The sequence below is a fragment of the Schistocerca cancellata genome, unplaced genomic scaffold (genome assembly GCF_023864275.1).
Source record: "Schistocerca cancellata isolate TAMUIC-IGC-003103 unplaced genomic scaffold, iqSchCanc2.1 HiC_scaffold_1172, whole genome shotgun sequence".
NCBI classification, from domain to species: domain Eukaryota; kingdom Metazoa; phylum Arthropoda; class Insecta; order Orthoptera; family Acrididae; genus Schistocerca; species Schistocerca cancellata.
In genome coordinates, this window is record NW_026047171.1 from 1,332,608 (window position 1) to 1,472,419 (window position 139,812).

Sequence of the window (139,812 nt, forward strand, 5' to 3'; positions counted from 1 at the left end):
TGTTTTTGCGGCGTGCCGACGACCCGACGCGACCTTTACACCCAAAGTGTGGCGCCCGAAGGTGAACCAACGTAATCCGACCTCGGCGCTTAAGCTCTAAGCCTAAGCTGAGCGAACCGAACCTGTAGCGTTGCGTAGCGTGAGGTGAGGTGCGGTGAGGTCAGCCTCAGCGCCAAGTAAGCCAAGCTGTCCGGCCGTGAGGTGGGTGGGTGGGTAGGTAGGTAGGTAGGTAGGTAGGTAGGTGCGGCTGCTGCGGCCACCTGACGCCCGACGTGTGTTTGAATGCTTAACCTAAGTTTGAGGCTTAACCTAACCCAAGTGGCCTTAACCTAACCTAACCTAACCTAACTTCGGACGCCCGACGTGTGTTTGAATGCTTAACCTAAGTTTGACGCTTAACCTAACACCGACCCTTAACCTAACCCAAGTGCCCCTAACCTAACCTTAATGTAACGTAACCTAACCCAACCTCTGACGCCTGACGTGTGTTTTGAATGCTTAACCTAACCCAAGTGCCCTTAACCTAACGCACGTCCACCGAACGTAACCGAGACGTGTGAACCTAATGTCTAACTCGTAACGCGTGATGTTGGCTGTCGTGTGTGCTGACGGCAGATTGGGTTGGTCTGTAGTTGCGGATTTCGGTTTGCCTCGGGCGAGGGGTTGGCTCGTAAGCGGCGAGGGGCGCTCCGGCGGAGCATGTTGCTTTGCAGGCGGCGCCCGTTTTTTGCGGCGGGCACAATTGAAATTGTTGGGAAACGAACGAAAGGGCTGTGAATGTTGGCGGGCGAGAGGAGGAGGACGTGGCCCGACGGCTGCGGGCCGATCGGGAAACGGTGGGAGGGCGATGGGGCGGCGGAGGTGCGTTTGCACGGCCGTCATCGCCGCACGCCTCCGCTTGTGTGGCTGTGGCGCCGGCCGCGCTGGCCGGGCTGCCGCGGCGACGGTGTGGGGCTTTTGCCGAAGGTTTGGCCATTGTGGCCGGTCGCCGGCTGGGGCTGTGGGGGCGGCATTTGGGCGTGGGCGGCGATTCTCGGCGGGCCGACCCAGGCTGTAGCGCGCGGTGGCTGCAGTTTGGCCGTGGTTTGCGGCGCTGCCGTGGCGACTGGTTGGCGACTGTGGTGTGGCTGTGTGTAGCCCCATCCTCGGTGGTTTGAAAGGCGCGGGTGGTTGTGGCGCAGGTGTGGGGCTGCTCCGCACAGGCTGTCGGACGTTGGGCGGTAGCAAGCGCGGGAGGCGCGGCGCGGCGGCGCGCAGAGTGGCGGCCGCTCTCTCGGCCGTCCGCGCCCGCCCGCGACACTGGCTGGGCCTGTGGCGCGAGGCGGCTATTCCTCTGCTGTGCGCTCCGCTCGCTGCGTGTCTCCTCTCGCTCTCGCTGCTCGCTGTGTTGTGTGTTAACGCGCGTCGTCGAAATGGCAGATCAGGCGGCTACGAACGAGACTGCTGCGGCACCCGCCGCCACCGGCACTACGAAGAAGGCAAAGTCTGCGTCGGCTGCGAAGAAGCCGCGCGCCAAGCCTGCGCACCCGCGCACCTCTGAGATGGTGACGGCCGCCATCAAGAGTCTGAAGGAGCGCGGCGGATCGTCGCTGCAGGCGATCAAGAAGTACATTGCCGCGCACTACAAGCTGGACGCGGAGAAGCTGGCGCCGTTTATCAAGAAGTACCTCAAGTCGGCCGTGGTGGCGGGCGAGCTGGTGCAGACGAAGGGGAAGGGCGCGTCCGGCTCTTTCAAGCTTGCCGGCGCCGGCGGCGGGGCGGCTGAGGGCGGCAAGGCTCGTGCTGGCGGTGCCAAGAAGAAGCGCGCCGCTCCGGCCAGCAAGGAGAAGAAGGGCGCCCGTGCGGCCGGCGCAAAGAAGGCTGGTGGCGTGAAGGCGGCGACTGGTCGGAAGGCGGGCGCCGCCAAGAAGGCGTCTGCGGCGTCGGCCGCTCCCGCCGGTGCGAAGAAGGCGGCTGCTGCCAAGCCGGCCAAGGCCAAGTCGCCGTCGAAGGCGAAGAAGGCCGCCAAGGTTCCGACGAAGAAGCCGAAGGCGCCGCGCCCGAAGAAGGCGACGACGCCGTCTAAGGCGAAGGCTTCGCCCAAGAAGAAGAAGTAGAGGAGAAGAAGAGAGGAATGGGAAAGGAAGGGTTGGCGGTTGACTCCGTCGTCCGCACCCCCCGTCCCCGTCGTCTAGTGGCGCGCAACAGACGCGCGGCCCAAAACGGCCCTTCTCAGGGCCATCAAAGCACGTCGGGAAGGTTTTGATTGTCGTGTTTGTGTTGCGGTGTGGTTGTGTCGTCTGGCGTTTCTGTATGCCCGTGTGTGGATACTGTTTGCGTGCCGTGGTGGTTGGATTGCGGGGGGTCGGTGGCGGGTGCGGGCGGCGGTAGCGGTTGATTGTCGCCGTTTTTGGTCGCGGCCGGCCGACGGTTGGTTTTGTGTCATGTTGTTTGAATACTTTGGTTTGCCTGCCTGCCTGCCTGCCTGCCGTCTTCTCGGATGTGTCTTGTCTTGTGTGTGTGTGTGTGTTCTTGGATGGAACGGGGGCGGGGGACGTTGAGATGTGGGGAAAGGGTCGGTGGCGTTGGACGTGCCTGGCTTTTTGTTTGTTTCTCCTTTCGAAACGAAGCGGCGGCCGGCCGTGTGGTTGACGGCGTCGGCCGATGGGTATTGTGCGGCGCGCCGGGGAGGGATGATGTTGATTGTTGCGCGCGCCAGCAAGCTGGCAGAGGAGAGCGGCTGTGGCGGACGGACGGGAAGTGGAAGTGGTGTTTTGTCTTTGGTTCTGTGGTTGTGGGGCGAGAGGCGACCGACAAAGTTTGCTCGCGACGGAGTGATGTTAGTGGCCCTTAAAAGGGCCGTTTTGTTTGTTTGCGTGCGTGGGCGGTGCCCAGCGGCTGGCGCGGTGTTTAGGCGCGCTCGCCGCGGATGCGGCGCGCGAGCTGGATGTCCTTGGGCATGATGGTGACGCGCTTGGCGTGGATTGCGCACAGGTTGGTGTCTTCGAAGAGGCCGACGAGGTAGGCCTCGCTGGCCTCCTGCAGGGCCATGACCGCGGAGCTCTGGAAGCGCAGGTCGGTCTTGAAGTCCTGGGCGATCTCGCGCACTAGGCGCTGGAATGGCAGCTTGCGGATGAGCAGCTCTGTGCTCTTCTGGTAGCGCCTGATTTCTCGCAGGGCGACGGTGCCCGGCCTGTAGCGGTGGGGCTTCTTGACGCCGCCGGTGGCGGGCGCGCTCTTCCTCGCCGCCTTGGTGGCGAGCTGTTTGCGCGGCGCCTTTCCGCCGGTGGACTTGCGGGCCGTTTGCTTTGTGCGGGCCATGGCGGTAGCGGTTAGCGGAAGCGGCGTGGAGGCGAGGTGCTGCGTCGGGTGCTGCCTTGACGACACGGGCGCGCGCCAGCGGCCGTGGTGCGCTTATATGCCCTCGGTTGCGCGTGGTGGGGGGAGGGCGGGCCAGAGTCTATATAGGGGGGCTGGCGCGTGCGCCGGGCGCAGACCGTAGCCGACTCGCTAGCGCCGGGTGAGGAGCCAGCCGCTGCAGCAGACGTTTTGCTTGCCTTGAGCTTTTTTTGAGGATTTAGAAGAGATGACTGGCCGCGGCAAGGGAGGAAAGGGGCTCGGCAAGGGTGGCGCCAAGCGGCACCGCAAGGTGTTGCGCGACAACATCCAGGGCATCACGAAGCCCGCGATCCGCCGCCTGGCTCGCAGGGGCGGCGTGAAGCGCATCTCTGGTCTGATCTACGAGGAGACCCGCGGAGTGCTGAAGGTGTTCCTGGAGAACGTGATCCGCGACGCGGTGACGTACACTGAGCACGCCAAGCGCAAGACTGTGACGGCCATGGACGTGGTGTACGCCCTGAAGAGGCAGGGGCGCACCCTGTACGGTTTCGGCGGTTAGGCGCGTCGCAGCCGGTGTGCTGTGCCGCGTTGGCCTTCCCGCGGCCGTGGGAGAGACGAAAACGGCCCTTTTCAGGGCCACCACACTGTTCGGAAATTGAAAAGTGCGAAAGAGTCTGTGTTGTTGCTGCGTGTGTTGCCTGCCTGCCTGCCTGCCTTCTTTCTTTCATTCTTCATTTCGTTTGCGTTTGACTGACGTGACTGGGAGAAAGGAAAGGAAGCGGGTCTTGTGTGTGTGTGTGTGTGTGTGTGTGTGTGTGCGTGCGTGCGAGAGAGGGCGTTGTGTGTTTGTTTTGTTTATCGATCGATGGAGACGCCGGGCTGTGTGGTGTTGTTGTTGTGCGAGAGGCGGTGAATATTTGCGTGGTTTCGGCTGTGTGTTTGCGGCGGCGTTGGAGTTGCCGAGGCAAGGCGTGCCCATAGGCGGCCGGATCAGCTGTTTCGTTTGTATGGGGCGCGCGGGAGTGGAGGGCGGTGTGTCGACACGCTCGTTTAACAGTGGTGATTATTGCTGTCGTTGTCGTTTGGAAGGCGACTGTGCGTGCGTGGAGGTGCTTGAGGCAAACGAAACAAAACAAGGGAAATGTGTGTGTGTGTGTGTGTGTGTGTGTGTGTGTGTGTTTGTTGGGCCACACGGGCTGTGGACGACAAGATGGCGGCGGCTCTTCTTGTTCTTTTCTCTTTTAGTCCTCTACCGTTAGAGGGGGAGTTGTCGCCTGTGGACATTTGCTCCTCTTTTCTGTGTGTTGTTCTTATCTTTGGTAGTGTGCTTTTTCGGACGTTGCTGTTTGTTGAGAGTGATTATGTGTTCTGTTTGTGCTACTGCTGGAGTAGCGACTCGGGTCTTGCACATCTGTCCCTGTGGTGTTCATATTGCCCAAGGGTCAAGACGTAATAGCCATTTTCTGAATTCGGCGCGGTGGCGTCGAACGCTTCTGCCAGGGCGCGGAATCGTGTTGTGGGTGGTTCTAGGCAGGTCTGCCGCGGGGACGTGTAAGGCCCGTCGTAGAGCGCTCTGCTTTGGACCCTTCTGTAGGCGATGCATCGTCGATCTGGCTGCATAGCCCCATACAGGGCGCGCATATTTCCAGTATCGCTACCCCTGTTGCGGGGTCGAGGGAACAGGGGTACAGGATCTGCATCCTGGCGTGAGCGTTTGTGCCAAGTCCCCCTATGTGACACTTGGATGTCAGGCGTGACACCGAGGTACCTCGCAGAATATCTCCCCCTGCAATCGTAGCAGTTGGTATGGTCCTTGTTGCCGGCGGCGGCTGTGGAAGTGAAGTTAAAGTAAAGTAAAGCAAAGCGCGGCGAGGACGACTGAAATTTTGCTTTGGACGTAGGTTTGTGTGGTGGCCCTGAAAAGGGCCGATTGTTGTGAGCCGAGCCGGGCCGGCAAAGCGCGTTGCGTGCAGGGGAGCACGCAGCGCTGCTGGGCGGCGGGTCCGCGTGCCGATTGCCTGGCCTCTCTGTTTAGGCCTTCTTCTCGGTCTTCTTTGGCAGCAGGACGGCCTGGATGTTGGGCAGGACACCACCCTGTGCGATGGTGACGCCCGACAGGAGCTTGTTGAGCTCCTCGTCGTTGCGGATGGCAAGCTGCAGGTGGCGCGGGATGATGCGCGTCTTCTTGTTGTCGCGGGCCGCGTTTCCGGCCAGCTCGAGCACCTCAGCCGCGAGATACTCCATGACGGCGGCGAGGTAGACGGGCGCCCCGGCGCCGACGCGCTCGGCGTAGTTTCCCTTGCGCAGGAGGCGGTGGATTCTGCCGACCGGGAACTGGAGCCCGGCCCTGCTTGAGCGGGACTTTGACTTGCCCTTGACCTTGCCTCCCTTTCCGCGTCCGGACATGGCGATGCGCTGTGGTGTAAAAACGAGACGAGACGAACGACGGTGCGAGCCGCAGCGAGTCGAGCAGCGGAGTGGCGGCGCCGCCAGGGGTGGGGGTCCTTTATGCTCTCGGGTGCGGCGGCCGGTTGCGCTCGCGGCCCATTGGTCGGCGGCCGCAACGGGGCGAGCTGGTAAAGGTGCGGCGGCGGGGCGCGCTGGGTGCCACTGTGTGGGGAGACGCTGACTAGAGCGGAGCGCTTGCTGCTGGTGTTGCTGCCGTACGTTCTTGTTTGTTTGCGATGCCGCCCAAGACTAGCGGGAAGGCCGCCAAGAAGGCTGGCAAGGCGCAGAAGAACATTTCGAAGGGCGACAAGAAGAAGAAGCGCAAGAGGAAGGAGAGCTATGCCATCTACATCTACAAGGTGCTGAAGCAGGTGCACCCTGACACGGGCATCTCGTCGAAGGCGATGAGCATCATGAACAGCTTCGTGAACGACATTTTCGAGCGCATCGCGGCCGAGGCGTCTCGCCTGGCGCACTACAACAAGCGCTCGACCATCACGTCCCGCGAGATCCAGACCGCTGTGCGGCTGTTGCTGCCTGGCGAGCTGGCCAAGCACGCCGTGAGCGAGGGCACGAAGGCGGTGACCAAGTACACGAGCTCCAAGTAAGGAGGTGGCTCTGGAATGGAAGGAGATCCTCCGTTGCGAGAGCGGCAAAACGGCCCTTTTCAGGGCCACCAAATGGCCTTTGCGGGAAGGGCGGAATTGTTGTTGTTGTTGTTGTTTATGTTTGTTTTGTTTTTGTTGTGTGTGTGAGTGGGTGGACGGCGGCAATAGCTACCGCTTTGGTTGCGACGCGACGCGACGGGGTGGGGTGGCCGATGCGATGAATTTGATTGTTGGGGGCGCGTCGCGTGTTGCGGGGTACGGCCACGGTGTGACGTGGAATGGAGGCACGTGCGCACAACTCGTTGTCTGCGAGGGGGGGAAGTGCGATCGGTGATGTGCCCTTTGGATGGAGGTGCCGGTTAGTTACGTGACGGGTGGAAACGAAACGCGATTGTTGGGAATGTCAGTGTGTAACGACGGCCGTTTGCGGGTCGGTTTGCACGCCATATATGGCGAGGGTGAAATGTGTCTGTAAATGCAGCGTGGAGGCGTGTGAGTGACGTTTAAATGAACGCGCATTGAGACACCAATGTGTATTGCATTGTACGGGCGACACGCACGATGATGTACCTTTCCTCCGACTCTGATTTCGATAGTCGTGTCTGACTGACTGTGTCTGCTTGTGTGCGTACGACGCACGCACACCGACGTCGTCATTGAAGATGCATGCACGCGTGGTCCAGTGCAGTACAGTAGAGTAAGCGCGACGCTAGAAGACGACGGTCGCTTTGGCGAATGTGCGTACACGTGTTTGTGTGTGTCGGTGGTGTGGTCCGATCCGTCGCCTCTGGGACACTGTCGATCGGCGCGGTACACCGGCATCACGCAACGAACGGACGGACGTCTTGAACACCCGTCGCACCGTCATACCGTTGGTACACCGTCGCGCTGAGGACGGTTACCGAAAGGTGGACGAACCTCTGATCGGTCGAATGTCTGGGCAGAACGTGAGGAGAGAATGGTGGAGGAAAGGACGGAGGGAAAAAAAAAGAGCGAAAAAACGGAAAAAAACAAGAACGAAACAAAACGGAGAAACGCTGTGTAGAGCAACGGAACGTTCCCGTGTCGGAGGTGTATTGTAGCCGCACTGAAATGCGTGTAACGGCGCGGCGGCAAGTGTCTTGCCGTGGTGAACGTTACCTTTGACGGCTGAATTGTGCGTTGCGTTGCTTTGCTTTCCCGGATGTGTATGTAACGTTCGTTGAGATGGTTCTGAGGAAGAATGTGCGACAGTGCCCGTGCCGTCTATGTTCGTGTGCAGAGCCATTGTGTGTGTGTGTACGGAATGATGTCTGTAGGTGTTAGTGAACATGTTTTACCAGTGGGGGAAATGGATCGTCGATGGTTGCCGTCGCGGTCGAGATGAGATAACGCACGCACCCTCCCTCCCTCCCTCCCTCCCTCCCTACATGAAGGTGTCAAGAAAGTGTGTTAACCGGGGTTTGTTTGTCTTTCGTTAAAGGGAAGGGACGAGAGAGAGAGAGAGAGAGAGAGAGAGAGAGAAAAGCGAAGTGGGATGGTGCGTTCATTTTGTGTGTGTGTGTGTGTGTAGTTTTGAGAATTGCGTCCGGGAATGGCGGTGGGCGTGCCCTGCATGTGGCCCGGAAGGCTGTTCGTTTCGCGGTAGTGTGTGGACAGGGGATGGGCACGCGTAACGCTGCTGGCATGGCATTCGGGAGATGGGAGGGGGCAAACGAAGATAACAAGACGCACGCGGAGGCTATAAAGACGGGAGGGGCGCGGTGTGGGTGGCTTGCGCTGCGCTCGGCTGGCGCGTGCGGCGTTGTTTTTGTGCAAAAGAAGAGAAAACGAATGGGTTGCCGGGAGGGGGCCGTTGTGGTGTAGCCGCAGACGCGGCTGTCAGTGAACGTGGTGAGACCGACGGATGCGGGAGGGGCGGGGCGGGGGCGGCGGTGAGAGCGGGGAAAACACTAGAAGAAGGAGAAAAACGCTGCTGCAACCAACATAAATAAAATGAGGCCTTTTGTAACCTGCCAGCAACAAAACAACAACAAAAAGAAAGGTCTATCAACATTGAATGTAAATGGAAATGGACCCAAGTGTAACCTCCCCGCACAAATAGTCGTAAGTAAGTAAGCGAGTGAGTGAATGATGATGAAAATGTGCCGGAATGTTGTTAACGTCCCTAGAAAATGAACGAACGAACGAAGATTGATGAGAAACGCGCGGTAATATGATGAATGGAAATAATGAACCATGAACATCTCAACAGACATAATTGAAAACCCGATAAAGGTTGTAAGGGCAGCGCTGGCTGACCTTTCGGCCCTGTATTCTGAAACGTCCCCCTTTGAACAACAATGTGTACAAAACTGTGCTTAAACTGACACACAATATTTTGAGCGCAACGCAATCTGACTATCAAAGATCCCTGCAAAAGAATGGCCCTGAGTAACATTAAAGTACACCTTTCGGAAATCACTTACGTCACAAAAATCTTCATTAGTCGAACTACTGCAATACAGCGAGCACCACTGCTGCCAGCTAAATAAGAGATTCAAACTACGGAGGGCACCAACTACTGATAGGGATAGTTAGCAAAGTAAAGATGTTTAATAGAGAACAACAAACAATGTATTTACCCTGAATATCATCACCAGTCATAATATATATGTAATTTGAAAAGTCCGCCATCTCTCTCCTCACATGCACCAGTGCTGGCGGCTCACCCCTAACTGCGCAACGCTACGCGCTGTTCACATCCAGCTATAGCAGTTCATGACAACAATGCAAACTAGCCACAGACTGCACACAGCACAGGCAGTGATTTTCACGCAGAGCGCTACGTGGCGTTACCAATATAAAAAATCTAAACAAACAGCCTATGTACAAATTAGAAGAAAAAGAGCAAAAGATCGTTACGTCAATAAAAAAAAAAAAAAAAAAAACAAACAAAAAGACAAAAGAGAAAACAAACTGCATCTATATGTGCTCTTAACTGTAGATACCTGTACACAGCTTCGTGCAATGAATGCCGGCTCACATTTAATGTTGATTGTTGGAGGAAATGCGTAGGAAATATTCTTTAAATGGAAATGAATGGTTGTACGCTAAAAAAGTTAGTTTGGAAACAAAGTATTATTGGGGCATTTTGTTGTGAAGAAAATAGTTACAATTGACATACATTATTAGATTTGCGCAATGCAGCTTCATTACCTTACCTTTAATAACAATATGCATCGTCCCGAACGGAGACCAGAGTCGCGAGAAGAGCACGCCGCCGCCCGCTCAGTACAATCGTCCACTCGCCAATACTGTCGACTGACTGCTACCTCTCCCGACCCGCCACATATAGATGACAACTGTTCCTGCCGACGCGCTACGTGCTACTAGTGTCGTGTGGCGCAGACTAGCGACGATAAGAAACTCTCTGGTCAGAGATTGTGTCGTGCCTCGCCATCGCTGGTAATGAGTACATACGTGTTTCAGCGCGCGTACCGGAACACGCAGTGCGGAGCCCAGAGACTGTGTTGTCGAGGCCGTCGACGCAGTGCATGTCGGTCGGTCGGTCGGTCGAGTGCGTGCGGGGGGGCAGAGAGGCAGCGTCGGCACGGAGATGCACGCACGGGGGGCTGCGGCGTGGCGCGTTTGCGGTAGGCGCCTTTGGTGGCAACGGCCGGGACAAGCAGCGGTGTATGGTGTGGTGCGGGCCGGACAGGGGCGGAGGAGGAGGAGGCGGCGCGACGATGGCATTGGGGCGGAAACGGGGACGGCGACGGCGGATGTTGAGAGGCGTCACGCGCGGACCGACACAGACGCACAGATAGATAGGGAGGAAGAAGAGGGGGCGGCTGGTGAGTGCAATTTAGGCGGTAGACACAAGAGGTCGGCACGGCATTTGCGTGATGTGGCGTTGTGACGGGGTGTGCTCGCTTGCCTCGTTTTGTCGATGCGCGCAGGAAGATGTGCAGAGCAGCGGCGGGCGGCTCGGTTCGGTTTGGCCCGGCGGGCCGCGCTGTTGTCGCGGACGTGAGCGCCCCCTGGCGGGTGGCCGGAGGCGGCGCGGCGTGTTGGACGTGTGGCTGGCGGCAGTGCACAATTGCGAGTGGCTGGCGGTGTGGCGGTTGGCGCGTCGGCCGGCCGAGAGAGAGGAGAGGTATGTGTTTGCGGGCGCCTTTGCTGCGCGGCGTCGTGCAGGGAGGGCGGGCGCTTGTCGACTGTGTGACTGTGTGGCGAATTGGCGGCGTTGTGCTGCGGCCGAAGGCGTCGGGAAAGGAGAGTTGGTCGTGATGTCATGTCGCGCCGTGTCATGTTTGCGAAACGGCTGCCGAGAGGTGTGGTGGTAGCGAGCCGGTCGGTGTCAGTGCGATGGGAATGTGCGTTTGGCGGTTTTCGGTGTGCTTTTTGCGGCGTGAGAGTGGGGCGGGCGGGCGGGCGGGCAGGCAGGCAGGCAGGCAGGCAGGCAGGCAGGCAGGCAGGCAGGCTTGCTGTTGTTGGTTCCTTGTGTCTTGTGTGTAGCTTGATGGCAACGTGGAAGGACGCCGGTTTCGAGCCGTGCGTGTGGTTGTCGACGTTGACTGGTTGGGGTGTGCCGTTGCACGTGCATGTTTGGGTCGTTGGTGTGGTTTTGGCTGGCTGGCTGGCTGGCTGTGTGTGTGTACGACGGGAAGGGGGAGGCGGCGGTGGATAGTGCAGTAGTTGTGTCGTTGCCACGGGCGTCGGGTGCGGCTGTGCGTAGTGGCGGAAAGGTGTCGGTTGCGGGAAGCGAGGCCGTCGTTGGCGGTGTCGCGTGCCTTCGTGAATCGAGTGGGGCGGGGAAAGGAGCAGCGTGCCGCTGCGTCGTGGCCGTTAGCCAGAGGCTGTGCTTTGATAGTTTTGTGGACGGTTCGTGCGAGGCGATTTGTTGCCTGCCCTATGTTTGTTTGTTTGTTTGTTGTTTTCGGAGACGACGACTGGATGGTGGCGTGCGCGCGAGCGAAGTGGCGGTGTGCGTTTCCCGTGTCGACTGCCGACTGCCGACTGCCGGCTGCCGGCTGGCGACAGGTGCGCCGTCGGTGGGGTGGGTGGCCGGCACAAGTAGAGGCGGCGGCGTCGTTGCGGTGTGTTTGTGTTGTCGGCTGTGTCGGCGACAGCTGTTTGTGCGGTGCGTGTGAATGGTGGTGCAAACGTGTGTGCTGGCGTTGAGGCTGCGACCGCGGCGTGTTGTTGGTTGATGTTGAACAGCGGCTGTGTGCGGTGGTGGTGTTGCCGCACGTGCATCCGGCCCGGCGCGGAAAGCGCAGTTGCGGCGGCTCTTCGGTGCCAGCCACGTCGCGTGAGCGGCGGGTTGCTCTGGTCGACACGTGGTGCTCTGGTTTGTTGTTTGGTGCCCTTTGGCCGGTGGGTGGTCCGTGTGTCTCGGTATCTGGTCGTGGTCGTGCTGCCCGTTTGTCGGCGTTGTCTGTGGCTTCGCTTTTGTTTTTGCGGCGTGCCGACGACCCGACGCGACCTTTACACCCAAAGTGTGGCGCCCGAAGGTGAACCAACGTAATCCGACCTCGGCGCTTAAGCTCTAAGCCTAAGCTGAGCGAACCGAACCTGTAGCGTTGCGTAGCGTGAGGTGAGGTGCGGTGAGGTCAGCCTCAGCGCCAAGTAAGCCAAGCTGTCCGGCCGTGAGGTGGGTGGGTGGGTAGGTAGGTAGGTAGGTAGGTAGGTAGGTGCGGCTGCTGCGGCCACCTGACGCCCGACGTGTGTTTGAATGCTTAACCTAAGTTTGAGGCTTAACCTAACCCAAGTGGCCTTAACCTAACCTAACCTAACCTAACTTCGGACGCCCGACGTGTGTTTGAATGCTTAACCTAAGTTTGACGCTTAACCTAACACCGACCCTTAACCTAACCCAAGTGCCCCTAACCTAACCTTAATGTAACGTAACCTAACCCAACCTCTGACGCCTGACGTGTGTTTTGAATGCTTAACCTAACCCAAGTGCCCTTAACCTAACGCACGTCCACCGAACGTAACCGAGACGTGTGAACCTAATGTCTAACTCGTAACGCGTGATGTTGGCTGTCGTGTGTGCTGACGGCAGATTGGGTTGGTCTGTAGTTGCGGATTTCGGTTTGCCTCGGGCGAGGGGTTGGCTCGTAAGCGGCGAGGGGCGCTCCGGCGGAGCATGTTGCTTTGCAGGCGGCGCCCGTTTTTTGCGGCGGGCACAATTGAAATTGTTGGGAAACGAACGAAAGGGCTGTGAATGTTGGCGGGCGAGAGGAGGAGGACGTGGCCCGACGGCTGCGGGCCGATCGGGAAACGGTGGGAGGGCGATGGGGCGGCGGAGGTGCGTTTGCACGGCCGTCATCGCCGCACGCCTCCGCTTGTGTGGCTGTGGCGCCGGCCGCGCTGGCCGGGCTGCCGCGGCGACGGTGTGGGGCTTTTGCCGAAGGTTTGGCCATTGTGGCCGGTCGCCGGCTGGGGCTGTGGGGGCGGCATTTGGGCGTGGGCGGCGATTCTCGGCGGGCCGACCCAGGCTGTAGCGCGCGGTGGCTGCAGTTTGGCCGTGGTTTGCGGCGCTGCCGTGGCGACTGGTTGGCGACTGTGGTGTGGCTGTGTGTAGCCCCATCCTCGGTGGTTTGAAAGGCGCGGGTGGTTGTGGCGCAGGTGTGGGGCTGCTCCGCACAGGCTGTCGGACGTTGGGCGGTAGCAAGCGCACCGTCCACCTTCTTATGGCTACTTATTAGCTATGTGGCGCAGGATTTACTTGTTAAGCATTGCCTGCTTCTTCTGGGGTTGGCGTGTGGGGTCTGTGCTTCTTTATTTTGTGTGTATCTTGTGTGTGTGTGGGACGGGGGTTGAACTTCTTTGCATTAAAGCGTTACGGAGTTTTCGTCAATGTTTCGTTTCTTCTGAGCATTTCACAGCTGTATTTGTTCGTCTTGTTGTTGCGTCGTTTTTATCGGTCCAGTAGTGCTATAGGTCTCTTGTATTTATCTCGCGGATTTTGCGGTGCGCCTAATGCTCTTATGAGTGGGTTGTCTGCTTCTTGTGTCTTGCTGTAAAATCTTCTTGCCAGGTCTTGGTGTCGTTGCATTACTTCAGGTTCTTCTGCAGCTTCTTGGAGATAGCGGTAGCAAGCGCGGGAGGCGCGGCGCGGCGGCGCGCAGAGTGGCGGCCGCTCTCTCGGCCGTCCGCGCCCGCCCGCGACACTGGCTGGGCCTGTGGCGCGAGGCGGCTATTCCTCTGCTGTGCGCTCCGCTCGCTGCGTGTCTCCTCTCGCTCTCGCTGCTCGCTGTGTTGTGTGTTAACGCGCGTCGTCGAAATGGCAGATCAGGCGGCTACGAACGAGACTGCTGCGGCACCCGCCGCCACCGGCACTACGAAGAAGGCAAAGTCTGCGTCGGCTGCGAAGAAGCCGCGCGCCAAGCCTGCGCACCCGCGCACCTCTGAGATGGTGACGGCCGCCATCAAGAGTCTGAAGGAGCGCGGCGGATCGTCGCTGCAGGCGATCAAGAAGTACATTGCCGCGCACTACAAGCTGGACGCGGAGAAGCTGGCGCCGTTTATCAAGAAGTACCTCAAGTCGGCCGTGGTGGCGGGCGAGCTGGTGCAGACGAAGGGGAAGGGCGCGTCCGGCTCTTTCAAGCTTGCCGGCGCCGGCGGCGGGGCGGCTGAGGGCGGCAAGGCTCGTGCTGGCGGTGCCAAGAAGAAGCGCGCCGCTCCGGCCAGCAAGGAGAAGAAGGGCGCCCGTGCGGCCGGCGCAAAGAAGGCTGGTGGCGTGAAGGCGGCGACTGGTCGGAAGGCGGGCGCCGCCAAGAAGGCGTCTGCGGCGTCGGCCGCTCCCGCCGGTGCGAAGAAGGCGGCTGCTGCCAAGCCGGCCAAGGCCAAGTCGCCGTCGAAGGCGAAGAAGGCCGCCAAGGTTCCGACGAAGAAGCCGAAGGCGCCGCGCCCGAAGAAGGCGACGACGCCGTCTAAGGCGAAGGCTTCGCCCAAGAAGAAGAAGTAGAGGAGAAGAAGAGAGGAATGGGAAAGGAAGGGTTGGCGGTTGACTCCGTCGTCCGCACCCCCCGTCCCCGTCGTCTAGTGGCGCGCAACAGACGCGCGGCCCAAAACGGCCCTTCTCAGGGCCATCAAAGCACGTCGGGAAGGTTTTGATTGTCGTGTTTGTGTTGCGGTGTGGTTGTGTCGTCTGGCGTTTCTGTATGCCCGTGTGTGGATACTGTTTGCGTGCCGTGGTGGTTGGATTGCGGGGGGTCGGTGGCGGGTGCGGGCGGCGGTAGCGGTTGATTGTCGCCGTTTTTGGTCGCGGCCGGCCGACGGTTGGTTTTGTGTCATGTTGTTTGAATACTTTGGTTTGCCTGCCTGCCTGCCTGCCTGCCGTCTTCTCGGATGTGTCTTGTCTTGTGTGTGTGTGTGTGTTCTTGGATGGAACGGGGGCGGGGGACGTTGAGATGTGGGGAAAGGGTCGGTGGCGTTGGACGTGCCTGGCTTTTTGTTTGTTTCTCCTTTCGAAACGAAGCGGCGGCCGGCCGTGTGGTTGACGGCGTCGGCCGATGGGTATTGTGCGGCGCGCCGGGGAGGGATGATGTTGATTGTTGCGCGCGCCAGCAAGCTGGCAGAGGAGAGCGGCTGTGGCGGACGGACGGGAAGTGGAAGTGGTGTTTTGTCTTTGGTTCTGTGGTTGTGGGGCGAGAGGCGACCGACAAAGTTTGCTCGCGACGGAGTGATGTTAGTGGCCCTTAAAAGGGCCGTTTTGTTTGTTTGCGTGCGTGGGCGGTGCCCAGCGGCTGGCGCGGTGTTTAGGCGCGCTCGCCGCGGATGCGGCGCGCGAGCTGGATGTCCTTGGGCATGATGGTGACGCGCTTGGCGTGGATTGCGCACAGGTTGGTGTCTTCGAAGAGGCCGACGAGGTAGGCCTCGCTGGCCTCCTGCAGGGCCATGACCGCGGAGCTCTGGAAGCGCAGGTCGGTCTTGAAGTCCTGGGCGATCTCGCGCACTAGGCGCTGGAATGGCAGCTTGCGGATGAGCAGCTCTGTGCTCTTCTGGTAGCGCCTGATTTCTCGCAGGGCGACGGTGCCCGGCCTGTAGCGGTGGGGCTTCTTGACGCCGCCGGTGGCGGGCGCGCTCTTCCTCGCCGCCTTGGTGGCGAGCTGTTTGCGCGGCGCCTTTCCGCCGGTGGACTTGCGGGCCGTTTGCTTTGTGCGGGCCATGGCGGTAGCGGTTAGCGGAAGCGGCGTGGAGGCGAGGTGCTGCGTCGGGTGCTGCCTTGACGACACGGGCGCGCGCCAGCGGCCGTGGTGCGCTTATATGCCCTCGGTTGCGCGTGGTGGGGGGAGGGCGGGCCAGAGTCTATATAGGGGGGCTGGCGCGTGCGCCGGGCGCAGACCGTAGCCGACTCGCTAGCGCCGGGTGAGGAGCCAGCCGCTGCAGCAGACGTTTTGCTTGCCTTGAGCTTTTTTTGAGGATTTAGAAGAGATGACTGGCCGCGGCAAGGGAGGAAAGGGGCTCGGCAAGGGTGGCGCCAAGCGGCACCGCAAGGTGTTGCGCGACAACATCCAGGGCATCACGAAGCCCGCGATCCGCCGCCTGGCTCGCAGGGGCGGCGTGAAGCGCATCTCTGGTCTGATCTACGAGGAGACCCGCGGAGTGCTGAAGGTGTTCCTGGAGAACGTGATCCGCGACGCGGTGACGTACACTGAGCACGCCAAGCGCAAGACTGTGACGGCCATGGACGTGGTGTACGCCCTGAAGAGGCAGGGGCGCACCCTGTACGGTTTCGGCGGTTAGGCGCGTCGCAGCCGGTGTGCTGTGCCGCGTTGGCCTTCCCGCGGCCGTGGGAGAGACGAAAACGGCCCTTTTCAGGGCCACCACACTGTTCGGAAATTGAAAAGTGCGAAAGAGTCTGTGTTGTTGCTGCGTGTGTTGCCTGCCTGCCTGCCTGCCTTCTTTCTTTCATTCTTCATTTCGTTTGCGTTTGACTGACGTGACTGGGAGAAAGGAAAGGAAGCGGGTCTTGTGTGTGTGTGTGTGTGTGTGTGTGTGTGTGTGTGTGTGTGCGAGAGAGGGCGTTGTGTGTTTGTTTTGTTTATCGATCGATGGAGACGCCGGGCTGTGTGGTGTTGTTGTTGTGCGAGAGGCGGTGAATATTTGCGTGGTTTCGGCTGTGTGTTTGCGGCGGCGTTGGAGTTGCCGAGGCAAGGCGTGCCCATAGGCGGCCGGATCAGCTGTTTCGTTTGTATGGGGCGCGCGGGAGTGGAGGGCGGTGTGTCGACACGCTCGTTTAACAGTGGTGATTATTGCTGTCGTTGTCGTTTGGAAGGCGACTGTGCGTGCGTGGAGGTGCTTGAGGCAAACGAAACAAAACAAGGGAAATGTGTGTGTGTGTGTGTGTGTGTGTGTGTGTGTGTGTGTTTGTTGGGCCACACGGGCTGTGGACGACAAGATGGCGGCGGCTCTTCTTGTTCTTTTCTCTTTTAGTCCTCTACCGTTAGAGGGGGAGTTGTCGCCTGTGGACATTTGCTCCTCTTTTCTGTGTGTTGTTCTTATCTTTGGTAGTGTGCTTTTTCGGACGTTGCTGTTTGTTGAGAGTGATTATGTGTTCTGTTTGTGCTACTGCTGGAGTAGCGACTCGGGTCTTGCACATCTGTCCCTGTGGTGTTCATATTGCCCAAGGGTCAAGACGTAATAGCCATTTTCTGAATTCGGCGCGGTGGCGTCGAACGCTTCTGCCAGGGCGCGGAATCGTGTTGTGGGTGGTTCTAGGCAGGTCTGCCGCGGGGACGTGTAAGGCCCGTCGTAGAGCGCTCTGCTTTGGACCCTTCTGTAGGCGATGCATCGTCGATCTGGCTGCATAGCCCCATACAGGGCGCGCATATTTCCAGTATCGCTACCCCTGTTGCGGGGTCGAGGGAACAGGGGTACAGGATCTGCATCCTGGCGTGAGCGTTTGTGCCAAGTCCCCCTATGTGACACTTGGATGTCAGGCGTGACACCGAGGTACCTCGCAGAATATCTCCCCCTGCAATCGTAGCAGTTGGTATGGTCCTTGTTGCCGGCGGCGGCTGTGGAAGTGAAGTTAAAGTAAAGTAAAGCAAAGCGCGGCGAGGACGACTGAAATTTTGCTTTGGACGTAGGTTTGTGTGGTGGCCCTGAAAAGGGCCGATTGTTGTGAGCCGAGCCGGGCCGGCAAAGCGCGTTGCGTGCAGGGGAGCACGCAGCGCTGCTGGGCGGCGGGTCCGCGTGCCGATTGCCTGGCCTCTCTGTTTAGGCCTTCTTCTCGGTCTTCTTTGGCAGCAGGACGGCCTGGATGTTGGGCAGGACACCACCCTGTGCGATGGTGACGCCCGACAGGAGCTTGTTGAGCTCCTCGTCGTTGCGGATGGCAAGCTGCAGGTGGCGCGGGATGATGCGCGTCTTCTTGTTGTCGCGGGCCGCGTTTCCGGCCAGCTCGAGCACCTCAGCCGCGAGGTACTCCATGACGGCGGCGAGGTAGACGGGCGCCCCGGCGCCGACGCGCTCGGCGTAGTTTCCCTTGCGCAGGAGGCGGTGGATTCTGCCGACCGGGAACTGGAGCCCGGCCCTGCTTGAGCGGGACTTTGACTTGCCCTTGACCTTGCCTCCCTTTCCGCGTCCGGACATGGCGATGCGCTGTGGTGTAAAAACGAGACGAGACGAACGACGGTGCGAGCCGCAGCGAGTCGAGCAGCGGAGTGGCGGCGCCGCCAGGGGTGGGGGTCCTTTATGCTCTCGGGTGCGGCGGCCGGTTGCGCTCGCGGCCCATTGGTCGGCGGCCGCAACGGGGCGAGCTGGTAAAGGTGCGGCGGCGGGGCGCGCTGGGTGCCACTGTGTGGGGAGACGCTGACTAGAGCGGAGCGCTTGCTGCTGGTGTTGCTGCCGTACGTTCTTGTTTGTTTGCGATGCCGCCCAAGACTAGCGGGAAGGCCGCCAAGAAGGCTGGCAAGGCGCAGAAGAACATTTCGAAGGGCGACAAGAAGAAGAAGCGCAAGAGGAAGGAGAGCTATGCCATCTACATCTACAAGGTGCTGAAGCAGGTGCACCCTGACACGGGCATCTCGTCGAAGGCGATGAGCATCATGAACAGCTTCGTGAACGACATTTTCGAGCGCATCGCGGCCGAGGCGTCTCGCCTGGCGCACTACAACAAGCGCTCGACCATCACGTCCCGCGAGATCCAGACCGCTGTGCGGCTGTTGCTGCCTGGCGAGCTGGCCAAGCACGCCGTGAGCGAGGGCACGAAGGCGGTGACCAAGTACACGAGCTCCAAGTAAGGAGGTGGCTCTGGAATGGAAGGAGATCCTCCGTTGCGAGAGCGGCAAAACGGCCCTTTTCAGGGCCACCAAATGGCCTTTGCGGGAAGGGCGGAATTGTTGTTGTTGTTGTTGTTTATGTTTGTTTTGTTTTTGTTGTGTGTGTGAGTGGGTGGACGGCGGCAATAGCTACCGCTTTGGTTGCGACGCGACGCGACGGGGTGGGGTGGCCGATGCGATGAATTTGATTGTTGGGGGCGCGTCGCGTGTTGCGGGGTACGGCCACGGTGTGACGTGGAATGGAGGCACGTGCGCACAACTCGTTGTCTGCGAGGGGGGGAAGTGCGATCGGTGATGTGCCCTTTGGATGGAGGTGCCGGTTAGTTACGTGACGGGTGGAAACGAAACGCGATTGTTGGGAATGTCAGTGTGTAACGACGGCCGTTTGCGGGTCGGTTTGCACGCCATATATGGCGAGGGTGAAATGTGTCTGTAAATGCAGCGTGGAGGCGTGTGAGTGACGTTTAAATGAACGCGCATTGAGACACCAATGTGTATTGCATTGTACGGGCGACACGCACGATGATGTACCTTTCCTCCGACTCTGATTTCGATAGTCGTGTCTGACTGACTGTGTCTGCTTGTGTGCGTACGACGCACGCACACCGACGTCGTCATTGAAGATGCATGCACGCGTGGTCCAGTGCAGTACAGTAGAGTAAGCGCGACGCTAGAAGACGACGGTCGCTTTGGCGAATGTGCGTACACGTGTTTGTGTGTGTCGGTGGTGTGGTCCGATCCGTCGCCTCTGGGACACTGTCGATCGGCGCGGTACACCGGCATCACGCAACGAACGGACGGACGTCTTGAACACCCGTCGCACCGTCATACCGTTGGTACACCGTCGCGCTGAGGACGGTTACCGAAAGGTGGACGAACCTCTGATCGGTCGAATGTCTGGGCAGAACGTGAGGAGAGAATGGTGGAGGAAAGGACGGAGGGAAAAAAAAAGAGCGAAAAAACGGAAAAAAACAAGAACGAAACAAAACGGAGAAACGCTGTGTAGAGCAACGGAACGTTCCCGTGTCGGAGGTGTATTGTAGCCGCACTGAAATGCGTGTAACGGCGCGGCGGCAAGTGTCTTGCCGTGGTGAACGTTACCTTTGACGGCTGAATTGTGCGTTGCGTTGCTTTGCTTTCCCGGATGTGTATGTAACGTTCGTTGAGATGGTTCTGAGGAAGAATGTGCGACAGTGCCCGTGCCGTCTATGTTCGTGTGCAGAGCCATTGTGTGTGTGTGTACGGAATGATGTCTGTAGGTGTTAGTGAACATGTTTTACCAGTGGGGGAAATGGATCGTCGATGGTTGCCGTCGCGGTCGAGATGAGATAACGCACGCACCCTCCCTCCCTCCCTCCCTCCCTCCCTACATGAAGGTGTCAAGAAAGTGTGTTAACCGGGGTTTGTTTGTCTTTCGTTAAAGGGAAGGGACGAGAGAGAGAGAGAGAGAGAGAGAGAGAGAGAAAAGCGAAGTGGGATGGTGCGTTCATTTTGTGTGTGTGTGTGTGTGTAGTTTTGAGAATTGCGTCCGGGAATGGCGGTGGGCGTGCCCTGCATGTGGCCCGGAAGGCTGTTCGTTTCGCGGTAGTGTGTGGACAGGGGATGGGCACGCGTAACGCTGCTGGCATGGCATTCGGGAGATGGGAGGGGGCAAACGAAGAAAACAAGACGCACGCGGAGGCTATAAAGACGGGAGGGGCGCGGTGTGGGTGGCTTGCGCTGCGCTCGGCTGGCGCGTGCGGCGTTGTTTTTGTGCAAAAGAAGAGAAAACGAATGGGTTGCCGGGAGGGGGCCGTTGTGGTGTAGCCGCAGACGCGGCTGTCAGTGAACGTGGTGAGACCGACGGATGCGGGAGGGGCGGGGCGGGGGCGGCGGTGAGAGCGGGGAAAACACTAGAAGAAGGAGAAAAACGCTGCTGCAACCAACATAAATAAAATGAGGCCTTTTGTAACCTGCCAGCAACAAAACAACAACAAAAAGAAAGGTCTATCAACATTGAATGTAAATGGAAATGGACCCAAGTGTAACCTCCCCGCACAAATAGTCGTAAGTAAGTAAGCGAGTGAGTGAATGATGATGAAAATGTGCCGGAATGTTGTTAACGTCCCTAGAAAATGAACGAACGAACGAAGATTGATGAGAAACGCGCGGTAATATGATGAATGGAAATAATGAACCATGAACATCTCAACAGACATAATTGAAAACCCGATAAAGGTTGTAAGGGCAGCGCTGGCTGACCTTTCGGCCCTGTATTCTGAAACGTCCCCCTTTGAACAACAATGTGTACAAAACTGTGCTTAAACTGACACACAATATTTTGAGCGCAACGCAATCTGACTATCAAAGATCCCTGCAAAAGAATGGCCCTGAGTAACATTAAAGTACACCTTTCGGAAATCACTTACGTCACAAAAATCTTCATTAGTCGAACTACTGCAATACAGCGAGCACCACTGCTGCCAGCTAAATAAGAGATTCAAACTACGGAGGGCACCAACTACTGATAGGGATAGTTAGCAAAGTAAAGATGTTTAATAGAGAACAACAAACAATGTATTTACCCTGAATATCATCACCAGTCATAATATATATGTAATTTGAAAAGTCCGCCATCTCTCTCCTCACATGCACCAGTGCTGGCGGCTCACCCCTAACTGCGCAACGCTACGCGCTGTTCACATCCAGCTATAGCAGTTCATGACAACAATGCAAACTAGCCACAGACTGCACACAGCACAGGCAGTGATTTTCACGCAGAGCGCTACGTGGCGTTACCAATATAAAAAATCTAAACAAACAGCCTATGTACAAATTAGAAGAAAAAGAGCAAAAGATCGTTACGTCAATAAAAAAAAAAAAAAAAAAAAACAAACAAAAAGACAAAAGAGAAAACAAACTGCATCTATATGTGCTCTTAACTGTAGATACCTGTACACAGCTTCGTGCAATGAATGCCGGCTCACATTTAATGTTGATTGTTGGAGGAAATGCGTAGGAAATATTCTTTAAATGGAAATGAATGGTTGTACGCTAAAAAAGTTAGTTTGGAAACAAAGTATTATTGGGGCATTTTGTTGTGAAGAAAATAGTTACAATTGACATACATTATTAGATTTGCGCAATGCAGCTTCATTACCTTACCTTTAATAACAATATGCATCGTCCCGAACGGAGACCAGAGTCGCGAGAAGAGCACGCCGCCGCCCGCTCAGTACAATCGTCCACTCGCCAATACTGTCGACTGACTGCTACCTCTCCCGACCCGCCACATATAGATGACAACTGTTCCTGCCGACGCGCTACGTGCTACTAGTGTCGTGTGGCGCAGACTAGCGACGATAAGAAACTCTCTGGTCAGAGATTGTGTCGTGCCTCGCCATCGCTGGTAATGAGTACATACGTGTTTCAGCGCGCGTACCGGAACACGCAGTGCGGAGCCCAGAGACTGTGTTGTCGAGGCCGTCGACGCAGTGCATGTCGGTCGGTCGGTCGGTCGAGTGCGTGCGGGGGGGCAGAGAGGCAGCGTCGGCACGGAGATGCACGCACGGGGGGCTGCGGCGTGGCGCGTTTGCGGTAGGCGCCTTTGGTGGCAACGGCCGGGACAAGCAGCGGTGTATGGTGTGGTGCGGGCCGGACAGGGGCGGAGGAGGAGGAGGCGGCGCGACGATGGCATTGGGGCGGAAACGGGGACGGCGACGGCGGATGTTGAGAGGCGTCACGCGCGGACCGACACAGACGCACAGATAGATAGGGAGGAAGAAGAGGGGGCGGCTGGTGAGTGCAATTTAGGCGGTAGACACAAGAGGTCGGCACGGCATTTGCGTGATGTGGCGTTGTGACGGGGTGTGCTCGCTTGCCTCGTTTTGTCGATGCGCGCAGGAAGATGTGCAGAGCAGCGGCGGGCGGCTCGGTTCGGTTTGGCCCGGCGGGCCGCGCTGTTGTCGCGGACGTGAGCGCCCCCTGGCGGGTGGCCGGAGGCGGCGCGGCGTGTTGGACGTGTGGCTGGCGGCAGTGCACAATTGCGAGTGGCTGGCGGTGTGGCGGTTGGCGCGTCGGCCGGCCGAGAGAGAGGAGAGGTATGTGTTTGCGGGCGCCTTTGCTGCGCGGCGTCGTGCAGGGAGGGCGGGCGCTTGTCGACTGTGTGACTGTGTGGCGAATTGGCGGCGTTGTGCTGCGGCCGAAGGCGTCGGGAAAGGAGAGTTGGTCGTGATGTCATGTCGCGCCGTGTCATGTTTGCGAAACGGCTGCCGAGAGGTGTGGTGGTAGCGAGCCGGTCGGTGTCAGTGCGATGGGAATGTGCGTTTGGCGGTTTTCGGTGTGCTTTTTGCGGCGTGAGAGTGGGGCGGGCGGGCGGGCGGGCAGGCAGGCAGGCAGGCAGGCAGGCAGGCTTGCTGTTGTTGGTTCCTTGTGTCTTGTGTGTAGCTTGATGGCAACGTGGAAGGACGCCGGTTTCGAGCCGTGCGTGTGGTTGTCGACGTTGACTGGTTGGGGTGTGCCGTTGCACGTGCATGTTTGGGTCGTTGGTGTGGTTTTGGCTGGCTGGCTGGCTGGCTGTGTGTGTGTACGACGGGAAGGGGGAGGCGGCGGTGGATAGTGCAGTAGTTGTGTCGTTGCCACGGGCGTCGGGTGCGGCTGTGCGTAGTGGCGGAAAGGTGTCGGTTGCGGGAAGCGAGGCCGTCGTTGGCGGTGTCGCGTGCCTTCGTGAATCGAGTGGGGCGGGGAAAGGAGCAGCGTGCCGCTGCGTCGTGGCCGTTAGCCAGAGGCTGTGCTTTGATAGTTTTGTGGACGGTTCGTGCGAGGCGATTTGTTGCCTGCCCTATGTTTGTTTGTTTGTTTGTTGTTTTCGGAGACGACGACTGGATGGTGGCGTGCGCGCGAGCGAAGTGGCGGTGTGCGTTTCCCGTGTCGACTGCCGACTGCCGACTGCCGGCTGCCGGCTGGCGACAGGTGCGCCGTCGGTGGGGTGGGTGGCCGGCACAAGTAGAGGCGGCGGCGTCGTTGCGGTGTGTTTGTGTTGTCGGCTGTGTCGGCGACAGCTGTTTGTGCGGTGCGTGTGAATGGTGGTGCAAACGTGTGTGCTGGCGTTGAGGCTGCGACCGCGGCGTGTTGTTGGTTGATGTTGAACAGCGGCTGTGTGCGGTGGTGGTGTTGCCGCACGTGCATCCGGCCCGGCGCGGAAAGCGCAGTTGCGGCGGCTCTTCGGTGCCAGCCACGTCGCGTGAGCGGCGGGTTGCTCTGGTCGACACGTGGTGCTCTGGTTTGTTGTTTGGTGCCCTTTGGCCGGTGGGTGGTCCGTGTGTCTCGGTATCTGGTCGTGGTCGTGCTGCCCGTTTGTCGGCGTTGTCTGTGGCTTCGCTTTTGTTTTTGCGGCGTGCCGACGACCCGACGCGACCTTTACACCCAAAGTGTGGCGCCCGAAGGTGAACCAACGTAATCCGACCTCGGCGCTTAAGCTCTAAGCCTAAGCTGAGCGAACCGAACCTGTAGCGTTGCGTAGCGTGAGGTGAGGTGCGGTGAGGTCAGCCTCAGCGCCAAGTAAGCCAAGCTGTCCGGCCGTGAGGTGGGTGGGTGGGTAGGTAGGTAGGTAGGTAGGTAGGTAGGTGCGGCTGCTGCGGCCACCTGACGCCCGACGTGTGTTTGAATGCTTAACCTAAGTTTGAGGCTTAACCTAACCCAAGTGGCCTTAACCTAACCTAACCTAACCTAACTTCGGACGCCCGACGTGTGTTTGAATGCTTAACCTAAGTTTGACGCTTAACCTAACACCGACCCTTAACCTAACCCAAGTGCCCCTAACCTAACCTTAATGTAACGTAACCTAACCCAACCTCTGACGCCTGACGTGTGTTTTGAATGCTTAACCTAACCCAAGTGCCCTTAACCTAACGCACGTCCACCGAACGTAACCGAGACGTGTGAACCTAATGTCTAACTCGTAACGCGTGATGTTGGCTGTCGTGTGTGCTGACGGCAGATTGGGTTGGTCTGTAGTTGCGGATTTCGGTTTGCCTCGGGCGAGGGGTTGGCTCGTAAGCGGCGAGGGGCGCTCCGGCGGAGCATGTTGCTTTGCAGGCGGCGCCCGTTTTTTGCGGCGGGCACAATTGAAATTGTTGGGAAACGAACGAAAGGGCTGTGAATGTTGGCGGGCGAGAGGAGGAGGACGTGGCCCGACGGCTGCGGGCCGATCGGGAAACGGTGGGAGGGCGATGGGGCGGCGGAGGTGCGTTTGCACGGCCGTCATCGCCGCACGCCTCCGCTTGTGTGGCTGTGGCGCCGGCCGCGCTGGCCGGGCTGCCGCGGCGACGGTGTGGGGCTTTTGCCGAAGGTTTGGCCATTGTGGCCGGTCGCCGGCTGGGGCTGTGGGGGCGGCATTTGGGCGTGGGCGGCGATTCTCGGCGGGCCGACCCAGGCTGTAGCGCGCGGTGGCTGCAGTTTGGCCGTGGTTTGCGGCGCTGCCGTGGCGACTGGTTGGCGACTGTGGTGTGGCTGTGTGTAGCCCCATCCTCGGTGGTTTGAAAGGCGCGGGTGGTTGTGGCGCAGGTGTGGGGCTGCTCCGCACAGGCTGTCGGACGTTGGGCGGTAGCAAGCGCGGGAGGCGCGGCGCGGCGGCGCGCAGAGTGGCGGCCGCTCTCTCGGCCGTCCGCGCCCGCCCGCGACACTGGCTGGGCCTGTGGCGCGAGGCGGCTATTCCTCTGCTGTGCGCTCCGCTCGCTGCGTGTCTCCTCTCGCTCTCGCTGCTCGCTGTGTTGTGTGTTAACGCGCGTCGTCGAAATGGCAGATCAGGCGGCTACGAACGAGACTGCTGCGGCACCCGCCGCCACCGGCACTACGAAGAAGGCAAAGTCTGCGTCGGCTGCGAAGAAGCCGCGCGCCAAGCCTGCGCACCCGCGCACCTCTGAGATGGTGACGGCCGCCATCAAGAGTCTGAAGGAGCGCGGCGGATCGTCGCTGCAGGCGATCAAGAAGTACATTGCCGCGCACTACAAGCTGGACGCGGAGAAGCTGGCGCCGTTTATCAAGAAGTACCTCAAGTCGGCCGTGGTGGCGGGCGAGCTGGTGCAGACGAAGGGGAAGGGCGCGTCCGGCTCTTTCAAGCTTGCCGGCGCCGGCGGCGGGGCGGCTGAGGGCGGCAAGGCTCGTGCTGGCGGTGCCAAGAAGAAGCGCGCCGCTCCGGCCAGCAAGGAGAAGAAGGGCGCCCGTGCGGCCGGCGCAAAGAAGGCTGGTGGCGTGAAGGCGGCGACTGGTCGGAAGGCGGGCGCCGCCAAGAAGGCGTCTGCGGCGTCGGCCGCTCCCGCCGGTGCGAAGAAGGCGGCTGCTGCCAAGCCGGCCAAGGCCAAGTCGCCGTCGAAGGCGAAGAAGGCCGCCAAGGTTCCGACGAAGAAGCCGAAGGCGCCGCGCCCGAAGAAGGCGACGACGCCGTCTAAGGCGAAGGCTTCGCCCAAGAAGAAGAAGTAGAGGAGAAGAAGAGAGGAATGGGAAAGGAAGGGTTGGCGGTTGACTCCGTCGTCCGCACCCCCCGTCCCCGTCGTCTAGTGGCGCGCAACAGACGCGCGGCCCAAAACGGCCCTTCTCAGGGCCATCAAAGCACGTCGGGAAGGTTTTGATTGTCGTGTTTGTGTTGCGGTGTGGTTGTGTCGTCTGGCGTTTCTGTATGCCCGTGTGTGGATACTGTTTGCGTGCCGTGGTGGTTGGATTGCGGGGGGTCGGTGGCGGGTGCGGGCGGCGGTAGCGGTTGATTGTCGCCGTTTTTGGTCGCGGCCGGCCGACGGTTGGTTTTGTGTCATGTTGTTTGAATACTTTGGTTTGCCTGCCTGCCTGCCTGCCTGCCGTCTTCTCGGATGTGTCTTGTCTTGTGTGTGTGTGTGTGTTCTTGGATGGAACGGGGGCGGGGGACGTTGAGATGTGGGGAAAGGGTCGGTGGCGTTGGACGTGCCTGGCTTTTTGTTTGTTTCTCCTTTCGAAACGAAGCGGCGGCCGGCCGTGTGGTTGACGGCGTCGGCCGATGGGTATTGTGCGGCGCGCCGGGGAGGGATGATGTTGATTGTTGCGCGCGCCAGCAAGCTGGCAGAGGAGAGCGGCTGTGGCGGACGGACGGGAAGTGGAAGTGGTGTTTTGTCTTTGGTTCTGTGGTTGTGGGGCGAGAGGCGACCGACAAAGTTTGCTCGCGACGGAGTGATGTTAGTGGCCCTTAAAAGGGCCGTTTTGTTTGTTTGCGTGCGTGGGCGGTGCCCAGCGGCTGGCGCGGTGTTTAGGCGCGCTCGCCGCGGATGCGGCGCGCGAGCTGGATGTCCTTGGGCATGATGGTGACGCGCTTGGCGTGGATTGCGCACAGGTTGGTGTCTTCGAAGAGGCCGACGAGGTAGGCCTCGCTGGCCTCCTGCAGGGCCATGACCGCGGAGCTCTGGAAGCGCAGGTCGGTCTTGAAGTCCTGGGCGATCTCGCGCACTAGGCGCTGGAATGGCAGCTTGCGGATGAGCAGCTCTGTGCTCTTCTGGTAGCGCCTGATTTCTCGCAGGGCGACGGTGCCCGGCCTGTAGCGGTGGGGCTTCTTGACGCCGCCGGTGGCGGGCGCGCTCTTCCTCGCCGCCTTGGTGGCGAGCTGTTTGCGCGGCGCCTTTCCGCCGGTGGACTTGCGGGCCGTTTGCTTTGTGCGGGCCATGGCGGTAGCGGTTAGCGGAAGCGGCGTGGAGGCGAGGTGCTGCGTCGGGTGCTGCCTTGACGACACGGGCGCGCGCCAGCGGCCGTGGTGCGCTTATATGCCCTCGGTTGCGCGTGGTGGGGGGAGGGCGGGCCAGAGTCTATATAGGGGGGCTGGCGCGTGCGCCGGGCGCAGACCGTAGCCGACTCGCTAGCGCCGGGTGAGGAGCCAGCCGCTGCAGCAGACGTTTTGCTTGCCTTGAGCTTTTTTTGAGGATTTAGAAGAGATGACTGGCCGCGGCAAGGGAGGAAAGGGGCTCGGCAAGGGTGGCGCCAAGCGGCACCGCAAGGTGTTGCGCGACAACATCCAGGGCATCACGAAGCCCGCGATCCGCCGCCTGGCTCGCAGGGGCGGCGTGAAGCGCATCTCTGGTCTGATCTACGAGGAGACCCGCGGAGTGCTGAAGGTGTTCCTGGAGAACGTGATCCGCGACGCGGTGACGTACACTGAGCACGCCAAGCGCAAGACTGTGACGGCCATGGACGTGGTGTACGCCCTGAAGAGGCAGGGGCGCACCCTGTACGGTTTCGGCGGTTAGGCGCGTCGCAGCCGGTGTGCTGTGCCGCGTTGGCCTTCCCGCGGCCGTGGGAGAGACGAAAACGGCCCTTTTCAGGGCCACCACACTGTTCGGAAATTGAAAAGTGCGAAAGAGTCTGTGTTGTTGCTGCGTGTGTTGCCTGCCTGCCTGCCTGCCTTCTTTCTTTCATTCTTCATTTCGTTTGCGTTTGACTGACGTGACTGGGAGAAAGGAAAGGAAGCGGGTCTTGTGTGTGTGTGTGTGTGTGTGTGTGTGTGTGTGCGTGCGTGCGAGAGAGGGCGTTGTGTGTTTGTTTTGTTTATCGATCGATGGAGACGCCGGGCTGTGTGGTGTTGTTGTTGTGCGAGAGGCGGTGAATATTTGCGTGGTTTCGGCTGTGTGTTTGCGGCGGCGTTGGAGTTGCCGAGGCAAGGCGTGCCCATAGGCGGCCGGATCAGCTGTTTCGTTTGTATGGGGCGCGCGGGAGTGGAGGGCGGTGTGTCGACACGCTCGTTTAACAGTGGTGATTATTGCTGTCGTTGTCGTTTGGAAGGCGACTGTGCGTGCGTGGAGGTGCTTGAGGCAAACGAAACAAAACAAGGGAAATGTGTGTGTGTGTGTGTGTGTGTGTGTGTGTGTGTGTTTGTTGGGCCACACGGGCTGTGGACGACAAGATGGCGGCGGCTCTTCTTGTTCTTTTCTCTTTTAGTCCTCTACCGTTAGAGGGGGAGTTGTCGCCTGTGGACATTTGCTCCTCTTTTCTGTGTGTTGTTCTTATCTTTGGTAGTGTGCTTTTTCGGACGTTGCTGTTTGTTGAGAGTGATTATATGTTCTGTTTGTGCTACTGCTGGAGTAGCGACTCGGGTCTTGCACATCTGTCCCTGTGGTGTTCATATTGCCCAAGGGTCAAGACGTAATAGCCATTTTCTGAATTCGGCGCGGTGGCGTCGAACGCTTCTGCCAGGGCGCGGAATCGTGTTGTGGGTGGTTCTAGGCAGGTCTGCCGCGGGGACGTGTAAGGCCCGTCGTAGAGCGCTCTGCTTTGGACCCTTCTGTAGGCGATGCATCGTCGATCTGGCTGCATAGCCCCATACAGGGCGCGCATATTTCCAGTATCGCTACCCCTGTTGCGGGGTCGAGGGAACAGGGGTACAGGATCTGCATCCTGGCGTGAGCGTTTGTGCCAAGTCCCCCTATGTGACACTTGGATGTCAGGCGTGACACCGAGGTACCTCGCAGAATATCTCCCCCTGCAATCGTAGCAGTTGGTATGGTCCTTGTTGCCGGCGGCGGCTGTGGAAGTGAAGTTAAAGTAAAGTAAAGCAAAGCGCGGCGAGGACGACTGAAATTTTGCTTTGGACGTAGGTTTGTGTGGTGGCCCTGAAAAGGGCCGATTGTTGTGAGCCGAGCCGGGCCGGCAAAGCGCGTTGCGTGCAGGGGAGCACGCAGCGCTGCTGGGCGGCGGGTCCGCGTGCCGATTGCCTGGCCTCTCTGTTTAGGCCTTCTTCTCGGTCTTCTTTGGCAGCAGGACGGCCTGGATGTTGGGCAGGACACCACCCTGTGCGATGGTGACGCCCGACAGGAGCTTGTTGAGCTCCTCGTCGTTGCGGATGGCAAGCTGCAGGTGGCGCGGGATGATGCGCGTCTTCTTGTTGTCGCGGGCCGCGTTTCCGGCCAGCTCGAGCACCTCAGCCGCGAGGTACTCCATGACGGCGGCGAGGTAGACGGGCGCCCCGGCGCCGACGCGCTCGGCGTAGTTTCCCTTGCGCAGGAGGCGGTGGATTCTGCCGACCGGGAACTGGAGCCCGGCCCTGCTTGAGCGGGACTTTGACTTGCCCTTGACCTTGCCTCCCTTTCCGCGTCCGGACATGGCGATGCGCTGTGGTGTAAAAACGAGACGAGACGAACGACGGTGCGAGCCGCAGCGAGTCGAGCAGCGGAGTGGCGGCGCCGCCACTCTCTCTCTCTCTCTCATCTTTTGCTTTCCCCTCTTTGGGGAAGTGTGAGGGGGAGTCTGTAGCCTTTAGGCTTTTACTCCCCTGTGAAAGTGTGTGTGTGATTTTTCTGTAGTTTTTGGTGTCTGTGATTTGTGATGATTGTTGTGAGTGTGTCTGGTACTTGCCTGAGGTGGGCGAGAAGTTTGTTGTTATATGGGGAGGAACAGGATGATGGATTTGGTGTAGGGATTTTCTCTTCGACTTAGTCGTCGAAGATCGTCATAGGGCGCTTGTGCTTATCGCGGGACATGTCATACCGACCTAGGGAGTGGATGAGTGCGTTTCTGGATCTGGAAGAACCCTCATAGAAGGCCCTTGCCAGATCCTGGAAACGCTCTCTCAGGAGCGGGATTTCGGCTGCGGCGTGCAAGTCGTCTGTAGGGAATCCAAGAGGTAAGCGCAGTGCCCTTCTGAGGGCGCGGTTCTGCAGCCTCTGGAGTTTGTCCAGGTGCTGCTTCGCCGCGTATCCCCAGACAGGGCACGCATACTCCATTACTGGCCGGATCAGGGCCTGATACACGTTTAGTGCTAGTGGGCAGGGAAGGGAGCTTGTTGAGTTCAGGATAGGATATAGGATGGACATTCTGGCGCAGACCTTCCTATGGACTTCGTCTATGTGGGGTTTCCACGTAAGACGAGAGTCCAAGGTTACGCCAAGGTACTTGGCGGTTCTGCGCCAGGGGAGTTGGGTTCCATTTAGGTGAAGGTGTAGGGGGGGACGTTGAGGAGGATCGCGCCTTCCGAGCCTGCGGGTAATCAGCATTGCCTGCGTCTTCTCAGAGTTAATGGTGATGCGCCAGCGACGGGCCCAAGTTTCTGTGTTATCTAAAACCCTTTGTAACCTACGGATGACCAGGTCCTTGTTCGCGTTTCTCGTGTAGAAGGCTGTATCGTCAGCGTACTGTGCGGTGTGCACCAGGGGGGCCGTTGGTGTGTCCGCAGTGTACAAACTGTACAATACGGGCCCCAGGACCGATCCCTGTGGCACCCCAGCACGAATACGCCTTCTGGTGGAGGTGGCAGTTTCCACTTTGACGGAGAAAGTCCTATTCGTGAGGTAGCTCTTGATCAGCTGAACTATGCTCCCGGGAAACCCTTGTGTGTACAACTTGTAGAGTAGCCCTCTATGCCATACTGAATCAAAGGCTTTGGCTACGTCCAGTAGCACTATCCCGCAGTAGCCTCTGTGGTTGAAGCCCTCTGTTGCTGCTTCAACCATTCTCATGACCTGTTGTGGGGCAGAGTGGTTCTGTCGGAAGCCAAATTGGAAATCCGGCAGAATTTGCTCTCTGGTAATATGTTCTTGTATGGGTCTTAGCAGGAGGCGCTCATAGATCTTGCTGAGAGTTGGCAAGAGGCTAATCGGCCTGTAGTGCTGCGGGAATAGAGGGTCTTTCCCTGGTTTGTGTATCGCGACCACCTCCGCATGTTTCCAGCAAGCTGGGAAAACACGGGATCGAGTAATCTCGTTGAGGACGTTCGCGAGGTGTGTGATCGCTGTGGGTGGGAGTTTTTTGACTAACTGATTTGTGACACTGTCGTGCCCTGGCGCCTTTTTTGTAGGGAGAGACCTGATTACTCTTGCCACGTCCTCGGGGGCAAAAAGTATGGGTTCGTCCTCTGGGTCCTCCTCGGCATTGAGGAAGACAGCCAGTTGACGACGGACCACTCTTTCATGCTCGTCGTCCTGGGGTTCTGCCGCTTGGAACTGCTTCTCGAAGGAGTCGGCGAGGGCGTTGGCCTTTCCAGCATGGCTGTAGACCAGTCCCCGCTCGCCATGCAGTGGCGGCATCCTAGCGCGTCGTTTTGTAAACTGTTTTGTCGCTTGCCATAGTGTGTGGTCGTCTACTTTGAGAGCTGTGAGGCGGTTTTGCCATTGCTGGTTTCTGTGCTCATTGAGCGCTACCTTCAGTTCTCTCTGTAGACGATAGAGCAGCCTCCTGGTGGCCTGATTTCTGGTGATCTTCCACTCTTTTGCTACTCTGTTCTTATGTCGAATTTGAGCTAGCAAGTGTTCCGGGAGCTGTATTTGCGGTGGTGGGCCATCCCTTTGTGGAGGGGTGGCTTCTTCCGCTGCCTGTAAGATGCTGCCTGTTAGGTCTTGTAGCGCTTGTTCTACTGTTTCGGCAGTAGGTGGCGGAGCGCGAGCGATATCAGAGGCGACAGTTTCTTGGTATCGCTCCCAGTCTGTACGTTTGTACGACGTCTGGTACCGTGGGAGTGCTACCCATTCTCCCACATCGACCTCCAGAATCACTGGGTTGTGGTCGGAGGACATTCTGTTGATTGTCCTTGCGGTCACAAACCCTGCGATCCTCCTAGTGAGAGCTATGTCTAACACATCGGGCCTGCTTCCGTTTTTCGGAAAATGTGTGGGCTCGACTGGACCCCATGTTTCGAAGTGGTGGGTGCGCGCTAGTTGTTGCAGTTTGGCGCCTGCTCTGGATGTTACTCTAGAATTCCAGTCAGGGTGTTTGGCATTGAAGTCTCCCCCTATTACGAGTTTGCCTTCAATTTGCCCTAGAGCAGCTATGTCTCCCTCATCTATCTGGTCTTGTGGGGGTCGGTAGACTGCAACAATTGTTAGGGGTCCAGTGGCAGTGGTTACTTCCACCGCCACTGCTTCAATCTTGTTGGTAGCTGGTAAGAATACCTGGTGGTGGGGGATCCCTCTTTTTATGTATATGGCCACCCCTCCGCCTTGGGTTGGCCTGTCTTTGCGATAGCTAACATAGTTGGGGACTGTCGCTTTTATTCCCGGTTTTAGGTGGGTTTCCCCCATCATGCATATGTCGATCGAGAACTCCTTCATGAGTTCTCTGAACTCGACCTCTTGTTTAACAATGCCGTCTGCGTTAAAGACGCACATTGTCAGGCCTTGGATGTTTGGTCGTCTATCCATGATGGGGTTTTGATACTACTGAGGAAGTCGCAGAGGGGAGCGACTGCTGGACTGTTGCCTGAAGGGCAGCGAGGATCTGTGTGTTCTGCTTTTGGGCTTCCCTGAATTCCTTCATCATTTCCATGACGAGGTTCATGGTCTGCACCATTACGCCTAACAACTGATCCATGGGGGGGAAGTGTGTCTGGGGTTTCCTAGGGCCCCCTCCGTCAAGGAGGACCTGGTCGTTGTTTCTGTGTATTTCCCGGTGTTGTTCTTGTGTTGGTGTCTGATGTTGTGGTGGTTGGGCAATGCTTTCGTGGTTCCTCGGGGGAGAAACCACTTCCGCATATGTTGCCCTTGGTGTGTCTGGCCTTGGTTTTACCCAGGCCTTGTCTGTGTGTGTTATGTTTTGGTTTCTTGTGTGTCTGGATGGGTTCGTGGTGTTTTCTTTTCGTGTGTGGGGGGCGGCCTTTGCGCCCTTTGCCTGCTGTGTGTGTCTTTTATGGACCTCGCAACCTTGGTAACCCGCTGTGTGGTTTTTGCCACACAGCGCGCACCTTATTTGCGGGTCCGTGTGTTTTATGTTGCATGTTCGTGTATCATGGGCCTCGGCGCATTTTCTGCACCTCACTGCCATTGAGCAGTGTGCCGCAATGTGGTTGAGGCCCTGGCATCTGAAGCACTGCACCGTCTTGTTTTTGCGGCGCAGTGGTTCAGTGGTCACAGGGACCGCCAGGATCGTCTTAATGTCCCTTTTGTTCTGTGGGACGTCTGGCAGTGTGACCTGATACAGGGGCCATTTGCTGCCTATGTTTCCCATCTGTTGGACCGCCTTGACGATGTACCCCTGGGCGGTCAGGTCTGTTTTGATCGCCTGGGGGGCCACTCGTCTCGGTAGGTCCCTGATTACAATGTTTCTGTTGCGTGTTTTTGTTGTGGGGAAAGTGTAATGGGGTATGTTATTGCTGTTGAGAAGTGTTTTTACTGTGGTGTAGTGTTCAAGTGTCAGTAGTGTTATTTTTATCTTGTCACCACCAGCAGGTTTTGCTTTGAAATTTCCTCCCCCGATTGCTGTCTTTAACATTTCGAAGAGTTCCTCGTAGTTCCGAGTGAACTCCGCGACGATCGGAGGGAGGTGGTGGGTGACCTGGTTTTGTGTTTGTGTTGTTGTGTCATGTGGTGTCTCTGGCTCATCGGCCACCGCCTGGAACCTGTTCGGGGTGGGTTCCACTCCCCTGGCCGGTGGAAGCCTCGGCTGGCGAAACGTTTTCCTCGCCAGCACGAAACCATCCGAGTCCTGCCCGGTTACGCGGTTCCCTTCCAGTGCTGGTGTTTCCTGGTCCCCTCCTAGGACGACGACAGGTGCTGTCGGGGGCGCAGGCTCCTCAGAGGGTGTGGAAGTGGCTGGGGTGGTGGTGGTGGAGTGCTTTTTCCCTCTGGAGTGCTTCTCCTTCTTGTCCTTCCTCACACGCCGCTGCTTGGATGTGGTGGACTTGAGTGGGGGGGATTTAAGGAACTGGGATCGGGTGGGGGGTTGGGTGGCGGTTGCGGGTTTGGGAAGGATTTTTGTCGGTTGACTGGGCTTCTGCTTGCCATTTAGGTTACGGATATGGTCAGCAAGGAGGCCACAGCTATTGGCAAGCAGGAGAGGGCTGAGGAGAGGGGAGGGAGGGGCGGGATCGCAAATACTGACGATGTATTTGTTTGTTTGCGTATTGTGTGATTTTGCCATGTCGGTCGCGGAAAGGGGGCTTGCTGCCAGGTTATTGTCAGTTGCAACTTTTGTTGGCACCGTTGGGTTTTCCGGTTGCAGTGCTGACCCTAGTAACACGATGGCAGACGCGGAATTCTGGACGGGGGCGGCGGAAAACCTCTCTGTGGTTCCGTGGCCCGCTTCCAGGTCCTGGCCTACTTTTTCCCTATTCTTGGGGGGGGCAGAGACTGACTCTGCGGCAGCTGAGGTGCTCGAGACGGCCGGCCGCGCGGCCCGCGGCAACAAGAAAGCGCGCCCCGTGTCGTCGGCGGAAAGAGACCGCCGCGACCCCAAGGCGTCGCCCAAGCTCGACATTCCACAACGACGAGAAGACACGACAACTCTGCCAGGCGACGCCATGCAAAATTTTCTCCAAGTGCCGTCCGTGCTGAGACCTAGGCGCAAGTGCCCGTCAATGTTTTGATAAAAACAGAGCCGGTGATCACTCCTGTTTTTACTCCCGTACAAGCGGGGGCCTATGGCTGACAGTACACCAGTGAGAGGAGCGATGCTCAACCCTCGACTGCTACTCAGCGAGTGCGGCGCCGCCAGGGGTGGGGGTCCTTTATGCTCTCGGGTGCGGCGGCCGGTTGCGCTCGCGGCCCATTGGTCGGCGGCCGCAACGGGGCGAGCTGGTAAAGGTGCGGCGGCGGGGCGCGCTGGGTGCCACTGTGTGGGGAGACGCTGACTAGAGCGGAGCGCTTGCTGCTGGTGTTGCTGCCGTACGTTCTTGTTTGTTTGCGATGCCGCCCAAGACTAGCGGGAAGGCCGCCAAGAAGGCTGGCAAGGCGCAGAAGAACATTTCGAAGGGCGACAAGAAGAAGAAGCGCAAGAGGAAGGAGAGCTATGCCATCTACATCTACAAGGTGCTGAAGCAGGTGCACCCTGACACGGGCATCTCGTCGAAGGCGATGAGCATCATGAACAGCTTCGTGAACGACATTTTCGAGCGCATCGCGGCCGAGGCGTCTCGCCTGGCGCACTACAACAAGCGCTCGACCATCACGTCCCGCGAGATCCAGACCGCTGTGCGGCTGTTGCTGCCTGGCGAGCTGGCCAAGCACGCCGTGAGCGAGGGCACGAAGGCGGTGACCAAGTACACGAGCTCCAAGTAAGGAGGTGGCTCTGGAATGGAAGGAGATCCTCCGTTGCGAGAGCGGCAAAACGGCCCTTTTCAGGGCCACCAAATGGCCTTTGCGGGAAGGGCGGAATTGTTGTTGTTGTTGTTGTTTATGTTTGTTTTGTTTTTGTTGTGTGTGTGAGTGGGTGGACGGCGGCAATAGCTACCGCTTTGGTTGCGACGCGACGCGACGGGGTGGGGTGGCCGATGCGATGAATTTGATTGTTGGGGGCGCGTCGCGTGTTGCGGGGTACGGCCACGGTGTGACGTGGAATGGAGGCACGTGCGCACAACTCGTTGTCTGCGAGGGGGGGAAGTGCGATCGGTGATGTGCCCTTTGGATGGAGGTGCCGGTTAGTTACGTGACGGGTGGAAACGAAACGCGATTGTTGGGAATGTCAGTGTGTAACGACGGCCGTTTGCGGGTCGGTTTGCACGCCATATATGGCGAGGGTGAAATGTGTCTGTAAATGCAGCGTGGAGGCGTGTGAGTGACGTTTAAATGAACGCGCATTGAGACACCAATGTGTATTGCATTGTACGGGCGACACGCACGATGATGTACCTTTCCTCCGACTCTGATTTCGATAGTCGTGTCTGACTGACTGTGTCTGCTTGTGTGCGTACGACGCACGCACACCGACGTCGTCATTGAAGATGCATGCACGCGTGGTCCAGTGCAGTACAGTAGAGTAAGCGCGACGCTAGAAGACGACGGTCGCTTTGGCGAATGTGCGTACACGTGTTTGTGTGTGTCGGTGGTGTGGTCCGATCCGTCGCCTCTGGGACACTGTCGATCGGCGCGGTACACCGGCATCACGCAACGAACGGACGGACGTCTTGAACACCCGTCGCACCGTCATACCGTTGGTACACCGTCGCGCTGAGGACGGTTACCGAAAGGTGGACGAACCTCTGATCGGTCGAATGTCTGGGCAGAACGTGAGGAGAGAATGGTGGAGGAAAGGACGGAGGGAAAAAAAAAGAGCGAAAAAACGGAAAAAAACAAGAACGAAACAAAACGGAGAAACGCTGTGTAGAGCAACGGAACGTTCCCGTGTCGGAGGTGTATTGTAGCCGCACTGAAATGCGTGTAACGGCGCGGCGGCAAGTGTCTTGCCGTGGTGAACGTTACCTTTGACGGCTGAATTGTGCGTTGCGTTGCTTTGCTTTCCCGGATGTGTATGTAACGTTCGTTGAGATGGTTCTGAGGAAGAATGTGCGACAGTGCCCGTGCCGTCTATGTTCGTGTGCAGAGCCATTGTGTGTGTGTGTACGGAATGATGTCTGTAGGTGTTAGTGAACATGTTTTACCAGTGGGGGAAATGGATCGTCGATGGTTGCCGTCGCGGTCGAGATGAGATAACGCACGCACCCTCCCTCCCTCCCTCCCTCCCTCCCTACATGAAGGTGTCAAGAAAGTGTGTTAACCGGGGTTTGTTTGTCTTTCGTTAAAGGGAAGGGACGAGAGAGAGAGAGAGAGAGAGAGAGAGAGAGAAAAGCGAAGTGGGATGGTGCGTTCATTTTGTGTGTGTGTGTGTGTGTAGTTTTGAGAATTGCGTCCGGGAATGGCGGTGGGCGTGCCCTGCATGTGGCCCGGAAGGCTGTTCGTTTCGCGGTAGTGTGTGGACAGGGGATGGGCACGCGTAACGCTGCTGGCATGGCATTCGGGAGATGGGAGGGGGCAAACGAAGAAAACAAGACGCACGCGGAGGCTATAAAGACGGGAGGGGCGCGGTGTGGGTGGCTTGCGCTGCGCTCGGCTGGCGCGTGCGGCGTTGTTTTTGTGCAAAAGAAGAGAAAACGAATGGGTTGCCGGGAGGGGGCCGTTGTGGTGTAGCCGCAGACGCGGCTGTCAGTGAACGTGGTGAGACCGACGGATGCGGGAGGGGCGGGGCGGGGGCGGCGGTGAGAGCGGGGAAAACACTAGAAGAAGGAGAAAAACGCTGCTGCAACCAACATAAATAAAATGAGGCCTTTTGTAACCTGCCAGCAACAAAACAACAACAAAAAGAAAGGTCTATCAACATTGAATGTAAATGGAAATGGACCCAAGTGTAACCTCCCCGCACAAATAGTCGTAAGTAAGTAAGCGAGTGAGTGAATGATGATGAAAATGTGCCGGAATGTTGTTAACGTCCCTAGAAAATGAACGAACGAACGAAGATTGATGAGAAACGCGCGGTAATATGATGAATGGAAATAATGAACCATGAACATCTCAACAGACATAATTGAAAACCCGATAAAGGTTGTAAGGGCAGCGCTGGCTGACCTTTCGGCCCTGTATTCTGAAACGTCCCCCTTTGAACAACAATGTGTACAAAACTGTGCTTAAACTGACACACAATATTTTGAGCGCAACGCAATCTGACTATCAAAGATCCCTGCAAAAGAATGGCCCTGAGTAACATTAAAGTACACCTTTCGGAAATCACTTACGTCACAAAAATCTTCATTAGTCGAACTACTGCAATACAGCGAGCACCACTGCTGCCAGCTAAATAAGAGATTCAAACTACGGAGGGCACCAACTACTGATAGGGATAGTTAGCAAAGTAAAGATGTTTAATAGAGAACAACAAACAATGTATTTACCCTGAATATCATCACCAGTCATAATATATATGTAATTTGAAAAGTCCGCCATCTCTCTCCTCACATGCACCAGTGCTGGCGGCTCACCCCTAACTGCGCAACGCTACGCGCTGTTCACATCCAGCTATAGCAGTTCATGACAACAATGCAAACTAGCCACAGACTGCACACAGCACAGGCAGTGATTTTCACGCAGAGCGCTACGTGGCGTTACCAATATAAAAAATCTAAACAAACAGCCTATGTACAAATTAGAAGAAAAAGAGCAAAAGATCGTTACGTCAATAAAAAAAAAAAAAAAAAAAAACAAACAAAAAGACAAAAGAGAAAACAAACTGCATCTATATGTGCTCTTAACTGTAGATACCTGTACACAGCTTCGTGCAATGAATGCCGGCTCACATTTAATGTTGATTGTTGGAGGAAATGCGTAGGAAATATTCTTTAAATGGAAATGAATGGTTGTACGCTAAAAAAGTTAGTTTGGAAACAAAGTATTATTGGGGCATTTTGTTGTGAAGAAAATAGTTACAATTGACATACATTATTAGATTTGCGCAATGCAGCTTCATTACCTTACCTTTAATAACAATATGCATCGTCCCGAACGGAGACCAGAGTCGCGAGAAGAGCACGCCGCCGCCCGCTCAGTACAATCGTCCACTCGCCAATACTGTCGACTGACTGCTACCTCTCCCGACCCGCCACATATAGATGACAACTGTTCCTGCCGACGCGCTACGTGCTACTAGTGTCGTGTGGCGCAGACTAGCGACGATAAGAAACTCTCTGGTCAGAGATTGTGTCGTGCCTCGCCATCGCTGGTAATGAGTACATACGTGTTTCAGCGCGCGTACCGGAACACGCAGTGCGGAGCCCAGAGACTGTGTTGTCGAGGCCGTCGACGCAGTGCATGTCGGTCGGTCGGTCGGTCGAGTGCGTGCGGGGGGGCAGAGAGGCAGCGTCGGCACGGAGATGCACGCACGGGGGGCTGCGGCGTGGCGCGTTTGCGGTAGGCGCCTTTGGTGGCAACGGCCGGGACAAGCAGCGGTGTATGGTGTGGTGCGGGCCGGACAGGGGCGGAGGAGGAGGAGGCGGCGCGACGATGGCATTGGGGCGGAAACGGGGACGGCGACGGCGGATGTTGAGAGGCGTCACGCGCGGACCGACACAGACGCACAGATAGATAGGGAGGAAGAAGAGGGGGCGGCTGGTGAGTGCAATTTAGGCGGTAGACACAAGAGGTCGGCACGGCATTTGCGTGATGTGGCGTTGTGACGGGGTGTGCTCGCTTGCCTCGTTTTGTCGATGCGCGCAGGAAGATGTGCAGAGCAGCGGCGGGCGGCTCGGTTCGGTTTGGCCCGGCGGGCCGCGCTGTTGTCGCGGACGTGAGCGCCCCCTGGCGGGTGGCCGGAGGCGGCGCGGCGTGTTGGACGTGTGGCTGGCGGCAGTGCACAATTGCGAGTGGCTGGCGGTGTGGCGGTTGGCGCGTCGGCCGGCCGAGAGAGAGGAGAGGTATGTGTTTGCGGGCGCCTTTGCTGCGCGGCGTCGTGCAGGGAGGGCGGGCGCTTGTCGACTGTGTGACTGTGTGGCGAATTGGCGGCGTTGTGCTGCGGCCGAAGGCGTCGGGAAAGGAGAGTTGGTCGTGATGTCATGTCGCGCCGTGTCATGTTTGCGAAACGGCTGCCGAGAGGTGTGGTGGTAGCGAGCCGGTCGGTGTCAGTGCGATGGGAATGTGCGTTTGGCGGTTTTCGGTGTGCTTTTTGCGGCGTGAGAGTGGGGCGGGCGGGCGGGCGGGCAGGCAGGCAGGCAGGCAGGCAGGCAGGCAGGCAGGCAGGCAGGCTTGCTGTTGTTGGTTCCTTGTGTCTTGTGTGTAGCTTGATGGCAACGTGGAAGGACGCCGGTTTCGAGCCGTGCGTGTGGTTGTCGACGTTGACTGGTTGGGGTGTGCCGTTGCACGTGCATGTTTGGGTCGTTGGTGTGGTTTTGGCTGGCTGGCTGGCTGGCTGTGTGTGTGTACGACGGGAAGGGGGAGGCGGCGGTGGATAGTGCAGTAGTTGTGTCGTTGCCACGGGCGTCGGGTGCGGCTGTGCGTAGTGGCGGAAAGGTGTCGGTTGCGGGAAGCGAGGCCGTCGTTGGCGGTGTCGCGTGCCTTCGTGAATCGAGTGGGGCGGGGAAAGGAGCAGCGTGCCGCTGCGTCGTGGCCGTTAGCCAGAGGCTGTGCTTTGATAGTTTTGTGGACGGTTCGTGCGAGGCGATTTGTTGCCTGCCCTATGTTTGTTTGTTTGTTTGTTGTTTTCGGAGACGACGACTGGATGGTGGCGTGCGCGCGAGCGAAGTGGCGGTGTGCGTTTCCCGTGTCGACTGCCGACTGCCGACTGCCGGCTGCCGGCTGGCGACAGGTGCGCCGTCGGTGGGGTGGGTGGCCGGCACAAGTAGAGGCGGCGGCGTCGTTGCGGTGTGTTTGTGTTGTCGGCTGTGTCGGCGACAGCTGTTTGTGCGGTGCGTGTGAATGGTGGTGCAAACGTGTGTGCTGGCGTTGAGGCTGCGACCGCGGCGTGTTGTTGGTTGATGTTGAACAGCGGCTGTGTGCGGTGGTGGTGTTGCCGCACGTGCATCCGGCCCGGCGCGGAAAGCGCAGTTGCGGCGGCTCTTCGGTGCCAGCCACGTCGCGTGAGCGGCGGGTTGCTCTGGTCGACACGTGGTGCTCTGGTTTGTTGTTTGGTGCCCTTTGGCCGGTGGGTGGTCCGTGTGTCTCGGTATCTGGTCGTGGTCGTGCTGCCCGTTTGTCGGCGTTGTCTGTGGCTTCGCTTTTGTTTTTGCGGCGTGCCGACGACCCGACGCGACCTTTACACCCAAAGTGTGGCGCCCGAAGGTGAACCAACGTAATCCGACCTCGGCGCTTAAGCTCTAAGCCTAAGCTGAGCGAACCGAACCTGTAGCGTTGCGTAGCGTGAGGTGAGGTGCGGTGAGGTCAGCCTCAGCGCCAAGTAAGCCAAGCTGTCCGGCCGTGAGGTGGGTGGGTGGGTAGGTAGGTAGGTAGGTAGGTAGGTAGGTGCGGCTGCTGCGGCCACCTGACGCCCGACGTGTGTTTGAATGCTTAACCTAAGTTTGAGGCTTAACCTAACCCAAGTGGCCTTAACCTAACCTAACCTAACCTAACTTCGGACGCCCGACGTGTGTTTGAATGCTTAACCTAAGTTTGACGCTTAACCTAACACCGACCCTTAACCTAACCCAAGTGCCCCTAACCTAACCTTAATGTAACGTAACCTAACCCAACCTCTGACGCCTGACGTGTGTTTTGAATGCTTAACCTAACCCAAGTGCCCTTAACCTAACGCACGTCCACCGAACGTAACCGAGACGTGTGAACCTAATGTCTAACTCGTAACGCGTGATGTTGGCTGTCGTGTGTGCTGACGGCAGATTGGGTTGGTCTGTAGTTGCGGATTTCGGTTTGCCTCGGGCGAGGGGTTGGCTCGTAAGCGGCGAGGGGCGCTCCGGCGGAGCATGTTGCTTTGCAGGCGGCGCCCGTTTTTTGCGGCGGGCACAATTGAAATTGTTGGGAAACGAACGAAAGGGCTGTGAATGTTGGCGGGCGAGAGGAGGAGGACGTGGCCCGACGGCTGCGGGCCGATCGGGAAACGGTGGGAGGGCGATGGGGCGGCGGAGGTGCGTTTGCACGGCCGTCATCGCCGCACGCCTCCGCTTGTGTGGCTGTGGCGCCGGCCGCGCTGGCCGGGCTGCCGCGGCGACGGTGTGGGGCTTTTGCCGAAGGTTTGGCCATTGTGGCCGGTCGCCGGCTGGGGCTGTGGGGGCGGCATTTGGGCGTGGGCGGCGATTCTCGGCGGGCCGACCCAGGCTGTAGCGCGCGGTGGCTGCAGTTTGGCCGTGGTTTGCGGCGCTGCCGTGGCGACTGGTTGGCGACTGTGGTGTGGCTGTGTGTAGCCCCATCCTCGGTGGTTTGAAAGGCGCGGGTGGTTGTGGCGCAGGTGTGGGGCTGCTCCGCACAGGCTGTCGGACGTTGGGCGGTAGCAAGCGCGGGAGGCGCGGCGCGGCGGCGCGCAGAGTGGCGGCCGCTCTCTCGGCCGTCCGCGCCCGCCCGCGACACTGGCTGGGCCTGTGGCGCGAGGCGGCGGCATTCGCTGGGCGGTAGCGTGAGACTGCGGACACCTCCACACGCCGACGTAAGGACATGGCAGGACGCAGGAAGAGCAGCAAGATTGCGGCCGCGCTGGAACTCCTGGTCGATGCGATCGGGAAGGACCGCGGACGCAGTCGGCGCCATAAGCGGAAGCAGAGCACTGAGCAGCAATGCTTTAAGTGCCAGAGGATGGGGCACATAGCGAAAGTGTGCAGGGGCACACCAGCGTGTCTGAAGTGTGCAGAGGCACACGATACACGCAACTGCACCAAGCCCCGCGACGCGGCTGCCAGGTGCGTGAATTGCGGCGGTGCCCACGCCGCAAACTCGCGCAGCTGCGCCTACGTGCGGGGCTACAGACGCAAGACGGCCGCCCCACGCCCTGCAGAGACACCACGCGCCGAGACGGACGTCCCACCCCCTCGTTCCCACGGGGGTGGTGGACCGAGCCGTCGCGAAGTCGCCACGGACGACGCACTGGCCTCCTTCCACACCGCCCTTGCGGCCGAGAGGGCCGCCATGCGGGAGGAACTCGTGGCTGTTCATCGCCAGCTGCAACAGCTGCGTGAGGAGCTGCGGGTCCTGAAGAAGAAGACGTCTGCCCCCACTGCGAGTCGGCCAGCGGGGATCGACGCCTCCACCCAGACGGAGCCACCCGCGCCGCCAGTCAACGTGACGGGCGGCGTAGAGACGCTCATGGACGTCGAAGTGGAGCAGCCTACTCTCCCTCCTGACGGGGAGGTCGAGCCATTGGCGCAAGACGAAGAGACGCACACCGAGACACCACCACTTCCTGCGGTGGAGACCGAATGCCTGCCGCTCCCTACGGAGCACAGCGTTCGGCCTGTACTGCAGAAGGTCGCCGCGTCTCTTCGGGATGGGACTTACCCTCACCTGGATAACCCCTACCCGTTCACTCCATCCAACATGACGAAACCAGCCCTTCCTCACCAGCCCTACGCACCAGTGAGGAGCAACAAGGCGCTAAGAGGACTGGTATCGAGGAAGGACCTGAATACCATCAATCAGCACCCCGTCTTCACGCCCACGGACTGGGAACACATCTTTGTGGTCGCAGCCCGGGGCGCAGCGGTCGGGGAAGCGCGTCAGGACATACAACAGCACCCAGCTTACCAGGAATTCCTGGAGCTCGGTGACAACATCTCAATGGAGGGAATCATACAATTCTGGAAACAAAATCCAGATTTCATTGGCCAATTAGGCCACCAGGCCAATCCATAACGACAGGACTCCAACATCAACCCAAGAGGAATATGCAGGAATAGCAGATAATGCTTAGCCTGCTCCCCACACGGGTCAGGGCGGACCTGTAAGGACAAGTGCAGTGCAGTGCAGTGCGCGAGGCGGCTATTCCTCTGCTGTGCGCTCCGCTCGCTGCGTGTCTCCTCTCGCTCTCGCTGCTCGCTGTGTTGTGTGTTAACGCGCGTCGTCGAAATGGCAGATCAGGCGGCTACGAACGAGACTGCTGCGGCACCCGCCGCCACCGGCACTACGAAGAAGGCAAAGTCTGCGTCGGCTGCGAAGAAGCCGCGCGCCAAGCCTGCGCACCCGCGCACCTCTGAGATGGTGACGGCCGCCATCAAGAGTCTGAAGGAGCGCGGCGGATCGTCGCTGCAGGCGATCAAGAAGTACATTGCCGCGCACTACAAGCTGGACGCGGAGAAGCTGGCGCCGTTTATCAAGAAGTACCTCAAGTCGGCCGTGGTGGCGGGCGAGCTGGTGCAGACGAAGGGGAAGGGCGCGTCCGGCTCTTTCAAGCTTGCCGGCGCCGGCGGCGGGGCGGCTGAGGGCGGCAAGGCTCGTGCTGGCGGTGCCAAGAAGAAGCGCGCCGCTCCGGCCAGCAAGGAGAAGAAGGGCGCCCGTGCGGCCGGCGCAAAGAAGGCTGGTGGCGTGAAGGCGGCGACTGGTCGGAAGGCGGGCGCCGCCAAGAAGGCGTCTGCGGCGTCGGCCGCTCCCGCCGGTGCGAAGAAGGCGGCTGCTGCCAAGCCGGCCAAGGCCAAGTCGCCGTCGAAGGCGAAGAAGGCCGCCAAGGTTCCGACGAAGAAGCCGAAGGCGCCGCGCCCGAAGAAGGCGACGACGCCGTCTAAGGCGAAGGCTTCGCCCAAGAAGAAGAAGTAGAGGAGAAGAAGAGAGGAATGGGAAAGGAAGGGTTGGCGGTTGACTCCGTCGTCCGCACCCCCCGTCCCCGTCGTCTAGTGGCGCGCAACAGACGCGCGGCCCAAAACGGCCCTTCTCAGGGCCATCAAAGCACGTCGGGAAGGTTTTGATTGTCGTGTTTGTGTTGCGGTGTGGTTGTGTCGTCTGGCGTTTCTGTATGCCCGTGTGTGGATACTGTTTGCGTGCCGTGGTGGTTGGATTGCGGGGGGTCGGTGGCGGGTGCGGGCGGCGGTAGCGGTTGATTGTCGCCGTTTTTGGTTGCGGCCGGCCGACGGTTGGTTTTGTGTCATGTTGTTTGAATACTTTGGTTTGCCTGCCTGCCTGCCTGCCTGCCGTCTTCTCGGATGTGTCTTGTCTTGTGTGTGTGTGTGTGTTCTTGGATGGAACGGGGGCGGGGGACGTTGAGATGTGGGGAAAGGGTCGGTGGCGTTGGACGTGCCTGGCTTTTTGTTTGTTTCTCCTTTCGAAACGAAGCGGCGGCCGGCCGTGTGGTTGACGGCGTCGGCCGATGGGTATTGTGCGGCGCGCCGGGGAGGGATGATGTTGATTGTTGCGCGCGCCAGCAAGCTGGCAGAGGAGAGCGGCTGTGGCGGACGGACGGGAAGTGGAAGTGGTGTTTTGTCTTTGGTTCTGTGGTTGTGGGGCGAGAGGCGACCGACAAAGTTTGCTCGCGACGGAGTGATGTTAGTGGCCCTTAAAAGGGCCGTTTTGTTTGTTTGCGTGCGTGGGCGGTGCCCAGCGGCTGGCGCGGTGTTTAGGCGCGCTCGCCGCGGATGCGGCGCGCGAGCTGGATGTCCTTGGGCATGATGGTGACGCGCTTGGCGTGGATTGCGCACAGGTTGGTGTCTTCGAAGAGGCCGACGAGGTAGGCCTCGCTGGCCTCCTGCAGGGCCATGACCGCGGAGCTCTGGAAGCGCAGGTCGGTCTTGAAGTCCTGGGCGATCTCGCGCACTAGGCGCTGGAATGGCAGCTTGCGGATGAGCAGCTCTGTGCTCTTCTGGTAGCGCCTGATTTCTCGCAGGGCGACGGTGCCCGGCCTGTAGCGGTGGGGCTTCTTGACGCCGCCGGTGGCGGGCGCGCTCTTCCTCGCCGCCTTGGTGGCGAGCTGTTTGCGCGGCGCCTTTCCGCCGGTGGACTTGCGGGCCGTTTGCTTTGTGCGGGCCATGGCGGTAGCGGTTAGCGGAAGCGGCGTGGAGGCGAGGTGCTGCGTCGGGTGCTGCCTTGACGACACGGGCGCGCGCCAGCGGCCGTGGTGCGCTTATATGCCCTCGGTTGCGCGTGGTGGGGGGAGGGCGGGCCAGAGTCTATATAGGGGGGCTGGCGCGTGCGCCGGGCGCAGACGCAGACGACGACTCGAGCTAGCGATGCCGCGTGAAACGGACGCACGCGCCGAGCGCTCCGCGCCACCGCTCGCTATTATGTCCACTGCGGACAGGGCCGCGTCCCTGCACGCACCGGGAGTCGAGTTGAGTACGTCGGGAGAGCACTCGCGGCCTTCCGATAGTACTCCTCCTCCATCGCGTAGCGTAGCCCCCGAAGGCAACGCATCAGCAGACAAGGCCGCGTCCTTGTACGCAACCAGAGTCGGTAGCAACACATCCGCCGAACCGACTGTTGAAACAGCGTGTGCTTCCTCTCACTCCCTCGATGCAGCGGAACTCCAGCGCATCGAAAAGGAGATGAGGGAGGCATGTATGGACACTGAAGGGAGCTACTACGTCCTCGATGACGAGAACGAGACTTCCGAAACCACAGCCAGCACCGCACCTGCAACAACAACGCCTGCAAACCAGGAAGCAGGAGCTGCGGAGGCTGCGCTGAACTCCTTGTTGGCACTCCTGCCGACGTCCAGCACAGCATTGGAGGCCCACGCCAACAGCGCCCCAAACCAGGACCACACCGCTGACATCACTGAAATGGAGCACCAATCCATTCAGACTCAGATTCAGAATAAGAGGAGGCATTCTGACGGTGACACTCCCGTGCCAGCTAATGCACGGAAGTTCAGGAAGGCAGCAGGCCCTCCCGCACGGCCGAAGGCGACGGCCAAAGGTCGTAGGCGCAGCAACGGAGAGGGAGCGCAACAGCAGGCAGACGCAGACGGCTTCCAACAAGTGAGGAAGCCGGCAAAGCGCGCCAATATCCCGTCCTCAACCCCGATAGCTGTGGAAAACCAATATAACGCGCTGAGCGACGACGACAGCGAAGACGATGTGCAGATGACGCCCGCACCGCCACGCCGCTCTAAACCGCCACCGCTGGTTCTGGATTACCCTGGCACGTTCCGCGAGCTGCAACAACTGCTGCAGAAGGTGCTAGGGAAGAACAACTTCATAATACGAGTGTCTGGGGAGCTGTTCAAAGTCCAAACGAACAGCACCACGGACTACATGATGCTCAATAAAACAGTAACAGACAAGGGCATCAAATTCTATACGTACTCCGCAACGAGAGAGAAACCACTGCGAGTCGTATACCGAGGGTTCTCCTACAAAACGGAACCCAGCCACATCAAAGAGGAGTTGGAGGACTTGGGATATGCTGTGAGCGGCGTGTCCAAAATGAAAAATCCACGCACGAGAAAAGACTCGCCGCTCTTCTGTGTGTACGCTCCCAACACAGAGCGCAACAGAGAGCTGTTCCAGCTCCGCTTAATAGCAAATTGCAGTGTGACACCTGAGAACCTGCGCACTAAACAACCTTACGCACAGTGCTTCAGGTGTCAGCAACTGGGCCACGTCCAGAAACACTGCAACATGGACGAGAGATGCGTGAGATGCGCAGGAGAACACGCATCTCGCGATTGCACAATCAAAGGCATACCACACAAGGACTTCACACCGAAGTGCGCCCTGTGTGGTGAAAACCACATGGCCACGTACAGAGGCTGTGAACGGCACATAGCATTCCTCGAGCGCGCACAAGGCCAGCAGCAGCGCGGAGGGAAGACGGCCAGAAGCGGGAAAACCGCATTCCGCGACTCGCAGAACTGGCCGGCATCCGGTCAGCCACAAAGGAGACGACGCCGCCGGACACGTGGAGGACGACGCGCCGGATACAACACAGCGCCGCCAGGGGCCAGCACCTCCCGGCCGAGCACGCAGCGGCAGCCGCCAATGGTCGGTAAGGCAGCTCGCGACGCGACCGGCAGTGCAGTCCCGGCCACCTCCCCTACGCGCGAGTCTCAAAACTTGCCGCGAGAGGGCAGCACCTCCCGGACGCAACCGGGCGAGTCAGCCGCCGAGTACAGCTCGTCGCCACCAGAGGGCAGCAGCATGCAGACGCTGCAGCCAACAGCCGGTAAGGCAGCCTCCGCGGCTACCTACTACACAATGTCGGAGGCCGCTACCGCGACGGAGTCCCGCAACTCGCCGCGTGGTGGCAGCACCTCACGGACACAGCCAGCGGCAACTGACGCCCAGCGAGGCGCGCCGCTCACAGGTGGCAGCACCGCACGGCCGCAGCCGGCACCCCGCGCTAACGCGTGGCCACGGCAGCGATCAGCTGATCCGACGACAGCTACTACTGCTACCGGGCGCGCGCAACGAGCACGCACAAATAACGAAGACGCAGCCTCCTGGCGGCGCCCTCCGAGAATAGACAGCCCCGTCGACTTCCCGGAGATGCGCCAGCGCGGAAACCGCTACCAACAGCGGCACAACGACGCGCCCCATCCTCCAAATCAACCACAGGAGGAAGACAAGGCCACCCAAATGCTGCAACTGCTGGCAGGCCTCATCGACAGGGTTCTCCACGTGATCGAGGACCTTCCTAACAAATATGCGGCGTCTGTGGAGAAGATCACACAGACGATTACCTTGGCCATCTCCACCAAACATGATGGATAGATACGACCGAGGCGTAAAAATCGGCGTCTTTAACGCCAACGGCTTGCGTCGCCAGGACGCGGAATTCAGAAACTTCATCTGCGACGAGAACCTGGACATCTGTCTCGTCGCAGAAACACACCTGAAGCCCGGCGTGAAAGTGGGAGTGGCCAACTACCACTGCTACCGGGACGACAGGCCCACCGCGGGTGGCGGCACGGCAGTGTACGTGAGGAGGACGCTGCGCCACCACAGAATTCATCTGCCCCAACTCGTCACAATAGAGGCCACTGGAGTAGCCGTACAAACGGACCAGGGGCAGATAAACTTTGTGGCAATATACAGACCTCCAAGGGGACTACTGCAGCCAGATGAGTTCGCGGCGCTGATTTCCCTCCCTGGAAACACATTCCTCGGAGGCGACGTCAACGCCAAGAACATCGTCTGGAACTCCAGGTCCACAAACACAAGTGGCCGCCGTCTACAACGGGTGGCCGAGCAGCACGGAGCGGCGGTGATAGGTCCCCACCAGCCGACCATCTTCCCGACGCGAAGAGGCGCGCAACCGGACGTCATAGACGTGGCCATCGTCCGCGGGGTGAGACACTTCATCTCCGCCACAACGAGGGCCACGATGGCGTCCGACCACGCCCCTGTGGTCTTTGAACTGAAAGCCGACATCGTGCAAACGACCAAACGTGGCCACGACCTCAGGGGCATCACATGGGACACGTACCAAACAGTAATGGCGGCCAAAATCGGAGACGCGCCGAACCCGGCGGAACATGGTGCGGAAGCGGCGCTGCGGCACCTCACCCGAGGAGTCGCTGAAGCTGTGGCGGCAGCCACTCCAAACCAAAGAAGAGACAACGAGAAGCCACGCGCCAGAGAATTCCCGCAACACCTCAAAGCTGCCATCACGGAGAAGAATAGACTTCGCCGCGAATGGCAGCTAACACGGAACCCCGCAACGAAGCGGCAACTAAACAGGTTGCAGCGGGAAATTAAAGCAGCCGCCGACGCCCACAGAGTAGAAGAGTGGGCGCAGAAAGTCGCCTCCTTGAAAACGGAGGACGGAACGGCCTGGCACGCGGTGAAGGGATTCATCCGCCGCACCGCCAAAATACCGCCTCTGCAAGACGGGAACGTCTTCGTCAGCGAACCGGACGCAAAGGCCAACGCCCTCGCGGACGCGTTCGCTGAAAACTTCACCCCGGTGGAAGACCCCGTCGACCAGGCACACATGGCACTGGTGGAGGAACGACTTCCGGTCTTCCTGGCGGCCGAAGACAACGACACCGTCATCGAGCCGATCGAGGAAGCGGAAGTCGAGATCCAGCTGCGCAATCTCAACGGCAGGAAGGCAGGAGGCCCCGACCACGTCACAAACCAGCTCCTCAAGCAACTGCCGCCCATCGCAATCGGGCACCTCGCGGGGATCTTCAACTCGATCATCCACACTGGCGTATTTCCAGAGTGCTGGAAGCACGCCGAGATCGTGGCCCTACCCAAACCAGGGAAGGATCACAGGCGGGCGAACAACTACCGCCCGATCAGCCTGCTGCCAGCACTCTCGAAGGTCTTCGAGAGGTTGTACCTGCGGCGGCTTGGAAGTCACATCGACGCGGAAGGCATCCTGCCCGACGAGCAGTTTGGATTCCGGAAGGGACACTCCACCACACAGCAACTACTGCGGCTGACAGAGGAAGCATTCTGTGCCCTGGACCGACGCGAGTACTTCGGCGCGCTTCTGCTCGACGTGTCTCGTGCATTTGATTCAGTGTGGCACAATGGTCTCCTTTATAAACTATTTACATTGGGGATTCCTGGGCCACACGTGAAACTCCTGCAGAGTTACCTCGCGGGCCGCACGTTTCACGTACGGGCAGACTGTGGAATCTCCACAGAACGCCGAATACTCGCCGGAGTCCCGCAAGGTTCGGTCCTGGGTCCAGTGCTATACTCGCTGTACACTGCCGACCTTCCGCGTACAGATCGGGTGCAACTCGCCCTGTACGCGGACGACACGGCAGTGTACTGCCGCAGCATGCAGCCGCAACTCCTGCAAAGGCGACTGCAAACCGCAGCCAACAACCTGGAAGACTGGGCGGCAAAGTGGCGGCTGGCGTACAACGCCGCCAAATCACAGGCAATAGTCATTGCCCACCGGAACGTACCGGCTGACCTTCAGGAGATAGCACTAAGAGGAAGACCGGTACCCTGGAGCGCAACGGCAAAATATCTGGGCGTCACACTAGACAAACGTCTAACGTGGCGCCCACACATTGAAGAAACGAGGAAAAAGGCAATGGGGCGCATGCACATGTTGTACCCCATTCTAAATCCAAGATCTTCATTGCCAGACCACCTAGGGGTGATCCTCTACAAATCCGTCATACGACCAGTGCTGGAATACGCCGCGGTCGTATGGGGAAACACGGCTCCGACCAACATGAAACGGATCCAGGCAGTGCAGAACAGAGCACTGAAATGGGCACTCCATCTGCCAATGGACTTCCCAACAGAGGAACTCCACCAGATAGCGGACATCGAAAGACTCCGAAGAAGAATAGAAAAACAGGCCGTAAAATTTTACAACACCGCCGAAACGTCGCACAACGGGAAAATACGACTACTCGGCAGCCGAGAAGAGTGGAGAGCGCATCTGCGCTGGCCACACCATCTTCGTCAGGCACGCTGACGAAGAAGCAACCAATCTCAAAATTAAAGCACCAAACCACATGGATAACCAAACGCAAGGAAACTAAAGATCTCACAAAAAGAAGAAATGGAAGGAAGAGCACACCACGTGCTGAAACTTCGTAAAATTGCAGAAACCCACAAAGGAGTTTCGACAAAAGGTGCAGCGGCCGGGCGCAGACCGTAGCCGACTCGCTAGCGCCGGGTGAGGAGCCAGCCGCTGCAGCAGACGTTTTGCTTGCCTTGAGCTTTTTTTGAGGATTTAGAAGAGATGACTGGCCGCGGCAAGGGAGGAAAGGGGCTCGGCAAGGGTGGCGCCAAGCGGCACCGCAAGGTGTTGCGCGACAACATCCAGGGCATCACGAAGCCCGCGATCCGCCGCCTGGCTCGCAGGGGCGGCGTGAAGCGCATCTCTGGTCTGATCTACGAGGAGACCCGCGGAGTGCTGAAGGTGTTCCTGGAGAACGTGATCCGCGACGCGGTGACGTACACTGAGCACGCCAAGCGCAAGACTGTGACGGCCATGGACGTGGTGTACGCCCTGAAGAGGCAGGGGCGCACCCTGTACGGTTTCGGCGGTTAGGCGCGTCGCAGCCGGTGTGCTGTGCCGCGTTGGCCTTCCCGCGGCCGTGGGAGAGACGAAAACGGCCCTTTTCAGGGCCACCACACTGTTCGGAAATTGAAAAGTGCGAAAGAGTCTGTGTTGTTGCTGCGTGTGTTGCCTGCCTGCCTGCCTGCCTTCTTTCTTTCATTCTTCATTTCGTTTGCGTTTGACTGACGTGACTGGGAGAAAGGAAAGGAAGCGGGTCTTGTGTGTGTGTGTGTGTGTGTGTGTGTGTGTGCGTGCGTGCGAGAGAGGGCGTTGTGTGTTTGTTTTGTTTATCGATCGATGGAGACGCCGGGCTGTGTGGTGTTGTTGTTGTGCGAGAGGCGGTGAATATTTGCGTGGTTTCGGCTGTGTGTTTGCGGCGGCGTTGGAGTTGCCGAGGCAAGGCGTGCCCATAGGCGGCCGGATCAGCTGTTTCGTTTGTATGGGGCGCGCGGGAGTGGAGGGCGGTGTGTCGACACGCTCGTTTAACAGTGGTGATTATTGCTGTCGTTGTCGTTTGGAAGGCGACTGTGCGTGCGTGGAGGTGCTTGAGGCAAACGAAACAAAACAAGGGAAATGTGTGTGTGTGTGTGTGTGTGTGTGTGTGTGTGTGTTTGTTGGGCCACACGGGCTGTGGACGACAAGATGGCGGCGGCTCTTCTTGTTCTTTTCTCTTTTAGTCCTCTACCGTTAGAGGGGGAGTTGTCGCCTGTGGACATTTGCTCCTCTTTTCTGTGTGTTGTTCTTATCTTTGGTAGTGTGCTTTTTCGGACGTTGCTGTTTGTTGAGAGTGATTATGTGTTCTGTTTGTGCTACTGCTGGAGTAGCGACTCGGGTCTTGCACATCTGTCCCTGTGGTGTTCATATTGCCCAAGGGTCAAGACGTAATAGCCATTTTCTGAATTCGGCGCGGTGGCGTCGAACGCTTCTGCCAGGGCGCGGAATCGTGTTGTGGGTGGTTCTAGGCAGGTCTGCCGCGGGGACGTGTAAGGCCCGTCGTAGAGCGCTCTGCTTTGGACCCTTCTGTAGGCGATGCATCGTCGATCTGGCTGCATAGCCCCATACAGGGCGCGCATATTTCCAGTATCGCTACCCCTGTTGCGGGGTCGAGGGAACAGGGGTACAGGATCTGCATCCTGGCGTGAGCGTTTGTGCCAAGTCCCCCTATGTGACACTTGGATGTCAGGCGTGACACCGAGGTACCTCGCAGAATATCTCCCCCTGCAATCGTAGCAGTTGGTATGGTCCTTGTTGCCGGCGGCGGCTGTGGAAGTGAAGTTAAAGTAAAGTAAAGCAAAGCGCGGCGAGGACGACTGAAATTTTGCTTTGGACGTAGGTTTGTGTGGTGGCCCTGAAAAGGGCCGATTGTTGTGAGCCGAGCCGGGCCGGCAAAGCGCGTTGCGTGCAGGGGAGCACGCAGCGCTGCTGGGCGGCGGGTCCGCGTGCCGATTGCCTGGCCTCTCTGTTTAGGCCTTCTTCTCGGTCTTCTTTGGCAGCAGGACGGCCTGGATGTTGGGCAGGACACCACCCTGTGCGATGGTGACGCCCGACAGGAGCTTGTTGAGCTCCTCGTCGTTGCGGATGGCAAGCTGCAGGTGGCGCGGGATGATGCGCGTCTTCTTGTTGTCGCGGGCCGCGTTTCCGGCCAGCTCGAGCACCTCAGCCGCGAGGTACTCCATGACGGCGGCGAGGTAGACGGGCGCCCCGGCGCCGACGCGCTCGGCGTAGTTTCCCTTGCGCAGGAGGCGGTGGATTCTGCCGACCGGGAACTGGAGCCCGGCCCTGCTTGAGCGGGACTTTGACTTGCCCTTGACCTTGCCTCCCTTTCCGCGTCCGGACATGGCGATGCGCTGTGGTGTAAAAACGAGACGAGACGAACGACGGTGCGAGCCGCAGCGAGTCGAGCAGCGGAGTGGCGGCGCCGCCAGGGGTGGGGGTCCTTTATGCTCTCGGGTGCGGCGGCCGGTTGCGCTCGCGGCCCATTGGTCGGCGGCCGCAACGGGGCGAGCTGGTAAAGGTGCGGCGGCGGGGCGCGCTGGGTGCCACTGTGTGGGGAGACGCTGACTAGAGCGGAGCGCTTGCTGCTGGTGTTGCTGCCGTACGTTCTTGTTTGTTTGCGATGCCGCCCAAGACTAGCGGGAAGGCCGCCAAGAAGGCTGGCAAGGCGCAGAAGAACATTTCGAAGGGCGACAAGAAGAAGAAGCGCAAGAGGAAGGAGAGCTATGCCATCTACATCTACAAGGTGCTGAAGCAGGTGCACCCTGACACGGGCATCTCGTCGAAGGCGATGAGCATCATGAACAGCTTCGTGAACGACATTTTCGAGCGCATCGCGGCCGAGGCGTCTCGCCTGGCGCACTACAACAAGCGCTCGACCATCACGTCCCGCGAGATCCAGACCGCTGTGCGGCTGTTGCTGCCTGGCGAGCTGGCCAAGCACGCCGTGAGCGAGGGCACGAAGGCGGTGACCAAGTACACGAGCTCCAAGTAAGGAGGTGGCTCTGGAATGGAAGGAGATCCTCCGTTGCGAGAGCGGCAAAACGGCCCTTTTCAGGGCCACCAAATGGCCTTTGCGGGAAGGGCGGAATTGTTGTTGTTGTTGTTGTTTATGTTTGTTTTGTTTTTGTTGTGTGTGTGAGTGGGTGGACGGCGGCAATAGCTACCGCTTTGGTTGCGACGCGACGCGACGGGGTGGGGTGGCCGATGCGATGAATTTGATTGTTGGGGGCGCGTCGCGTGTTGCGGGGTACGGCCACGGTGTGACGTGGAATGGAGGCACGTGCGCACAACTCGTTGTCTGCGAGGGGGGGAAGTGCGATCGGTGATGTGCCCTTTGGATGGAGGTGCCGGTTAGTTACGTGACGGGTGGAAACGAAACGCGATTGTTGGGAATGTCAGTGTGTAACGACGGCCGTTTGCGGGTCGGTTTGCACGCCATATATGGCGAGGGTGAAATGTGTCTGTAAATGCAGCGTGGAGGCGTGTGAGTGACGTTTAAATGAACGCGCATTGAGACACCAATGTGTATTGCATTGTACGGGCGACACGCACGATGATGTACCTTTCCTCCGACTCTGATTTCGATAGTCGTGTCTGACTGACTGTGTCTGCTTGTGTGCGTACGACGCACGCACACCGACGTCGTCATTGAAGATGCATGCACGCGTGGTCCAGTGCAGTACAGTAGAGTAAGCGCGACGCTAGAAGACGACGGTCGCTTTGGCGAATGTGCGTACACGTGTTTGTGTGTGTCGGTGGTGTGGTCCGATCCGTCGCCTCTGGGACACTGTCGATCGGCGCGGTACACCGGCATCACGCAACGAACGGACGGACGTCTTGAACACCCGTCGCACCGTCATACCGTTGGTACACCGTCGCGCTGAGGACGGTTACCGAAAGGTGGACGAACCTCTGATCGGTCGAATGTCTGGGCAGAACGTGAGGAGAGAATGGTGGAGGAAAGGACGGAGGGAAAAAAAAAGAGCGAAAAAACGGAAAAAAACAAGAACGAAACAAAACGGAGAAACGCTGTGTAGAGCAACGGAACGTTCCCGTGTCGGAGGTGTATTGTAGCCGCACTGAAATGCGTGTAACGGCGCGGCGGCAAGTGTCTTGCCGTGGTGAACGTTACCTTTGACGGCTGAATTGTGCGTTGCGTTGCTTTGCTTTCCCGGATGTGTATGTAACGTTCGTTGAGATGGTTCTGAGGAAGAATGTGCGACAGTGCCCGTGCCGTCTATGTTCGTGTGCAGAGCCATTGTGTGTGTGTGTACGGAATGATGTCTGTAGGTGTTAGTGAACATGTTTTACCAGTGGGGGAAATGGATCGTCGATGGTTGCCGTCGCGGTCGAGATGAGATAACGCACGCACCCTCCCTCCCTCCCTCCCTCCCTCCCTACATGAAGGTGTCAAGAAAGTGTGTTAACCGGGGTTTGTTTGTCTTTCGTTAAAGGGAAGGGACGAGAGAGAGAGAGAGAGAGAGAGAGAGAGAGAAAAGCGAAGTGGGATGGTGCGTTCATTTTGTGTGTGTGTGTGTGTGTAGTTTTGAGAATTGCGTCCGGGAATGGCGGTGGGCGTGCCCTGCATGTGGCCCGGAAGGCTGTTCGTTTCGCGGTAGTGTGTGGACAGGGGATGGGCACGCGTAACGCTGCTGGCATGGCATTCGGGAGATGGGAGGGGGCAAACGAAGAAAACAAGACGCACGCGGAGGCTATAAAGACGGGAGGGGCGCGGTGTGGGTGGCTTGCGCTGCGCTCGGCTGGCGCGTGCGGCGTTGTTTTTGTGCAAAAGAAGAGAAAACGAATGGGTTGCCGGGAGGGGGCCGTTGTGGTGTAGCCGCAGACGCGGCTGTCAGTGAACGTGGTGAGACCGACGGATGCGGGAGGGGCGGGGCGGGGGCGGCGGTGAGAGCGGGGAAAACACTAGAAGAAGGAGAAAAACGCTGCTGCAACCAACATAAATAAAATGAGGCCTTTTGTAACCTGCCAGCAACAAAACAACAACAAAAAGAAAGGTCTATCAACATTGAATGTAAATGGAAATGGACCCAAGTGTAACCTCCCCGCACAAATAGTCGTAAGTAAGTAAGCGAGTGAGTGAATGATGATGAAAATGTGCCGGAATGTTGTTAACGTCCCTAGAAAATGAACGAACGAACGAAGATTGATGAGAAACGCGCGGTAATATGATGAATGGAAATAATGAACCATGAACATCTCAACAGACATAATTGAAAACCCGATAAAGGTTGTAAGGGCAGCGCTGGCTGACCTTTCGGCCCTGTATTCTGAAACGTCCCCCTTTGAACAACAATGTGTACAAAACTGTGCTTAAACTGACACACAATATTTTGAGCGCAACGCAATCTGACTATCAAAGATCCCTGCAAAAGAATGGCCCTGAGTAACATTAAAGTACACCTTTCGGAAATCACTTACGTCACAAAAATCTTCATTAGTCGAACTACTGCAATACAGCGAGCACCACTGCTGCCAGCTAAATAAGAGATTCAAACTACGGAGGGCACCAACTACTGATAGGGATAGTTAGCAAAGTAAAGATGTTTAATAGAGAACAACAAACAATGTATTTACCCTGAATATCATCACCAGTCATAATATATATGTAATTTGAAAAGTCCGCCATCTCTCTCCTCACATGCACCAGTGCTGGCGGCTCACCCCTAACTGCGCAACGCTACGCGCTGTTCACATCCAGCTATAGCAGTTCATGACAACAATGCAAACTAGCCACAGACTGCACACAGCACAGGCAGTGATTTTCACGCAGAGCGCTACGTGGCGTTACCAATATAAAAAATCTAAACAAACAGCCTATGTACAAATTAGAAGAAAAAGAGCAAAAGATCGTTACGTCAATAAAAAAAAAAAAAAAAAAAACAAACAAAAAGACAAAAGAGAAAACAAACTGCATCTATATGTGCTCTTAACTGTAGATACCTGTACACAGCTTCGTGCAATGAATGCCGGCTCACATTTAATGTTGATTGTTGGAGGAAATGCGTAGGAAATATTCTTTAAATGGAAATGAATGGTTGTACGCTAAAAAAGTTAGTTTGGAAACAAAGTATTATTGGGGCATTTTGTTGTGAAGAAAATAGTTACAATTGACATACATTATTAGATTTGCGCAATGCAGCTTCATTACCTTACCTTTAATAACAATATGCATCGTCCCGAACGGAGACCAGAGTCGCGAGAAGAGCACGCCGCCGCCCGCTCAGTACAATCGTCCACTCGCCAATACTGTCGACTGACTGCTACCTCTCCCGACCCGCCACATATAGATGACAACTGTTCCTGCCGACGCGCTACGTGCTACTAGTGTCGTGTGGCGCAGACTAGCGACGATAAGAAACTCTCTGGTCAGAGATTGTGTCGTGCCTCGCCATCGCTGGTAATGAGTACATACGTGTTTCAGCGCGCGTACCGGAACACGCAGTGCGGAGCCCAGAGACTGTGTTGTCGAGGCCGTCGACGCAGTGCATGTCGGTCGGTCGGTCGGTCGAGTGCGTGCGGGGGGGCAGAGAGGCAGCGTCGGCACGGAGATGCACGCACGGGGGGCTGCGGCGTGGCGCGTTTGCGGTAGGCGCCTTTGGTGGCAACGGCCGGGACAAGCAGCGGTGTATGGTGTGGTGCGGGCCGGACAGGGGCGGAGGAGGAGGAGGCGGCGCGACGATGGCATTGGGGCGGAAACGGGGACGGCGACGGCGGATGTTGAGAGGCGTCACGCGCGGACCGACACAGACGCACAGATAGATAGGGAGGAAGAAGAGGGGGCGGCTGGTGAGTGCAATTTAGGCGGTAGACACAAGAGGTCGGCACGGCATTTGCGTGATGTGGCGTTGTGACGGGGTGTGCTCGCTTGCCTCGTTTTGTCGATGCGCGCAGGAAGATGTGCAGAGCAGCGGCGGGCGGCTCGGTTCGGTTTGGCCCGGCGGGCCGCGCTGTTGTCGCGGACGTGAGCGCCCCCTGGCGGGTGGCCGGAGGCGGCGCGGCGTGTTGGACGTGTGGCTGGCGGCAGTGCACAATTGCGAGTGGCTGGCGGTGTGGCGGTTGGCGCGTCGGCCGGCCGAGAGAGAGGAGAGGTATGTGTTTGCGGGCGCCTTTGCTGCGCGGCGTCGTGCAGGGAGGGCGGGCGCTTGTCGACTGTGTGACTGTGTGGCGAATTGGCGGCGTTGTGCTGCGGCCGAAGGCGTCGGGAAAGGAGAGTTGGTCGTGATGTCATGTCGCGCCGTGTCATGTTTGCGAAACGGCTGCCGAGAGGTGTGGTGGTAGCGAGCCGGTCGGTGTCAGTGCGATGGGAATGTGCGTTTGGCGGTTTTCGGTGTGCTTTTTGCGGCGTGAGAGTGGGGCGGGCGGGCGGGCGGGCAGGCAGGCAGGCAGGCAGGCAGGCAGGCAGGCAGGCAGGCAGGCTTGCTGTTGTTGGTTCCTTGTGTCTTGTGTGTAGCTTGATGGCAACGTGGAAGGACGCCGGTTTCGAGCCGTGCGTGTGGTTGTCGACGTTGACTGGTTGGGGTGTGCCGTTGCACGTGCATGTTTGGGTCGTTGGTGTGGTTTTGGCTGGCTGGCTGGCTGGCTGTGTGTGTGTACGACGGGAAGGGGGAGGCGGCGGTGGATAGTGCAGTAGTTGTGTCGTTGCCACGGGCGTCGGGTGCGGCTGTGCGTAGTGGCGGAAAGGTGTCGGTTGCGGGAAGCGAGGCCGTCGTTGGCGGTGTCGCGTGCCTTCGTGAATCGAGTGGGGCGGGGAAAGGAGCAGCGTGCCGCTGCGTCGTGGCCGTTAGCCAGAGGCTGTGCTTTGATAGTTTTGTGGACGGTTCGTGCGAGGCGATTTGTTGCCTGCCCTATGTTTGTTTGTTTGTTTGTTGTTTTCGGAGACGACGACTGGATGGTGGCGTGCGCGCGAGCGAAGTGGCGGTGTGCGTTTCCCGTGTCGACTGCCGACTGCCGACTGCCGGCTGCCGGCTGGCGACAGGTGCGCCGTCGGTGGGGTGGGTGGCCGGCACAAGTAGAGGCGGCGGCGTCGTTGCGGTGTGTTTGTGTTGTCGGCTGTGTCGGCGACAGCTGTTTGTGCGGTGCGTGTGAATGGTGGTGCAAACGTGTGTGCTGGCGTTGAGGCTGCGACCGCGGCGTGTTGTTGGTTGATGTTGAACAGCGGCTGTGTGCGGTGGTGGTGTTGCCGCACGTGCATCCGGCCCGGCGCGGAAAGCGCAGTTGCGGCGGCTCTTCGGTGCCAGCCACGTCGCGTGAGCGGCGGGTTGCTCTGGTCGACACGTGGTGCTCTGGTTTGTTGTTTGGTGCCCTTTGGCCGGTGGGTGGTCCGTGTGTCTCGGTATCTGGTCGTGGTCGTGCTGCCCGTTTGTCGGCGTTGTCTGTGGCTTCGCTTTTGTTTTTGCGGCGTGCCGACGACCCGACGCGACCTTTACACCCAAAGTGTGGCGCCCGAAGGTGAACCAACGTAATCCGACCTCGGCGCTTAAGCTCTAAGCCTAAGCTGAGCGAACCGAACCTGTAGCGTTGCGTAGCGTGAGGTGAGGTGCGGTGAGGTCAGCCTCAGCGCCAAGTAAGCCAAGCTGTCCGGCCGTGAGGTGGGTGGGTGGGTAGGTAGGTAGGTAGGTAGGTAGGTAGGTGCGGCTGCTGCGGCCACCTGACGCCCGACGTGTGTTTGAATGCTTAACCTAAGTTTGAGGCTTAACCTAACCCAAGTGGCCTTAACCTAACCTAACCTAACCTAACTTCGGACGCCCGACGTGTGTTTGAATGCTTAACCTAAGTTTGACGCTTAACCTAACACCGACCCTTAACCTAACCCAAGTGCCCCTAACCTAACCTTAATGTAACGTAACCTAACCCAACCTCTGACGCCTGACGTGTGTTTTGAATGCTTAACCTAACCCAAGTGCCCTTAACCTAACGCACGTCCACCGAACGTAACCGAGACGTGTGAACCTAATGTCTAACTCGTAACGCGTGATGTTGGCTGTCGTGTGTGCTGACGGCAGATTGGGTTGGTCTGTAGTTGCGGATTTCGGTTTGCCTCGGGCGAGGGGTTGGCTCGTAAGCGGCGAGGGGCGCTCCGGCGGAGCATGTTGCTTTGCAGGCGGCGCCCGTTTTTTGCGGCGGGCACAATTGAAATTGTTGGGAAACGAACGAAAGGGCTGTGAATGTTGGCGGGCGAGAGGAGGAGGACGTGGCCCGACGGCTGCGGGCCGATCGGGAAACGGTGGGAGGGCGATGGGGCGGCGGAGGTGCGTTTGCACGGCCGTCATCGCCGCACGCCTCCGCTTGTGTGGCTGTGGCGCCGGCCGCGCTGGCCGGGCTGCCGCGGCGACGGTGTGGGGCTTTTGCCGAAGGTTTGGCCATTGTGGCCGGTCGCCGGCTGGGGCTGTGGGGGCGGCATTTGGGCGTGGGCGGCGATTCTCGGCGGGCCGACCCAGGCTGTAGCGCGCGGTGGCTGCAGTTTGGCCGTGGTTTGCGGCGCTGCCGTGGCGACTGGTTGGCGACTGTGGTGTGGCTGTGTGTAGCCCCATCCTCGGTGGTTTGAAAGGCGCGGGTGGTTGTGGCGCAGGTGTGGGGCTGCTCCGCACAGGCTGTCGGACGTTGGGCGGTAGCAAGCGCGGGAGGCGCGGCGCGGCGGCGCGCAGAGTGGCGGCCGCTCTCTCGGCCGTCCGCGCCCGCCCGCGACACTGGCTGGGCCTGTGGCGCGAGGCGGCTATTCCTCTGCTGTGCGCTCCGCTCGCTGCGTGTCTCCTCTCGCTCTCGCTGCTCGCTGTGTTGTGTGTTAACGCGCGTCGTCGAAATGGCAGATCAGGCGGCTACGAACGAGACTGCTGCGGCACCCGCCGCCACCGGCACTACGAAGAAGGCAAAGTCTGCGTCGGCTGCGAAGAAGCCGCGCGCCAAGCCTGCGCACCCGCGCACCTCTGAGATGGTGACGGCCGCCATCAAGAGTCTGAAGGAGCGCGGCGGATCGTCGCTGCAGGCGATCAAGAAGTACATTGCCGCGCACTACAAGCTGGACGCGGAGAAGCTGGCGCCGTTTATCAAGAAGTACCTCAAGTCGGCCGTGGTGGCGGGCGAGCTGGTGCAGACGAAGGGGAAGGGCGCGTCCGGCTCTTTCAAGCTTGCCGGCGCCGGCGGCGGGGCGGCTGAGGGCGGCAAGGCTCGTGCTGGCGGTGCCAAGAAGAAGCGCGCCGCTCCGGCCAGCAAGGAGAAGAAGGGCGCCCGTGCGGCCGGCGCAAAGAAGGCTGGTGGCGTGAAGGCGGCGACTGGTCGGAAGGCGGGCGCCGCCAAGAAGGCGTCTGCGGCGTCGGCCGCTCCCGCCGGTGCGAAGAAGGCGGCTGCTGCCAAGCCGGCCAAGGCCAAGTCGCCGTCGAAGGCGAAGAAGGCCGCCAAGGTTCCGACGAAGAAGCCGAAGGCGCCGCGCCCGAAGAAGGCGACGACGCCGTCTAAGGCGAAGGCTTCGCCCAAGAAGAAGAAGTAGAGGAGAAGAAGAGAGGAATGGGAAAGGAAGGGTTGGCGGTTGACTCCGTCGTCCGCACCCCCCGTCCCCGTCGTCTAGTGGCGCGCAACAGACGCGCGGCCCAAAACGGCCCTTCTCAGGGCCATCAAAGCACGTCGGGAAGGTTTTGATTGTCGTGTTTGTGTTGCGGTGTGGTTGTGTCGTCTGGCGTTTCTGTATGCCCGTGTGTGGATACTGTTTGCGTGCCGTGGTGGTTGGATTGCGGGGGGTCGGTGGCGGGTGCGGGCGGCGGTAGCGGTTGATTGTCGCCGTTTTTGGTCGCGGCCGGCCGACGGTTGGTTTTGTGTCATGTTGTTTGAATACTTTGGTTTGCCTGCCTGCCTGCCTGCCTGCCGTCTTCTCGGATGTGTCTTGTCTTGTGTGTGTGTGTGTGTTCTTGGATGGAACGGGGGCGGGGGACGTTGAGATGTGGGGAAAGGGTCGGTGGCGTTGGACGTGCCTGGCTTTTTGTTTGTTTCTCCTTTCGAAACGAAGCGGCGGCCGGCCGTGTGGTTGACGGCGTCGGCCGATGGGTATTGTGCGGCGCGCCGGGGAGGGATGATGTTGATTGTTGCGCGCGCCAGCAAGCTGGCAGAGGAGAGCGGCTGTGGCGGACGGACGGGAAGTGGAAGTGGTGTTTTGTCTTTGGTTCTGTGGTTGTGGGGCGAGAGGCGACCGACAAAGTTTGCTCGCGACGGAGTGATGTTAGTGGCCCTTAAAAGGGCCGTTTTGTTTGTTTGCGTGCGTGGGCGGTGCCCAGCGGCTGGCGCGGTGTTTAGGCGCGCTCGCCGCGGATGCGGCGCGCGAGCTGGATGTCCTTGGGCATGATGGTGACGCGCTTGGCGTGGATTGCGCACAGGTTGGTGTCTTCGAAGAGGCCGACGAGGTAGGCCTCGCTGGCCTCCTGCAGGGCCATGACCGCGGAGCTCTGGAAGCGCAGGTCGGTCTTGAAGTCCTGGGCGATCTCGCGCACTAGGCGCTGGAATGGCAGCTTGCGGATGAGCAGCTCTGTGCTCTTCTGGTAGCGCCTGATTTCTCGCAGGGCGACGGTGCCCGGCCTGTAGCGGTGGGGCTTCTTGACGCCGCCGGTGGCGGGCGCGCTCTTCCTCGCCGCCTTGGTGGCGAGCTGTTTGCGCGGCGCCTTTCCGCCGGTGGACTTGCGGGCCGTTTGCTTTGTGCGGGCCATGGCGGTAGCGGTTAGCGGAAGCGGCGTGGAGGCGAGGTGCTGCGTCGGGTGCTGCCTTGACGACACGGGCGCGCGCCAGCGGCCGTGGTGCGCTTATATGCCCTCGGTTGCGCGTGGTGGGGGGAGGGCGGGCCAGAGTCTATATAGGGGGGCTGGCGCGTGCGCCGGGCGCAGACCGTAGCCGACTCGCTAGCGCCGGGTGAGGAGCCAGCCGCTGCAGCAGACGTTTTGCTTGCCTTGAGCTTTTTTTGAGGATTTAGAAGAGATGACTGGCCGCGGCAAGGGAGGAAAGGGGCTCGGCAAGGGTGGCGCCAAGCGGCACCGCAAGGTGTTGCGCGACAACATCCAGGGCATCACGAAGCCCGCGATCCGCCGCCTGGCTCGCAGGGGCGGCGTGAAGCGCATCTCTGGTCTGATCTACGAGGAGACCCGCGGAGTGCTGAAGGTGTTCCTGGAGAACGTGATCCGCGACGCGGTGACGTACACTGAGCACGCCAAGCGCAAGACTGTGACGGCCATGGACGTGGTGTACGCCCTGAAGAGGCAGGGGCGCACCCTGTACGGTTTCGGCGGTTAGGCGCGTCGCAGCCGGTGTGCTGTGCCGCGTTGGCCTTCCCGCGGCCGTGGGAGAGACGAAAACGGCCCTTTTCAGGGCCACCACACTGTTCGGAAATTGAAAAGTGCGAAAGAGTCTGTGTTGTTGCTGCGTGTGTTGCCTGCCTGCCTGCCTGCCTTCTTTCTTTCATTCTTCATTTCGTTTGCGTTTGACTGACGTGACTGGGAGAAAGGAAAGGAAGCGGGTCTTGTGTGTGTGTGTGTGTGTATGTGTGTGTGTGCGTGCGTGCGAGAGAGGGCGTTGTGTGTTTGTTTTGTTTATCGATCGATGGAGACGCCGGGCTGTGTGGTGTTGTTGTTGTGCGAGAGGCGGTGAATATTTGCGTGGTTTCGGCTGTGTGTTTGCGGCGGCGTTGGAGTTGCCGAGGCAAGGCGTGCCCATAGGCGGCCGGATCAGCTGTTTCGTTTGTATGGGGCGCGCGGGAGTGGAGGGCGGTGTGTCGACACGCTCGTTTAACAGTGGTGATTATTGCTGTCGTTGTCGTTTGGAAGGCGACTGTGCGTGCGTGGAGGTGCTTGAGGCAAACGAAACAAAACAAGGGAAATGTGTGTGTGTGTGTGTGTGTGTGTGTGTGTGTGTGTTTGTTGGGCCACACGGGCTGTGGACGACAAGATGGCGGCGGCTCTTCTTGTTCTTTTCTCTTTTAGTCCTCTACCGTTAGAGGGGGAGTTGTCGCCTGTGGACATTTGCTCCTCTTTTCTGTGTGTTGTTCTTATCTTTGGTAGTGTGCTTTTTCGGACGTTGCTGTTTGTTGAGAGTGATTATGTGTTCTGTTTGTGCTACTGCTGGAGTAGCGACTCGGGTCTTGCACATCTGTCCCTGTGGTGTTCATATTGCCCAAGGGTCAAGACGTAATAGCCATTTTCTGAATTCGGCGCGGTGGCGTCGAACGCTTCTGCCAGGGCGCGGAATCGTGTTGTGGGTGGTTCTAGGCAGGTCTGCCGCGGGGACGTGTAAGGCCCGTCGTAGAGCGCTCTGCTTTGGACCCTTCTGTAGGCGATGCATCGTCGATCTGGCTGCATAGCCCCATACAGGGCGCGCATATTTCCAGTATCGCTACCCCTGTTGCGGGGTCGAGGGAACAGGGGTACAGGATCTGCATCCTGGCGTGAGCGTTTGTGCCAAGTCCCCCTATGTGACACTTGGATGTCAGGCGTGACACCGAGGTACCTCGCAGAATATCTCCCCCTGCAATCGTAGCAGTTGGTATGGTCCTTGTTGCCGGCGGCGGCTGTGGAAGTGAAGTTAAAGTAAAGTAAAGCAAAGCGCGGCGAGGACGACTGAAATTTTGCTTTGGACGTAGGTTTGTGTGGTGGCCCTGAAAAGGGCCGATTGTTGTGAGCCGAGCCGGGCCGGCAAAGCGCGTTGCGTGCAGGGGAGCACGCAGCGCTGCTGGGCGGCGGGTCCGCGTGCCGATTGCCTGGCCTCTCTGTTTAGGCCTTCTTCTCGGTCTTCTTTGGCAGCAGGACGGCCTGGATGTTGGGCAGGACACCACCCTGTGCGATGGTGACGCCCGACAGGAGCTTGTTGAGCTCCTCGTCGTTGCGGATGGCAAGCTGCAGGTGGCGCGGGATGATGCGCGTCTTCTTGTTGTCGCGGGCCGCGTTTCCGGCCAGCTCGAGCACCTCAGCCGCGAGGTACTCCATGACGGCGGCGAGGTAGACGGGCGCCCCGGCGCCGACGCGCTCGGCGTAGTTTCCCTTGCGCAGGAGGCGGTGGATTCTGCCGACCGGGAACTGGAGCCCGGCCCTGCTTGAGCGGGACTTTGACTTGCCCTTGACCTTGCCTCCCTTTCCGCGTCCGGACATGGCGATGCGCTGTGGTGTAAAAACGAGACGAGACGAACGACGGTGCGAGCCGCAGCGAGTCGAGCAGCGGAGTGGCGGCGCCGCCAGCCTTACTGCATTTGAGCTTCCTCACTTTCGAGGAGAGCGTATGTAATGGAGGGTGTTGTCCTTCTGGACATTTCCTCCTCTATGCTGTGTAGGTAGATGGTCAATGTTGTTTGGTATGTCTTTTTTGGTGCAGTGTGTTTCTTGTTTCGGTGCTGCCTTTACGGCTGTTTTAATTTGTTGTCATGGATTTAGGTCGTCTGTGTCTGTCCAGTGATGTGTCGTACAGTCCAAGGTTTTTAATAAGTCTGTTGTCTGATCTGGCCGAATTCTCGTAGAAGCTTTCGGCCAGTTCTTTGAATCGCTCGTGGAGCGTCGGGATTCCCGCTGCTTCGTGTAGGTCAGCAGTGGGAAAGCGGAAGGGAAGGTGTAATGCCCTTTTGAGTGCACGGTTTTGCACTGACTGGAGTTTTCGGAGGTGCCAGTGCGCCGCATACCCCCAGACTGGGCAAGCGTATTCCATTATCGGTCGTATAAGTGAGCAGTATGTTCTAACTCCTATGTCAGCCGCTAGGGTGCTGTGGGTGTTTAGGATAGGATACAACATTTGCATCCTACCACTAGCTTTCCGGCGCAAGTCCCCGATGTGAGCCCTCCAGGTGAGCCTGGTGTCAAGAGTGACACCAAGATACCTGGCGGTACGTCGCCATGGAAGCTCTTGGCCGTTCAGCTTCAGCAGTAGCGGCTGACGGGCGGGAGCGCGCTTGCCCAGTTTCCTGGTGATCATGATTGCTTGGGTTTTCGTTTCGTTGAGAGTGATGCGCCACTTTTTAGCCCAGCGGCCGGTCTCGTCCAGCGCTGTTTGCAATCTTCGCGTAACCCTGTCTCTGTTCGGGTTACGCGTGAAGAACGCTGTGTCGTCGGCGTACTGGGCAGTGTGCACCAGCGGTACGGTCGGGAGGTCGGCAGTGTACAGGTTGTACAGTACCGGGCCCAGTACCGACCCCTGGGGCACGCCTGCCCTTATGCGCCGCTTAGTGGAGAGTGACGACTCGATCCTAACGGAGAAAGTCCTTTTGGAGAGATAGCTCGCGAGTAGCTTCACTATCGGACCTGGGAAGCCTTGGGAGTATAGCTTGTAGAGAAGCCCGGTGTGCCAGACAGAGTCAAAGGCAGCGGCTACGTCAAGTAGCACTACCCCGCAGTAACTTTTGCGATTGAAGCTTTCGGTAGCTGCTTCGACGACCCTCATTAATTGCTGGGGCGCGGAGTGTTCCTGCCGGAAACCGAACTGAAAGTCCGGCAGGATTTGTTGTATGCTGACGTGGTCGAGAATGGGAATAAGTAGCAGGCGTTCGTAAATTTTGCTAAGGGTTGGCAAAAGGCTGATAGGTCGGTGGTTCTGCGGGATAACCGGGTCTTTACCGGGTTTCGCGATCGCGACGACTTCTGCGTGTTTCCAGCACCTTGGAAACTTGCGGGAACGCGTGATTTCATTGAAGATGTTTGCGATGTGAGCTACGGCAGGGGGTGGGAGGTGTTTCACTACTACGTTGTTGAGCTGGTCGTGGCCTGGGGCTCTTTTGTTAGGTAGCGACCTGATTACTCGGTTCACGTCGTCAGGTGTGAAGAGCGGTGTGTTTTCTTCGTCGTCGTCGGCGTCGTCCGCCGCAAGGAATGTGGCGAGCTGACGTCGAACGACGGCTTCATGGTCCCTGTCCTGCGCCTCTGCGGGGCGGAACTGTTTTTCAAAGGCATCTGCTAGGGCATTTGCCTTATCTGTGGTGCTAAAGACAAGTCCGCGCTCGCCGTGCAGAGGTGGCAGTCTGGCGCGTCTTTTGGTGATCTGTTTGGTGGCCTGCCAGAGGCTATTGTCGTCCACGCGGAGAGCCGAGAGCCGCGCCGACCATTGCTGGTTGCGGTGCTCAGTGAGTGCGACCTTCAGCTCTCTTTGTAGGCGGTTCAGTAGCCTCCTAGTTACGGGGTTCCTTGTAAGCTTCCATTCTTTGGCGATCCTGTTTTTGTTTCTAATTTGGGCAAGCAGATGCGGCGGGAGTTGCTTAACAGTGGGAGGGCCGTCCGGTGGCCGTGGTGTGGCCTCCTTTGCTGCTTGCAGGACCGTGCTGGTGAAATCTTTGAGCGCTTGTTCTGCAGAATCTGCAGTTGGAGGCGGGGCCTGGGCAATTGCTGAAGTTACGTCAACTTTGAATTGCTCCCAGTTAGTGCGCTTGTATGAGATGTGTTGTTGCTGGAGAGGTATCCAGTCTCCTATGTCGACCTCGAGAATCACGGGATTGTGATCGGAAGACATTCGGTTAACCGATTGCGCGGTCACAAATCCCGTTATTCTTTTGGTGAGCGCTATGTCGAGGACGTCCGCCCTCCCCCCGTTTCTGGGGAAGTGGGTGGGCTCCTCTGGACCCCATATGTGAAAGTGGTGGGTGCGCGCGAGTCGTTGCAGTTGACGACCAGCTCTGTTTGAGTTTCGCGAGTGCCAGTCTGCATGTTTGGCGTTCAGGTCACCGCCAATGAAGAGTTTTCCTCTGATTTGGCCTAGGGCTGCTATGTCGTCCTCTTCCAGGGTGTAGGAGGGAGGACGATATGCTGCAACGACGGTGAGGGGCCCTGTGACAGTGGCAATCTCTATTGCCGCTGTTTCTATTTGCCTAGTTGCTGGTGGGTGGACCTGATGATGGGGGATTCCGCGTTTGACGTATGTTGCTACCCCGCCTCCAGCGGTGGGCCGGTCGGTCCTGTAGCAGTTGTAGTTGGGTACCGACACCCTTACACCCGGTTTAAGGTGTGTCTCGGCCACCATACATACGTCTATGTTTTCATCGCGTAGGAACTCGCGGAACTCGTTGTTCTGTCCGACGATACCGTTTGCGTTGAAGACGCACATTTTGAGTCCTTGGATGTGGGGTCGTCTATCCATCACTGAAGGGAGGATTTCTCAGCTGTAGTCGCATTGTTATGCGACCCTTGGAGCACCAAATTAATGGCGGTTAGAATTTGGGCGTTCTGTTGCCTAATTTCGTGGAGCAGTTGCGTTAGGAGGCCTAACGTTTGCTCCACGACTCCTGAGGGCCGTAGGGCATTTGCACTCTCATCAGAAGTGCTGGGCTGAGGGCCTTTTGACGTGCACTCAGCTGCCGCTACTGGCCGCAGACTGGACTTGGGACTATGAGGAGGGGAGGCTTCCCTGGACATTTCTCCGATAGCGGGGAACGGCCGCTGGGCTAACTGTATAGTAGGAGTCGTTTGTTGACTCCTGTCAGTGCCTGCCACACTCGCGTAGCTTGCGCCACCTCGCGGTCTCGATCGGGTAGTTGGACGTGGTTGGCGCGGTTGTGGATTCGCCGGCGCCCTCGAGTTTGTAGGACCGGCGCCACGGTTGGTTTTTGGTGTGGCGTGGGTCTTGGTCCCTTGCGCACGTAGGCGGTACTCTTTCTGTACACGGCAGCCTTGGTAGAAGGCGCCGTGTCCGGATTCACCGCATAGGGCACACTTACTCTTGGGGTCTCCTCTCGGTAAGGAGCACTCAGAGGTGGGGTGCCCTTCTGCGCATTTCATACAGCGGGTGGGCATGTCGCAGTGCTTGGCAACGTGCCCTAGTCCTTGGCAGTTGTAGCACTGCACATTGCCACTTTTTCTGCGGAGAGGTTCAACCGTGACAGGCACTGACAGGACGTGTGTTACGTGTTTCTGTCGGTTTTGCGGTGTGTCAGGAAGGTTGACTTGATACAGTGGCCATTTGTTGCCACTGTAGACTTCTTTCATGTGGGTGACGCTGTTGATATCGAAGCCCTGCCTCTGCAGGTCCTTTTTAATGGCGTCAGTGCCCACTTTGCGGGGTAAGTCCCTAATGACTATCTTCATTAGCCGTTGTTTGGCTGTGGGGAAGGTGTAATGGGGGACTTTGTGTTCAGAGAGCAGGGCCTTCACAGCGGTGTAATCGTCCAGCTCTCTGAACATAAGTTTTATTTTGTCCCCCCCGGCAGACTTTGCAGTAAACTGCTTCTCTCCGAGGCAGTTGCTGACTAGGGAGTGAAGCTCCTCGTAGTTTTTGTCAAATTCTGCGATAATTGGAGGGAGTCTGTGTCTAGGTGTGTGTGTGTGTTGTGGCGCATCACTGCTCCCGGGTACCGCCTCGTCCTCGTCAGACAGTGGCAAGAACTTGTTGCTGGTTGAGGCAATGCCTCTCGCTTGCTGGGGGGCGGGTGGGCGGACAGTTTTCCGCGCTTTTTGGAACCCGTCCCCGTCGGTGCCGGGTGTTTGAGGCTCGGTTGAGTCTCTGGACTCGTCGATGACGAGGGGGCGGTCCGCTTCGTCTCCGCTCCCTGAGGGGGAGGGAGTACGTGACTTGGTGGTGGGTGGTGGGATTAATGCTGCTTTCTTGGTTGGCTTGCGCCTGACAGTAGTTTTGTGTTTTCGCGCATTTTTAACTACGTCTCTAATGCGCTTGGATGGGGCAGATGGGTGTGGCGTCTTAGTTTGTTCGGGAGGAGAGGGTTTGGGAGCGGGAGCGGTATTTTTGGGTTGGGCTGTAGGTATGGGCTTGGGTAGGATGCTGACCGGGAGGTGTCTTCTTTGTGCGGGGGTCAGATGCTGCGCCAGCGCTTGTGCCTGCCCTGTGGTCATCATCAGGGTGGCCATCGACATCCTACCGCTGGTGGGTGGGAGAGATGAGCTCCTCTTGATCGAGTACTCCCCGTTTGCATGCCGCACGCAGGTAAGGGAGGCAAAGTCAATGGCTGCCACGGGACTACCAGTCGCCGCCTTAGTTGCCGACACCGTTAGGTTTCCGGCGGCAGAATCTGGTCCTATCACGTTAACAGGCGCGGGACACTGGCCAGAGACCAGGCCCTGACCTGTGATTGCCCTATCGCTCGGGGGAGCAGAGCTATTCTCTGCGGCAGCTGAGGCGCTCGAGCCGACCGGAAAAGCGGCCGGCGGAAACAAAGAGACGGCGTCGTTGCCGCCAGCAGCGGGCTGCTGGGGCCCCAAGGCGTCACTGCAACTTGCCATCGCAGCCGAAGATTCGCTCGTCATGGACATAAACAATTAGCTGCGAGTGCTCGTCTACGCCTTAATAAAGGCGCATCCGAAAACACCCCTGGTTTGTCACCCGTACAAGCGGGGGCCTATGGCTTCGCGTCACAGACTGACGGAGACTTGCTCAACGCCCGACTGCCGCTCGGCGAATGCGGCGCCGCCAGGGGTGGGGGTCCTTTATGCTCTCGGGTGCGGCGGCCGGTTGCGCTCGCGGCCCATTGGTCGGCGGCCGCAACGGGGCGAGCTGGTAAAGGTGCGGCGGCGGGGCGCGCTGGGTGCCACTGTGTGGGGAGACGCTGACTAGAGCGGAGCGCTTGCTGCTGGTGTTGCTGCCGTACGTTCTTGTTTGTTTGCGATGCCGCCCAAGACTAGCGGGAAGGCCGCCAAGAAGGCTGGCAAGGCGCAGAAGAACATTTCGAAGGGCGACAAGAAGAAGAAGCGCAAGAGGAAGGAGAGCTATGCCATCTACATCTACAAGGTGCTGAAGCAGGTGCACCCTGACACGGGCATCTCGTCGAAGGCGATGAGCATCATGAACAGCTTCGTGAACGACATTTTCGAGCGCATCGCGGCCGAGGCGTCTCGCCTGGCGCACTACAACAAGCGCTCGACCATCACGTCCCGCGAGATCCAGACCGCTGTGCGGCTGTTGCTGCCTGGCGAGCTGGCCAAGCACGCCGTGAGCGAGGGCACGAAGGCGGTGACCAAGTACACGAGCTCCAAGTAAGGAGGTGGCTCTGGAATGGAAGGAGATCCTCCGTTGCGAGAGCGGCAAAACGGCCCTTTTCAGGGCCACCAAATGGCCTTTGCGGGAAGGGCGGAATTGTTGTTGTTGTTGTTGTTTATGTTTGTTTTGTTTTTGTTGTGTGTGTGAGTGGGTGGACGGCGGCAATAGCTACCGCTTTGGTTGCGACGCGACGCGACGGGGTGGGGTGGCCGATGCGATGAATTTGATTGTTGGGGGCGCGTCGCGTGTTGCGGGGTACGGCCACGGTGTGACGTGGAATGGAGGCACGTGCGCACAACTCGTTGTCTGCGAGGGGGGGAAGTGCGATCGGTGATGTGCCCTTTGGATGGAGGTGCCGGTTAGTTACGTGACGGGTGGAAACGAAACGCGATTGTTGGGAATGTCAGTGTGTAACGACGGCCGTTTGCGGGTCGGTTTGCACGCCATATATGGCGAGGGTGAAATGTGTCTGTAAATGCAGCGTGGAGGCGTGTGAGTGACGTTTAAATGAACGCGCATTGAGACACCAATGTGTATTGCATTGTACGGGCGACACGCACGATGATGTACCTTTCCTCCGACTCTGATTTCGATAGTCGTGTCTGACTGACTGTGTCTGCTTGTGTGCGTACGACGCACGCACACCGACGTCGTCATTGAAGATGCATGCACGCGTGGTCCAGTGCAGTACAGTAGAGTAAGCGCGACGCTAGAAGACGACGGTCGCTTTGGCGAATGTGCGTACACGTGTTTGTGTGTGTCGGTGGTGTGGTCCGATCCGTCGCCTCTGGGACACTGTCGATCGGCGCGGTACACCGGCATCACGCAACGAACGGACGGACGTCTTGAACACCCGTCGCACCGTCATACCGTTGGTACACCGTCGCGCTGAGGACGGTTACCGAAAGGTGGACGAACCTCTGATCGGTCGAATGTCTGGGCAGAACGTGAGGAGAGAATGGTGGAGGAAAGGACGGAGGGAAAAAAAAAGAGCGAAAAAACGGAAAAAAACAAGAACGAAACAAAACGGAGAAACGCTGTGTAGAGCAACGGAACGTTCCCGTGTCGGAGGTGTATTGTAGCCGCACTGAAATGCGTGTAACGGCGCGGCGGCAAGTGTCTTGCCGTGGTGAACGTTACCTTTGACGGCTGAATTGTGCGTTGCGTTGCTTTGCTTTCCCGGATGTGTATGTAACGTTCGTTGAGATGGTTCTGAGGAAGAATGTGCGACAGTGCCCGTGCCGTCTATGTTCGTGTGCAGAGCCATTGTGTGTGTGTGTACGGAATGATGTCTGTAGGTGTTAGTGAACATGTTTTACCAGTGGGGGAAATGGATCGTCGATGGTTGCCGTCGCGGTCGAGATGAGATAACGCACGCACCCTCCCTCCCTCCCTCCCTCCCTCCCTACATGAAGGTGTCAAGAAAGTGTGTTAACCGGGGTTTGTTTGTCTTTCGTTAAAGGGAAGGGACGAGAGAGAGAGAGAGAGAGAGAGAGAGAGAGAAAAGCGAAGTGGGATGGTGCGTTCATTTTGTGTGTGTGTGTGTGTGTAGTTTTGAGAATTGCGTCCGGGAATGGCGGTGGGCGTGCCCTGCATGTGGCCCGGAAGGCTGTTCGTTTCGCGGTAGTGTGTGGACAGGGGATGGGCACGCGTAACGCTGCTGGCATGGCATTCGGGAGATGGGAGGGGGCAAACGAAGAAAACAAGACGCACGCGGAGGCTATAAAGACGGGAGGGGCGCGGTGTGGGTGGCTTGCGCTGCGCTCGGCTGGCGCGTGCGGCGTTGTTTTTGTGCAAAAGAAGAGAAAACGAATGGGTTGCCGGGAGGGGGCCGTTGTGGTGTAGCCGCAGACGCGGCTGTCAGTGAACGTGGTGAGACCGACGGATGCGGGAGGGGCGGGGCGGGGGCGGCGGTGAGAGCGGGGAAAACACTAGAAGAAGGAGAAAAACGCTGCTGCAACCAACATAAATAAAATGAGGCCTTTTGTAACCTGCCAGCAACAAAACAACAACAAAAAGAAAGGTCTATCAACATTGAATGTAAATGGAAATGGACCCAAGTGTAACCTCCCCGCACAAATAGTCGTAAGTAAGTAAGCGAGTGAGTGAATGATGATGAAAATGTGCCGGAATGTTGTTAACGTCCCTAGAAAATGAACGAACGAACGAAGATTGATGAGAAACGCGCGGTAATATGATGAATGGAAATAATGAACCATGAACATCTCAACAGACATAATTGAAAACCCGATAAAGGTTGTAAGGGCAGCGCTGGCTGACCTTTCGGCCCTGTATTCTGAAACGTCCCCCTTTGAACAACAATGTGTACAAAACTGTGCTTAAACTGACACACAATATTTTGAGCGCAACGCAATCTGACTATCAAAGATCCCTGCAAAAGAATGGCCCTGAGTAACATTAAAGTACACCTTTCGGAAATCACTTACGTCACAAAAATCTTCATTAGTCGAACTACTGCAATACAGCGAGCACCACTGCTGCCAGCTAAATAAGAGATTCAAACTACGGAGGGCACCAACTACTGATAGGGATAGTTAGCAAAGTAAAGATGTTTAATAGAGAACAACAAACAATGTATTTACCCTGAATATCATCACCAGTCATAATATATATGTAATTTGAAAAGTCCGCCATCTCTCTCCTCACATGCACCAGTGCTGGCGGCTCACCCCTAACTGCGCAACGCTACGCGCTGTTCACATCCAGCTATAGCAGTTCATGACAACAATGCAAACTAGCCACAGACTGCACACAGCACAGGCAGTGATTTTCACGCAGAGCGCTACGTGGCGTTACCAATATAAAAAATCTAAACAAACAGCCTATGTACAAATTAGAAGAAAAAGAGCAAAAGATCGTTACGTCAATAAAAAAAAAAAAAAAAAAAAACAAACAAAAAGACAAAAGAGAAAACAAACTGCATCTATATGTGCTCTTAACTGTAGATACCTGTACACAGCTTCGTGCAATGAATGCCGGCTCACATTTAATGTTGATTGTTGGAGGAAATGCGTAGGAAATATTCTTTAAATGGAAATGAATGGTTGTACGCTAAAAAAGTTAGTTTGGAAACAAAGTATTATTGGGGCATTTTGTTGTGAAGAAAATAGTTACAATTGACATACATTATTAGATTTGCGCAATGCAGCTTCATTACCTTACCTTTAATAACAATATGCATCGTCCCGAACGGAGACCAGAGTCGCGAGAAGAGCACGCCGCCGCCCGCTCAGTACAATCGTCCACTCGCCAATACTGTCGACTGACTGCTACCTCTCCCGACCCGCCACATATAGATGACAACTGTTCCTGCCGACGCGCTACGTGCTACTAGTGTCGTGTGGCGCAGACTAGCGACGATAAGAAACTCTCTGGTCAGAGATTGTGTCGTGCCTCGCCATCGCTGGTAATGAGTACATACGTGTTTCAGCGCGCGTACCGGAACACGCAGTGCGGAGCCCAGAGACTGTGTTGTCGAGGCCGTCGACGCAGTGCATGTCGGTCGGTCGGTCGGTCGAGTGCGTGCGGGGGGGCAGAGAGGCAGCGTCGGCACGGAGATGCACGCACGGGGGGCTGCGGCGTGGCGCGTTTGCGGTAGGCGCCTTTGGTGGCAACGGCCGGGACAAGCAGCGGTGTATGGTGTGGTGCGGGCCGGACAGGGGCGGAGGAGGAGGAGGCGGCGCGACGATGGCATTGGGGCGGAAACGGGGACGGCGACGGCGGATGTTGAGAGGCGTCACGCGCGGACCGACACAGACGCACAGATAGATAGGGAGGAAGAAGAGGGGGCGGCTGGTGAGTGCAATTTAGGCGGTAGACACAAGAGGTCGGCACGGCATTTGCGTGATGTGGCGTTGTGACGGGGTGTGCTCGCTTGCCTCGTTTTGTCGATGCGCGCAGGAAGATGTGCAGAGCAGCGGCGGGCGGCTCGGTTCGGTTTGGCCCGGCGGGCCGCGCTGTTGTCGCGGACGTGAGCGCCCCCTGGCGGGTGGCCGGAGGCGGCGCGGCGTGTTGGACGTGTGGCTGGCGGCAGTGCACAATTGCGAGTGGCTGGCGGTGTGGCGGTTGGCGCGTCGGCCGGCCGAGAGAGAGGAGAGGTATGTGTTTGCGGGCGCCTTTGCTGCGCGGCGTCGTGCAGGGAGGGCGGGCGCTTGTCGACTGTGTGACTGTGTGGCGAATTGGCGGCGTTGTGCTGCGGCCGAAGGCGTCGGGAAAGGAGAGTTGGTCGTGATGTCATGTCGCGCCGTGTCATGTTTGCGAAACGGCTGCCGAGAGGTGTGGTGGTAGCGAGCCGGTCGGTGTCAGTGCGATGGGAATGTGCGTTTGGCGGTTTTCGGTGTGCTTTTTGCGGCGTGAGAGTGGGGCGGGCGGGCGGGCGGGCAGGCAGGCAGGCAGGCAGGCAGGCAGGCAGGCAGGCAGGCAGGCTTGCTGTTGTTGGTTCCTTGTGTCTTGTGTGTAGCTTGATGGCAACGTGGAAGGACGCCGGTTTCGAGCCGTGCGTGTGGTTGTCGACGTTGACTGGTTGGGGTGTGCCGTTGCACGTGCATGTTTGGGTCGTTGGTGTGGTTTTGGCTGGCTGGCTGGCTGGCTGTGTGTGTGTACGACGGGAAGGGGGAGGCGGCGGTGGATAGTGCAGTAGTTGTGTCGTTGCCACGGGCGTCGGGTGCGGCTGTGCGTAGTGGCGGAAAGGTGTCGGTTGCGGGAAGCGAGGCCGTCGTTGGCGGTGTCGCGTGCCTTCGTGAATCGAGTGGGGCGGGGAAAGGAGCAGCGTGCCGCTGCGTCGTGGCCGTTAGCCAGAGGCTGTGCTTTGATAGTTTTGTGGACGGTTCGTGCGAGGCGATTTGTTGCCTGCCCTATGTTTGTTTGTTTGTTTGTTGTTTTCGGAGACGACGACTGGATGGTGGCGTGCGCGCGAGCGAAGTGGCGGTGTGCGTTTCCCGTGTCGACTGCCGACTGCCGACTGCCGGCTGCCGGCTGGCGACAGGTGCGCCGTCGGTGGGGTGGGTGGCCGGCACAAGTAGAGGCGGCGGCGTCGTTGCGGTGTGTTTGTGTTGTCGGCTGTGTCGGCGACAGCTGTTTGTGCGGTGCGTGTGAATGGTGGTGCAAACGTGTGTGCTGGCGTTGAGGCTGCGACCGCGGCGTGTTGTTGGTTGATGTTGAACAGCGGCTGTGTGCGGTGGTGGTGTTGCCGCACGTGCATCCGGCCCGGCGCGGAAAGCGCAGTTGCGGCGGCTCTTCGGTGCCAGCCACGTCGCGTGAGCGGCGGGTTGCTCTGGTCGACACGTGGTGCTCTGGTTTGTTGTTTGGTGCCCTTTGGCCGGTGGGTGGTCCGTGTGTCTCGGTATCTGGTCGTGGTCGTGCTGCCCGTTTGTCGGCGTTGTCTGTGGCTTCGCTTTTGTTTTTGCGGCGTGCCGACGACCCGACGCGACCTTTACACCCAAAGTGTGGCGCCCGAAGGTGAACCAACGTAATCCGACCTCGGCGCTTAAGCTCTAAGCCTAAGCTGAGCGAACCGAACCTGTAGCGTTGCGTAGCGTGAGGTGAGGTGCGGTGAGGTCAGCCTCAGCGCCAAGTAAGCCAAGCTGTCCGGCCGTGAGGTGGGTGGGTGGGTAGGTAGGTAGGTAGGTAGGTAGGTAGGTGCGGCTGCTGCGGCCACCTGACGCCCGACGTGTGTTTGAATGCTTAACCTAAGTTTGAGGCTTAACCTAACCCAAGTGGCCTTAACCTAACCTAACCTAACCTAACTTCGGACGCCCGACGTGTGTTTGAATGCTTAACCTAAGTTTGACGCTTAACCTAACACCGACCCTTAACCTAACCCAAGTGCCCCTAACCTAACCTTAATGTAACGTAACCTAACCCAACCTCTGACGCCTGACGTGTGTTTTGAATGCTTAACCTAACCCAAGTGCCCTTAACCTAACGCACGTCCACCGAACGTAACCGAGACGTGTGAACCTAATGTCTAACTCGTAACGCGTGATGTTGGCTGTCGTGTGTGCTGACGGCAGATTGGGTTGGTCTGTAGTTGCGGATTTCGGTTTGCCTCGGGCGAGGGGTTGGCTCGTAAGCGGCGAGGGGCGCTCCGGCGGAGCATGTTGCTTTGCAGGCGGCGCCCGTTTTTTGCGGCGGGCACAATTGAAATTGTTGGGAAACGAACGAAAGGGCTGTGAATGTTGGCGGGCGAGAGGAGGAGGACGTGGCCCGACGGCTGCGGGCCGATCGGGAAACGGTGGGAGGGCGATGGGGCGGCGGAGGTGCGTTTGCACGGCCGTCATCGCCGCACGCCTCCGCTTGTGTGGCTGTGGCGCCGGCCGCGCTGGCCGGGCTGCCGCGGCGACGGTGTGGGGCTTTTGCCGAAGGTTTGGCCATTGTGGCCGGTCGCCGGCTGGGGCTGTGGGGGCGGCATTTGGGCGTGGGCGGCGATTCTCGGCGGGCCGACCCAGGCTGTAGCGCGCGGTGGCTGCAGTTTGGCCGTGGTTTGCGGCGCTGCCGTGGCGACTGGTTGGCGACTGTGGTGTGGCTGTGTGTAGCCCCATCCTCGGTGGTTTGAAAGGCGCGGGTGGTTGTGGCGCAGGTGTGGGGCTGCTCCGCACAGGCTGTCGGACGTTGGGCGGTAGCAAGCGCTCCGTCCACCTTCTTATGGCTAAATCTATAGCTATATTTGCAGGATTTACTTGAAAGCATTGCCTGCTTCTTCTTGGGAAACATGTGTTGAAATTTTGGTTCATCTTTATTGAGCTGTGTCTTGTGTGTTTGTGGGACGGGGGTGTGACTTTCTGGTTTTTACGGGGTTTTCTATTTTTCTTTTTGGAGCTTTTTTACTTCAGAGCCTGTTTGGTCAGGCTGTATATAGTCATTGTGAGTCTTCTTTCTTCGTCAGCGGTCGAGTAATCTAATTGGTCTTCTGTATTTGTCCCTCGCCGGTTGTGGTTCCGTCAATGCTCGTATTAGCGGGTTGTCAGCGTCGTGTGCCCGGTCGTAAAATCTTCGTGCTTGGTCCTTGTGTCGCTGTAATACTTCTTTTTCGTCCGCCGCGTCTTGGAGAAATCGATGTGGAAATTGTGAATGAACATGAAATACTCGTCGTAGAATTTTGTTCTGCAGCGACTGTAGTCGTTGTATATGCGTCTTTGCCGCGCATCCCCATACTTCGCAGGCATAATCCATTAGCGGTCTGATGTACATTCTGAAGATTAAGATGCCGTTTTCAATAGATAGGTCAGACGCCTCATTAATTAATGGATACAATGCGCCTATGCGTTGGTTGATCTTCGCTCTGACGTCGTCAATTTGTAGTTTCCATGTCAGTCGTTTGTCGAGAATGACGCCGAGATACCGTGCTGATGTGTCCCACGGTAGCTGCGTATTGTAAAGTCGGAGGTGGCGAGCTGGCATTGTCTTTCTTCTAGTGAAAATTACCGCCTGTGTCTTCGTTGGATTGAATGTTATGCGCCATTTTGCTGCCCATTGTTCGAGTGAATTTAGTGCGCTCTGCAACCGCGGCACTAAAACTTCTCTCCAGCGGCTGCGTGTGTATATGACGGTATCGTCTGCGTAGATTGCTTTTTCTATCCTCGGTTGCGTCGGTATGTCGGTGGTGAATAGCGAGTAGAGGATCGGCCCAAGGACCGATCCTTGGGGCACCCCGGCGTTGATTTGTCTTGGTGTTGATAGGGCGTCGTCCATCCTGACAGCGAAGGTACGAGCTTGTAGATATGAGGCGAGGAGGCGAATGAATGGCTTCGGAAAGTGAAGATGATGTAATTTCCAGATGAGTCCTTTGTGCCAAACGGTGTCAAAAGCTTTCGTTACGTCGAGAAGAACTGCGCCACAAAATTCTTTTCGATTGAATGCTTCAATGATGTAATGTACGACTCGGAGTATTTGCTGGGTTGTGCTGTGACCACTTCGAAATCCAAACTGTTCCTTTGGTAGAGCGTCTGTCCTGGTTATGATGTTTTGTAGTCTGGCGAGGAATATGCGTTCGAACAATTTACTGATGTGCGGTAACAAGCTGATTGGCCGATAATTTTGTGGATGACGTCTGTCTTTGCCAGGTTTGGGTACTGCGACTACTATTGAATGCTTCCACTGTGATGGGTATGTTGATGTGGTGAAGATCCAGTTAAAGATGGCTGCAAGTCGTACGATCGCTGTCCACGGAAGTTGTTTAAGAACTCGTCCTTGTATGTCGTCAACGCCGGGGGCTTTGTTAGGCGGTAGCATCCTTATTGCAGCCTGAACTTCTCTTGCGGTGGTAGGCGTGATTTCGTTTTCTTCGTCTTGATCGTCGTCTTCTTCGGACTCGTGAAGTAACTCGTCTGCCTCCCTTTCTATGCGTTCGACCCTCTGTTGGTCTACTCTGTCGTTTTGCGGTTGGAAGTTACGTTCAAAAGTGTCAGCTAGCATGTTTGCCTTATCTTCCGGTCTGTATGCAGTCCTGTCCTGTGTCTGGAGCGGCGGTATTGTGGTCCTGCGATTTGTGAAGAATTTTATCATGTGCCAGTGCATAGGATCGGGAGTGAAGGCGCGTAGTTTAGCTGCCCACTGCTGGTTTCTGTGGTCGATGAGTGCTGCTTTAATATCACGTCGTAATTGGTTGATTTGTCTCTTGAGCTGCGGGTTTCTTGTAAGTCGCCATTCTCGGCATAATCGGTTGCGTCGTCTTATAGAGTCAAGAATGTGTTGCGGCAGCCCGGGCGTCGGTACGTGCGGCGGCTTAGGCGGCGGCGTTGAAAGGTTTAGTGCTTCGGTGATGGTGTCAGTGAAGGTAGTAATTGATTGTTCCGTGATTTCGTCATCAGCTTGCAGTACATCTATGGAGAATGTCATGTGTTCACGGAATAGGTCCCAGTTAGTGCGGCGGAGATTTAAACGGCCTGGGTGCTGTACTGGTGTGATATGTAGGCTGAAAATGACGGGTAGATGATTAGAATTTAGAGCATGCACTACTTCTGCTGTCATAAATTGTGGGATTCCTTTTGTGATGGCAATGTCAATAATGTCAGGTCGGCCGCGTGATGGATAGCACGTCGGCTCGTCGGGGCCACAAACGTACGCATTTGCTTCTTCCGTTGCCTGCAATAGAAGGCGGCCACTCATATTAGTTACGATAGAATTCCAGGCGGCATGTTTTGAATTCATATCGCCGGCGATAAAATATCGGCCTGGCGTTCTCAACAATGCTCTTGCGTCATCAATGTCAAGAATGTTACGTGGGCTTCGATAGACGGAGATGAATGTGATTGGTCCGTTCTGTGTCTGTACAATGATAGCTGTCGCTTCGATGTGGCGCGTGATTGGTGGAGGCGCTTCATGATGAGTAATTGAACGACGAATGAAAATAGCGGTGCCGCCGCCGTGCGTCAATCTGTCCGTCCTATAGCACTTATAATTTGGAATATTTGCTCGAATTCCTGGCTTCAGAAAAGTCTCGTTCACTAAACAAATGTCAATATTATAGACTGTAATGAACTGCTGCAGCTCAAGCACATCGTTCGTCAGATTGTCCGCGTTGTACGTCATTATTCGTAGATTTTCGAGTCGTGGCAGCCTAGGCATGCTGCATAGTCACGTCATTATTTGCTGCTTGCGTCCTGCTGAGCGTCGCCTCAATTGTGGCGGCGATGGTTTGCGGCAGCTGCGCTAGCGCTCTACTCACCTCTGCTAATGTAGATGCGATTTGCGCAAGCAGTACCTGTATATCTGGTTGTTCCGTCTGCGGTGGTGGGGACGGCTGTCTGCGTGAATTTGCGGGCTGCGTTCCGTATGCTAGCGGCACAGTTTGGCGCTGTGACGCCGGAATCGACGTAGTCGTGCGCGGCTGGAGGCCCTGTTTCAGAGCTTCCGCTGCCGTAAGCTCTGCGCGCAGCCTGTTGGCGCGGTGCTGCATCGGCGTGGGCCAGCTGCTCTGGTCCACGGTCGGCGGTGGCGGCGGCGGTCGTTGTCGGCGCACAGATGGCTTCAGAGGTGGTAGTCCCCGGAATCTCCGACTCGCTTCTTTGTGCTTTGGGCACGTCCTGTAATTAGCAGGATGAGCCCCGCCACAGAGCCCGCACGTTGGCGCTTCTTCTCTCGACCTGGTACATTCTCTGCTGTCGTGTCCCGCGCCGCATTTTACGCACACTGGTGGCATGGTGCAATAGCGGGCGACATGATTGAAACCTTGACATCTGTAGCACTGTATATGCCCGCGTGATCTTCGGAGTCGCTCAACTTTCACCGAAAGGTCGTAAATTCTGGTGAGTTGGAAGATGCCTCGATGTTCGGTCGTATCCGGCAGTATCACGACGCGGTGCCCAGTCAGTTGGTTAGTGCCCGGCATCTTGTGATTCTCAATCAACGTGGCAATAAATCCTAGATCTTCTAGCTCTTCTTTGAGTTCGGAGTGCGTCACAGTCATTGGTACGCCCTTGATAAGCGTTTTTATCGTTGGTGGACGGACCGCTGGCGTCGTGTACATGGGAATCCCTTCTTCCCCAAGCTTTCCCACGACGTTGACGTAGTCTTCAGTTGTGTTTAGTAGCAGTTTCAATGTTTCACCGCCCGTCTGTCGCACTGTAAAGGCTGCCTTGCAGGTGGTCTTGAGCCATGTGTGCAGCTGCTTGTAAGACTCTTTGTAGCGCAAAGTTATTGGCGGAATTCTCTTCGGTCCGGCAGGTGGTGTTGTTGGAGCGTCTGCTTCCATAATATCACTATTTCCAGGTTCTGCAGGCGTGTTTTGCCGCCGGTGTTCTTCGTCACGATGTCGTTGTTTTGCAGCTAAATCTTCAGTTGCGGTGTCCAATGAGACCCCCGTCCCTCTTAGGGGCTCATATCGGTTCGCCACATCTAGTTCTCGGGCCACTATGAGCTGTTGGTGCCGCGCTTGCTTCTTTCGCGGCGGGATCTGAAAGTCTGCTCCAGCTGTGTTTCCGCGATCTTCACGGCCGTCTGATGAGTGGCTGCGGTCGCCTCGTCGATGGTTTTTCGCGTCTTTTGCGGCTACAGGAGTCTCTGCAGGTTCGTCATCTTCAGGAAGAGCCGGCGTAACATCCATATCCTGGTCCATGTTCATCTCCGACGCGAGGGTACTATTACTTCCCCTCGCGCCGGGTCGAGTCATCGTAAGAGTGCCGGCTGATGGCGGGGCGGTCGACGGAGCAAGCCCCGTCAAACCGCGGCCGGCCGGCACAGGCGTTCCTGGTGTGTGAGCACCAGTCTCACGAGCACGATATCGCACGTCCTCACCCTCTGACATCACGATTTCGAGTGGTAGCAAGCGCGGGAGGCGCGGCGCGGCGGCGCGCAGAGTGGCGGCCGCTCTCTCGGCCGTCCGCGCCCGCCCGCGACACTGGCTGGGCCTGTGGCGCGAGGCGGCTATTCCTCTGCTGTGCGCTCCGCTCGCTGCGTGTCTCCTCTCGCTCTCGCTGCTCGCTGTGTTGTGTGTTAACGCGCGTCGTCGAAATGGCAGATCAGGCGGCTACGAACGAGACTGCTGCGGCACCCGCCGCCACCGGCACTACGAAGAAGGCAAAGTCTGCGTCGGCTGCGAAGAAGCCGCGCGCCAAGCCTGCGCACCCGCGCACCTCTGAGATGGTGACGGCCGCCATCAAGAGTCTGAAGGAGCGCGGCGGATCGTCGCTGCAGGCGATCAAGAAGTACATTGCCGCGCACTACAAGCTGGACGCGGAGAAGCTGGCGCCGTTTATCAAGAAGTACCTCAAGTCGGCCGTGGTGGCGGGCGAGCTGGTGCAGACGAAGGGGAAGGGCGCGTCCGGCTCTTTCAAGCTTGCCGGCGCCGGCGGCGGGGCGGCTGAGGGCGGCAAGGCTCGTGCTGGCGGTGCCAAGAAGAAGCGCGCCGCTCCGGCCAGCAAGGAGAAGAAGGGCGCCCGTGCGGCCGGCGCAAAGAAGGCTGGTGGCGTGAAGGCGGCGACTGGTCGGAAGGCGGGCGCCGCCAAGAAGGCGTCTGCGGCGTCGGCCGCTCCCGCCGGTGCGAAGAAGGCGGCTGCTGCCAAGCCGGCCAAGGCCAAGTCGCCGTCGAAGGCGAAGAAGGCCGCCAAGGTTCCGACGAAGAAGCCGAAGGCGCCGCGCCCGAAGAAGGCGACGACGCCGTCTAAGGCGAAGGCTTCGCCCAAGAAGAAGAAGTAGAGGAGAAGAAGAGAGGAATGGGAAAGGAAGGGTTGGCGGTTGACTCCGTCGTCCGCACCCCCCGTCCCCGTCGTCTAGTGGCGCGCAACAGACGCGCGGCCCAAAACGGCCCTTCTCAGGGCCATCAAAGCACGTCGGGAAGGTTTTGATTGTCGTGTTTGTGTTGCGGTGTGGTTGTGTCGTCTGGCGTTTCTGTATGCCCGTGTGTGGATACTGTTTGCGTGCCGTGGTGGTTGGATTGCGGGGGGTCGGTGGCGGGTGCGGGCGGCGGTAGCGGTTGATTGTCGCCGTTTTTGGTCGCGGCCGGCCGACGGTTGGTTTTGTGTCATGTTGTTTGAATACTTTGGTTTGCCTGCCTGCCTGCCTGCCTGCCGTCTTCTCGGATGTGTCTTGTCTTGTGTGTGTGTGTGTGTTCTTGGATGGAACGGGGGCGGGGGACGTTGAGATGTGGGGAAAGGGTCGGTGGCGTTGGACGTGCCTGGCTTTTTGTTTGTTTCTCCTTTCGAAACGAAGCGGCGGCCGGCCGTGTGGTTGACGGCGTCGGCCGATGGGTATTGTGCGGCGCGCCGGGGAGGGATGATGTTGATTGTTGCGCGCGCCAGCAAGCTGGCAGAGGAGAGCGGCTGTGGCGGACGGACGGGAAGTGGAAGTGGTGTTTTGTCTTTGGTTCTGTGGTTGTGGGGCGAGAGGCGACCGACAAAGTTTGCTCGCGACGGAGTGATGTTAGTGGCCCTTAAAAGGGCCGTTTTGTTTGTTTGCGTGCGTGGGCGGTGCCCAGCGGCTGGCGCGGTGTTTAGGCGCGCTCGCCGCGGATGCGGCGCGCGAGCTGGATGTCCTTGGGCATGATGGTGACGCGCTTGGCGTGGATTGCGCACAGGTTGGTGTCTTCGAAGAGGCCGACGAGGTAGGCCTCGCTGGCCTCCTGCAGGGCCATGACCGCGGAGCTCTGGAAGCGCAGGTCGGTCTTGAAGTCCTGGGCGATCTCGCGCACTAGGCGCTGGAATGGCAGCTTGCGGATGAGCAGCTCTGTGCTCTTCTGGTAGCGCCTGATTTCTCGCAGGGCGACGGTGCCCGGCCTGTAGCGGTGGGGCTTCTTGACGCCGCCGGTGGCGGGCGCGCTCTTCCTCGCCGCCTTGGTGGCGAGCTGTTTGCGCGGCGCCTTTCCGCCGGTGGACTTGCGGGCCGTTTGCTTTGTGCGGGCCATGGCGGTAGCGGTTAGCGGAAGCGGCGTGGAGGCGAGGTGCTGCGTCGGGTGCTGCCTTGACGACACGGGCGCGCGCCAGCGGCCGTGGTGCGCTTATATGCCCTCGGTTGCGCGTGGTGGGGGGAGGGCGGGCCAGAGTCTATATAGGGGGGCTGGCGCGTGCGCCGGGCGCAGACCGTAGCCGACTCGCTAGCGCCGGGTGAGGAGCCAGCCGCTGCAGCAGACGTTTTGCTTGCCTTGAGCTTTTTTTGAGGATTTAGAAGAGATGACTGGCCGCGGCAAGGGAGGAAAGGGGCTCGGCAAGGGTGGCGCCAAGCGGCACCGCAAGGTGTTGCGCGACAACATCCAGGGCATCACGAAGCCCGCGATCCGCCGCCTGGCTCGCAGGGGCGGCGTGAAGCGCATCTCTGGTCTGATCTACGAGGAGACCCGCGGAGTGCTGAAGGTGTTCCTGGAGAACGTGATCCGCGACGCGGTGACGTACACTGAGCACGCCAAGCGCAAGACTGTGACGGCCATGGACGTGGTGTACGCCCTGAAGAGGCAGGGGCGCACCCTGTACGGTTTCGGCGGTTAGGCGCGTCGCAGCCGGTGTGCTGTGCCGCGTTGGCCTTCCCGCGGCCGTGGGAGAGACGAAAACGGCCCTTTTCAGGGCCACCACACTGTTCGGAAATTGAAAAGTGCGAAAGAGTCTGTGTTGTTGCTGCGTGTGTTGCCTGCCTGCCTGCCTGCCTTCTTTCTTTCATTCTTCATTTCGTTTGCGTTTGACTGACGTGACTGGGAGAAAGGAAAGGAAGCGGGTCTTGTGTGTGTGTGTGTGTGTGTGTGTGTGTGTGCGTGCGTGCGAGAGAGGGCGTTGTGTGTTTGTTTTGTTTATCGATCGATGGAGACGCCGGGCTGTGTGGTGTTGTTGTTGTGCGAGAGGCGGTGAATATTTGCGTGGTTTCGGCTGTGTGTTTGCGGCGGCGTTGGAGTTGCCGAGGCAAGGCGTGCCCATAGGCGGCCGGATCAGCTGTTTCGTTTGTATGGGGCGCGCGGGAGTGGAGGGCGGTGTGTCGACACGCTCGTTTAACAGTGGTGATTATTGCTGTCGTTGTCGTTTGGAAGGCGACTGTGCGTGCGTGGAGGTGCTTGAGGCAAACGAAACAAAACAAGGGAAATGTGTGTGTGTGTGTGTGTGTGTGTGTGTGTGTGTGTGTGTTTGTTGGGCCACACGGGCTGTGGACGACAAGATGGCGGCGGCTCTTCTTGTTCTTTTCTCTTTTAGTCCTCTACCGTTAGAGGGGGAGTTGTCGCCTGTGGACATTTGCTCCTCTTTTCTGTGTGTTGTTCTTATCTTTGGTAGTGTGCTTTTTCGGACGTTGCTGTTTGTTGAGAGTGATTATGTGTTCTGTTTGTGCTACTGCTGGAGTAGCGACTCGGGTCTTGCACATCTGTCCCTGTGGTGTTCATATTGCCCAAGGGTCAAGACGTAATAGCCATTTTCTGAATTCGGCGCGGTGGCGTCGAACGCTTCTGCCAGGGCGCGGAATCGTGTTGTGGGTGGTTCTAGGCAGGTCTGCCGCGGGGACGTGTAAGGCCCGTCGTAGAGCGCTCTGCTTTGGACCCTTCTGTAGGCGATGCATCGTCGATCTGGCTGCATAGCCCCATACAGGGCGCGCATATTTCCAGTATCGCTACCCCTGTTGCGGGGTCGAGGGAACAGGGGTACAGGATCTGCATCCTGGCGTGAGCGTTTGTGCCAAGTCCCCCTATGTGACACTTGGATGTCAGGCGTGACACCGAGGTACCTCGCAGAATATCTCCCCCTGCAATCGTAGCAGTTGGTATGGTCCTTGTTGCCGGCGGCGGCTGTGGAAGTGAAGTTAAAGTAAAGTAAAGCAAAGCGCGGCGAGGACGACTGAAATTTTGCTTTGGACGTAGGTTTGTGTGGTGGCCCTGAAAAGGGCCGATTGTTGTGAGCCGAGCCGGGCCGGCAAAGCGCGTTGCGTGCAGGGGAGCACGCAGCGCTGCTGGGCGGCGGGTCCGCGTGCCGATTGCCTGGCCTCTCTGTTTAGGCCTTCTTCTCGGTCTTCTTTGGCAGCAGGACGGCCTGGATGTTGGGCAGGACACCACCCTGTGCGATGGTGACGCCCGACAGGAGCTTGTTGAGCTCCTCGTCGTTGCGGATGGCAAGCTGCAGGTGGCGCGGGATGATGCGCGTCTTCTTGTTGTCGCGGGCCGCGTTTCCGGCCAGCTCGAGCACCTCAGCCGCGAGGTACTCCATGACGGCGGCGAGGTAGACGGGCGCCCCGGCGCCGACGCGCTCGGCGTAGTTTCCCTTGCGCAGGAGGCGGTGGATTCTGCCGACCGGGAACTGGAGCCCGGCCCTGCTTGAGCGGGACTTTGACTTGCCCTTGACCTTGCCTCCCTTTCCGCGTCCGGACATGGCGATGCGCTGTGGTGTAAAAACGAGACGAGACGAACGACGGTGCGAGCCGCAGCGAGTCGAGCAGCGGAGTGGCGGCGCCGCCAGGGGTGGGGGTCCTTTATGCTCTCGGGTGCGGCGGCCGGTTGCGCTCGCGGCCCATTGGTCGGCGGCCGCAACGGGGCGAGCTGGTAAAGGTGCGGCGGCGGGGCGCGCTGGGTGCCACTGTGTGGGGAGACGCTGACTAGAGCGGAGCGCTTGCTGCTGGTGTTGCTGCCGTACGTTCTTGTTTGTTTGCGATGCCGCCCAAGACTAGCGGGAAGGCCGCCAAGAAGGCTGGCAAGGCGCAGAAGAACATTTCGAAGGGCGACAAGAAGAAGAAGCGCAAGAGGAAGGAGAGCTATGCCATCTACATCTACAAGGTGCTGAAGCAGGTGCACCCTGACACGGGCATCTCGTCGAAGGCGATGAGCATCATGAACAGCTTCGTGAACGACATTTTCGAGCGCATCGCGGCCGAGGCGTCTCGCCTGGCGCACTACAACAAGCGCTCGACCATCACGTCCCGCGAGATCCAGACCGCTGTGCGGCTGTTGCTGCCTGGCGAGCTGGCCAAGCACGCCGTGAGCGAGGGCACGAAGGCGGTGACCAAGTACACGAGCTCCAAGTAAGGAGGTGGCTCTGGAATGGAAGGAGATCCTCCGTTGCGAGAGCGGCAAAACGGCCCTTTTCAGGGCCACCAAATGGCCTTTGCGGGAAGGGCGGAATTGTTGTTGTTGTTGTTGTTTATGTTTGTTTTGTTTTTGTTGTGTGTGTGAGTGGGTGGACGGCGGCAATAGCTACCGCTTTGGTTGCGACGCGACGCGACGGGGTGGGGTGGCCGATGCGATGAATTTGATTGTTGGGGGCGCGTCGCGTGTTGCGGGGTACGGCCACGGTGTGACGTGGAATGGAGGCACGTGCGCACAACTCGTTGTCTGCGAGGGGGGGAAGTGCGATCGGTGATGTGCCCTTTGGATGGAGGTGCCGGTTAGTTACGTGACGGGTGGAAACGAAACGCGATTGTTGGGAATGTCAGTGTGTAACGACGGCCGTTTGCGGGTCGGTTTGCACGCCATATATGGCGAGGGTGAAATGTGTCTGTAAATGCAGCGTGGAGGCGTGTGAGTGACGTTTAAATGAACGCGCATTGAGACACCAATGTGTATTGCATTGTACGGGCGACACGCACGATGATGTACCTTTCCTCCGACTCTGATTTCGATAGTCGTGTCTGACTGACTGTGTCTGCTTGTGTGCGTACGACGCACGCACACCGACGTCGTCATTGAAGATGCATGCACGCGTGGTCCAGTGCAGTACAGTAGAGTAAGCGCGACGCTAGAAGACGACGGTCGCTTTGGCGAATGTGCGTACACGTGTTTGTGTGTGTCGGTGGTGTGGTCCGATCCGTCGCCTCTGGGACACTGTCGATCGGCGCGGTACACCGGCATCACGCAACGAACGGACGGACGTCTTGAACACCCGTCGCACCGTCATACCGTTGGTACACCGTCGCGCTGAGGACGGTTACCGAAAGGTGGACGAACCTCTGATCGGTCGAATGTCTGGGCAGAACGTGAGGAGAGAATGGTGGAGGAAAGGACGGAGGGAAAAAAAAAGAGCGAAAAAACGGAAAAAAACAAGAACGAAACAAAACGGAGAAACGCTGTGTAGAGCAACGGAACGTTCCCGTGTCGGAGGTGTATTGTAGCCGCACTGAAATGCGTGTAACGGCGCGGCGGCAAGTGTCTTGCCGTGGTGAACGTTACCTTTGACGGCTGAATTGTGCGTTGCGTTGCTTTGCTTTCCCGGATGTGTATGTAACGTTCGTTGAGATGGTTCTGAGGAAGAATGTGCGACAGTGCCCGTGCCGTCTATGTTCGTGTGCAGAGCCATTGTGTGTGTGTGTACGGAATGATGTCTGTAGGTGTTAGTGAACATGTTTTACCAGTGGGGGAAATGGATCGTCGATGGTTGCCGTCGCGGTCGAGATGAGATAACGCACGCACCCTCCCTCCCTCCCTCCCTCCCTCCCTACATGAAGGTGTCAAGAAAGTGTGTTAACCGGGGTTTGTTTGTCTTTCGTTAAAGGGAAGGGACGAGAGAGAGAGAGAGAGAGAGAGAGAGAGAGAAAAGCGAAGTGGGATGGTGCGTTCATTTTGTGTGTGTGTGTGTGTGTAGTTTTGAGAATTGCGTCCGGGAATGGCGGTGGGCGTGCCCTGCATGTGGCCCGGAAGGCTGTTCGTTTCGCGGTAGTGTGTGGACAGGGGATGGGCACGCGTAACGCTGCTGGCATGGCATTCGGGAGATGGGAGGGGGCAAACGAAGAAAACAAGACGCACGCGGAGGCTATAAAGACGGGAGGGGCGCGGTGTGGGTGGCTTGCGCTGCGCTCGGCTGGCGCGTGCGGCGTTGTTTTTGTGCAAAAGAAGAGAAAACGAATGGGTTGCCGGGAGGGGGCCGTTGTGGTGTAGCCGCAGACGCGGCTGTCAGTGAACGTGGTGAGACCGACGGATGCGGGAGGGGCGGGGCGGGGGCGGCGGTGAGAGCGGGGAAAACACTAGAAGAAGGAGAAAAACGCTGCTGCAACCAACATAAATAAAATGAGGCCTTTTGTAACCTGCCAGCAACAAAACAACAACAAAAAGAAAGGTCTATCAACATTGAATGTAAATGGAAATGGACCCAAGTGTAACCTCCCCGCACAAATAGTCGTAAGTAAGTAAGCGAGTGAGTGAATGATGATGAAAATGTGCCGGAATGTTGTTAACGTCCCTAGAAAATGAACGAACGAACGAAGATTGATGAGAAACGCGCGGTAATATGATGAATGGAAATAATGAACCATGAACATCTCAACAGACATAATTGAAAACCCGATAAAGGTTGTAAGGGCAGCGCTGGCTGACCTTTCGGCCCTGTATTCTGAAACGTCCCCCTTTGAACAACAATGTGTACAAAACTGTGCTTAAACTGACACACAATATTTTGAGCGCAACGCAATCTGACTATCAAAGATCCCTGCAAAAGAATGGCCCTGAGTAACATTAAAGTACACCTTTCGGAAATCACTTACGTCACAAAAATCTTCATTAGTCGAACTACTGCAATACAGCGAGCACCACTGCTGCCAGCTAAATAAGAGATTCAAACTACGGAGGGCACCAACTACTGATAGGGATAGTTAGCAAAGTAAAGATGTTTAATAGAGAACAACAAACAATGTATTTACCCTGAATATCATCACCAGTCATAATATATATGTAATTTGAAAAGTCCGCCATCTCTCTCCTCACATGCACCAGTGCTGGCGGCTCACCCCTAACTGCGCAACGCTACGCGCTGTTCACATCCAGCTATAGCAGTTCATGACAACAATGCAAACTAGCCACAGACTGCACACAGCACAGGCAGTGATTTTCACGCAGAGCGCTACGTGGCGTTACCAATATAAAAAATCTAAACAAACAGCCTATGTACAAATTAGAAGAAAAAGAGCAAAAGATCGTTACGTCAATAAAAAAAAAAAAAAAAAAAAACAAACAAAAAGACAAAAGAGAAAACAAACTGCATCTATATGTGCTCTTAACTGTAGATACCTGTACACAGCTTCGTGCAATGAATGCCGGCTCACATTTAATGTTGATTGTTGGAGGAAATGCGTAGGAAATATTCTTTAAATGGAAATGAATGGTTGTACGCTAAAAAAGTTAGTTTGGAAACAAAGTATTATTGGGGCATTTTGTTGTGAAGAAAATAGTTACAATTGACATACATTATTAGATTTGCGCAATGCAGCTTCATTACCTTACCTTTAATAACAATATGCATCGTCCCGAACGGAGACCAGAGTCGCGAGAAGAGCACGCCGCCGCCCGCTCAGTACAATCGTCCACTCGCCAATACTGTCGACTGACTGCTACCTCTCCCGACCCGCCACATATAGATGACAACTGTTCCTGCCGACGCGCTACGTGCTACTAGTGTCGTGTGGCGCAGACTAGCGACGATAAGAAACTCTCTGGTCAGAGATTGTGTCGTGCCTCGCCATCGCTGGTAATGAGTACATACGTGTTTCAGCGCGCGTACCGGAACACGCAGTGCGGAGCCCAGAGACTGTGTTGTCGAGGCCGTCGACGCAGTGCATGTCGGTCGGTCGGTCGGTCGAGTGCGTGCGGGGGGGCAGAGAGGCAGCGTCGGCACGGAGATGCACGCACGGGGGGCTGCGGCGTGGCGCGTTTGCGGTAGGCGCCTTTGGTGGCAACGGCCGGGACAAGCAGCGGTGTATGGTGTGGTGCGGGCCGGACAGGGGCGGAGGAGGAGGAGGCGGCGCGACGATGGCATTGGGGCGGAAACGGGGACGGCGACGGCGGATGTTGAGAGGCGTCACGCGCGGACCGACACAGACGCACAGATAGATAGGGAGGAAGAAGAGGGGGCGGCTGGTGAGTGCAATTTAGGCGGTAGACACAAGAGGTCGGCACGGCATTTGCGTGATGTGGCGTTGTGACGGGGTGTGCTCGCTTGCCTCGTTTTGTCGATGCGCGCAGGAAGATGTGCAGAGCAGCGGCGGGCGGCTCGGTTCGGTTTGGCCCGGCGGGCCGCGCTGTTGTCGCGGACGTGAGCGCCCCCTGGCGGGTGGCCGGAGGCGGCGCGGCGTGTTGGACGTGTGGCTGGCGGCAGTGCACAATTGCGAGTGGCTGGCGGTGTGGCGGTTGGCGCGTCGGCCGGCCGAGAGAGAGGAGAGGTATGTGTTTGCGGGCGCCTTTGCTGCGCGGCGTCGTGCAGGGAGGGCGGGCGCTTGTCGACTGTGTGACTGTGTGGCGAATTGGCGGCGTTGTGCTGCGGCCGAAGGCGTCGGGAAAGGAGAGTTGGTCGTGATGTCATGTCGCGCCGTGTCATGTTTGCGAAACGGCTGCCGAGAGGTGTGGTGGTAGCGAGCCGGTCGGTGTCAGTGCGATGGGAATGTGCGTTTGGCGGTTTTCGGTGTGCTTTTTGCGGCGTGAGAGTGGGGCGGGCGGGCGGGCGGGCAGGCAGGCAGGCAGGCAGGCAGGCAGGCAGGCAGGCAGGCAGGCAGGCTTGCTGTTGTTGGTTCCTTGTGTCTTGTGTGTAGCTTGATGGCAACGTGGAAGGACGCCGGTTTCGAGCCGTGCGTGTGGTTGTCGACGTTGACTGGTTGGGGTGTGCCGTTGCACGTGCATGTTTGGGTCGTTGGTGTGGTTTTGGCTGGCTGGCTGGCTGGCTGTGTGTGTGTACGACGGGAAGGGGGAGGCGGCGGTGGATAGTGCAGTAGTTGTGTCGTTGCCACGGGCGTCGGGTGCGGCTGTGCGTAGTGGCGGAAAGGTGTCGGTTGCGGGAAGCGAGGCCGTCGTTGGCGGTGTCGCGTGCCTTCGTGAATCGAGTGGGGCGGGGAAAGGAGCAGCGTGCCGCTGCGTCGTGGCCGTTAGCCAGAGGCTGTGCTTTGATAGTTTTGTGGACGGTTCGTGCGAGGCGATTTGTTGCCTGCCCTATGTTTGTTTGTTTGTTTGTTGTTTTCGGAGACGACGACTGGATGGTGGCGTGCGCGCGAGCGAAGTGGCGGTGTGCGTTTCCCGTGTCGACTGCCGACTGCCGACTGCCGGCTGCCGGCTGGCGACAGGTGCGCCGTCGGTGGGGTGGGTGGCCGGCACAAGTAGAGGCGGCGGCGTCGTTGCGGTGTGTTTGTGTTGTCGGCTGTGTCGGCGACAGCTGTTTGTGCGGTGCGTGTGAATGGTGGTGCAAACGTGTGTGCTGGCGTTGAGGCTGCGACCGCGGCGTGTTGTTGGTTGATGTTGAACAGCGGCTGTGTGCGGTGGTGGTGTTGCCGCACGTGCATCCGGCCCGGCGCGGAAAGCGCAGTTGCGGCGGCTCTTCGGTGCCAGCCACGTCGCGTGAGCGGCGGGTTGCTCTGGTCGACACGTGGTGCTCTGGTTTGTTGTTTGGTGCCCTTTGGCCGGTGGGTGGTCCGTGTGTCTCGGTATCTGGTCGTGGTCGTGCTGCCCGTTTGTCGGCGTTGTCTGTGGCTTCGCTTTTGTTTTTGCGGCGTGCCGACGACCCGACGCGACCTTTACACCCAAAGTGTGGCGCCCGAAGGTGAACCAACGTAATCCGACCTCGGCGCTTAAGCTCTAAGCCTAAGCTGAGCGAACCGAACCTGTAGCGTTGCGTAGCGTGAGGTGAGGTGCGGTGAGGTCAGCCTCAGCGCCAAGTAAGCCAAGCTGTCCGGCCGTGAGGTGGGTGGGTGGGTAGGTAGGTAGGTAGGTAGGTAGGTAGGTGCGGCTGCTGCGGCCACCTGACGCCCGACGTGTGTTTGAATGCTTAACCTAAGTTTGAGGCTTAACCTAACCCAAGTGGCCTTAACCTAACCTAACCTAACCTAACTTCGGACGCCCGACGTGTGTTTGAATGCTTAACCTAAGTTTGACGCTTAACCTAACACCGACCCTTAACCTAACCCAAGTGCCCCTAACCTAACCTTAATGTAACGTAACCTAACCCAACCTCTGACGCCTGACGTGTGTTTTGAATGCTTAACCTAACCCAAGTGCCCTTAACCTAACGCACGTCCACCGAACGTAACCGAGACGTGTGAACCTAATGTCTAACTCGTAACGCGTGATGTTGGCTGTCGTGTGTGCTGACGGCAGATTGGGTTGGTCTGTAGTTGCGGATTTCGGTTTGCCTCGGGCGAGGGGTTGGCTCGTAAGCGGCGAGGGGCGCTCCGGCGGAGCATGTTGCTTTGCAGGCGGCGCCCGTTTTTTGCGGCGGGCACAATTGAAATTGTTGGGAAACGAACGAAAGGGCTGTGAATGTTGGCGGGCGAGAGGAGGAGGACGTGGCCCGACGGCTGCGGGCCGATCGGGAAACGGTGGGAGGGCGATGGGGCGGCGGAGGTGCGTTTGCACGGCCGTCATCGCCGCACGCCTCCGCTTGTGTGGCTGTGGCGCCGGCCGCGCTGGCCGGGCTGCCGCGGCGACGGTGTGGGGCTTTTGCCGAAGGTTTGGCCATTGTGGCCGGTCGCCGGCTGGGGCTGTGGGGGCGGCATTTGGGCGTGGGCGGCGATTCTCGGCGGGCCGACCCAGGCTGTAGCGCGCGGTGGCTGCAGTTTGGCCGTGGTTTGCGGCGCTGCCGTGGCGACTGGTTGGCGACTGTGGTGTGGCTGTGTGTAGCCCCATCCTCGGTGGTTTGAAAGGCGCGGGTGGTTGTGGCGCAGGTGTGGGGCTGCTCCGCACAGGCTGTCGGACGTTGGGCGGTAGCAAGCGCGGGAGGCGCGGCGCGGCGGCGCGCAGAGTGGCGGCCGCTCTCTCGGCCGTCCGCGCCCGCCCGCGACACTGGCTGGGCCTGTGGCGCGAGGCGGCTATTCCTCTGCTGTGCGCTCCGCTCGCTGCGTGTCTCCTCTCGCTCTCGCTGCTCGCTGTGTTGTGTGTTAACGCGCGTCGTCGAAATGGCAGATCAGGCGGCTACGAACGAGACTGCTGCGGCACCCGCCGCCACCGGCACTACGAAGAAGGCAAAGTCTGCGTCGGCTGCGAAGAAGCCGCGCGCCAAGCCTGCGCACCCGCGCACCTCTGAGATGGTGACGGCCGCCATCAAGAGTCTGAAGGAGCGCGGCGGATCGTCGCTGCAGGCGATCAAGAAGTACATTGCCGCGCACTACAAGCTGGACGCGGAGAAGCTGGCGCCGTTTATCAAGAAGTACCTCAAGTCGGCCGTGGTGGCGGGCGAGCTGGTGCAGACGAAGGGGAAGGGCGCGTCCGGCTCTTTCAAGCTTGCCGGCGCCGGCGGCGGGGCGGCTGAGGGCGGCAAGGCTCGTGCTGGCGGTGCCAAGAAGAAGCGCGCCGCTCCGGCCAGCAAGGAGAAGAAGGGCGCCCGTGCGGCCGGCGCAAAGAAGGCTGGTGGCGTGAAGGCGGCGACTGGTCGGAAGGCGGGCGCCGCCAAGAAGGCGTCTGCGGCGTCGGCCGCTCCCGCCGGTGCGAAGAAGGCGGCTGCTGCCAAGCCGGCCAAGGCCAAGTCGCCGTCGAAGGCGAAGAAGGCCGCCAAGGTTCCGACGAAGAAGCCGAAGGCGCCGCGCCCGAAGAAGGCGACGACGCCGTCTAAGGCGAAGGCTTCGCCCAAGAAGAAGAAGTAGAGGAGAAGAAGAGAGGAATGGGAAAGGAAGGGTTGGCGGTTGACTCCGTCGTCCGCACCCCCCGTCCCCGTCGTCTAGTGGCGCGCAACAGACGCGCGGCCCAAAACGGCCCTTCTCAGGGCCATCAAAGCACGTCGGGAAGGTTTTGATTGTCGTGTTTGTGTTGCGGTGTGGTTGTGTCGTCTGGCGTTTCTGTATGCCCGTGTGTGGATACTGTTTGCGTGCCGTGGTGGTTGGATTGCGGGGGGTCGGTGGCGGGTGCGGGCGGCGGTAGCGGTTGATTGTCGCCGTTTTTGGTCGCGGCCGGCCGACGGTTGGTTTTGTGTCATGTTGTTTGAATACTTTGGTTTGCCTGCCTGCCTGCCTGCCTGCCGTCTTCTCGGATGTGTCTTGTCTTGTGTGTGTGTGTGTGTTCTTGGATGGAACGGGGGCGGGGGACGTTGAGATGTGGGGAAAGGGTCGGTGGCGTTGGACGTGCCTGGCTTTTTGTTTGTTTCTCCTTTCGAAACGAAGCGGCGGCCGGCCGTGTGGTTGACGGCGTCGGCCGATGGGTATTGTGCGGCGCGCCGGGGAGGGATGATGTTGATTGTTGCGCGCGCCAGCAAGCTGGCAGAGGAGAGCGGCTGTGGCGGACGGACGGGAAGTGGAAGTGGTGTTTTGTCTTTGGTTCTGTGGTTGTGGGGCGAGAGGCGACCGACAAAGTTTGCTCGCGACGGAGTGATGTTAGTGGCCCTTAAAAGGGCCGTTTTGTTTGTTTGCGTGCGTGGGCGGTGCCCAGCGGCTGGCGCGGTGTTTAGGCGCGCTCGCCGCGGATGCGGCGCGCGAGCTGGATGTCCTTGGGCATGATGGTGACGCGCTTGGCGTGGATTGCGCACAGGTTGGTGTCTTCGAAGAGGCCGACGAGGTAGGCCTCGCTGGCCTCCTGCAGGGCCATGACCGCGGAGCTCTGGAAGCGCAGGTCGGTCTTGAAGTCCTGGGCGATCTCGCGCACTAGGCGCTGGAATGGCAGCTTGCGGATGAGCAGCTCTGTGCTCTTCTGGTAGCGCCTGATTTCTCGCAGGGCGACGGTGCCCGGCCTGTAGCGGTGGGGCTTCTTGACGCCGCCGGTGGCGGGCGCGCTCTTCCTCGCCGCCTTGGTGGCGAGCTGTTTGCGCGGCGCCTTTCCGCCGGTGGACTTGCGGGCCGTTTGCTTTGTGCGGGCCATGGCGGTAGCGGTTAGCGGAAGCGGCGTGGAGGCGAGGTGCTGCGTCGGGTGCTGCCTTGACGACACGGGCGCGCGCCAGGTGTGCTAATGTGTGGAACATGCGTGTTTGTTCCACGTGACGAGGTTGTAGTTTCTAATAGCCTTTCGCTATTTTTCCTACAATAAGCAGAGTCTAAGTTATGGGGTAGGCTTATGTCTTCTTATGCTGTCCTGCACTGCGGACTTCGTGTTAAGGTATGCTGCGTGGTTACTGACGCAGCAAGTCTGGCCAGCGAAGGGACGCTCGCCAGTGTGGCCGGTGGCCGAGTCCTCTAACCAGTTGATTGGTTGACCTCTCGGCCTTTTCATAGAAAGTCGTCGCTGTTTCTCGGAATCTTTGCCGCAGCGGCTTGATTCCAGCGACATGGTGGAGTTCCTCTGTGGGGAAGTCCTTGGGTAGATGCAGTGCAAGACGCAGCGCCCTGTTCTGTATTGTTTGCAGGCGTTTGAGGTTGGTTTCAGCCGTGTTGCCCCACACGACTGCGGCGTACTCCAGCAGCGGTCGAATGGCGGCCTTGTACAGCGTAAGACCGACGTCTTCTGGCAGCGTTGTCGTGGGGTTGAGCACTGGGTAGAGCAGCCTTAATCTACCCAGTGCCTTTCCTCTGGTTGCTTCTATATGTTGCTGCCATGTGAGACGCCGGTCTAAAGTAACGCCTAAGTACTTGGCGGTGTGGTTCCAAGGTACTGGCACACCACTCACCGATACTGTCGGCGCGTCTTGACGGAGGGGGCGATTTGTGATGATTATCGCCTGGCTCTTGTCTCCGTTGTAGGCGAGGCGCCACTTTCTAGCCCACTCCGAGAGCTCGTCGGTGGCTGCCTGTAGACGCCGCTGCAAGACGTCGACGCTCCAGCTGCTACTGTAGATCGCCGTATCGTCGGCATATAGTGCCGTCTGGACGCGGTTCGTGCGTGGCAGGTCGGCGGTATAGAGGGAGTACAGCGTCGGACCGATGACCGAGCCTTGAGGTACACCCGCAAGTATACGGCGCTCCGTGGAAATTCCACTGGCTGCGCGGACGTGGAACGTCCTTTCCTGCAGATAGCTCTGCAGGAGCCTCACGTGCGACACAGGTACCCCCTGCACAAGAAGCTTGTACAGGAGGCCGTCATGCCACACGGAGTCAAAGGCACGAGACACGTCCAGCAAGAGAGCGCCGAAATACTTGCGTCGATCAACGGCTCCGAACGCTTCCTCCGTCAGGCGGAGCAGCTGGTGCGTCGTCGCGTGTTCCCGACGGAACCCGAACTGCTCGTCAGGGAGAATTCCTTCAGCGTTTACATGCGCCAGCAGGCGGACCAGGTACAACCTTTCGAAGACCTTGGAAGCTGCTGGTAGAAGGCTGATGGGCCGGTAGTTGTTCGCAATGCGTGCGTCCTTCCCCGGCTTCGGCAAGGCGACTACCTCAGCATGCTTCCAACAGGCTGGAAACTCGCTGGAGCGCAGAATCCCGTTAAAGATGGCCGCAAGATGTTGTGCTGCGGCGTCGGGAAGCTGCTTCAGCATTAGGTTTGTAATGTTGTCTGCTCCGCCTGCTTTCTTGGGCTGAAGGTGGCGAAGCTGTAGTTGCACTTCTTCCGACGAGACAGGCTGAATCTCGTCGTCCTCTGCGCGTTCACGTAGGAAGACTGGAAGACGGTCTGCTACGAGTCGGACGTGTTCCTCGTCTATTGGGTCCTCCATAGGGGTAAAGTTTGCAGCGAAAGCATCAGCCAATGCGTTAGCCTTGGCGTCTGGTTCGCTAACAAACCTGTTACCCACTAGCAGAGGCGGTATGGGCTGCGTGCGGCGTAGGAAGCTTTTCATGGACTTCCACGCCGACCCGTCCTCGACGTTAAGTTGCCCTATTTTCGCAGCCCATTCAGCGTTTCGATGCGCATCCACATCCGCCCTGATGTGGCGGCGCATCCGATTTAGTTCTCGCTTGGTGCGCGGGTTTCGTGTGAGCTGCCACTCTCGCTGCAGCCTGTTTTTGGCTGCTATGGCGTCTCGGATGCGTTGCGGGAGCTGGTGAGGGAGGTGGACTTCCTCCGCTGGACGCCTCGCGGGTGTTGCGGCCGTGGCTGCATCTGTGAGGGCTTGAGACAGGTGCTGTAGTGCGGTGTCCACGCCTTCGACGTCGACGTCGGGGAGTGTCGTGAGGGCTTCCGTGACGTTCGCTCGGTACTCTTCCCAATTTATACCTCGTAGGTCGAGTCCTCTGCGTTGCAACGGCATTACGTCGGCGTTGAGCAGGAAGATGACTGGCAAGTGATCGGACGCGAGTGCCGTTCGAGTGCTGGCCGCCACTTGCTGCCGTATGCCCTTCATTATAATAAAGTCCAACACGTCCTCCCGTCCGCGTGCTGGATAGATGGTGGCGTCGTGTGGGCCTATTGCGACGGCGTCGTGACGCTCTATTATGCGTTGTAGCCGTCTGCCGCTGGCGTTCGTAAGGCGGCTATTCCATGCCGCGTGCTTCGCGTTCCAGTCGCCCCCAAGTATAAGGTTTCCTTGGAGGGACAGGAGTTTGTTGGCGTCCGCGACATCTAGTTGTCCACGCGGCGGCCTGTAGACAGCACAGAAGGTTATCCTGCCGTGCACAGTGTCGACTGCGACTGCGGCTGCTTCAGTCGACGTCAGTTCTGGCACGGGAACCCGATGGTGTCTGATGGAACGCCGAACGTAAACGGCCGTCCCACCTCCTGCAGTCGGCCTGTCGTAGCGGTGGCAGACGTAATTAGCGACGCCGACTCGTACGCCTGGCTTTAGGTGAGTTTCCGCGACGAGGCAGATGTCTATGTCCTCGTCGCGCAGAAACTGCCGGAATTCACCGTCCTGCGTTTTCAGGCCATTGGCGTTGAATACGCAGACCCTGAGGCTTCTTGGGTTTTCAGGCATGATGGGCGGTGGAAGAGGCTATGGCGAGTACTTGCTGTACTGCGGCCATCAGCTCGGTCACGCGAGCCATCATTAGTTGCATCGTGTCAAGGAGACGGTCGATGCGGTCGCCATCCTGTCGGGGGCCGACATCATGGCGGTCGGTGTGTACGCCATTTTGCCGGGGGCCGACAGTATGGCCGTCGCCAGTGGTCCGGTTGCCGCTGCGCTGCTGGCCGCCGTTGGTGTGGGCTGCTGGAGCAGGCTGCTGGCCGGTGATTGGCCGCTGCCGACGCCATCGCGGTTCAGGGAAGTCGGCCATGCTGGACCGGTCCGGGACGGGCGGCGCTGATTGGTCCGCTCCGTTACGGCGAGGCGCGGTGGTAGGAGCTGATTGCCGAGGTAGGGGCGCAGGCGGGGGAACTACCTGCGGCTGGGCCGCCAATGGCGCGGCTCGCTGCGGCGGGGAAGGCGGGCCTGCTGCCTGGTTGGCTGCGGCCGGTGCTGCGTGAAGGCGCGCTTGTACCTGCTGTGAGGCGGCGGGCGGAGTCTGTCCGCCATCGCGCTCCATTGCCGGTGGGGCGTTCTGCGGCTGCCTGTGGGGTTGCTGCCGCTCTTTGTTCCGGGCGTCGGAGTTCCCGCGCTGCTGGGCGAGGTTGACGACCGCCTCGGAATGTGGTCGGCCGGATGCGCGGCCTCGGCGGCCTCGTCTCCTCTTTGTCTGGCTGTGCGTTGGGGCTCCACGTGGGTGCGACGTTCCCGCCGAAACTCTTCGCTGTTGCGTTTCGTTTCCGCGGGCGCGAGCCGCAAACGTTTTGTGTCTTGTGCAACCTCTATAATTTGCGCAGTGCTCTTCGCCACAGAGTTTGCACTTGGGCGTAAAGTCTTTGTGTGGTACACCAGTTTTAGCACACGCTTCGGTGGCGTGTTGCTCACCGCACTTAACACAATACTCGGGCATTCCACAGTACTTAGTCGAGTGGCCGAGTTCCAGGCAGCGGAAGCACTGAGCGTATGCAGCTTTGTTGCGTAGCACTTCTGCACACACTTCCAAGTTGCCTATCCGCTTGAGTTGGAAAAGCTTCCGGTTTTCCGCCGTGTTGCTTGCAATTACCAGGAAGAGCGGGTTGCGTCCCTTGGTGCGATGAAGTTTCATTCTTATGACTTCCTCGACGCAGTAGCCCATTTTTTCCAGATCTTCCTTCACCTCTTCCGGCTTTAAGGTGCGAGGGATTTTTCGAAATACAACCTTCAGGGGCTTCTTCCTGTTGGAGCTGAAGGTGTAGAAATTCCAGCCCCGTCTGGTGCATTCCTCGCTGAGTTTCACGAAGTGTTCGGTGGTTTTCACCTTCACTTTGTGGAGGTCATCGCCTGACGTGCTGATGGTGTAGCTGTCCCTTCCAATCAGCAAGTTCAGAGCGTTCTGCAGCTCACGAAAGTGGCGTTCAAACTTCACTATAAGCGGCGGCGGTGCGCGACGCTGCTGCAGCGGTGGCAGAGTCAGCTCCTCGTCTTCCGAGTCACTTAGTGCTTGGAAGCTGTTGCTCGTGCCTACTGGTGCTGCTGCCGGTTGTCGTGTGGCTTTTGCGGTCTTCGTGGGAGCTACGAAGCCGTCGTTGTCCACTTTGGACTTCAGCGTGCGGCGGCGAATTTTCGTCCCGGTTTTGGTGCCGTTTAGCGCGTTTTCCTTGCGGAACTTGCGCGCGTCCGGGGCTGAGGAGTCGTCGTCGGACTTCTGCCTCTTCCTCGAGGCGCGCGACGTTGACGCTTGTGAGCCTGCCGATGTCTGCTCCGTCTGCATTTCCTCTTCGTCGTTATCGGAGTCGACTCCGAGGGGTGCAGCGGCTGCTTGCGGCATGAGACTCACCAGATGCTGGAATGCTTCGTCGATGTCCTGCTGCGCGGTGGGGACGTCCACAGGCGTCTCCAGCGGCAGCTGCAACGACGCACAACACTCGCTAGATATCGAAAGCGCGGTTTCACTTACGCGAGTGACGCGATAGGTGTGAGCACGGTCGACGCTCGTTGAGGGAGGAGTACTATCAGAGACGCTCCGTAGCGAATCTGACGTACTCGACTCGACCCCGTTAGCGTGCAGGGACGCGGCCCTGTCCGCTGGAGCTGTCGGAGACGCATTAGCGGCCGTGGTGCGCTTATATGCCCTCGGTTGCGCGTGGTGGGGGGAGGGCGGGCCAGAGTCTATATAGGGGGGCTGGCGCGTGCGCCGGGCGCAGACCGTAGCCGACTCGCTAGCGCCGGGTGAGGAGCCAGCCGCTGCAGCAGACGTTTTGCTTGCCTTGAGCTTTTTTTGAGGATTTAGAAGAGATGACTGGCCGCGGCAAGGGAGGAAAGGGGCTCGGCAAGGGTGGCGCCAAGCGGCACCGCAAGGTGTTGCGCGACAACATCCAGGGCATCACGAAGCCCGCGATCCGCCGCCTGGCTCGCAGGGGCGGCGTGAAGCGCATCTCTGGTCTGATCTACGAGGAGACCCGCGGAGTGCTGAAGGTGTTCCTGGAGAACGTGATCCGCGACGCGGTGACGTACACTGAGCACGCCAAGCGCAAGACTGTGACGGCCATGGACGTGGTGTACGCCCTGAAGAGGCAGGGGCGCACCCTGTACGGTTTCGGCGGTTAGGCGCGTCGCAGCCGGTGTGCTGTGCCGCGTTGGCCTTCCCGCGGCCGTGGGAGAGACGAAAACGGCCCTTTTCAGGGCCACCACACTGTTCGGAAATTGAAAAGTGCGAAAGAGTCTGTGTTGTTGCTGCGTGTGTTGCCTGCCTGCCTGCCTGCCTTCTTTCTTTCATTCTTCATTTCGTTTGCGTTTGACTGACGTGACTGGGAGAAAGGAAAGGAAGCGGGTCTTGTGTGTGTGTGTGTGTGTGTGTGTGTGTGTGCGTGCGTGCGAGAGAGGGCGTTGTGTGTTTGTTTTGTTTATCGATCGATGGAGACGCCGGGCTGTGTGGTGTTGTTGTTGTGCGAGAGGCGGTGAATATTTGCGTGGTTTCGGCTGTGTGTTTGCGGCGGCGTTGGAGTTGCCGAGGCAAGGCGTGCCCATAGGCGGCCGGATCAGCTGTTTCGTTTGTATGGGGCGCGCGGGAGTGGAGGGCGGTGTGTCGACACGCTCGTTTAACAGTGGTGATTATTGCTGTCGTTGTCGTTTGGAAGGCGACTGTGCGTGCGTGGAGGTGCTTGAGGCAAACGAAACAAAACAAGGGAAATGTGTGTGTGTGTGTGTGTGTGTGTGTGTGTGTGTGTTTGTTGGGCCACACGGGCTGTGGACGACAAGATGGCGGCGGCTCTTCTTGTTCTTTTCTCTTTTAGTCCTCTACCGTTAGAGGGGGAGTTGTCGCCTGTGGACATTTGCTCCTCTTTTCTGTGTGTTGTTCTTATCTTTGGTAGTGTGCTTTTTCGGACGTTGCTGTTTGTTGAGAGTGATTATGTGTTCTGTTTGTGCTACTGCTGGAGTAGCGACTCGGGTCTTGCACATCTGTCCCTGTGGTGTTCATATTGCCCAAGGGTCAAGACGTAATAGCCATTTTCTGAATTCGGCGCGGTGGCGTCGAACGCTTCTGCCAGGGCGCGGAATCGTGTTGTGGGTGGTTCTAGGCAGGTCTGCCGCGGGGACGTGTAAGGCCCGTCGTAGAGCGCTCTGCTTTGGACCCTTCTGTAGGCGATGCATCGTCGATCTGGCTGCATAGCCCCATACAGGGCGCGCATATTTCCAGTATCGCTACCCCTGTTGCGGGGTCGAGGGAACAGGGGTACAGGATCTGCATCCTGGCGTGAGCGTTTGTGCCAAGTCCCCCTATGTGACACTTGGATGTCAGGCGTGACACCGAGGTACCTCGCAGAATATCTCCCCCTGCAATCGTAGCAGTTGGTATGGTCCTTGTTGCCGGCGGCGGCTGTGGAAGTGAAGTTAAAGTAAAGTAAAGCAAAGCGCGGCGAGGACGACTGAAATTTTGCTTTGGACGTAGGTTTGTGTGGTGGCCCTGAAAAGGGCCGATTGTTGTGAGCCGAGCCGGGCCGGCAAAGCGCGTTGCGTGCAGGGGAGCACGCAGCGCTGCTGGGCGGCGGGTCCGCGTGCCGATTGCCTGGCCTCTCTGTTTAGGCCTTCTTCTCGGTCTTCTTTGGCAGCAGGACGGCCTGGATGTTGGGCAGGACACCACCCTGTGCGATGGTGACGCCCGACAGGAGCTTGTTGAGCTCCTCGTCGTTGCGGATGGCAAGCTGCAGGTGGCGCGGGATGATGCGCGTCTTCTTGTTGTCGCGGGCCGCGTTTCCGGCCAGCTCGAGCACCTCAGCCGCGAGGTACTCCATGACGGCGGCGAGGTAGACGGGCGCCCCGGCGCCGACGCGCTCGGCGTAGTTTCCCTTGCGCAGGAGGCGGTGGATTCTGCCGACCGGGAACTGGAGCCCGGCCCTGCTTGAGCGGGACTTTGACTTGCCCTTGACCTTGCCTCCCTTTCCGCGTCCGGACATGGCGATGCGCTGTGGTGTAAAAACGAGACGAGACGAACGACGGTGCGAGCCGCAGCGAGTCGAGCAGCGGAGTGGCGGCGCCGCCAGGGGTGGGGGTCCTTTATGCTCTCGGGTGCGGCGGCCGGTTGCGCTCGCGGCCCATTGGTCGGCGGCCGCAACGGGGCGAGCTGGTAAAGGTGCGGCGGCGGGGCGCGCTGGGTGCCACTGTGTGGGGAGACGCTGACTAGAGCGGAGCGCTTGCTGCTGGTGTTGCTGCCGTACGTTCTTGTTTGTTTGCGATGCCGCCCAAGACTAGCGGGAAGGCCGCCAAGAAGGCTGGCAAGGCGCAGAAGAACATTTCGAAGGGCGACAAGAAGAAGAAGCGCAAGAGGAAGGAGAGCTATGCCATCTACATCTACAAGGTGCTGAAGCAGGTGCACCCTGACACGGGCATCTCGTCGAAGGCGATGAGCATCATGAACAGCTTCGTGAACGACATTTTCGAGCGCATCGCGGCCGAGGCGTCTCGCCTGGCGCACTACAACAAGCGCTCGACCATCACGTCCCGCGAGATCCAGACCGCTGTGCGGCTGTTGCTGCCTGGCGAGCTGGCCAAGCACGCCGTGAGCGAGGGCACGAAGGCGGTGACCAAGTACACGAGCTCCAAGTAAGGAGGTGGCTCTGGAATGGAAGGAGATCCTCCGTTGCGAGAGCGGCAAAACGGCCCTTTTCAGGGCCACCAAATGGCCTTTGCGGGAAGGGCGGAATTGTTGTTGTTGTTGTTGTTTATGTTTGTTTTGTTTTTGTTGTGTGTGTGAGTGGGTGGACGGCGGCAATAGCTACCGCTTTGGTTGCGACGCGACGCGACGGGGTGGGGTGGCCGATGCGATGAATTTGATTGTTGGGGGCGCGTCGCGTGTTGCGGGGTACGGCCACGGTGTGACGTGGAATGGAGGCACGTGCGCACAACTCGTTGTCTGCGAGGGGGGGAAGTGCGATCGGTGATGTGCCCTTTGGATGGAGGTGCCGGTTAGTTACGTGACGGGTGGAAACGAAACGCGATTGTTGGGAATGTCAGTGTGTAACGACGGCCGTTTGCGGGTCGGTTTGCACGCCATATATGGCGAGGGTGAAATGTGTCTGTAAATGCAGCGTGGAGGCGTGTGAGTGACGTTTAAATGAACGCGCATTGAGACACCAATGTGTATTGCATTGTACGGGCGACACGCACGATGATGTACCTTTCCTCCGACTCTGATTTCGATAGTCGTGTCTGACTGACTGTGTCTGCTTGTGTGCGTACGACGCACGCACACCGACGTCGTCATTGAAGATGCATGCACGCGTGGTCCAGTGCAGTACAGTAGAGTAAGCGCGACGCTAGAAGACGACGGTCGCTTTGGCGAATGTGCGTACACGTGTTTGTGTGTGTCGGTGGTGTGGTCCGATCCGTCGCCTCTGGGACACTGTCGATCGGCGCGGTACACCGGCATCACGCAACGAACGGACGGACGTCTTGAACACCCGTCGCACCGTCATACCGTTGGTACACCGTCGCGCTGAGGACGGTTACCGAAAGGTGGACGAACCTCTGATCGGTCGAATGTCTGGGCAGAACGTGAGGAGAGAATGGTGGAGGAAAGGACGGAGGGAAAAAAAAAGAGCGAAAAAACGGAAAAAAACAAGAACGAAACAAAACGGAGAAACGCTGTGTAGAGCAACGGAACGTTCCCGTGTCGGAGGTGTATTGTAGCCGCACTGAAATGCGTGTAACGGCGCGGCGGCAAGTGTCTTGCCGTGGTGAACGTTACCTTTGACGGCTGAATTGTGCGTTGCGTTGCTTTGCTTTCCCGGATGTGTATGTAACGTTCGTTGAGATGGTTCTGAGGAAGAATGTGCGACAGTGCCCGTGCCGTCTATGTTCGTGTGCAGAGCCATTGTGTGTGTGTGTACGGAATGATGTCTGTAGGTGTTAGTGAACATGTTTTACCAGTGGGGGAAATGGATCGTCGATGGTTGCCGTCGCGGTCGAGATGAGATAACGCACGCACCCTCCCTCCCTCCCTCCCTCCCTCCCTACATGAAGGTGTCAAGAAAGTGTGTTAACCGGGGTTTGTTTGTCTTTCGTTAAAGGGAAGGGACGAGAGAGAGAGAGAGAGAGAGAGAGAGAGAGAAAAGCGAAGTGGGATGGTGCGTTCATTTTGTGTGTGTGTGTGTGTGTAGTTTTGAGAATTGCGTCCGGGAATGGCGGTGGGCGTGCCCTGCATGTGGCCCGGAAGGCTGTTCGTTTCGCGGTAGTGTGTGGACAGGGGATGGGCACGCGTAACGCTGCTGGCATGGCATTCGGGAGATGGGAGGGGGCAAACGAAGAAAACAAGACGCACGCGGAGGCTATAAAGACGGGAGGGGCGCGGTGTGGGTGGCTTGCGCTGCGCTCGGCTGGCGCGTGCGGCGTTGTTTTTGTGCAAAAGAAGAGAAAACGAATGGGTTGCCGGGAGGGGGCCGTTGTGGTGTAGCCGCAGACGCGGCTGTCAGTGAACGTGGTGAGACCGACGGATGCGGGAGGGGCGGGGCGGGGGCGGCGGTGAGAGCGGGGAAAACACTAGAAGAAGGAGAAAAACGCTGCTGCAACCAACATAAATAAAATGAGGCCTTTTGTAACCTGCCAGCAACAAAACAACAACAAAAAGAAAGGTCTATCAACATTGAATGTAAATGGAAATGGACCCAAGTGTAACCTCCCCGCACAAATAGTCGTAAGTAAGTAAGCGAGTGAGTGAATGATGATGAAAATGTGCCGGAATGTTGTTAACGTCCCTAGAAAATGAACGAACGAACGAAGATTGATGAGAAACGCGCGGTAATATGATGAATGGAAATAATGAACCATGAACATCTCAACAGACATAATTGAAAACCCGATAAAGGTTGTAAGGGCAGCGCTGGCTGACCTTTCGGCCCTGTATTCTGAAACGTCCCCCTTTGAACAACAATGTGTACAAAACTGTGCTTAAACTGACACACAATATTTTGAGCGCAACGCAATCTGACTATCAAAGATCCCTGCAAAAGAATGGCCCTGAGTAACATTAAAGTACACCTTTCGGAAATCACTTACGTCACAAAAATCTTCATTAGTCGAACTACTGCAATACAGCGAGCACCACTGCTGCCAGCTAAATAAGAGATTCAAACTACGGAGGGCACCAACTACTGATAGGGATAGTTAGCAAAGTAAAGATGTTTAATAGAGAACAACAAACAATGTATTTACCCTGAATATCATCACCAGTCATAATATATATGTAATTTGAAAAGTCCGCCATCTCTCTCCTCACATGCACCAGTGCTGGCGGCTCACCCCTAACTGCGCAACGCTACGCGCTGTTCACATCCAGCTATAGCAGTTCATGACAACAATGCAAACTAGCCACAGACTGCACACAGCACAGGCAGTGATTTTCACGCAGAGCGCTACGTGGCGTTACCAATATAAAAAATCTAAACAAACAGCCTATGTACAAATTAGAAGAAAAAGAGCAAAAGATCGTTACGTCAATAAAAAAAAAAAAAAAAAAAAACAAACAAAAAGACAAAAGAGAAAACAAACTGCATCTATATGTGCTCTTAACTGTAGATACCTGTACACAGCTTCGTGCAATGAATGCCGGCTCACATTTAATGTTGATTGTTGGAGGAAATGCGTAGGAAATATTCTTTAAATGGAAATGAATGGTTGTACGCTAAAAAAGTTAGTTTGGAAACAAAGTATTATTGGGGCATTTTGTTGTGAAGAAAATAGTTACAATTGACATACATTATTAGATTTGCGCAATGCAGCTTCATTACCTTACCTTTAATAACAATATGCATCGTCCCGAACGGAGACCAGAGTCGCGAGAAGAGCACGCCGCCGCCCGCTCAGTACAATCGTCCACTCGCCAATACTGTCGACTGACTGCTACCTCTCCCGACCCGCCACATATAGATGACAACTGTTCCTGCCGACGCGCTACGTGCTACTAGTGTCGTGTGGCGCAGACTAGCGACGATAAGAAACTCTCTGGTCAGAGATTGTGTCGTGCCTCGCCATCGCTGGTAATGAGTACATACGTGTTTCAGCGCGCGTACCGGAACACGCAGTGCGGAGCCCAGAGACTGTGTTGTCGAGGCCGTCGACGCAGTGCATGTCGGTCGGTCGGTCGGTCGAGTGCGTGCGGGGGGGCAGAGAGGCAGCGTCGGCACGGAGATGCACGCACGGGGGGCTGCGGCGTGGCGCGTTTGCGGTAGGCGCCTTTGGTGGCAACGGCCGGGACAAGCAGCGGTGTATGGTGTGGTGCGGGCCGGACAGGGGCGGAGGAGGAGGAGGCGGCGCGACGATGGCATTGGGGCGGAAACGGGGACGGCGACGGCGGATGTTGAGAGGCGTCACGCGCGGACCGACACAGACGCACAGATAGATAGGGAGGAAGAAGAGGGGGCGGCTGGTGAGTGCAATTTAGGCGGTAGACACAAGAGGTCGGCACGGCATTTGCGTGATGTGGCGTTGTGACGGGGTGTGCTCGCTTGCCTCGTTTTGTCGATGCGCGCAGGAAGATGTGCAGAGCAGCGGCGGGCGGCTCGGTTCGGTTTGGCCCGGCGGGCCGCGCTGTTGTCGCGGACGTGAGCGCCCCCTGGCGGGTGGCCGGAGGCGGCGCGGCGTGTTGGACGTGTGGCTGGCGGCAGTGCACAATTGCGAGTGGCTGGCGGTGTGGCGGTTGGCGCGTCGGCCGGCCGAGAGAGAGGAGAGGTATGTGTTTGCGGGCGCCTTTGCTGCGCGGCGTCGTGCAGGGAGGGCGGGCGCTTGTCGACTGTGTGACTGTGTGGCGAATTGGCGGCGTTGTGCTGCGGCCGAAGGCGTCGGGAAAGGAGAGTTGGTCGTGATGTCATGTCGCGCCGTGTCATGTTTGCGAAACGGCTGCCGAGAGGTGTGGTGGTAGCGAGCCGGTCGGTGTCAGTGCGATGGGAATGTGCGTTTGGCGGTTTTCGGTGTGCTTTTTGCGGCGTGAGAGTGGGGCGGGCGGGCGGGCGGGCAGGCAGGCAGGCAGGCAGGCAGGCAGGCAGGCAGGCAGGCAGGCTTGCTGTTGTTGGTTCCTTGTGTCTTGTGTGTAGCTTGATGGCAACGTGGAAGGACGCCGGTTTCGAGCCGTGCGTGTGGTTGTCGACGTTGACTGGTTGGGGTGTGCCGTTGCACGTGCATGTTTGGGTCGTTGGTGTGGTTTTGGCTGGCTGGCTGGCTGGCTGTGTGTGTGTACGACGGGAAGGGGGAGGCGGCGGTGGATAGTGCAGTAGTTGTGTCGTTGCCACGGGCGTCGGGTGCGGCTGTGCGTAGTGGCGGAAAGGTGTCGGTTGCGGGAAGCGAGGCCGTCGTTGGCGGTGTCGCGTGCCTTCGTGAATCGAGTGGGGCGGGGAAAGGAGCAGCGTGCCGCTGCGTCGTGGCCGTTAGCCAGAGGCTGTGCTTTGATAGTTTTGTGGACGGTTCGTGCGAGGCGATTTGTTGCCTGCCCTATGTTTGTTTGTTTGTTTGTTGTTTTCGGAGACGACGACTGGATGGTGGCGTGCGCGCGAGCGAAGTGGCGGTGTGCGTTTCCCGTGTCGACTGCCGACTGCCGACTGCCGGCTGCCGGCTGGCGACAGGTGCGCCGTCGGTGGGGTGGGTGGCCGGCACAAGTAGAGGCGGCGGCGTCGTTGCGGTGTGTTTGTGTTGTCGGCTGTGTCGGCGACAGCTGTTTGTGCGGTGCGTGTGAATGGTGGTGCAAACGTGTGTGCTGGCGTTGAGGCTGCGACCGCGGCGTGTTGTTGGTTGATGTTGAACAGCGGCTGTGTGCGGTGGTGGTGTTGCCGCACGTGCATCCGGCCCGGCGCGGAAAGCGCAGTTGCGGCGGCTCTTCGGTGCCAGCCACGTCGCGTGAGCGGCGGGTTGCTCTGGTCGACACGTGGTGCTCTGGTTTGTTGTTTGGTGCCCTTTGGCCGGTGGGTGGTCCGTGTGTCTCGGTATCTGGTCGTGGTCGTGCTGCCCGTTTGTCGGCGTTGTCTGTGGCTTCGCTTTTGTTTTTGCGGCGTGCCGACGACCCGACGCGACCTTTACACCCAAAGTGTGGCGCCCGAAGGTGAACCAACGTAATCCGACCTCGGCGCTTAAGCTCTAAGCCTAAGCTGAGCGAACCGAACCTGTAGCGTTGCGTAGCGTGAGGTGAGGTGCGGTGAGGTCAGCCTCAGCGCCAAGTAAGCCAAGCTGTCCGGCCGTGAGGTGGGTGGGTGGGTAGGTAGGTAGGTAGGTAGGTAGGTAGGTGCGGCTGCTGCGGCCACCTGACGCCCGACGTGTGTTTGAATGCTTAACCTAAGTTTGAGGCTTAACCTAACCCAAGTGGCCTTAACCTAACCTAACCTAACCTAACTTCGGACGCCCGACGTGTGTTTGAATGCTTAACCTAAGTTTGACGCTTAACCTAACACCGACCCTTAACCTAACCCAAGTGCCCCTAACCTAACCTTAATGTAACGTAACCTAACCCAACCTCTGACGCCTGACGTGTGTTTTGAATGCTTAACCTAACCCAAGTGCCCTTAACCTAACGCACGTCCACCGAACGTAACCGAGACGTGTGAACCTAATGTCTAACTCGTAACGCGTGATGTTGGCTGTCGTGTGTGCTGACGGCAGATTGGGTTGGTCTGTAGTTGCGGATTTCGGTTTGCCTCGGGCGAGGGGTTGGCTCGTAAGCGGCGAGGGGCGCTCCGGCGGAGCATGTTGCTTTGCAGGCGGCGCCCGTTTTTTGCGGCGGGCACAATTGAAATTGTTGGGAAACGAACGAAAGGGCTGTGAATGTTGGCGGGCGAGAGGAGGAGGACGTGGCCCGACGGCTGCGGGCCGATCGGGAAACGGTGGGAGGGCGATGGGGCGGCGGAGGTGCGTTTGCACGGCCGTCATCGCCGCACGCCTCCGCTTGTGTGGCTGTGGCGCCGGCCGCGCTGGCCGGGCTGCCGCGGCGACGGTGTGGGGCTTTTGCCGAAGGTTTGGCCATTGTGGCCGGTCGCCGGCTGGGGCTGTGGGGGCGGCATTTGGGCGTGGGCGGCGATTCTCGGCGGGCCGACCCAGGCTGTAGCGCGCGGTGGCTGCAGTTTGGCCGTGGTTTGCGGCGCTGCCGTGGCGACTGGTTGGCGACTGTGGTGTGGCTGTGTGTAGCCCCATCCTCGGTGGTTTGAAAGGCGCGGGTGGTTGTGGCGCAGGTGTGGGGCTGCTCCGCACAGGCTGTCGGACGTTGGGCGGTAGCAAGCGCGGGAGGCGCGGCGCGGCGGCGCGCAGAGTGGCGGCCGCTCTCTCGGCCGTCCGCGCCCGCCCGCGACACTGGCTGGGCCTGTGGCGCGAGGCGGCTATTCCTCTGCTGTGCGCTCCGCTCGCTGCGTGTCTCCTCTCGCTCTCGCTGCTCGCTGTGTTGTGTGTTAACGCGCGTCGTCGAAATGGCAGATCAGGCGGCTACGAACGAGACTGCTGCGGCACCCGCCGCCACCGGCACTACGAAGAAGGCAAAGTCTGCGTCGGCTGCGAAGAAGCCGCGCGCCAAGCCTGCGCACCCGCGCACCTCTGAGATGGTGACGGCCGCCATCAAGAGTCTGAAGGAGCGCGGCGGATCGTCGCTGCAGGCGATCAAGAAGTACATTGCCGCGCACTACAAGCTGGACGCGGAGAAGCTGGCGCCGTTTATCAAGAAGTACCTCAAGTCGGCCGTGGTGGCGGGCGAGCTGGTGCAGACGAAGGGGAAGGGCGCGTCCGGCTCTTTCAAGCTTGCCGGCGCCGGCGGCGGGGCGGCTGAGGGCGGCAAGGCTCGTGCTGGCGGTGCCAAGAAGAAGCGCGCCGCTCCGGCCAGCAAGGAGAAGAAGGGCGCCCGTGCGGCCGGCGCAAAGAAGGCTGGTGGCGTGAAGGCGGCGACTGGTCGGAAGGCGGGCGCCGCCAAGAAGGCGTCTGCGGCGTCGGCCGCTCCCGCCGGTGCGAAGAAGGCGGCTGCTGCCAAGCCGGCCAAGGCCAAGTCGCCGTCGAAGGCGAAGAAGGCCGCCAAGGTTCCGACGAAGAAGCCGAAGGCGCCGCGCCCGAAGAAGGCGACGACGCCGTCTAAGGCGAAGGCTTCGCCCAAGAAGAAGAAGTAGAGGAGAAGAAGAGAGGAATGGGAAAGGAAGGGTTGGCGGTTGACTCCGTCGTCCGCACCCCCCGTCCCCGTCGTCTAGTGGCGCGCAACAGACGCGCGGCCCAAAACGGCCCTTCTCAGGGCCATCAAAGCACGTCGGGAAGGTTTTGATTGTCGTGTTTGTGTTGCGGTGTGGTTGTGTCGTCTGGCGTTTCTGTATGCCCGTGTGTGGATACTGTTTGCGTGCCGTGGTGGTTGGATTGCGGGGGGTCGGTGGCGGGTGCGGGCGGCGGTAGCGGTTGATTGTCGCCGTTTTTGGTCGCGGCCGGCCGACGGTTGGTTTTGTGTCATGTTGTTTGAATACTTTGGTTTGCCTGCCTGCCTGCCTGCCTGCCGTCTTCTCGGATGTGTCTTGTCTTGTGTGTGTGTGTGTGTTCTTGGATGGAACGGGGGCGGGGGACGTTGAGATGTGGGGAAAGGGTCGGTGGCGTTGGACGTGCCTGGCTTTTTGTTTGTTTCTCCTTTCGAAACGAAGCGGCGGCCGGCCGTGTGGTTGACGGCGTCGGCCGATGGGTATTGTGCGGCGCGCCGGGGAGGGATGATGTTGATTGTTGCGCGCGCCAGCAAGCTGGCAGAGGAGAGCGGCTGTGGCGGACGGACGGGAAGTGGAAGTGGTGTTTTGTCTTTGGTTCTGTGGTTGTGGGGCGAGAGGCGACCGACAAAGTTTGCTCGCGACGGAGTGATGTTAGTGGCCCTTAAAAGGGCCGTTTTGTTTGTTTGCGTGCGTGGGCGGTGCCCAGCGGCTGGCGCGGTGTTTAGGCGCGCTCGCCGCGGATGCGGCGCGCGAGCTGGATGTCCTTGGGCATGATGGTGACGCGCTTGGCGTGGATTGCGCACAGGTTGGTGTCTTCGAAGAGGCCGACGAGGTAGGCCTCGCTGGCCTCCTGCAGGGCCATGACCGCGGAGCTCTGGAAGCGCAGGTCGGTCTTGAAGTCCTGGGCGATCTCGCGCACTAGGCGCTGGAATGGCAGCTTGCGGATGAGCAGCTCTGTGCTCTTCTGGTAGCGCCTGATTTCTCGCAGGGCGACGGTGCCCGGCCTGTAGCGGTGGGGCTTCTTGACGCCGCCGGTGGCGGGCGCGCTCTTCCTCGCCGCCTTGGTGGCGAGCTGTTTGCGCGGCGCCTTTCCGCCGGTGGACTTGCGGGCCGTTTGCTTTGTGCGGGCCATGGCGGTAGCGGTTAGCGGAAGCGGCGTGGAGGCGAGGTGCTGCGTCGGGTGCTGCCTTGACGACACGGGCGCGCGCCAGCGGCCGTGGTGCGCTTATATGCCCTCGGTTGCGCGTGGTGGGGGGAGGGCGGGCCAGAGTCTATATAGGGGGGCTGGCGCGTGCGCCGGGCGCAGACCGTAGCCGACTCGCTAGCGCCGGGTGAGGAGCCAGCCGCTGCAGCAGACGTTTTGCTTGCCTTGAGCTTTTTTTGAGGATTTAGAAGAGATGACTGGCCGCGGCAAGGGAGGAAAGGGGCTCGGCAAGGGTGGCGCCAAGCGGCACCGCAAGGTGTTGCGCGACAACATCCAGGGCATCACGAAGCCCGCGATCCGCCGCCTGGCTCGCAGGGGCGGCGTGAAGCGCATCTCTGGTCTGATCTACGAGGAGACCCGCGGAGTGCTGAAGGTGTTCCTGGAGAACGTGATCCGCGACGCGGTGACGTACACTGAGCACGCCAAGCGCAAGACTGTGACGGCCATGGACGTGGTGTACGCCCTGAAGAGGCAGGGGCGCACCCTGTACGGTTTCGGCGGTTAGGCGCGTCGCAGCCGGTGTGCTGTGCCGCGTTGGCCTTCCCGCGGCCGTGGGAGAGACGAAAACGGCCCTTTTCAGGGCCACCACACTGTTCGGAAATTGAAAAGTGCGAAAGAGTCTGTGTTGTTGCTGCGTGTGTTGCCTGCCTGCCTGCCTGCCTTCTTTCTTTCATTCTTCATTTCGTTTGCGTTTGACTGACGTGACTGGGAGAAAGGAAAGGAAGCGGGTCTTGTGTGTGTGTGTGTGTGTGTGTGTGTGTGTGCGTGCGTGCGAGAGAGGGCGTTGTGTGTTTGTTTTGTTTATCGATCGATGGAGACGCCGGGCTGTGTGGTGTTGTTGTTGTGCGAGAGGCGGTGAATATTTGCGTGGTTTCGGCTGTGTGTTTGCGGCGGCGTTGGAGTTGCCGAGGCAAGGCGTGCCCATAGGCGGCCGGATCAGCCGTTTCGTTTGTATGGGGCGCGCGGGAGTGGAGGGCGGTGTGTCGACACGCTCGTTTAACAGTGGTGATTATTGCTGTCGTTGTCGTTTGGAAGGCGACTGTGCGTGCGTGGAGGTGCTTGAGGCAAACGAAACAAAACAAGGGAAATGTGTGTGTGTGTGTGTGTGTGTGTGTGTGTGTGTGTTTGTTGGGCCACACGGGCTGTGGACGACAAGATGGCGGCGGCTCTTCTTGTTCTTTTCTCTTTTAGTCCTCTACCGTTAGAGGGGGAGTTGTCGCCTGTGGACATTTGCTCCTCTTTTCTGTGTGTTGTTCTTATCTTTGGTAGTGTGCTTTTTCGGACGTTGCTGTTTGTTGAGAGTGATTATGTGTTCTGTTTGTGCTACTGCTGGAGTAGCGACTCGGGTCTTGCACATCTGTCCCTGTGGTGTTCATATTGCCCAAGGGTCAAGACGTAATAGCCATTTTCTGAATTCGGCGCGGTGGCGTCGAACGCTTCTGCCAGGGCGCGGAATCGTGTTGTGGGTGGTTCTAGGCAGGTCTGCCGCGGGGACGTGTAAGGCCCGTCGTAGAGCGCTCTGCTTTGGACCCTTCTGTAGGCGATGCATCGTCGATCTGGCTGCATAGCCCCATACAGGGCGCGCATATTTCCAGTATCGCTACCCCTGTTGCGGGGTCGAGGGAACAGGGGTACAGGATCTGCATCCTGGCGTGAGCGTTTGTGCCAAGTCCCCCTATGTGACACTTGGATGTCAGGCGTGACACCGAGGTACCTCGCAGAATATCTCCCCCTGCAATCGTAGCAGTTGGTATGGTCCTTGTTGCCGGCGGCGGCTGTGGAAGTGAAGTTAAAGTAAAGTAAAGCAAAGCGCGGCGAGGACGACTGAAATTTTGCTTTGGACGTAGGTTTGTGTGGTGGCCCTGAAAAGGGCCGATTGTTGTGAGCCGAGCCGGGCCGGCAAAGCGCGTTGCGTGCAGGGGAGCACGCAGCGCTGCTGGGCGGCGGGTCCGCGTGCCGATTGCCTGGCCTCTCTGTTTAGGCCTTCTTCTCGGTCTTCTTTGGCAGCAGGACGGCCTGGATGTTGGGCAGGACACCACCCTGTGCGATGGTGACGCCCGACAGGAGCTTGTTGAGCTCCTCGTCGTTGCGGATGGCAAGCTGCAGGTGGCGCGGGATGATGCGCGTCTTCTTGTTGTCGCGGGCCGCGTTTCCGGCCAGCTCGAGCACCTCAGCCGCGAGGTACTCCATGACGGCGGCGAGGTAGACGGGCGCCCCGGCGCCGACGCGCTCGGCGTAGTTTCCCTTGCGCAGGAGGCGGTGGATTCTGCCGACCGGGAACTGGAGCCCGGCCCTGCTTGAGCGGGACTTTGACTTGCCCTTGACCTTGCCTCCCTTTCCGCGTCCGGACATGGCGATGCGCTGTGGTGTAAAAACGAGACGAGACGAACGACGGTGCGAGCCGCAGCGAGTCGAGCAGCGGAGTGGCGGCGCCGCCAGCCTTACTGCATTTGAGCTTCCTCACTTTCGAGGAGAGCGTATGTAATGGAGGGTGTTGTCCTTCTGGACATTTCCTCCTCTATGCTGTGTAGGTAGATGGTCAATGTTGTTTGGTATGTCTTTTTTGGTGCAGTGTGTTTCTTGTTTCGGTGCTGCCTTTACGGCTGTTTTAATTTGTTGTCATGGATTTAGGTCGTCTGTGTCTGTCCAGTGATGTGTCGTACAGTCCAAGGTTTTTAATAAGTCTGTTGTCTGATCTGGCCGAATTCTCGTAGAAGCTTTCGGCCAGTTCTTTGAATCGCTCGTGGAGCGTCGGGATTCCCGCTGCTTCGTGTAGGTCAGCAGTGGGAAAGCGGAAGGGAAGGTGTAATGCCCTTTTGAGTGCACGGTTTTGCACTGACTGGAGTTTTCGGAGGTGCCAGTGCGCCGCATACCCCCAGACTGGGCAAGCGTATTCCATTATCGGTCGTATAAGTGAGCAGTATGTTCTAACTCCTATGTCAGCCGCTAGGGTGCTGTGGGTGTTTAGGATAGGATACAACATTTGCATCCTACCACTAGCTTTCCGGCGCAAGTCCCCGATGTGAGCCCTCCAGGTGAGCCTGGTGTCAAGAGTGACACCAAGATACCTGGCGGTACGTCGCCATGGAAGCTCTTGGCCGTTCAGCTTCAGCAGTAGCGGCTGACGGGCGGGAGCGCGCTTGCCCAGTTTCCTGGTGATCATGATTGCTTGGGTTTTCGTTTCGTTGAGAGTGATGCGCCACTTTTTAGCCCAGCGGCCGGTCTCGTCCAGCGCTGTTTGCAATCTTCGCGTAACCCTGTCTCTGTTCGGGTTACGCGTGAAGAACGCTGTGTCGTCGGCGTACTGGGCAGTGTGCACCAGCGGTACGGTCGGGAGGTCGGCAGTGTACAGGTTGTACAGTACCGGGCCCAGTACCGACCCCTGGGGCACGCCTGCCCTTATGCGCCGCTTAGTGGAGAGTGACGACTCGATCCTAACGGAGAAAGTCCTTTTGGAGAGATAGCTCGCGAGTAGCTTCACTATCGGACCTGGGAAGCCTTGGGAGTATAGCTTGTAGAGAAGCCCGGTGTGCCAGACAGAGTCAAAGGCAGCGGCTACGTCAAGTAGCACTACCCCGCAGTAACTTTTGCGATTGAAGCTTTCGGTAGCTGCTTCGACGACCCTCATTAATTGCTGGGGCGCGGAGTGTTCCTGCCGGAAACCGAACTGAAAGTCCGGCAGGATTTGTTGTATGCTGACGTGGTCGAGAATGGGAATAAGTAGCAGGCGTTCGTAAATTTTGCTAAGGGTTGGCAAAAGGCTGATAGGTCGGTGGTTCTGCGGGATAACCGGGTCTTTACCGGGTTTCGCGATCGCGACGACTTCTGCGTGTTTCCAGCACCTTGGAAACTTGCGGGAACGCGTGATTTCATTGAAGATGTTTGCGATGTGAGCTACGGCAGGGGGTGGGAGGTGTTTCACTACTACGTTGTTGAGCTGGTCGTGGCCTGGGGCTCTTTTGTTAGGTAGCGACCTGATTACTCGGTTCACGTCGTCAGGTGTGAAGAGCGGTGTGTTTTCTTCGTCGTCGTCGGCGTCGTCCGCCGCAAGGAATGTGGCGAGCTGACGTCGAACGACGGCTTCATGGTCCCTGTCCTGCGCCTCTGCGGGGCGGAACTGTTTTTCAAAGGCATCTGCTAGGGCATTTGCCTTATCTGTGGTGCTAAAGACAAGTCCGCGCTCGCCGTGCAGAGGTGGCAGTCTGGCGCGTCTTTTGGTGATCTGTTTGGTGGCCTGCCAGAGGCTATTGTCGTCCACGCGGAGAGCCGAGAGCCGCGCCGACCATTGCTGGTTGCGGTGCTCAGTGAGTGCGACCTTCAGCTCTCTTTGTAGGCGGTTCAGTAGCCTCCTAGTTACGGGGTTCCTTGTAAGCTTCCATTCTTTGGCGATCCTGTTTTTGTTTCTAATTTGGGCAAGCAGATGCGGCGGGAGTTGCTTAACAGTGGGAGGGCCGTCCGGTGGCCGTGGTGTGGCCTCCTTTGCTGCTTGCAGGACCGTGCTGGTGAAATCTTTGAGCGCTTGTTCTGCAGAATCTGCAGTTGGAGGCGGGGCCTGGGCAATTGCTGAAGTTACGTCAACTTTGAATTGCTCCCAGTTAGTGCGCTTGTATGAGATGTGTTGTTGCTGGAGAGGTATCCAGTCTCCTATGTCGACCTCGAGAATCACGGGATTGTGATCGGAAGACATTCGGTTAACCGATTGCGCGGTCACAAATCCCGTTATTCTTTTGGTGAGCGCTATGTCGAGGACGTCCGCCCTCCCCCCGTTTCTGGGGAAGTGGGTGGGCTCCTCTGGACCCCATATGTGAAAGTGGTGGGTGCGCGCGAGTCGTTGCAGTTGACGACCAGCTCTGTTTGAGTTTCGCGAGTGCCAGTCTGCATGTTTGGCGTTCAGGTCACCGCCAATGAAGAGTTTTCCTCTGATTTGGCCTAGGGCTGCTATGTCGTCCTCTTCCAGGGTGTAGGAGGGAGGACGATATGCTGCAACGACGGTGAGGGGCCCTGTGACAGTGGCAATCTCTATTGCCGCTGTTTCTATTTGCCTAGTTGCTGGTGGGTGGACCTGATGATGGGGGATTCCGCGTTTGACGTATGTTGCTACCCCGCCTCCAGCGGTGGGCCGGTCGGTCCTGTAGCAGTTGTAGTTGGGTACCGACACCCTTACACCCGGTTTAAGGTGTGTCTCGGCCACCATACATACGTCTATGTTTTCATCGCGTAGGAACTCGCGGAACTCGTTGTTCTGTCCGACGATACCGTTTGCGTTGAAGACGCACATTTTGAGTCCTTGGATGTGGGGTCGTCTATCCATCACTGAAGGGAGGATTTCTCAGCTGTAGTCGCATTGTTATGCGACCCTTGGAGCACCAAATTAATGGCGGTTAGAATTTGGGCGTTCTGTTGCCTAATTTCGTGGAGCAGTTGCGTTAGGAGGCCTAACGTTTGCTCCACGACTCCTGAGGGCCGTAGGGCATTTGCACTCTCATCAGAAGTGCTGGGCTGAGGGCCTTTTGACGTGCACTCAGCTGCCGCTACTGGCCGCAGACTGGACTTGGGACTATGAGGAGGGGAGGCTTCCCTGGACATTTCTCCGATAGCGGGGAACGGCCGCTGGGCTAACTGTATAGTAGGAGTCGTTTGTTGACTCCTGTCAGTGCCTGCCACACTCGCGTAGCTTGCGCCACCTCGCGGTCTCGATCGGGTAGTTGGACGTGGTTGGCGCGGTTGTGGATTCGCCGGCGCCCTCGAGTTTGTAGGACCGGCGCCACGGTTGGTTTTTGGTGTGGCGTGGGTCTTGGTCCCTTGCGCACGTAGGCGGTACTCTTTCTGTACACGGCAGCCTTGGTAGAAGGCGCCGTGTCCGGATTCACCGCATAGGGCACACTTACTCTTGGGGTCTCCTCTCGGTAAGGAGCACTCAGAGGTGGGGTGCCCTTCTGCGCATTTCATACAGCGGGTGGGCATGTCGCAGTGCTTGGCAACGTGCCCTAGTCCTTGGCAGTTGTAGCACTGCACATTGCCACTTTTTCTGCGGAGAGGTTCAACCGTGACAGGCACTGACAGGACGTGTGTTACGTGTTTCTGTCGGTTTTGCGGTGTGTCAGGAAGGTTGACTTGATACAGTGGCCATTTGTTGCCACTGTAGACTTCTTTCATGTGGGTGACGCTGTTGATATCGAAGCCCTGCCTCTGCAGGTCCTTTTTAATGGCGTCAGTGCCCACTTTGCGGGGTAAGTCCCTAATGACTATCTTCATTAGCCGTTGTTTGGCTGTGGGGAAGGTGTAATGGGGGACTTTGTGTTCAGAGAGCAGGGCCTTCACAGCGGTGTAATCGTCCAGCTCTCTGAACATAAGTTTTATTTTGTCCCCCCCGGCAGACTTTGCAGTAAACTGCTTCTCTCCGAGGCAGTTGCTGACTAGGGAGTGAAGCTCCTCGTAGTTTTTGTCAAATTCTGCGATAATTGGAGGGAGTCTGTGTCTAGGTGTGTGTGTGTGTTGTGGCGCATCACTGCTCCCGGGTACCGCCTCGTCCTCGTCAGACAGTGGCAAGAACTTGTTGCTGGTTGAGGCAATGCCTCTCGCTTGCTGGGGGGCGGGTGGGCGGACAGTTTTCCGCGCTTTTTGGAACCCGTCCCCGTCGGTGCCGGGTGTTTGAGGCTCGGTTGAGTCTCTGGACTCGTCGATGACGAGGGGGCGGTCCGCTTCGTCTCCGCTCCCTGAGGGGGAGGGAGTACGTGACTTGGTGGTGGGTGGTGGGATTAATGCTGCTTTCTTGGTTGGCTTGCGCCTGACAGTAGTTTTGTGTTTTCGCGCATTTTTAACTACGTCTCTAATGCGCTTGGATGGGGCAGATGGGTGTGGCGTCTTAGTTTGTTCGGGAGGAGAGGGTTTGGGAGCGGGAGCGGTATTTTTGGGTTGGGCTGTAGGTATGGGCTTGGGTAGGATGCTGACCGGGAGGTGTCTTCTTTGTGCGGGGGTCAGATGCTGCGCCAGCGCTTGTGCCTGCCCTGTGGTCATCATCAGGGTGGCCATCGACATCCTACCGCTGGTGGGTGGGAGAGATGAGCTCCTCTTGATCGAGTACTCCCCGTTTGCATGCCGCACGCAGGTAAGGGAGGCAAAGTCAATGGCTGCCACGGGACTACCAGTCGCCGCCTTAGTTGCCGACACCGTTAGGTTTCCGGCGGCAGAATCTGGTCCTATCACGTTAACAGGCGCGGGACACTGGCCAGAGACCAGGCCCTGACCTGTGATTGCCCTATCGCTCGGGGGAGCAGAGCTATTCTCTGCGGCAGCTGAGGCGCTCGAGCCGACCGGAAAAGCGGCCGGCGGAAACAAAGAGACGGCGTCGTTGCCGCCAGCAGCGGGCTGCTGGGGCCCCAAGGCGTCACTGCAACTTGCCATCGCAGCCGAAGATTCGCTCGTCATGGACATAAACAATTAGCTGCGAGTGCTCGTCTACGCCTTAATAAAGGCGCATCCGAAAACACCCCTGGTTTGTCACCCGTACAAGCGGGGGCCTATGGCTTCGCGTCACAGACTGACGGAGACTTGCTCAACGCCCGACTGCCGCTCGGCGAATGGCGCCGCCAGGGGTGGGGGTCCTTTATGCTCTCGGGTGCGGCGGCCGGTTGCGCTCGCGGCCCATTGGTCGGCGGCCGCAACGGGGCGAGCTGGTAAAGGTGCGGCGGCGGGGCGCGCTGGGTGCCACTGTGTGGGGAGACGCTGACTAGAGCGGAGCGCTTGCTGCTGGTGTTGCTGCCGTACGTTCTTGTTTGTTTGCGATGCCGCCCAAGACTAGCGGGAAGGCCGCCAAGAAGGCTGGCAAGGCGCAGAAGAACATTTCGAAGGGCGACAAGAAGAAGAAGCGCAAGAGGAAGGAGAGCTATGCCATCTACATCTACAAGGTGCTGAAGCAGGTGCACCCTGACACGGGCATCTCGTCGAAGGCGATGAGCATCATGAACAGCTTCGTGAACGACATTTTCGAGCGCATCGCGGCCGAGGCGTCTCGCCTGGCGCACTACAACAAGCGCTCGACCATCACGTCCCGCGAGATCCAGACCGCTGTGCGGCTGTTGCTGCCTGGCGAGCTGGCCAAGCACGCCGTGAGCGAGGGCACGAAGGCGGTGACCAAGTACACGAGCTCCAAGTAAGGAGGTGGCTCTGGAATGGAAGGAGATCCTCCGTTGCGAGAGCGGCAAAACGGCCCTTTTCAGGGCCACCAAATGGCCTTTGCGGGAAGGGCGGAATTGTTGTTGTTGTTGTTGTTTATGTTTGTTTTGTTTTTGTTGTGTGTGTGAGTGGGTGGACGGCGGCAATAGCTACCGCTTTGGTTGCGACGCGACGCGACGGGGTGGGGTGGCCGATGCGATGAATTTGATTGTTGGGGGCGCGTCGCGTGTTGCGGGGTACGGCCACGGTGTGACGTGGAATGGAGGCACGTGCGCACAACTCGTTGTCTGCGAGGGGGGGAAGTGCGATCGGTGATGTGCCCTTTGGATGGAGGTGCCGGTTAGTTACGTGACGGGTGGAAACGAAACGCGATTGTTGGGAATGTCAGTGTGTAACGACGGCCGTTTGCGGGTCGGTTTGCACGCCATATATGGCGAGGGTGAAATGTGTCTGTAAATGCAGCGTGGAGGCGTGTGAGTGACGTTTAAATGAACGCGCATTGAGACACCAATGTGTATTGCATTGTACGGGCGACACGCACGATGATGTACCTTTCCTCCGACTCTGATTTCGATAGTCGTGTCTGACTGACTGTGTCTGCTTGTGTGCGTACGACGCACGCACACCGACGTCGTCATTGAAGATGCATGCACGCGTGGTCCAGTGCAGTACAGTAGAGTAAGCGCGACGCTAGAAGACGACGGTCGCTTTGGCGAATGTGCGTACACGTGTTTGTGTGTGTCGGTGGTGTGGTCCGATCCGTCGCCTCTGGGACACTGTCGATCGGCGCGGTACACCGGCATCACGCAACGAACGGACGGACGTCTTGAACACCCGTCGCACCGTCATACCGTTGGTACACCGTCGCGCTGAGGACGGTTACCGAAAGGTGGACGAACCTCTGATCGGTCGAATGTCTGGGCAGAACGTGAGGAGAGAATGGTGGAGGAAAGGACGGAGGGAAAAAAAAAGAGCGAAAAAACGGAAAAAAACAAGAACGAAACAAAACGGAGAAACGCTGTGTAGAGCAACGGAACGTTCCCGTGTCGGAGGTGTATTGTAGCCGCACTGAAATGCGTGTAACGGCGCGGCGGCAAGTGTCTTGCCGTGGTGAACGTTACCTTTGACGGCTGAATTGTGCGTTGCGTTGCTTTGCTTTCCCGGATGTGTATGTAACGTTCGTTGAGATGGTTCTGAGGAAGAATGTGCGACAGTGCCCGTGCCGTCTATGTTCGTGTGCAGAGCCATTGTGTGTGTGTGTACGGAATGATGTCTGTAGGTGTTAGTGAACATGTTTTACCAGTGGGGGAAATGGATCGTCGATGGTTGCCGTCGCGGTCGAGATGAGATAACGCACGCACCCTCCCTCCCTCCCTCCCTCCCTCCCTACATGAAGGTGTCAAGAAAGTGTGTTAACCGGGGTTTGTTTGTCTTTCGTTAAAGGGAAGGGACGAGAGAGAGAGAGAGAGAGAGAGAGAGAGAGAAAAGCGAAGTGGGATGGTGCGTTCATTTTGTGTGTGTGTGTGTGTGTAGTTTTGAGAATTGCGTCCGGGAATGGCGGTGGGCGTGCCCTGCATGTGGCCCGGAAGGCTGTTCGTTTCGCGGTAGTGTGTGGACAGGGGATGGGCACGCGTAACGCTGCTGGCATGGCATTCGGGAGATGGGAGGGGGCAAACGAAGAAAACAAGACGCACGCGGAGGCTATAAAGACGGGAGGGGCGCGGTGTGGGTGGCTTGCGCTGCGCTCGGCTGGCGCGTGCGGCGTTGTTTTTGTGCAAAAGAAGAGAAAACGAATGGGTTGCCGGGAGGGGGCCGTTGTGGTGTAGCCGCAGACGCGGCTGTCAGTGAACGTGGTGAGACCGACGGATGCGGGAGGGGCGGGGCGGGGGCGGCGGTGAGAGCGGGGAAAACACTAGAAGAAGGAGAAAAACGCTGCTGCAACCAACATAAATAAAATGAGGCCTTTTGTAACCTGCCAGCAACAAAACAACAACAAAAAGAAAGGTCTATCAACATTGAATGTAAATGGAAATGGACCCAAGTGTAACCTCCCCGCACAAATAGTCGTAAGTAAGTAAGCGAGTGAGTGAATGATGATGAAAATGTGCCGGAATGTTGTTAACGTCCCTAGAAAATGAACGAACGAACGAAGATTGATGAGAAACGCGCGGTAATATGATGAATGGAAATAATGAACCATGAACATCTCAACAGACATAATTGAAAACCCGATAAAGGTTGTAAGGGCAGCGCTGGCTGACCTTTCGGCCCTGTATTCTGAAACGTCCCCCTTTGAACAACAATGTGTACAAAACTGTGCTTAAACTGACACACAATATTTTGAGCGCAACGCAATCTGACTATCAAAGATCCCTGCAAAAGAATGGCCCTGAGTAACATTAAAGTACACCTTTCGGAAATCACTTACGTCACAAAAATCTTCATTAGTCGAACTACTGCAATACAGCGAGCACCACTGCTGCCAGCTAAATAAGAGATTCAAACTACGGAGGGCACCAACTACTGATAGGGATAGTTAGCAAAGTAAAGATGTTTAATAGAGAACAACAAACAATGTATTTACCCTGAATATCATCACCAGTCATAATATATATGTAATTTGAAAAGTCCGCCATCTCTCTCCTCACATGCACCAGTGCTGGCGGCTCACCCCTAACTGCGCAACGCTACGCGCTGTTCACATCCAGCTATAGCAGTTCATGACAACAATGCAAACTAGCCACAGACTGCACACAGCACAGGCAGTGATTTTCACGCAGAGCGCTACGTGGCGTTACCAATATAAAAAATCTAAACAAACAGCCTATGTACAAATTAGAAGAAAAAGAGCAAAAGATCGTTACGTCAATAAAAAAAAAAAAAAAAAAAACAAACAAAAAGACAAAAGAGAAAACAAACTGCATCTATATGTGCTCTTAACTGTAGATACCTGTACACAGCTTCGTGCAATGAATGCCGGCTCACATTTAATGTTGATTGTTGGAGGAAATGCGTAGGAAATATTCTTTAAATGGAAATGAATGGTTGTACGCTAAAAAAGTTAGTTTGGAAACAAAGTATTATTGGGGCATTTTGTTGTGAAGAAAATAGTTACAATTGACATACATTATTAGATTTGCGCAATGCAGCTTCATTACCTTACCTTTAATAACAATATGCATCGTCCCGAACGGAGACCAGAGTCGCGAGAAGAGCACGCCGCCGCCCGCTCAGTACAATCGTCCACTCGCCAATACTGTCGACTGACTGCTACCTCTCCCGACCCGCCACATATAGATGACAACTGTTCCTGCCGACGCGCTACGTGCTACTAGTGTCGTGTGGCGCAGACTAGCGACGATAAGAAACTCTCTGGTCAGAGATTGTGTCGTGCCTCGCCATCGCTGGTAATGAGTACATACGTGTTTCAGCGCGCGTACCGGAACACGCAGTGCGGAGCCCAGAGACTGTGTTGTCGAGGCCGTCGACGCAGTGCATGTCGGTCGGTCGGTCGGTCGAGTGCGTGCGGGGGGGCAGAGAGGCAGCGTCGGCACGGAGATGCACGCACGGGGGGCTGCGGCGTGGCGCGTTTGCGGTAGGCGCCTTTGGTGGCAACGGCCGGGACAAGCAGCGGTGTATGGTGTGGTGCGGGCCGGACAGGGGCGGAGGAGGAGGAGGCGGCGCGACGATGGCATTGGGGCGGAAACGGGGACGGCGACGGCGGATGTTGAGAGGCGTCACGCGCGGACCGACACAGACGCACAGATAGATAGGGAGGAAGAAGAGGGGGCGGCTGGTGAGTGCAATTTAGGCGGTAGACACAAGAGGTCGGCACGGCATTTGCGTGATGTGGCGTTGTGACGGGGTGTGCTCGCTTGCCTCGTTTTGTCGATGCGCGCAGGAAGATGTGCAGAGCAGCGGCGGGCGGCTCGGTTCGGTTTGGCCCGGCGGGCCGCGCTGTTGTCGCGGACGTGAGCGCCCCCTGGCGGGTGGCCGGAGGCGGCGCGGCGTGTTGGACGTGTGGCTGGCGGCAGTGCACAATTGCGAGTGGCTGGCGGTGTGGCGGTTGGCGCGTCGGCCGGCCGAGAGAGAGGAGAGGTATGTGTTTGCGGGCGCCTTTGCTGCGCGGCGTCGTGCAGGGAGGGCGGGCGCTTGTCGACTGTGTGACTGTGTGGCGAATTGGCGGCGTTGTGCTGCGGCCGAAGGCGTCGGGAAAGGAGAGTTGGTCGTGATGTCATGTCGCGCCGTGTCATGTTTGCGAAACGGCTGCCGAGAGGTGTGGTGGTAGCGAGCCGGTCGGTGTCAGTGCGATGGGAATGTGCGTTTGGCGGTTTTCGGTGTGCTTTTTGCGGCGTGAGAGTGGGGCGGGCGGGCGGGCGGGCAGGCAGGCAGGCAGGCAGGCAGGCAGGCAGGCAGGCAGGCAGGCAGGCTTGCTGTTGTTGGTTCCTTGTGTCTTGTGTGTAGCTTGATGGCAACGTGGAAGGACGCCGGTTTCGAGCCGTGCGTGTGGTTGTCGACGTTGACTGGTTGGGGTGTGCCGTTGCACGTGCATGTTTGGGTCGTTGGTGTGGTTTTGGCTGGCTGGCTGGCTGGCTGTGTGTGTGTACGACGGGAAGGGGGAGGCGGCGGTGGATAGTGCAGTAGTTGTGTCGTTGCCACGGGCGTCGGGTGCGGCTGTGCGTAGTGGCGGAAAGGTGTCGGTTGCGGGAAGCGAGGCCGTCGTTGGCGGTGTCGCGTGCCTTCGTGAATCGAGTGGGGCGGGGAAAGGAGCAGCGTGCCGCTGCGTCGTGGCCGTTAGCCAGAGGCTGTGCTTTGATAGTTTTGTGGACGGTTCGTGCGAGGCGATTTGTTGCCTGCCCTATGTTTGTTTGTTTGTTTGTTGTTTTCGGAGACGACGACTGGATGGTGGCGTGCGCGCGAGCGAAGTGGCGGTGTGCGTTTCCCGTGTCGACTGCCGACTGCCGACTGCCGGCTGCCGGCTGGCGACAGGTGCGCCGTCGGTGGGGTGGGTGGCCGGCACAAGTAGAGGCGGCGGCGTCGTTGCGGTGTGTTTGTGTTGTCGGCTGTGTCGGCGACAGCTGTTTGTGCGGTGCGTGTGAATGGTGGTGCAAACGTGTGTGCTGGCGTTGAGGCTGCGACCGCGGCGTGTTGTTGGTTGATGTTGAACAGCGGCTGTGTGCGGTGGTGGTGTTGCCGCACGTGCATCCGGCCCGGCGCGGAAAGCGCAGTTGCGGCGGCTCTTCGGTGCCAGCCACGTCGCGTGAGCGGCGGGTTGCTCTGGTCGACACGTGGTGCTCTGGTTTGTTGTTTGGTGCCCTTTGGCCGGTGGGTGGTCCGTGTGTCTCGGTATCTGGTCGTGGTCGTGCTGCCCGTTTGTCGGCGTTGTCTGTGGCTTCGCTTTTGTTTTTGCGGCGTGCCGACGACCCGACGCGACCTTTACACCCAAAGTGTGGCGCCCGAAGGTGAACCAACGTAATCCGACCTCGGCGCTTAAGCTCTAAGCCTAAGCTGAGCGAACCGAACCTGTAGCGTTGCGTAGCGTGAGGTGAGGTGCGGTGAGGTCAGCCTCAGCGCCAAGTAAGCCAAGCTGTCCGGCCGTGAGGTGGGTGGGTGGGTAGGTAGGTAGGTAGGTAGGTAGGTAGGTGCGGCTGCTGCGGCCACCTGACGCCCGACGTGTGTTTGAATGCTTAACCTAAGTTTGAGGCTTAACCTAACCCAAGTGGCCTTAACCTAACCTAACCTAACCTAACTTCGGACGCCCGACGTGTGTTTGAATGCTTAACCTAAGTTTGACGCTTAACCTAACACCGACCCTTAACCTAACCCAAGTGCCCCTAACCTAACCTTAATGTAACGTAACCTAACCCAACCTCTGACGCCTGACGTGTGTTTTGAATGCTTAACCTAACCCAAGTGCCCTTAACCTAACGCACGTCCACCGAACGTAACCGAGACGTGTGAACCTAATGTCTAACTCGTAACGCGTGATGTTGGCTGTCGTGTGTGCTGACGGCAGATTGGGTTGGTCTGTAGTTGCGGATTTCGGTTTGCCTCGGGCGAGGGGTTGGCTCGTAAGCGGCGAGGGGCGCTCCGGCGGAGCATGTTGCTTTGCAGGCGGCGCCCGTTTTTTGCGGCGGGCACAATTGAAATTGTTGGGAAACGAACGAAAGGGCTGTGAATGTTGGCGGGCGAGAGGAGGAGGACGTGGCCCGACGGCTGCGGGCCGATCGGGAAACGGTGGGAGGGCGATGGGGCGGCGGAGGTGCGTTTGCACGGCCGTCATCGCCGCACGCCTCCGCTTGTGTGGCTGTGGCGCCGGCCGCGCTGGCCGGGCTGCCGCGGCGACGGTGTGGGGCTTTTGCCGAAGGTTTGGCCATTGTGGCCGGTCGCCGGCTGGGGCTGTGGGGGCGGCATTTGGGCGTGGGCGGCGATTCTCGGCGGGCCGACCCAGGCTGTAGCGCGCGGTGGCTGCAGTTTGGCCGTGGTTTGCGGCGCTGCCGTGGCGACTGGTTGGCGACTGTGGTGTGGCTGTGTGTAGCCCCATCCTCGGTGGTTTGAAAGGCGCGGGTGGTTGTGGCGCAGGTGTGGGGCTGCTCCGCACAGGCTGTCGGACGTTGGGCGGTAGCAAGCGCGGGAGGCGCGGCGCGGCGGCGCGCAGAGTGGCGGCCGCTCTCTCGGCCGTCCGCGCCCGCCCGCGACACTGGCTGGGCCTGTGGCGCGAGGCGGCACACGGCCGACGCTCCGCGCGTGGCGCCGGTGAAGTTGGCACTCTACGCCGACGACACGGCGCTATTCGTGCGGAGTATGAAGGCCGACCAGATGCGCCGCCTACTCCAGCGTGGATGTGAGGCCCTTGGTGCGTGGTCGACGAAGTGGCGCCTGAAAATGAATGCAGCGAAGAGCCAGGCGGTGGTGTTCACGCGAAGACCACTGCCACCAGATCTTCCGCCAGTCACCGTCATGGGAAGCCCCGTCCCGTGGAGCAGGACTGGCCGCTACCTGGGAGTTACTCTCGACCGGAAGCTGACGTGGAAAGACCACATCGATGACGTCAGGGGCAGAGCGATAGGGCGCCTGCGCGTTCTGTACCCTCTGCTCAACCCGTCGTCTGCCTTGCCTCCCCACCACGGCATCACGCTGTACCTGGCGCTGGTCCGGCCAGTGCTGGAATACGCGGCCGTGGTGTGGGGCAACGCGGCCGACACACACATCACCAAGCTGCAGAGGGTGCAGAGCAGGGCGCTCAAGCTCGCTCTGCGCCTACCGAGGCGCTATTCCACTGCTCAGCTACACCGCCAAACCGGAATCCCCTACCTCCGCGACCGATTTAAGCAATCGGCGCGCCTGTTCTATGAGCGGACTGTGCAGTCCGACAATAGGCTCATAAGGGACTTGGGCCACCCTCTTCACCACAGGCCAACCACGCGTTGGCCTGACCTGCTACGAGATTAATATCTCGTGGCAGAGAGAGGAGAACCACCCATAGTAAACACCTCAGGCCAATCCATAACGTGAGGAAGCTACTCCCCAGAATCAGGAATATGCAGGAACAGCAGTGTATGCTTAGACTGCTCCCAACACGGGTCAGGGTGGACCCGTATGGACAAGTGCAGTGCAGTGCAGTGCAGTGCAGTGCGCGAGGCGGCTATTCCTCTGCTGTGCGCTCCGCTCGCTGCGTGTCTCCTCTCGCTCTCGCTGCTCGCTGTGTTGTGTGTTAACGCGCGTCGTCGAAATGGCAGATCAGGCGGCTACGAACGAGACTGCTGCGGCACCCGCCGCCACCGGCACTACGAAGAAGGCAAAGTCTGCGTCGGCTGCGAAGAAGCCGCGCGCCAAGCCTGCGCACCCGCGCACCTCTGAGATGGTGACGGCCGCCATCAAGAGTCTGAAGGAGCGCGGCGGATCGTCGCTGCAGGCGATCAAGAAGTACATTGCCGCGCACTACAAGCTGGACGCGGAGAAGCTGGCGCCGTTTATCAAGAAGTACCTCAAGTCGGCCGTGGTGGCGGGCGAGCTGGTGCAGACGAAGGGGAAGGGCGCGTCCGGCTCTTTCAAGCTTGCCGGCGCCGGCGGCGGGGCGGCTGAGGGCGGCAAGGCTCGTGCTGGCGGTGCCAAGAAGAAGCGCGCCGCTCCGGCCAGCAAGGAGAAGAAGGGCGCCCGTGCGGCCGGCGCAAAGAAGGCTGGTGGCGTGAAGGCGGCGACTGGTCGGAAGGCGGGCGCCGCCAAGAAGGCGTCTGCGGCGTCGGCCGCTCCCGCCGGTGCGAAGAAGGCGGCTGCTGCCAAGCCGGCCAAGGCCAAGTCGCCGTCGAAGGCGAAGAAGGCCGCCAAGGTTCCGACGAAGAAGCCGAAGGCGCCGCGCCCGAAGAAGGCGACGACGCCGTCTAAGGCGAAGGCTTCGCCCAAGAAGAAGAAGTAGAGGAGAAGAAGAGAGGAATGGGAAAGGAAGGGTTGGCGGTTGACTCCGTCGTCCGCACCCCCCGTCCCCGTCGTCTAGTGGCGCGCAACAGACGCGCGGCCCAAAACGGCCCTTCTCAGGGCCATCAAAGCACGTCGGGAAGGTTTTGATTGTCGTGTTTGTGTTGCGGTGTGGTTGTGTCGTCTGGCGTTTCTGTATGCCCGTGTGTGGATACTGTTTGCGTGCCGTGGTGGTTGGATTGCGGGGGGTCGGTGGCGGGTGCGGGCGGCGGTAGCGGTTGATTGTCGCCGTTTTTGGTCGCGGCCGGCCGACGGTTGGTTTTGTGTCATGTTGTTTGAATACTTTGGTTTGCCTGCCTGCCTGCCTGCCTGCCGTCTTCTCGGATGTGTCTTGTCTTGTGTGTGTGTGTGTGTTCTTGGATGGAACGGGGGCGGGGGACGTTGAGATGTGGGGAAAGGGTCGGTGGCGTTGGACGTGCCTGGCTTTTTGTTTGTTTCTCCTTTCGAAACGAAGCGGCGGCCGGCCGTGTGGTTGACGGCGTCGGCCGATGGGTATTGTGCGGCGCGCCGGGGAGGGATGATGTTGATTGTTGCGCGCGCCAGCAAGCTGGCAGAGGAGAGCGGCTGTGGCGGACGGACGGGAAGTGGAAGTGGTGTTTTGTCTTTGGTTCTGTGGTTGTGGGGCGAGAGGCGACCGACAAAGTTTGCTCGCGACGGAGTGATGTTAGTGGCCCTTAAAAGGGCCGTTTTGTTTGTTTGCGTGCGTGGGCGGTGCCCAGCGGCTGGCGCGGTGTTTAGGCGCGCTCGCCGCGGATGCGGCGCGCGAGCTGGATGTCCTTGGGCATGATGGTGACGCGCTTGGCGTGGATTGCGCACAGGTTGGTGTCTTCGAAGAGGCCGACGAGGTAGGCCTCGCTGGCCTCCTGCAGGGCCATGACCGCGGAGCTCTGGAAGCGCAGGTCGGTCTTGAAGTCCTGGGCGATCTCGCGCACTAGGCGCTGGAATGGCAGCTTGCGGATGAGCAGCTCTGTGCTCTTCTGGTAGCGCCTGATTTCTCGCAGGGCGACGGTGCCCGGCCTGTAGCGGTGGGGCTTCTTGACGCCGCCGGTGGCGGGCGCGCTCTTCCTCGCCGCCTTGGTGGCGAGCTGTTTGCGCGGCGCCTTTCCGCCGGTGGACTTGCGGGCCGTTTGCTTTGTGCGGGCCATGGCGGTAGCGGTTAGCGGAAGCGGCGTGGAGGCGAGGTGCTGCGTCGGGTGCTGCCTTGACGACACGGGCGCGCGCCAGCGGCCGTGGTGCGCTTATATGCCCTCGGTTGCGCGTGGTGGGGGGAGGGCGGGCCAGAGTCTATATAGGGGGGCTGGCGCGTGCGCCGGGCGCAGACCGTAGCCGACTCGCTAGCGCCGGGTGAGGAGCCAGCCGCTGCAGCAGACGTTTTGCTTGCCTTGAGCTTTTTTTGAGGATTTAGAAGAGATGACTGGCCGCGGCAAGGGAGGAAAGGGGCTCGGCAAGGGTGGCGCCAAGCGGCACCGCAAGGTGTTGCGCGACAACATCCAGGGCATCACGAAGCCCGCGATCCGCCGCCTGGCTCGCAGGGGCGGCGTGAAGCGCATCTCTGGTCTGATCTACGAGGAGACCCGCGGAGTGCTGAAGGTGTTCCTGGAGAACGTGATCCGCGACGCGGTGACGTACACTGAGCACGCCAAGCGCAAGACTGTGACGGCCATGGACGTGGTGTACGCCCTGAAGAGGCAGGGGCGCACCCTGTACGGTTTCGGCGGTTAGGCGCGTCGCAGCCGGTGTGCTGTGCCGCGTTGGCCTTCCCGCGGCCGTGGGAGAGACGAAAACGGCCCTTTTCAGGGCCACCACACTGTTCGGAAATTGAAAAGTGCGAAAGAGTCTGTGTTGTTGCTGCGTGTGTTGCCTGCCTGCCTGCCTGCCTTCTTTCTTTCATTCTTCATTTCGTTTGCGTTTGACTGACGTGACTGGGAGAAAGGAAAGGAAGCGGGTCTTGTGTGTGTGTGTGTGTGTGTGTGTGTGTGTGCGTGCGTGCGAGAGAGGGCGTTGTGTGTTTGTTTTGTTTATCGATCGATGGAGACGCCGGGCTGTGTGGTGTTGTTGTTGTGCGAGAGGCGGTGAATATTTGCGTGGTTTCGGCTGTGTGTTTGCGGCGGCGTTGGAGTTGCCGAGGCAAGGCGTGCCCATAGGCGGCCGGATCAGCTGTTTCGTTTGTATGGGGCGCGCGGGAGTGGAGGGCGGTGTGTCGACACGCTCGTTTAACAGTGGTGATTATTGCTGTCGTTGTCGTTTGGAAGGCGACTGTGCGTGCGTGGAGGTGCTTGAGGCAAACGAAACAAAACAAGGGAAATGTGTGTGTGTGTGTGTGTGTGTGTGTGTGTGTTTGTTGGGCCACACGGGCTGTGGACGACAAGATGGCGGCGGCTCTTCTTGTTCTTTTCTCTTTTAGTCCTCTACCGTTAGAGGGGGAGTTGTCGCCTGTGGACATTTGCTCCTCTTTTCTGTGTGTTGTTCTTATCTTTGGTAGTGTGCTTTTTCGGACGTTGCTGTTTGTTGAGAGTGATTATGTGTTCTGTTTGTGCTACTGCTGGAGTAGCGACTCGGGTCTTGCACATCTGTCCCTGTGGTGTTCATATTGCCCAAGGGTCAAGACGTAATAGCCATTTTCTGAATTCGGCGCGGTGGCGTCGAACGCTTCTGCCAGGGCGCGGAATCGTGTTGTGGGTGGTTCTAGGCAGGTCTGCCGCGGGGACGTGTAAGGCCCGTCGTAGAGCGCTCTGCTTTGGACCCTTCTGTAGGCGATGCATCGTCGATCTGGCTGCATAGCCCCATACAGGGCGCGCATATTTCCAGTATCGCTACCCCTGTTGCGGGGTCGAGGGAACAGGGGTACAGGATCTGCATCCTGGCGTGAGCGTTTGTGCCAAGTCCCCCTATGTGACACTTGGATGTCAGGCGTGACACCGAGGTACCTCGCAGAATATCTCCCCCTGCAATCGTAGCAGTTGGTATGGTCCTTGTTGCCGGCGGCGGCTGTGGAAGTGAAGTTAAAGTAAAGTAAAGCAAAGCGCGGCGAGGACGACTGAAATTTTGCTTTGGACGTAGGTTTGTGTGGTGGCCCTGAAAAGGGCCGATTGTTGTGAGCCGAGCCGGGCCGGCAAAGCGCGTTGCGTGCAGGGGAGCACGCAGCGCTGCTGGGCGGCGGGTCCGCGTGCCGATTGCCTGGCCTCTCTGTTTAGGCCTTCTTCTCGGTCTTCTTTGGCAGCAGGACGGCCTGGATGTTGGGCAGGACACCACCCTGTGCGATGGTGACGCCCGACAGGAGCTTGTTGAGCTCCTCGTCGTTGCGGATGGCAAGCTGCAGGTGGCGCGGGATGATGCGCGTCTTCTTGTTGTCGCGGGCCGCGTTTCCGGCCAGCTCGAGCACCTCAGCCGCGAGGTACTCCATGACGGCGGCGAGGTAGACGGGCGCCCCGGCGCCGACGCGCTCGGCGTAGTTTCCCTTGCGCAGGAGGCGGTGGATTCTGCCGACCGGGAACTGGAGCCCGGCCCTGCTTGAGCGGGACTTTGACTTGCCCTTGACCTTGCCTCCCTTTCCGCGTCCGGACATGGCGATGCGCTGTGGTGTAAAAACGAGACGAGACGAACGACGGTGCGAGCCGCAGCGAGTCGAGCAGCGGAGTGGCGGCGCCGCCAGGGGTGGGGGTCCTTTATGCTCTCGGGTGCGGCGGCCGGTTGCGCTCGCGGCCCATTGGTCGGCGGCCGCAACGGGGCGAGCTGGTAAAGGTGCGGCGGCGGGGCGCGCTGGGTGCCACTGTGTGGGGAGACGCTGACTAGAGCGGAGCGCTTGCTGCTGGTGTTGCTGCCGTACGTTCTTGTTTGTTTGCGATGCCGCCCAAGACTAGCGGGAAGGCCGCCAAGAAGGCTGGCAAGGCGCAGAAGAACATTTCGAAGGGCGACAAGAAGAAGAAGCGCAAGAGGAAGGAGAGCTATGCCATCTACATCTACAAGGTGCTGAAGCAGGTGCACCCTGACACGGGCATCTCGTCGAAGGCGATGAGCATCATGAACAGCTTCGTGAACGACATTTTCGAGCGCATCGCGGCCGAGGCGTCTCGCCTGGCGCACTACAACAAGCGCTCGACCATCACGTCCCGCGAGATCCAGACCGCTGTGCGGCTGTTGCTGCCTGGCGAGCTGGCCAAGCACGCCGTGAGCGAGGGCACGAAGGCGGTGACCAAGTACACGAGCTCCAAGTAAGGAGGTGGCTCTGGAATGGAAGGAGATCCTCCGTTGCGAGAGCGGCAAAACGGCCCTTTTCAGGGCCACCAAATGGCCTTTGCGGGAAGGGCGGAATTGTTGTTGTTGTTGTTGTTTATGTTTGTTTTGTTTTTGTTGTGTGTGTGAGTGGGTGGACGGCGGCAATAGCTACCGCTTTGGTTGCGACGCGACGCGACGGGGTGGGGTGGCCGATGCGATGAATTTGATTGTTGGGGGCGCGTCGCGTGTTGCGGGGTACGGCCACGGTGTGACGTGGAATGGAGGCACGTGCGCACAACTCGTTGTCTGCGAGGGGGGGAAGTGCGATCGGTGATGTGCCCTTTGGATGGAGGTGCCGGTTAGTTACGTGACGGGTGGAAACGAAACGCGATTGTTGGGAATGTCAGTGTGTAACGACGGCCGTTTGCGGGTCGGTTTGCACGCCATATATGGCGAGGGTGAAATGTGTCTGTAAATGCAGCGTGGAGGCGTGTGAGTGACGTTTAAATGAACGCGCATTGAGACACCAATGTGTATTGCATTGTACGGGCGACACGCACGATGATGTACCTTTCCTCCGACTCTGATTTCGATAGTCGTGTCTGACTGACTGTGTCTGCTTGTGTGCGTACGACGCACGCACACCGACGTCGTCATTGAAGATGCATGCACGCGTGGTCCAGTGCAGTACAGTAGAGTAAGCGCGACGCTAGAAGACGACGGTCGCTTTGGCGAATGTGCGTACACGTGTTTGTGTGTGTCGGTGGTGTGGTCCGATCCGTCGCCTCTGGGACACTGTCGATCGGCGCGGTACACCGGCATCACGCAACGAACGGACGGACGTCTTGAACACCCGTCGCACCGTCATACCGTTGGTACACCGTCGCGCTGAGGACGGTTACCGAAAGGTGGACGAACCTCTGATCGGTCGAATGTCTGGGCAGAACGTGAGGAGAGAATGGTGGAGGAAAGGACGGAGGGAAAAAAAAAGAGCGAAAAAACGGAAAAAAACAAGAACGAAACAAAACGGAGAAACGCTGTGTAGAGCAACGGAACGTTCCCGTGTCGGAGGTGTATTGTAGCCGCACTGAAATGCGTGTAACGGCGCGGCGGCAAGTGTCTTGCCGTGGTGAACGTTACCTTTGACGGCTGAATTGTGCGTTGCGTTGCTTTGCTTTCCCGGATGTGTATGTAACGTTCGTTGAGATGGTTCTGAGGAAGAATGTGCGACAGTGCCCGTGCCGTCTATGTTCGTGTGCAGAGCCATTGTGTGTGTGTGTACGGAATGATGTCTGTAGGTGTTAGTGAACATGTTTTACCAGTGGGGGAAATGGATCGTCGATGGTTGCCGTCGCGGTCGAGATGAGATAACGCACGCACCCTCCCTCCCTCCCTCCCTCCCTCCCTACATGAAGGTGTCAAGAAAGTGTGTTAACCGGGGTTTGTTTGTCTTTCGTTAAAGGGAAGGGACGAGAGAGAGAGAGAGAGAGAGAGAGAGAGAGAGAAAAGCGAAGTGGGATGGTGCGTTCATTTTGTGTGTGTGTGTGTGTGTAGTTTTGAGAATTGCGTCCGGGAATGGCGGTGGGCGTGCCCTGCATGTGGCCCGGAAGGCTGTTCGTTTCGCGGTAGTGTGTGGACAGGGGATGGGCACGCGTAACGCTGCTGGCATGGCATTCGGGAGATGGGAGGGGGCAAACGAAGAAAACAAGACGCACGCGGAGGCTATAAAGACGGGAGGGGCGCGGTGTGGGTGGCTTGCGCTGCGCTCGGCTGGCGCGTGCGGCGTTGTTTTTGTGCAAAAGAAGAGAAAACGAATGGGTTGCCGGGAGGGGGCCGTTGTGGTGTAGCCGCAGACGCGGCTGTCAGTGAACGTGGTGAGACCGACGGATGCGGGAGGGGCGGGGCGGGGGCGGCGGTGAGAGCGGGGAAAACACTAGAAGAAGGAGAAAAACGCTGCTGCAACCAACATAAATAAAATGAGGCCTTTTGTAACCTGCCAGCAACAAAACAACAACAAAAAGAAAGGTCTATCAACATTGAATGTAAATGGAAATGGACCCAAGTGTAACCTCCCCGCACAAATAGTCGTAAGTAAGTAAGCGAGTGAGTGAATGATGATGAAAATGTGCCGGAATGTTGTTAACGTCCCTAGAAAATGAACGAACGAACGAAGATTGATGAGAAACGCGCGGTAATATGATGAATGGAAATAATGAACCATGAACATCTCAACAGACATAATTGAAAACCCGATAAAGGTTGTAAGGGCAGCGCTGGCTGACCTTTCGGCCCTGTATTCTGAAACGTCCCCCTTTGAACAACAATGTGTACAAAACTGTGCTTAAACTGACACACAATATTTTGAGCGCAACGCAATCTGACTATCAAAGATCCCTGCAAAAGAATGGCCCTGAGTAACATTAAAGTACACCTTTCGGAAATCACTTACGTCACAAAAATCTTCATTAGTCGAACTACTGCAATACAGCGAGCACCACTGCTGCCAGCTAAATAAGAGATTCAAACTACGGAGGGCACCAACTACTGATAGGGATAGTTAGCAAAGTAAAGATGTTTAATAGAGAACAACAAACAATGTATTTACCCTGAATATCATCACCAGTCATAATATATATGTAATTTGAAAAGTCCGCCATCTCTCTCCTCACATGCACCAGTGCTGGCGGCTCACCCCTAACTGCGCAACGCTACGCGCTGTTCACATCCAGCTATAGCAGTTCATGACAACAATGCAAACTAGCCACAGACTGCACACAGCACAGGCAGTGATTTTCACGCAGAGCGCTACGTGGCGTTACCAATATAAAAAATCTAAACAAACAGCCTATGTACAAATTAGAAGAAAAAGAGCAAAAGATCGTTACGTCAATAAAAAAAAAAAAAAAAAAACAAACAAAAAGACAAAAGAGAAAACAAACTGCATCTATATGTGCTCTTAACTGTAGATACCTGTACACAGCTTCGTGCAATGAATGCCGGCTCACATTTAATGTTGATTGTTGGAGGAAATGCGTAGGAAATATTCTTTAAATGGAAATGAATGGTTGTACGCTAAAAAAGTTAGTTTGGAAACAAAGTATTATTGGGGCATTTTGTTGTGAAGAAAATAGTTACAATTGACATACATTATTAGATTTGCGCAATGCAGCTTCATTACCTTACCTTTAATAACAATATGCATCGTCCCGAACGGAGACCAGAGTCGCGAGAAGAGCACGCCGCCGCCCGCTCAGTACAATCGTCCACTCGCCAATACTGTCGACTGACTGCTACCTCTCCCGACCCGCCACATATAGATGACAACTGTTCCTGCCGACGCGCTACGTGCTACTAGTGTCGTGTGGCGCAGACTAGCGACGATAAGAAACTCTCTGGTCAGAGATTGTGTCGTGCCTCGCCATCGCTGGTAATGAGTACATACGTGTTTCAGCGCGCGTACCGGAACACGCAGTGCGGAGCCCAGAGACTGTGTTGTCGAGGCCGTCGACGCAGTGCATGTCGGTCGGTCGGTCGGTCGAGTGCGTGCGGGGGGGCAGAGAGGCAGCGTCGGCACGGAGATGCACGCACGGGGGGCTGCGGCGTGGCGCGTTTGCGGTAGGCGCCTTTGGTGGCAACGGCCGGGACAAGCAGCGGTGTATGGTGTGGTGCGGGCCGGACAGGGGCGGAGGAGGAGGAGGCGGCGCGACGATGGCATTGGGGCGGAAACGGGGACGGCGACGGCGGATGTTGAGAGGCGTCACGCGCGGACCGACACAGACGCACAGATAGATAGGGAGGAAGAAGAGGGGGCGGCTGGTGAGTGCAATTTAGGCGGTAGACACAAGAGGTCGGCACGGCATTTGCGTGATGTGGCGTTGTGACGGGGTGTGCTCGCTTGCCTCGTTTTGTCGATGCGCGCAGGAAGATGTGCAGAGCAGCGGCGGGCGGCTCGGTTCGGTTTGGCCCGGCGGGCCGCGCTGTTGTCGCGGACGTGAGCGCCCCCTGGCGGGTGGCCGGAGGCGGCGCGGCGTGTTGGACGTGTGGCTGGCGGCAGTGCACAATTGCGAGTGGCTGGCGGTGTGGCGGTTGGCGCGTCGGCCGGCCGAGAGAGAGGAGAGGTATGTGTTTGCGGGCGCCTTTGCTGCGCGGCGTCGTGCAGGGAGGGCGGGCGCTTGTCGACTGTGTGACTGTGTGGCGAATTGGCGGCGTTGTGCTGCGGCCGAAGGCGTCGGGAAAGGAGAGTTGGTCGTGATGTCATGTCGCGCCGTGTCATGTTTGCGAAACGGCTGCCGAGAGGTGTGGTGGTAGCGAGCCGGTCGGTGTCAGTGCGATGGGAATGTGCGTTTGGCGGTTTTCGGTGTGCTTTTTGCGGCGTGAGAGTGGGGCGGGCGGGCGGGCGGGCAGGCAGGCAGGCAGGCAGGCAGGCAGGCAGGCAGGCAGGCAGGCTTGCTGTTGTTGGTTCCTTGTGTCTTGTGTGTAGCTTGATGGCAACGTGGAAGGACGCCGGTTTCGAGCCGTGCGTGTGGTTGTCGACGTTGACTGGTTGGGGTGTGCCGTTGCACGTGCATGTTTGGGTCGTTGGTGTGGTTTTGGCTGGCTGGCTGGCTGGCTGTGTGTGTGTACGACGGGAAGGGGGAGGCGGCGGTGGATAGTGCAGTAGTTGTGTCGTTGCCACGGGCGTCGGGTGCGGCTGTGCGTAGTGGCGGAAAGGTGTCGGTTGCGGGAAGCGAGGCCGTCGTTGGCGGTGTCGCGTGCCTTCGTGAATCGAGTGGGGCGGGGAAAGGAGCAGCGTGCCGCTGCGTCGTGGCCGTTAGCCAGAGGCTGTGCTTTGATAGTTTTGTGGACGGTTCGTGCGAGGCGATTTGTTGCCTGCCCTATGTTTGTTTGTTTGTTTGTTGTTTTCGGAGACGACGACTGGATGGTGGCGTGCGCGCGAGCGAAGTGGCGGTGTGCGTTTCCCGTGTCGACTGCCGACTGCCGACTGCCGGCTGCCGGCTGGCGACAGGTGCGCCGTCGGTGGGGTGGGTGGCCGGCACAAGTAGAGGCGGCGGCGTCGTTGCGGTGTGTTTGTGTTGTCGGCTGTGTCGGCGACAGCTGTTTGTGCGGTGCGTGTGAATGGTGGTGCAAACGTGTGTGCTGGCGTTGAGGCTGCGACCGCGGCGTGTTGTTGGTTGATGTTGAACAGCGGCTGTGTGCGGTGGTGGTGTTGCCGCACGTGCATCCGGCCCGGCGCGGAAAGCGCAGTTGCGGCGGCTCTTCGGTGCCAGCCACGTCGCGTGAGCGGCGGGTTGCTCTGGTCGACACGTGGTGCTCTGGTTTGTTGTTTGGTGCCCTTTGGCCGGTGGGTGGTCCGTGTGTCTCGGTATCTGGTCGTGGTCGTGCTGCCCGTTTGTCGGCGTTGTCTGTGGCTTCGCTTTTGTTTTTGCGGCGTGCCGACGACCCGACGCGACCTTTACACCCAAAGTGTGGCGCCCGAAGGTGAACCAACGTAATCCGACCTCGGCGCTTAAGCTCTAAGCCTAAGCTGAGCGAACCGAACCTGTAGCGTTGCGTAGCGTGAGGTGAGGTGCGGTGAGGTCAGCCTCAGCGCCAAGTAAGCCAAGCTGTCCGGCCGTGAGGTGGGTGGGTGGGTAGGTAGGTAGGTAGGTAGGTAGGTAGGTGCGGCTGCTGCGGCCACCTGACGCCCGACGTGTGTTTGAATGCTTAACCTAAGTTTGAGGCTTAACCTAACCCAAGTGGCCTTAACCTAACCTAACCTAACCTAACTTCGGACGCCCGACGTGTGTTTGAATGCTTAACCTAAGTTTGACGCTTAACCTAACACCGACCCTTAACCTAACCCAAGTGCCCCTAACCTAACCTTAATGTAACGTAACCTAACCCA